This window comes from Callorhinchus milii, unplaced genomic scaffold (genome assembly GCF_018977255.1).
Source record: "Callorhinchus milii isolate IMCB2004 unplaced genomic scaffold, IMCB_Cmil_1.0 Scaffold13, whole genome shotgun sequence".
NCBI lineage: Eukaryota > Metazoa > Chordata > Chondrichthyes > Chimaeriformes > Callorhinchidae > Callorhinchus > Callorhinchus milii.
In genome coordinates, this window is record NW_024704754.1 from 15073130 (window position 1) to 15211684 (window position 138555).

Here is a 138555-nt window from a genome sequence, read left to right on the forward strand (position 1 = left end):
TCCAAGTTCCACTGTTGAGCCAGGCTGGCTGGTCCATCATCAAGAATGCTGTGGACCTGCCTAGGTCAGGAACTGATCTACCAAGACTGCCACAGTGTACTGACTCAATTCTGATCTTCCATTGCCAGTATGCTACCATGGAACTAACTAAACCCCAAAGAGACCTTGTTTATCCTCTTCCCCAAAGAAGATTGTTACTACTTGGTCATCAGACATCTGACAAGCTCAGGTTTGAGCCTCACTAGGTTGTAGCAGGAACTCCTCACCAGCTGTGTGGTAAGCAGCACAACTCAGCATTAAATGTGTGAGTGTTGCACTCAGGATTCCTGGAAGAATCTACACTAGCAATATCATCTGAAAACAGAAGCACAATTCTATCAGAAATGCCTGAAACAGTTACTCCAAATTCATCCCTTTTATTGCCATCCAGCACATCATTGGTGAATAGGATGGGAGACAGTGGACAACCTTGCTTTACTCTTATTTAAAGACAGATACTGTTTTTCTTTCTGTTTATGTGTCTCTCTCTTGCTCGAGTTCATTCTCTCTCTCCCTCTCCTTCTCCCTCTCTTTCTCTCTCTCTCTGTCTATATCTCTTTCTATGTGTATATCGTAGCAGGTATGGGGTTGTCATGGAAGAAGCAATCAACGCCAGTAATAGTTGATGAACAAACAAGTAGAATATATTAGGCGAATGCCAACAAATCAGGTAAACCATGAGTAGAGTGTACTAATATTTTTATATCAATACCTTAATCTCTTCTGAATCAACCCAAAGTACATCTATATGTTTTCCTTTTCCAAGTGAGTCTGAATTACCCCAATGGTAGGGTGTTGTTTCAGGTTACTGGAGGACACCACAATCCTTGGGGTCTGATTGATCTCCAACCTTTAAGACGATAAGATGTAGGAGCAGGAGTAGGCCATTCGGCTCCTTGAACCTGCCCCGCCATTTAATAAGATCTTGGCTGATCTTGTAGCCTAATTCCATTTACCCGTCCTATCCCCATATCCCTTAATCCCTCTATCCTTTAGAAATCTATCAATCTCAGTCTTGAATGTGTTCAAGGGCTGAGCATCCACAGCATTCTGGGGTAGAGAATTCCACAAAGTCACTACCCTTTGAGTGAAGAAATGTTTCCTCAACTCAGTTCGAAAAGGCTGACCCTTAATCTTGAGACGATAACCCCTAGTTTTAGATTCTCCAACCAGGGGAAACAGTGTCACGGCATCTACCCTGTCAAGGCCCTTAAGAATCTTATAGGTTTCTATAAAATCACCGCTAATTCTTCTATATTCTAGAGAATATAGGCCAAGTTTACTCAACCTATCCCCATAGGTCAACCCCCTCATCCCAGGAACCAACCTAGTGACTCTACGCTGCACCCCCTCTAAGGCGAGTATGTCCTTTCTTAAATAAGGAGACCAAAACTGCACACAGTATTCTAGGTACGGTCTCACCAAGGCCTTATACAACTGCAGCAAGACTTCCCTACTCTTGCACTCTAACCCTTTTGCAATGAACGCCAACATGGCATTAGCCTTCCTAGTTCCTTGTTGTACCTGCATAGTAACTTTTTGTGACTGATGTACAAGGGCACCCAAATCCCTCTGAACACTACCTTGTCTCTCCCCCTCTAGAAAATAATCTGCTTTTCTATTTTTACTACCAAGGTGAATAATTTCACACTTCCCCACGTTATGCTCCATCTGCCACCTTCTTGCCCACTCACCTCGCCTGGCTATTTTTCTTTGCATTCTTCTTGTGTCATCCTCACAGCTTACTTTCCCACCTAGCTTCATATCGTCTGCAAATTTCAATATGTTAAGTTCTATTTTCTCATCTAAATCATTGATATAGACTGTAAATAATTGACGCCCAAGCACTGATCCTTGTGGCACTCCACTAGTCACATCCTGCCAATCTGAGAAGGACCCGTTTATCCCTACTCTCTGTTGTCTTCCTGTTAGCTACTCTCCAATTTATGCTCATATATTACCTTTAATTCCATGGGCTCTAATCTTATGCAACAGCCTTTTTTATGTGACACTTTGTCGAATGCCTTCTAGAAATCCAAATACACCACATCTACTGGTTCCCCCTATCCAACCTGCATGTTATATCCTCAAAATGCTCTAAAAGATTTGTTAAACATGATTTCCGCTTTGAAAAAGCCATGTTGACTCTGCCTAATCATGTTATGCTATGATTTTCTAAGTAGTCATGTTATGATTTTCTAAGATTTTCTTTTTCCTTCTGGCAATGCCAACCCTTCCTCGGGTTGCTGTATTTCTCCCTACGTGTGTGTTCATGCAGTGCAGAGAGCTGTGATGGCATTAGTTTTGGCTCTGGAACTCCATTCCCCAGTGCCTTCGCCGCTTCCTCCCTTTCCTCCTTCAAGGCCGGTCTCAAGACCTTTCTCTTTGACCGTGCCTTCAGCTCCCCTCTCGACTCTCTACCCCCTCCTCGCTCCCTCCCTTCCCTCCCCTCACCCTGACCATTTCCCCCCTGCTCGGGTCCTGACCCAACTGTCCAGCGCCTTGGGACGTCCTCCCAACGTGAAAGGCGCTCTATAAATGAAATCTTGTTGTTGTTGTTGTTTTCCAAGGGTTCTACACTGTTCCTAGTTCCCTGACTCACTTGCTATCTCTCTGTGAATATGTCTCTGTAGCTTTCTCTAAATATCCATCTGTGTCTTTCCTGATTCTTTCAATATGCTAATCTTTATTTATTCCTTATACGCAGTGAGGGAGCTGATTTATTCAGTAGTATAAATGACACAGATGGAGTTGGCACTGTCATCAAGTTTTATTCTTCATTGCTTTAGGAGTGCACTCAGGAATGGTAGTGGCTGGCGTGGTGGGACACCGGATGCCACGATATGGGCTGTATGGAGACACTGTTCACACAGCTTCAGCCATGGAGAGTAATGGCAAGGTAGGGATGGAAAGGTGGGGACAGCAAAGCAGAGACGTGGCAACAGATTTGTGCAGCACTGATAGACTTTATCAAGGTGCCAATCAACACTGGTCAGGTTTCAGTGGACTGGAAGCTATATAAAAAAAATCCTTATTTCATATGATGGCTTTGGATTCAGGAGGATGTCCCAAAGCACTTCACAGGATATACTGGAAAGTGGAGCAGCTGTGTATTTTGTGGGTGGCAGCCAATTTGCACACAGCAATGTCTCACAAGCAGCCATGAAGTAAATAATCCATTTTATTTGGGTGATGGTTGGCCAGGATACCCGGAGAAACTCCTTTCACTTTTCATGGCCCCTCACTTTCACGGCCTCCTGCATGTCCCTTGTGTCCTCCATTCCACCATCGGTGGCCACACTTTTAGCCGCTACTCCCAGAAATTGTGGGGAACACTCTTCCACCTTGAGTCTTCAGATCACATCTGAAGACCTTTCTCTTTCAACCATGCCTACGATCAACACCGCCCTCCCCACAGCTTTGCATCGTGCTCCGCCACTATCAGGCGCTCTGGGCCGCTACCCTACGTGAGTGGCGCTATATAAATGCACATTATTGTTATTGTCCTTGGAGCTGAGAAGGTTAAGGGGAGATTTACAGCACCAATTTGCATTTATATAGCGCCCTTCGCGCGTGGTAGAATTTGTCAGTGGCGGAGTCTGACACCCAACCAGTGGGAGAGGGAGCGGGGAGGTGACCATTAAGCATAATCAAAAAGGAAGGTCTTCAGGTGGGATTTGAAAGTGGGAAGGGAGGCAGAGGGGTTGAGGGAGAGAGTTGCAGAGTTTTGGGGCCTAGTGGCTGAAGGGACAGCTGCTGATGGTGGAGCGGAGGGGACGAGGGACAAACAGAAGCCACTCAGAGAAAGCTGAGTGGATGCTGCGGGTGGTGGAGTGGGGGTTAAGCAGATTGAACAGGTTGAAGAGTTCAGAACACAGGAGAGAAGACGTTGACAGGTGCCAAAGAGTATGGCTTCCGTCTTGCCAACATTCAGCTGCAGGAAATTTGCACTCTCCAGGCCTTGATGTCCATCAAATAAGCTGACTGGACATCAGTAGACTGTGAGTCGCAGCTGGAGGAGGAGAAGTAGATTTGGATGTCATCCGCATACATGTGGAAGTTGACCTCATGTTTGTGGATGACATTGCCGAGAGGGAGCATGTAGATAAGGAAAAGAAGAGGGTCAAGAATGGAGCCTTGGGTTACCCCACATGTGACTGGGCAGGGGCAGGAGGAAAAACCATTTGCCGAGATGTATTGTTGGCGGTTTGTTAAGTAGGACTCGAACCGTGGGTATGCGGTCCACCTAATAAGAGAAGTTCAAGCTTATGAGGGTTTTGATGGAGTAAATGAGGAGAAACTATTTCCTCTGGCAGGTTTGTTGGTAACCAGAGGACACAGATTTAAGATAATTGGCAAAGGAACCAGAGGGGAGACGAGGAGACAATTTTTTACCCAGCAAATAAAGTTTAATGAAACAAAATGTGAGGCAATTTGTTTCGGTAGAAAAAATGAGGGAAGGAAGTATATAGTGAATGGCAGTATCTTGCAAGGAACTTAGCAGCAAAGGGATTTGGGAGTTCGGGTATATAAGTTATTAAAAGTGACATTCAAGTGTCAGATACTGTAGGAAAGCTAATAGCATGTTGAGTTTTATCAACATGAGTGTAGAGTAAAAAAGCAAAACAATAATGCTGTTTGTATAAATCGTTGGATTCGACCGCACCTCGGGTTGCCAAAAGGCTGTTTTTTTAACTGAATGAACACTTTCATTTAATAAACAGAAGGCCAGTTTAAATGTAGAATGATACAGGTGCCAAAGGTGATTGAAGCTGAGTGGTGTCGTTTGTGATCATTTTGCGTTCACCGACTGTACTGCTGTCTGCCACACTTCCAGATAATAATAATCTTTGCATTTGATATAGCGCCTTATCATGTCTTCGAGCATCTCAAAGTGCTTCACAGAATATACTGTAAAGTGAACTACCTGAACAGCAGTGTGACATTTGACACTTTCCAGTTATGTGGACAATCCTCGTATTTACAATTGCCATCCATTGCGATGGTTACCATGTAATTGTGCAGTTACATGTAGTTACTGTAGTTGCTCTATAGAATGCAGCCTTAATTGCAAGCCAACTATCTATATGTCCACTTATGATGTAATGTGGAGCTTCAGTGTCGGGAAATATGAGCCTGAGGTGACAATGGGGTGAATGATGATGTGGAAGAAAGAGGACTTGGTCAAGAGGCAGATATATGGATGGGAAGAGCTGGGGGAGTCAAACCAAAATACAAGTGAGCAGCTGGGGAGGTTGTTGCAATCAACAGAAGAAATTGAGGCTCATCTGGAACTTGATGTCTGACAGGAGAGGAACTTGGTAAATCTTAGTGCATATTTTCTCTCATGGTAACAGGTTTCTGCAGACACCCAGCTGAGCAAACTTTGATATTATAGATGCAGTAAACACTGGAAACAATTTAGTTCCTTCACAGCTTGCTTTGATTTCAGAGACTACCTTCCAAACAACAGTGTATTTTGAATGTCTGATGGTCTTTTCCTTTTATTTTAAAAGTCAGTAGGAGATTGGACAATTTTTAAATTGTCATATATGTAATACTACTCAGTGTTATGTTACTGTTGTGCGTGTTTGTTGTGTTACTGTGATGTCGTGTTATGGGCTGTATTGTGTAGTTCAGCAGCTTGATTGATCCTGTTACTTCCTCTCAGGAGATGCACATTCAGCTGAGTGGTGCCACATATGAGCATCTTCAAGGCAGTCAGTTCATCTTCGAGCGAAGAGGCTCAATCACTATCAAGGTACAAGAGACATGGTACTAAACAGACTGTGTGTGTATGTGTGTGTATGTGACACTGTGGTGTACACTCTGTATGTGTGTATAGGTGTGCACCAACATAATCAACTTCTCCACTATAATAATAATAATAATCCTTGCATTTGATATAGCGCTTTTCACGTCGGGAGGACGTCCCAAAGCGCTTCACAGAACACACTGTAAAGTGAATTGACTGTATATTTGTGGGCGAACACGGCAGCCAATTGCGCACAGCAATGTCCCACAAACAGTAACTGGCAGAGTACTAGCCATTCAAATCCGCCATCATGATCACCCTTCTCAAGAAATCCTCATTTGACTTCTCAATGCTCTCCAGCTACCACTCCATCTCCAACCTGCCCTTTCTCTCCAAATCATTGCCTCCCCTTCACTCCAACTTCTTCCATCACTCCCTCCCTCCTTGAGCTGCTTCAATCCGGTTTCAGCCCCCACCTATGGCAAGTGTCAAAATTGCCAATGACATTCACTCTAACTGCGACCAGATCTCTCTTTGCTTCCTTGTTTCTCCTTGACCTCTTCCCTTCAGTGTGGTGGTGGGGTGTGAGGTGTGGTGTTGTCTGTGTGTGTGTGTGGTATGTGTGTGTGGCGGGGGGGGCTGAATTTGCCTTTTGCAGCTCCAAATCTGTGACCTCTTGCAAGTAATATGTGGGTTTACTTTTTCATTCCCATTTAAAGTGTGGTACGGCTCGATAGTGAGGTCCCCTCTGTTTCTTTCTCAATTTCTCTCCTACGCATTTTGTACATTTCCTCTCTCTTGTGTCTCTCTAAACCTGTCCATATATCTCTCTTTATATGCAGGGAAATGTTGATATTGAGACGTACTGGCTGAAGGGGAAAAGGGACAAGGATGGGAATGCTCAGGCAACATGTCTACAGTTTGACACTCAAACAAACAGCAAAACAGGACCGGCTCCAACATCACCCAACCAGGACACGCCATTGGTAAATTTTGCACAGCATTTCTACTCACAACATCTATGTACAGTGGAATCCATTTCTGTCAGACCCACAAGGGCAGGGAGTTTTGTAACCAAAGTTCTTGTAATAATAATCCTTGTATTTGATATAGCGCCTTTTTGATATAGCAGGTTTTTTTTCTTTCCCCTCTTTTCCTGCCTGTCTCCTCTGCTGAACGCCATTGCCGTTTCCATTGGAAGGGAACGGGACCAGGTAGAGACTTCTCCGTCAGGTGTTAAATCACCTCGGAGCCACCATTAATTAGTCTCCTCCGTTTTCGCCGGATGCAGTTACTGTCCCCCTACCCGAGAGCACTTGCGAACGGATTCAATAGTCAACCATGATGTGACTCCTCCCATCTCCCTCCTGGAGTCTCTTGTGGCTGAATGAAGCCGCTTGAGACACAGAAGGCTGAGTGAGCACATTCAGCGGTGACCAATTGTTGAACGAATTCACCGGCATATTTACAACAGGTAAGAATATAAATGAATCGGGGCCGTTTGTTTCATCCGATTTAACCGCCATCCAGTTAAAGCAGATTCCACTGCATTAGCTTAGTCATAGTGTCATTTTTTAGTCTCTCCAGGGATGTATATGTTTACAGTGTGTGCCGACATATACTGCATCCAAAGTATGCTGCCATATACTTCACACACAGTGTCCGGGCACAGTACAGTATGTGCCAATGTACACTGCTTACAGAGTATGCAGGCATATGTTGTGTACAAGATATGTTATCATACACCAAGTGTGCCAGCTCAGACTACAAACAGACTGTGCTGGCGTATGCTAAGCGCAGAGTGTGATCGGATATTTTGTGTGCCAGCATGCACCGTGTGTAAAACATGGCCATGAAAACTACATACAGACTGTGTGCTGATGCATACAGAGTGGGCATAGCATCCTAAGTACATCAACATATCTTGTATGCAAAGCAAGTCGACATTCCAGCATATTCTGCACGTAGATTAGAGATTCTGAATACTGCATACTGGAGTATATTGCTAGAGTGTGTGCCCTGCCAGCATATACCGTTAGCAAAGCATACCTGACTCTATTGGTAGGAGTCTCTCCTCTGAGTCAGAAGATTGTCAAGCCCATGTCCTAACTTTGAATTCATAGTCAGACTAAACGTCAACAAGACAGAAGCCAAACTCTTTGGCTCTTGTCAATCTCTTCTGACCTGCTGCTCTGACCTCCTCATTTTTTCCGGCTTATCCCTCATTGAACCAATGCGCAACCTAGGCATTGGGTGCAACCCACAGCTGTCCTTCATACCCCAGATGTGGTCCCTGACTAGAACTGCCTTCCTCCACCTCCACCACATTGCCCGTTTCCGACTATTACCTATCCCAGATGCAACTGAAACACTCGTCCATGAATTCGTCATCTCTCGACTGGACTATACAAATGCCCTCCTCGACAGTCTCCCCAGCTTCACTTTCCATAAAATCCAGCTAATCCAAAAGTCTGCTGTTCGCACACTCACATGCACTGAACTCCACACCCCCATCACACCAGTTCTAGCCGGACTCCACTGGCTTCTATCACTGAACAGATTTGTTTCAAGAACCTCACACTTTAAATCCCTTCATGCCCTGGCACCTTCTTAAATCTCCATTCTGCTTCCACCCCAACCTGCTGCCACCGCTTGACTGGCTCCGGCCTCCTGCTTGTCCCTTGTGTCCAGATATCAAGTCCTGGATGAGAGCCAACTTTCTACAGTCGAACATCAGCAAGACCGAGGCCCTCCTGATTGGCTCGTGCCAGTGCCTCCGAACCTCAGGCACTCACAGCATCAGCATCCACAGATGCACACTCCACCTCACTGAGCCAGTCAGCAACCTTGTTCGATCCTCAACTGTGCCATGACCTGCTCTGCCTTCCCCCAGCTCCGCAACATTGCCCAACTCTGCCACTGCTTCAACCCTCAGGCCACCAAAACCATCATACATGCCTTCATTACAACCATAAGAACACAGGAACAGGAGTAGGCCATTCAGCCCTTCAAGCCTGTTCTGCCATTTAATTAGATCATAGCTGCTCTGTACCTCAACTAATCCTTTCAATTCCAATTTCCCACTTTCTCCCCATTTTCCTTAATACTTGACCTACCAAAAATGTATCAACTTCACTCTTGAAGGTTTGGATGGGTCCAGCATCCATGGCCTTTTGGGGGAGAGAGTTGCAGATTTCCACTACCCTTTGGGTGAAAAACTGCCTTCTAATTCCACTCCTAAGTGGCCCAGCTCTAATTTTAAGATTATGCCCTCTTGTTTGGATTCCCCTACCAGCCGTCCCAGCTCTTCCCTCCACAAGCTGTAGATCATCCAGAACTCTGCAGCTCATGTCCTCTCCCGTATCAGGCTCTGTCACCCCATCACACCCACCATTGCCCGGCTCCACTGGCTCCCCATCCTTCAGAGGATCGAGGTTAAAATCCATGTCCTCACCTTCAAGGTCCTCCATGACCTTGCCCCCTCCTACCTCTCCAACCTGCTAATCCACTTATCAACCTGTCCACTCCCTCCTCTCCGGCCTGCTCCGTGTTGCCCGGCCTGTCTCACTATCATCAGTCGGGCCTGGGCCCCACCCTCTGGAATTCCATCCCACATTCTCTTTGCCTCACTCCCTCTCTTGCCTCCTTCAAGGTCAACCCCTTCCCCACCCCTCCGTTTGGGTCCTAATCCCTGAAGATTTAGCGGCTTGGGACGTCCTCCTGACGTGAAAGGCGCTTTATAAATGTAATTTTGTATTCTATTATATTGTACGTCCACGTTCAGTGGTTGCGCTTTCAGCTATTATGCCCCGAAACTCTGGAACATTCTTCTTCTGTCCCTCTGCCTTGCCCCCTCCTTCCCCATTTTCAGATCCAGTCTGAAGACCTTCCTCTTCAACCTATGCTGCCCCCACTACCCCCCAGGAGAATAGCTGCAGTTGTGTTTAATAATCACTGTGCAGTTTATGCTTGGGATGTAACTCCATGGCTCTGCTGTAACCTCAGATAAAACCATCTGATCTACAAGTGAAGGAAGAACAAGTGAAACCTCCATCTTCCAATCAAAGTAAAATGAACACATCAGTGAATTCACTGGTGGAATCGATTGAGGACGGCAGCGTTGAGGATGAGTCATTATCAAAGGTGAGGACGTATCCTTTATTATTACCACAAATGTTTAAAGCTGAAAAAGATCTTTTTTTTTGATCAGCCGGGTATGTCTGACATATGCGGGAATCCATCATCATGATAAATGGTATCTAAATCAAACTGAGATTTCCATTCATCCCTGTTTGTGGGACACTGCCGTGCACATTTGTCTGCCACGTTTTGCCCCAAAAATATACAGTTAATTCACTTTAACCCTCGAGGGACACATTCTGCTTACCTAATTCAGGAAAATATAAGGCGTAGATTGGCAAGAGCCAAAGCTTGGGGACCCAGAGTGTATGTTGGGGTGCTGTTGGAGTCTAACTAGCTAAAACAGCGTAGCTTGTCATTGATACCAATGTCTGGCAAGCTTTCCCGATACTTGTCCAGCTAGGACCAGCTACCCGTTAGGGTTTTGGCTTGCGGGGTGAACAGGAACTGACCGAGATGATTCCCTTTCCCCAGTGACTGATCTGCCCCTCCAAGTCCTGCTGATGAGCCAGGCTGGCTGTGCTGTCATCAGCAGTTCCCTGGGTTACTGTGGATCTGCCTGGCTCAGGAACTGGACTACCGAGACCACCCCCAGATGGCTGGCTCGATTCCGTCGCTAACACATCACCTTGGAGCCAGTTCAGCACCAAGGAAACCCTGCTCAATAATAGAATGTAACAAAATTAATTTCCCTTAAAATCAGAAGATTTTAACAAATATACTAACCTACGTATACTTCCTCTTCGACCATGCCTATGGTCAGCTATGGCGGGATGGGTGTTCTGGAGGGATGAGATTGGGTCGTTCATCCAGACCGATCTTATCCTAACATGTTGTACCGTTTCTTTCATCTCTCACTCTCCTTTCATTTCACCCACAAAATATACAGTCAATTGACTTTACAATGTATTCTGTGAAGTGCTTTGAGATGTCTCGAAGACGTGATAAGATTCTCTACCAAATGCAAGGATTATTATTAGAATTATTGATCATCTCTTTAAAAAAAACTTTAAAAAGTTTACATTTTCCAATATTTCCTCACTTTCGATTTGTCCACTTTCTTCTTTATTCACATTTTGAATTATTTGAAGCATTTTCATTTTAATTATGCCTATGGAAGTCCAATCAAGGTTTATTTCTGCCCGCATCATTTTATTTTATACAATTTGTTTTGGTTCTTTCAGCTCTATCTCTACTCTGCTTAATATTCCCTTTGTTATATACAGTTAGTTTTCCTTTCCCGGTTTCATATTATCTTTCCCCAGTTCTCCCAGACTCAGATATTCTTTCTAAGACACAACACTTGCTTATGCTCCTCAGTCTAGTTTGCATGCCTTGAATCCCCCACCCCTTCCCATTTTCATGCACATTACCTATTCTTTTTCCTCTTGTATTCAGTCACTATGATGAACTCTTCTTCCCTCTCACATGAGACCCGATTCTGTATCCAAGCTCTCCACCTATGCATTGGGCCTTAATCCCGCATGTACCATGCTGCTTCTTGGATAACTGTTTGACCTTGTGTATTCCTTTATTTCTATACCTGTGACATCTCTTTTCTCTCTATCCCATTTGCTTCTCTGCCCCTTTATATTCATAGAAACATAGAAACAGGTCTAGCCTATTCAGCCCCTCAAGCCTGTTCTGTCATTTTATAAGATAATGGCAGATCTGTACCTCAAGTCCAGTTACCCGGCCTTGGCCCATATTCCTTAACAAATATCTATCTCTATCTTGAAAATGTGAATGGATCCAGCATCCACAGCCTTTTGGGGGAGAGAGTTGCTGATTTCCACTACCCTTTGGATGAAAAACTGCCTCCTAATTCCACTCCTAAATGGCCTAGTTCTAATTTTAAGATTATGCCCTCATGTTTGGATTCCCCTACCAGATGAATATATCTAGATCTGTATTTTCTTGCATAATGACCATATCTATTGCAAATATAGCATTCCTTTCCTTCCACTGGGCATCACCTGAAAGCATTCTTCTGTTTGTTTTTGCCTTTGTTCGACTCCATACTCATCATCTGAATTATTCCAACTCCAACGTTGAGCCAGTTTATCTACTTCCATATCTTTTTCACCATCTTTCTTTATCTCCTGCTTGTGAATTCTTGACATTCCTAAAGTAATTATTTATATTTCCTTCTCCAAATTCAATGTTTCATGTTTCAACAAATTACTGCACACCTTGTTTCAAATTCCTGTGCCGGGGGTGAGGTGCTGTCCGAGGCAGGAAATGTGACTGAGGTAGAGGAAAATGGTCCTGGTTAGTGCTCGGATGTAAGGTAGGAAGAGGATTATAGGATTATTTAGGAAGGACAGCTTGGAATCAAACTTAACGCCTACATTATGTACAGGTTTACTAAGTTTTAGATACAGGCAGGGAAGGTTGAGGAGGTCAGAGCCATAGGAGAGAAGACATTGACATGAGCCAATGAATTTGGCTTTTACCTTGTCAACATGGAAGTTGCAGGAAGTTCACCTTCATCCAGACCTCAATATCTGACAAACAAGCCGACAGAACACCAGTGGACCTGGAGTCACAGCTGGAGTAGGAGAAGGAGATTTTGGCATCATACATGTGGAAGCTGACCTTGTGTCTGTGGTTGACATCGCTGAGAGGAAGCATGTAAATAAGGGGCCAGGGATGGAGCCAGTAGATGGATGAGGGAGAAGAGACCATGGAGCAGGATGGCGCGATCGACTATGTTGAATGCAGTGGAGAGATCTAGGAGGACGTGGAAGCAGAGGGAGCCCAGGTCACAGAGAGAGGATGTCATTTGTAACTTTAACGAGCATTGTCTCTTTGCTGTGGACACCAGTGGAAAAGTAGACAAATGGTGGAAGCTTGCTGAACACTGGCAAGCTTTACAGTTTTAACTGCTTGAACTATAGTACTGCCTCATTGTACACTCTGGCGTCTCAAGCCTTGGCTCTCTGTGGAATTAGGTAATGGTGCATTTAATTCCACACATAGGGAAATTTCCAAACATATTGATATGTGGATGTTCCTAAATATGATAAGTTTCCACGTGTGGCCACCCAACTGACCAAAAAGAATACCTCTAACACTATCCCTCATTGTTGTTGCTCTCATTTGCACTGCTGCCGATGCCTGGGGCCTGCTCATGTTTTCTTATATACAACCAGAATTGTACACAATGATCCCCAGTGTTAGAGCAAGGAGCTGGAAGCAACATTTGGTTAACACCCCTGGGTTTCTTTCAGCAACTATTAGCCATTCTTATTTCCTATATGCAGTAAGTGGCATTTATCTGTATTGGACCTTGTTTGCCAGTGGTAAGCATAGGTGTGTACCCAAACAAGCTCTTTTTATAAGACCGTAGCTGCTGAAGATCTAAAGATGCCTCCCTACCTGAGGAACAAGAGTGGACTGAGAATAAATCATAAGGGTGAAAGAGGGTGTAATAATAATCAGGTGGAGGGAGGGTGGAGGTGTGTGTGTTGTAGTAGGAAGAGGAGATGGGGAGGAAGTGAATGTGATAGGGGTAAGAAAGAGGTAGGGAAGGGGAGTAAGCTAATGACCCTGACATTCTCTCTTCCTCTAGTATGTAACAATTGTGTTTTTGTTCCACAGATCCAGTGTAAGGAGTCATTCTTGGAGAGTGTGCTGAAGGATATCACCTATCCATTGGACTCCTCGCACCTACCAGGCACCTGCACACAACTTGCAACCGCCTCGCAATCAGGTCCTGTCATGAGCCAGCTCTGCCTCCTGTTCTAGCTCTTCCTCCACAGCCAAAGAATCATAGAAATATAAACATAGGTCATTTGCCCTCTTTTTTCATGTCAGTGTTTCTTTCTCAGAAGACAACATCTACCCTCCTCTCAAATCCCTGCTCTATACCCTCTAGCCTCCGTGAGCCTTGCTCTCTATCTGCTTGCCTCTGTTTACCTAGCAGTAAGTAGGAACTCAGTTGTTAGTTGATCGGCAATCGCTTTTCCAGGGGTAATAATTCCTTATAATAATAATAAGTCGGTCACTTCAACCCACGACGGTATGTGGCACATTGCTGTGCGCAATTGGCTGCCGAATTTCGCCCATAGTATATTTTGTGAAGCGCTTTGATATGTCTTGAAGACGTTATAAGGCGCTAGATCAAAAGCAAGGATTATTATTATCATTTTTGCATGCTCTAAATCAGCTCCTCTCTAAAATCCTGCCGACCCTCTAGAAGTTCTTTCAAATCTCTGCATTTACATCCTTAGTAAATCTTGAATTCACTTCCTCTTGACCTTGCCCCCTCCCTTGCCTCCTTCAAGACCCATCTCAAGACCCTCCTCTTCAACTGTGCTTTTGATCTCCCTGCGTTCCACCCCCTCCTGCCAATCCCAAACCCCAGCTCGGGTCCAAAACACTGACTGTCCAGTGCCTTGGGATGTCCTCCCGACATGAAAGTTGCTATAGAAATTTAATTTTGTTGTTGTTGTTGAATCCCACACCAATGGAAAACATATTTCATGATTAATTCTCTGAAATCCTTTCATTGTCTTAAGCACATTTATCATATCATACCCACCAGAGGAAAGCTTTTTTNAAGCTTCAAATCATTGAACCAAGTATTCTGTGTGTTTAGCACAGTGCTGGTCAAGATAGTCACTTTAGTCTATTTTATCTCCTTCCAGAATGACCATCTTCCCATTATAACATTCTTAAATTAGTCCAATCTCCTGGCCTCAATCACCTCCAGCCCTCTTACCAGTAGCCCCACATTGCCTTTTTATTGCTTACCTTGCAACTTAATATCTATGTTTAGATGAATATTCTGACTGATATGAATTTTCTGTGTTATATATATATTACTATAAGAAAGTAATAAATGCTAGACGAACAAATGATCAAGGTCCATCTAGTTTGCCTTTCACCTTCCTGGCAAGCACCTGTGTCCTGAATTACCTATTTACTATACCCTAAAATGTTATTTTCTAAAAGAAAACTATGTAATCTGTGTTTAAAGCAATCAATACTTCCTGCTTCAGCTGTCTCCCTGGAGAGCCTGTTCCCCAGGTTTACTATTCGCTCACTGACATAGTGTTTCCGTAGATTTGTTCTGAATTTACCTCCTTTCAATCGCAACGCTGGTTTTACTATTCAGCGTTTAGCACACTGCTGGATTCCAGACATGTTAAATATTTACTTCACCCACTGTGCGTGGAGGTTGAAGGGGTGCAGAAAGTGGCCACTTGTTATTCCGTAATATGATCAGAGATTCCTGGTTTCTTCAGGAAGCGGGAGCCTTGACCACTGCCCAGATTGTGCCTTTTGCAGTGTGTGCATTATGGATTCTGCATTTTCAATCTTGTGTACCACGTTTAAACATTAAAAAAAACTTTAAAATGTTAATGGATGAGCCTGTTACTTTACAAGTTATCAATGATAGAAACCACACTTACAATTAGCACTTAGGACCTGGCTTCTGCACTGAACTGTATGCTTGTTCCAGTCTGTCTCGTGTTATAATATTCAAATAGACTCATGTTGGAATGCCAACCCTCAAGAACCTGTGATGGAGATCTGTTCTGACCAGTCCTCGGTGGCTTGTGGGTCTGGCTCTCAAAGTGGCCACGTCTGATAATCCCGTGACCGACCCGAGTAAGTACTGTTAGTGGGGACAGATTGTAGCATTTCCCTTGATAAGGATGATTAAGGCAATTGTCAACAAGCTAATGGCCAAGGTTACAACTGTGCATAGAGGCCTTGACTAATTCTTTATGGACCACCAGTAATGGTGCTTTGTTGTTGCTTTGTTGCAAACATGTCTCTGATCTGATGGATAGGTGTTATTTTGAATGTGCTAACGAGGGCAAAAAGCTTTGACCAGTATAATTTTATGAAAGTCGGTACCTAGAAAGTCTGGTTAAAGAAGATATTGGAAGGTTTTGCGACTTTAGGTGTTAAAGCAATTCTGGAAGGTTTGATTGGACTGCAAGGAATCATGTTTGGGTCTCATTGTTGATAAGTGGTAGATTGCTTACACACTCGCGGGACATCATGACAAGTGCCCCTAAATCCAGTATTATAATAATCCTTGCCTCTGAGTAGCCCCTTTTCACCCTGTCCAAATGCCTCAAAGCACTTTACAGGATTTTACTGTTCAGTGTAATTTTGGCTGTATTTTGTAGGTGAACATGGAAGCCATTTACATATAGCAATTTCCCACAATTAACCATGACCTGAAAATAACCAATTTATCTGGAGGGTTTGTGCCAGGACTGCAGGGGAACACTTTCTATTTTTAAAAAGTGCCGTGGGATCTTTAACCTGACTTGAATAGGCAGATGGGACCTCAGTTTAACAGCTTATCTACAGTACTCCTCCAGGAGTTTATTGGAGTGTCAGCAAAACTAAGTTCAGAGTTCCGATATGTGGGAGTTGAACCCACAACCTCCTGGCTCAAAACCAAGTGTGACCACTTGAGCCAGGCTGACATCTCTGTTATGCATGTACTACTTGAGGGTCACTTGAGGGTATTGATCGGAAGACACAGGGGTATCTGTCCCGATTGTTGATTCATATCATATGGTACTTGGTCCCAATGCAGGTGAATTCCTGCATCCAAACAGTATTGAGCTGTAAGCAGCTGGTACATGACCTTGAATCTCTCCAACATCAAAGTGGTTGGCATGATGCATTATCACTATAGATCTATGGGTTTTGAGGTCCACCAAATGCTTGATGAGAAAACAGACTCAAGATGATAATTGCTAGAAGGTCAAGAAACCAGATTCTTGAAGAAAACATCCAGGATTTGGTATTCACTTTGATTGATATGTGGAGAATAAGCAGCTGATGATGAAACTCCAGACTTCCAATTGAAGGAACCATTGCTCATTCGGTAGGGATGTGTGTCCAAGCCATGTGCGTGTGTGCTCACGTATGTGTGTGTGTGTGTGTGTGACCTTCCAAAAGAGGGGTGCATTCCATTCTAGATAAAAGTTACGAGAGTAGGTGGCAAACATAAAAATCCACTCACTCTCCCCTCTCAGTTACTTTCTTATGTCTTTCATACACACTCTCATCTCTCTCACTTTCATATTTGCTCTCCTTACATTCACTTGCATCATTGATACTCACTCTCCCTTCTTTCACACACACATCCGAACATCATTCATACTCATCATGAATGGGTTCTGCGGCTGGATCAATAGAATTGATTAAGATCGCTTTTCTGGGGGTAATAATAGCTTCAAAAAAAAATTGGTTACTCAATCCACAACTGTATGTGGGACACTGCTGTGCACAATTGGCGGCTGCATTTCACCCACAAAATATACAGTCAATTCACTTAACAGTATATTCTGCGAAGTGCTTTGAGACATCTCGAAGACTTGATAAGGTGCTATATCAGATGCAAAGAATATTATTATTATCATTAACTGAGCACTAAAAAAGGATTTAAGGGTTATGGGAAGAGAACTGGGAAATGAGATTTAAAAACACACTGACAGATTTGCAGCTTCTCTGAAGTATTAACTATGATTTTCAAGAGTCCAAGTGAATAATTAAAGGATGAAGAGGTGAATGCCAACTCGAGCAAGCACCTGCTCTCTCTCCCCCTCGCCTCTGATGTTTTCCAGAAATTGTTGAGCACAATCTGATTGCTCAGGCTCACGAAATAGGCTCAAAACAACACTTTTCCCAATCTTGCAATTTACCAAGAGCATAACTGGAAAGCGAACAGACTAAAAAGTAACTGATCCATTGCAACTATCTGTACATCATTGTTTTATTATCAAATCCCTTACAAACAATATGCAACATAATTCAAAGAGAGCAATTCTAGACTAGAGAAAAAGCAATAACAAAGAGCAGCTTCCATCTTATAGAATTTGTGGTATTGAACATGATGATGGTTGTGAGGAGGAGGATGAGCCCAGTCAGAGGAATGATCTTGGTTTTGTACAGCAAGAGCCTTTTTCAGACTTTCTCCTTCACAGAGTCACTTAAAAAAATTATATTATCTGTAAGAGGAAAAAAAATAACAGTCACATTCAAAGTACTAAATTGAATTGGCATACTTCTCATTTCAAACAAACTTTTTCCTGTACGCCCAAATCTTTTGATGTCTCCTCCCAAATTCCCGTCACTCATCTCGATTGCCCAGCAGGATAAATCGCTTAACTGCTGTCCCGCAAGGGTATAGCACTTAACCTGCCCAATGTTTCCCAATCCCTGACTGTCCAGCAGCTTGGGATGTCCTCCTGATGTGAAAGGTGCTATACGAATGTAATTTTGTATTTGTTTTTTTGTGATTAATTCACGACTGTGCTGACAGTTGATCGTAGAAGCGCAAACAGCAGAGGCTTCATCAATCGTGGAATAAGAAGGGAACACTTTTTCCAGCAGGCGTGCTACCCTGCACCCAGTCACCCCATCTTCATTGGAAATGTGTATGGATGTCAGGCGAGGATGGGATTAGGTGAGACCACCACATGTCACACTTGTATGGAGTTGTAAGTGACGTCAACGTTTCATCCATCAGCGCTGAGAACTCACCCGCCACCACAGTGGTTGCCTGACGCCGCACATTGTTCTTGTCTGTGTACTCGCCATAATCTATCTTTCCTTCCAAGTAAATCCGGGCCCTGAGAACGAGAGAGACGTGAAAAAGAACTCAGAGCCTCTCTCGAAAAGGACAACTTGAGAATTCCAGACCTCATCCGTAATTATCTAAAGCTAATTCAAGCTAATGAGGACGGACCAGGCCGGGGCGAGAGAAGATGGGGACTAGGCTGGTTGAGGGCAAGGCCGGAGCAGAAGAGAGGGAGGGGAAGGGAGAGAAAGAGGGGTCGGGAAGTGGAGGAAAGAGCGGGGTCAGCGGGGGGAGTGAGGCGAAAGGCGAGACTCAGCTGCGAAGCTGTGGGGAAATGAATAGCGAGACTCTGCTACAAATGGGGGCAAAAAAGGTTGAGACCTCACTAAGGGGGGAGGGGTAATGGCGTGATATTCACAGCACAGGAAGCTTTAACTTGGCTCATCTTATCTGTGCTGGTAATCCTTTCAGTCCTATTTTCCTTTATTCTCCCTTGCTGCAAGGGGAAGAGCAAGACTGCCCACTCTGAGGGGATGAAAAGTGGGGTTGAGAAAGAGGGGCAGAACTTCACAGTGCAGAAAAAGGTCATATGGCCCATCGTATCTGTGCTCACAATCCTTTCAGTCTCATGTACTCGGATTTTCCCCTGCTGTGAGGGGAAGGGGGAAGATCCCACAGAAAGGGAAGCGGATTAAGGGCAAGAAGAGGTGCATGACCCCACCAACGGGAAGGCAATCCTGCTGCACTGAGAGGGATCCCCATGCGGGGGGTGTGGGGAAATAGGAAAAGGGGTGAGAAGGTGGTCAAGAACACGGTGCAATGAGGCAAGGGGCAAGGCCCTTCCGCACGGAAGGTAGGAAGAGGTTCGATGTTATAGCATGCTGACTCAAGAGTCAAAAGTGCTTGCTACCACCTGAGCCAGGCTGACAATTGAGAGTGTGCGCCTGGACCGAATTACCTGTTGTGTTTATCACTGCACGTACCCTTTTTTCACATACTGATACGCTAAATCTCTCAAACCGGGTCTGAAAATGGAAATTCGATGCCAAGTGGTCTTCTGGTTGATATCACCTGCAAGAAACACAAGGCGATGATACCACACTCCACCAGCAGTCGTCAGTAGTCACTCTCACTGCATTGTTTTCAGCAACTTATCTTTCCCAGAACAAAAAAGCAATTGTGGCCCCCAGACTTACCTCCATTCTCCAAATCCTACCGTTTCAAAGTTAATGAAAGTTTTGGTCTTTCAAGAACCCAATTCAAGAACAAGTGATGTTAAACCTGTACAAGACATCTTTAGATTGCAGGTAGAGGATTGCATCATTTTGGGCAGCTCTTTATATAAAAACAGTCACAGCCTTGGAGAGATGCAGACAGTGGAGATTCTCTGGTAACTACAGTGGACCCATAAACTACACTACCATACTATAATAATCCTTGCATATGCATTTGATACAACACCTTACCACAACATCGAGATGAGTATACTGTCAGCAAACACATCAGCCTAATTTGCCCCCAGTTAAGTGCCACAAAGCCATAAAGTGAATGACATTTTATCTGGGGGATTGCTGGCCAGGATACGGTGAGGAACAAACTCCAGCATCAATTTAAACTACACGATTCCAAGTCCTGATGTGGATCTTGAACCCACAATTTCTGACCAGTGTCAGCCTAGCTCAGTGTTACCACCGAACCAGACTATCACACCTTCCTTACCATCAGCGCTGTGCAGACATTGACAATAATAACATCGCTGCGCCACAACCTTAAACTTTCAATCAAACTTGCAGCACTTATAATAATCCTTACATTTGATACAGCACCTTGTCACGTCTTCAAGACGTCTCAAAGTGCTTCACTGAGTATACTGTAAAGTAAATTGACTGTATATTTTGTGGGCGAAATGCGGCAGCCAATTGCGCACAGCAGTGTCCCACAAACAGTCGTGGAATGAGTGACTAAATTCTTTTTTTTTGGAAGGGATTATTATCCCCAGAAAAGCGATCCACCAATTGACTAACAACCGAGTTCCTACTTACTGCTAGGTAAACGCTTGAGACGATTATTGTAGTCCATGTGAATAAGAGACCAGAAATGTCGGTACCTTTGTAATCGGCTTAGGGATTTAAGAGTCATTACACAATCAGACTCGTTGCAAGACCAGTAGCTGTATTCACGCCAAAGCTGCCCAATAGCTGCTACATATCTTGCTGCAGTGTGTGGGGAGCCAGCAGTGTTTTCAATTTAGCGATTTTGTCGCTGGACGTAGCACTTATTAGGTCTGCGTGGGATTTTTTAAATTGTGGTAATCTTACCAGACAGATTAGGTTCCCATATATCAGACACCAGCTGACAAAAAATAACACAGGACTTTGGCAATATACGGTCATGATGAGAGAGGTGGTGAGCAAGTGAAGGCAGCGAGACTGATACCAGGCGTATTACAAATCCTGTACAGATGGGTTAAAACACTGACTTAACAGAGCTCAGAGGCAATAATGACCATTTTCATAGACGCTCTTACCCGAGACAAACGTATCACTGTCACCTGACCGCCACATTTCATTGGTTGCTAACGAGAAGATAGTCACGGGATTCTTTCCATCGACCTGCCTCATCACTGGGTCTTGCCCCACTCGACCCAGCAGCTGCACTCGGTTCAACGCTGGTGAAGGTGAAAGAAGCGATCACATTCAGATATTGTGTCAGAACCAGCAGTAAATTACACTAGCGTTGATTCACTGTACAGTTTGCTGTAGTTCAGCGCCTTGGGACGTCCTCCCGACGTGAAAGGCGCTCAATAAATGAATGTTGTCGTTGTTGTAATACTGCTCACTAGAAACATCTCGCAGTGTAAAAGTGTAAAGTTAAGGGACAATGCAGCTCTACGGTGGGGGGGGGGATGGAAGAGAATAAACAATACAGCTGGGGATTTGGAGGGTGAAAGACAACAGTGTAGGATGGGAGCAAAGTCAACAGAGGCAAAGGGGAAAACACCAGTGCAGTTAGCGTAATGACACGGCACATAGAGTCAGACACTCTCCTGGGGAAATCTGAAATGCTGGTTAGAAAATGTCATGAAAATGTCATTTCCCCGAGCAGTCTAGTCACACATTATCCTGAGGAACCCCGAACAATAAAGCCAGACCTTATCCTGATGAAACTGAGCAGTAGTCAGACACTAAAGATTCAGTTAAATCAAACTTTGTCCGGAGAAAACCGCGAGCACTAAAATCACACCCTGTTGTGAGGAAACTCCGAAGGGCACGCAGACTGACCCTGTCCTTCAATACCCCCAAGCAATACGGTCAGATACTGCACTGATGAAACCTTTACTAACAGCACAGTCAGAATCTGTCCTGAACTGTACAAGCAAAAGCCCTGTCCGGAGAGGTTTACGGTCAGCCCGTTCCTGAGGAAACTCCAAGCAGTACATACAACAACAACAACAACAACAAGATTCCATTTATAAAGCGCCTTTCACATCAGGAGGACGTCCCAAGGCGCTGTAGACTGTACAGCACATAGACATAGACTGTACAGCACAGAACAACCATTTGGCCCAAATAGTCACACCAGTGTTTAATGCAGTGTGAGTCTCCACCCACTCCTTACTCCCATCCATACCCTTCTATTCCCTTCTCCCTCATTTATATATCTAGCTTCCTGTTAAATGCATCTATACTATTGTCTCAACCACCAGTTCACACATCGAATCCCACATTCGCGCTACTCTGAGTGAAGTATTTCCTCCTAATTGTAGTATTGCAGTCTCTTGTGACTCCTGTTATCAAGCTCCAAACATGAATCTCTTTATTCCAACATTTGTACGCAGTTGCTTCCAACTTGTGCATTGTGAGGAGGTTGGTATTTCCTGCCAATTGTATATTTAAATTTTCTATCATATCCTACTGCCTCACCTCCCACTATATTTACGAAAACTGTTTTCTGCTGAGTTTCCATTTTTAAGGTTATGGCTGTAAGATATATTTGAAATGCTCTTTTCAATATGTGCTGATTCTTTTTCATCGACTAACTTTGAGCAGCATTGAGCTGCATTAAGTAATATTCATGGCTCATATTCATAAACTTCCATTCCTTATCGTATACACCATACGCCTCAGTTCTATGTGAAGCTTCCCCCTTAACCATTTTAAATTACTTGCATTATTTCTTTTACTCCTAAATGTCTTTCTTTACTCACTATTGTCTTGAAATCGTTGGCGTATTCAAGGTTGTCACTCCCTGAGATTATAATTCCTCAAGGAAATAAAGTACGTCACACCGTGGATAGATTCCAAGATGTTCAAATTCATTCGCACTCCATGGAATCAGAGCTCCTCACCATTAGCACGGTAAACTTCACTAGGATGTGCAGTAACTGACTGCTGCCTGTGACGTACTGTAATGCAGATATGGTACAATCAGACCCTGTCCTAAGGAACTCCCTAGCAGCAATAAGCTCTTGTCTGATTAAATTCCAAGCAATAGTCAGACCCTGTTCTGACAAAACTCTTTAGCAATATTCAGGCCTTGACCGATGGAGTCCCCAATAAATAGGCAAACCCTGTCCTGAGGAACTCTGAGCAGTAGTCACACCTCTTGTGGATATAGGTTGACAAAGAGTATTTACAGTATTTTGACAGTAACAGATTACTTACATCTCTCAAGTATGAGGGAGGAGGCATCAGTGGTTTCATGCCTGGCAAGCTTCTGTATTACCTGAAGATATATAGGCACACATTATGACTGGTATAGAACAACAGCTAAAAATGACAGAACCAACTGCAAACGCGAAAAACAAAAATACAAAAAAAGTGACTTACATTAACAATGGATCTTCGGAACATTTTCCTTGGATTTGATGGCTACTGAGAAACATTTAAGAGGAAGCATATTTGAAGTCAAGCACTAGAAAGGCATCATCATTTTCCACACACAGCCCTACACCACAGCTTCATCAATTTATTGCTTGGGAGTGTAAATGCCTACACTCCATCCCCCATCCTCACTTTTAGACCAGTAAGTGAGGGAATAAACCATAACAGGTCCAAATCTTTCAAGACAGTCAGTAGGGCAGGGTGTGGTACACAATATATCTATATATAGCAATACAGTTACAGTATATTGTATCCAGTTTATGTTAAAGTGATTGAAACATTGGTTAGGCTATGGTTGAAATAAGTGTCTTCAGTTTTGGGCCTTCGCTTTTGCCAACAGAAGAGCAAGGCCGGCAACAAGAACCATTCAGTGGGAAGTGGAGACTGAATGTTTCCCCATTCTTGGCACAGATGTGCCGAAGTGCTGGAAAACCTGCTGTAGGTTTTGTTTAGGTGGCGAAAGGAAGCAAAGCTGGTGATGTGGATTTGTCCAAAAGATTCATACTCAATAATGTAATTACTGTGTGAACAAAGAGATGGGGCACGAGGTTAACCACGAAGAGGAAAAGAAGTCAGAATAGGAAAGTGGTGATTGGAGTGGTCTATTCAAGGATTTAAAGGCATTTGCTTTACAGCCACGATAATCAACCATTGCCTTCCGAATGCCAGGGGACCTGCTGTGATGGGTGAAAACGTTTCTTGGAAACAAAAGCGACCGTCCAGGATTTGTGGATCTACAACAACAACAACAAGATTGCATTTATAGAGCGCCTTTCACGTCGGGAGGACGTCCCAAGGCGCTGGACAGTTGGGTCGGGGCCCGAGCAGGGGAGAAGTGGTCAGGGTGAGGGGAGGGAAGGGAGGGAGCGAGGAGGGGGTAGAGTCAAGAAGTCAGCTGAAGGCACGGTCGAAGAGACATCTAGAAAAAGTGTCGGGTGGAGCCAGGAGTTTAAGGAGCTGGACTTTTGTTTGGTCCGCCGGGTGTCTGACACATGCATCAGTATTTAAACCAAACCGGGAATTCCAAGCGCTTCACCTACGCATGGAAATCCCAGAGATGTTGACTGGAACAGAATATGCTCTCTCTCCCTGGAGGGAGGCATCCTGTTTACCTAATTCCAGAAAGTATTAGGCACAGGTTGGCAAGAGCCAAGGACACAGATTACAATTTGTGGCCTCTACAGCGGTAACCTTTGGATTACCAGCAGCGCCACAAAACGGCTGAGCCGGTTTAGCTGGTTCAGACTCCAGGAGTTACCCCAACGCGCACTCTGAGGTCCACACGCCTGTTGCCAACCTGCGGCTAATACACTCCGTAATCGGGGAGACAGGAGAGAATCTGTCCAGGGAGAGAGAGCGAGAGAGAGAGAGAGAGAGAGCGCAGCCGTGTGTCGGTCGGATGCCTGGAAATCCCAGTTTGGTTCGGAGACTTGAAGCCTCGGTGATGAGATTGTGTCAAATCTCCCCCCAAAAATAAAGCTTCCGGACCCCCGTGACCCGGAGGATTAGATTACACTGAGCAGCACATGGGACAGGATCACAGCAGGAAAAATAGAAGCTGAGAGGAGGGGGAGCAGGAGGGGGGGCAGGAGGGGGGGGGGGGAGGGGGGGAGGCAGGATGGGGAGGGGGGGCAGGAGGGGGAGGGGGGGCAGGAGGGGGGGGCAGGAGGGGGAGGGGGGGCAGGAGGGGGGGGCAGGAGGGGGAGGGGGGGCAGGAGGGGGGGGGGGGGGGGCAGGAGGGGGGGCAGGAGGGGGGGGAGACCGTGAAGCACGTGGTACATTGTACAGAAGTCCACAAAAGAGGGAAGTTTCCTAAATGGATGGTCGGCGATTGTTTAATATTTCACAACAGTTTATAATCCAATCCCTCCCCTCCCCCCGCGCTCCCCCGCGCTCCCCTCTCTCTCTCTCTCTCTTCACTCTCTCTCTCTCTCTTCACTCTCTCTCTCTCTCCCCTCACTCCGCCCTCTCTCTTCACTCTGTCCCCCCCTCACGGCCCCTCACGGCCCCTCCGCTCTCTCTCTCTCTCTCGGTCTCGAGTTTTTATTTATTTGTATTTCGCTGATTCTCACCTTTTTTTCACCCAACTTCCGGTCCTCTATTTCAGGTCCGTCCCCGTGTCCGCGCCCCCGGAACACCAACCCCGGCAGCGAGGTTCCCCCCCGGGAGTGACGTCACTGCTGCTGCCTCAAGAGCAGGGGGTGGGGGGGTATGAGGGGGGGTGGGGGGGGGGGGGGGGTATGAGGGGGGGGGGGGTATGAGGGGGGTGTAGGGGGCGGTGTGGGGGGTGGGGGTGGGTATGAGGGGGGGATGGGGGGTATGAGGGGGCGGTGGGGGGGTATGAGGGGGTGTGGGGGGTATGAGGGGGGGTGGGGGGTGGGGGGGTATGAAGGGGGGGTGGGGGGGTATGAGGGGGGGGGGGTATGAAGGGGGGTGGGGGGGGTGGGGGGTATGAGGGGGGTGGGGGGTATGAGGGGGGGGTGGGGGGTATGAGGGGGGGGGGTGGGGGGGTATGAGGGGGGTGGGGGGGGGTATGAAGGGGGGTGGGGGGTATGAGGGGGGTGTGGGGGGTATGAGGGGGGTATGAAGGGGGGTGGGGGGGGGGGGGGTATGAGGGGGGGTGGGGGGTATGAGGGGGGGTGGGGGGGTATGAGGGGGGTGTGGGGGGGTATGAGGGGGGTGTGGGGGGGTATGAGGGGGGTGTGGGGGGGTATGAGGGGGGTGTGGGGGGGTATGAGGGGGGTGTGGGGGGGTATGAGGGGGGTGTGAGGGGGTATGAGGGGGGGTATGAGGGGGGGTGGGGGGTATGAGGGGGGGTGGGGGGGTATGAGGGGGGGGTGGGGGGTATGAGGGGGGGGTGGGGGAATGGGGGATCGGAGAGGGCGACCGAAGGATCGGTCGAAGAGGAGGGAGTTGATTCACGCTTTGAAGGAGGCAACGGAGGGGAAGGCGGGAGGTGAAGGGATTGTGGGATGGAGACCCCGGGGGGGGGGGGGGGGCAGAGGCTGAAGGCTCGTTGGGGGGGGGGGGAGCGGACCAGAACCCGCTGGGCGGAGGGAGCTGATATGGGGGTCAGCGGGTCGCGGGGGGAGGGGAGGGGCGGGGAATCCTGGCGTTTGACCCGGCGCCTCATCACGTCTTCGAGACGTCTCAAAGCGCTTCACGGAATATACTGGAAAGTGTAGTGACTGTGTGTTTTGTGGGTGTAAATGGGCTGAATGCAATGCAGCTCTTTCCCGGAGACGCGAGAGTTTCCTTCTTTGGCAGATTCCAAGCGTCAGGTGTGTTTTGTTGGCAGTGACCCAACTCCCCCTCAATCCCCCCCCACTCACCCCCCACCCCGCCCCACCCCTCAAGCTCCCCCCCCCCTCCCCTCCTGGTGGTCTCTACGCTGCTCTCCGCACCTTTCTGAAACCTCACCGATCTGTCATGGTTGACGTCGGCGAGAAACTACCGGCCCCACTTGGTCTGGTGACGTTTCCCATTGCACCTGACCGTCCAGAAGTCAACAATGTCATCAATTGAAAAAGGTTTCCGACGAAAGTTCAAGGACCAGAAACGTTGACTCACTTTCCTCTCTCCATAGATGCTGCCTGACCTGCTGCGTGTCCCCAGCGACTTCTGTTTTTATTTAAACGTGATCTATTCATTCGTTTCGCCCACAAAATACAGTCAATTCACTTTACAGTATATTCTGTGAAGCGCTCGGGAACGTCTCGAAGACATCATATGGGTCAAATGCAGGGATTATTATTATTATTATTATAATTCAGCCAGACAGTGAATGCGCTGTGATCGCTGCTTGTTTTATGGAAATACGTAGCACTCTCCTCCACAAAGAGTGTTTCTGAAGACATTGAGACTTCCCACCTTGGACTGACTACTGTTCCTATGATTCCCAAATGCAGCCGTTCGTTTGATTTGGTTGAAAAAGCGAGGATTTATGGAGTGAATGTTTTGGGACACGTAATGCCGGGTTCGGCCACTGAGTGGTGGTGATGTACTGGGAATTCCTAATCTGCGTGGACTTGGCAACTTTTTAAATTCCTCCCCATTCAGTGGGTGATTATTATTGTCAGCCCTGGGGGTGGGTGTGTGTGTGTGTGTGTGTGTGTGTGGGGGGGGGGGGGGGTAGTGCAGGAGACTGGTAATAAGTAGTTCCCGGCAGAGTTTAAACTGTATATTTTCATCCCTGGCCACAGCCACCAGCAATCTATGTCATTCTTATCAAAGGATTCCCAGTCACTGTAATACAACTACAACAACAACAACAAGATTGCATTTATAGAGCGCCTTTCACGTCGGGAGGACTTCCCAAGGCGCTGGACAGTTGGGTCAGGACCCGAGCATTGCGGGGAAATGGTCAGGGTGAGGGGAGGGAAGGGAGGGAGCGAGGAGGGGGTAGAGAGTCGAGAGGGGAGCTGAAGGCACTTCAGATGAAGAAGGCCCTTTGACCTATTTGATCTCATCCTTCCAGAACACACAACACAACTGTCCTCCCACCCCAACATCAAGCTCTTTTTCACACTTTTTTTCCAACGTTACTGAAAAAGACAGCAAAAAAAAATGATCATGGAGACAAATAAATAAAATATTTATTTTATTTTATATAAATATAAATAAATAAATAATAGACATAAAGCAGACACATAAATAAAAGTCAATGGGTTGTGGGCTTTTCAGATGTAAAATTGCAAAAAAAAAACACGTTACAATTTAGATCTATTGTGTTGGTTGGTAAGGAATTATTTTTCAAGGCGAACCTACCTTAAAAAATTAAAAGGTTTTCCAACACCGGGTACAATACATGATCGCGACAATGCACCGAAAAAACTGCAAATGCCTTTTGTTATTGTACTGGTTCAGGCCGCCTCCAGCATAAAGCCTTCAGCGCAGGAAAACGAACAACAACATACTGAATGACATTGCTGAGGAACAATGAGCTTTACGAGGAATTATTGAAATCCCTTTCAACAAGCGCACGGCTTAAAAAAAACACCGTTCGGTTGACTCGAGGAGTCATTGATGCAGTTAACGTACAACGGGAGTCAGTCAGTAAACATCGCATAAACGCACGAGGCTGGTAGAATAAGAAAGAGGTCAACTCCGTGGAGTGTCGCCCCAAAGTATAGTGACTGTGTTTTGCGGGCAAAACGCTGCAGCCAATCTTTAAGCCTAGTTTCTGTGTGTATCAGATGCCCGGCTGACCTACCTACCCTCGTGATACAGCTCCCCACAAGGGAAATGCTCAACCGTTGTCACTGTTGATCATGCCAACCAGACACAGGTGTTTCCTGTCAGGCAAACAGTGAAATTGACAACAATCTAAGAGATGACAGCGGATGATTTTGTATAAACGTCTCAAAGTGCTCGATAGGAACCGTGGAGAGCACTGAGCAAAGTGGGACGAAAGAGTGGGGCAAAGGAGGGTTTGTAATAGGTTTTTACCAATGGAAGCCTTGATTTCTGCATCAGCATCGTAATGTGAATCCAATCTGAGGAAGCAGAGATACTGGAACGCAGAGCGCACTTCAGGACTTGGTCACTTGGCTCAGGCCGGGCCAGAGATGCCATCCCTGCATGGAGTCCTGTAGCTCAGTGTTAGAGCACTCGCTTTGCAAGTGAGAGACCTGAGTTCAATTCCAGGCAGAGGGCGAAACCTTGGGCAAGTTTCCTTACTCCACACAGAGCCTAATAATAATCCCTCCAAAACAAAAAACAATAATAAATTGGTCATTTTCAATCTACGACTGTTTGTGAGACACTGCTGTGCGCAATTGGCTGCCGCGTTCGCCCACAAATATACATTCAATTCACTTTACAGTGTGTCTGTGAAGCGCTTTGGGACGTCCTCCCACGTGAAAAGCGCTATATCAAATGCAAGGATTATTATTATTATTATTATTATTATTATTATACCATCACCTGACCTGCTTGGTTCAGGTCCGCATCGTCCCTTGACAATTTGGGGCCTAGAAGAGTATAGGGATTGGGGTTTGTCTGTGGGGCAACACTCTTTCCCAAAGTGAACGTATTTGGTCTCATTCTGTTAGTGGGGCTGAGCAGATCTAACCTCGCTCACCAATAATAAGAGATAATCAGGACTGTAAGGTGAATGAGACAGTGTTGCTGCCTGTTGAGAAGTGGTTTTCTCCAGCCCTCTGCAGACACGAGGCTTGTCGACAACGATGGAATAATTTCCTTTGATGGTGCCAGCCCAGAGATGTCCTCAGCCAGCACCTCTGACCAGGCAGCTTGGGCTACAGGCCCAGTGAGGCAGTTTCTGCATCAATGATCTCTGTGGATATTCTCCAAAGGAAAATAAAGTCACAATAGCAGCTTTCAAACAGCTGCGGTGGGACAGTTTACCCACGTTTATTGCTTGTTGGGCGATGCTGTTAATATGGAATTCAGCTAACAGTGTAAATAGGACAAATTCCTTAGCTCCGAGCGATGCATTGCTGTGCAGAGATGCTCCTATTCCAGGCAGATCTTTAATGTAAACTGGCTTGTTGCATTTCAGAAATAATTTCAGTTGATTGCTCAATTGTGTCAGCACCGTAAAAACAGACTGGAGATTTTTTTAAGTAGGAGCTGTGTCTGTCTGCCCTTCCCCTTAAAACGTCAATCCATTCACTGTTTGACTCAGTGCCGTGTTGTAATGTACTCGTGTTGCGAAGGAATCACTGTGGGATTGATTCAGTGGAAAAAGCAAACAGAAGACTTCAGTCTTAGTCATAAACCTGTTCAGGCAAAAGTGGTTTGCTTTTGAAAGACCACTTGATTGCAAAATAGCTACCTTAGCAATTACGGCAGCAAGGCGTCTTGTAGATAAATTACGTACCCTGGTCTCACTCATCTTTCCAGGATGTTTGTTTGGTTCAGTTATTAGCAATCGCACCACTGTGCCACAAGGTTGAGGGTTAGAGTTCCGTTCTGGTCACTTCAAGTGAATTGAATGTATATTTGTGGGCGAACGCGGCAGCCAATTGCGCACAGCAATGTCCCACAAACAGTCGTAGATTGAAAATGACCAATTTATTATTGTTTTTTGTTTTGGAGGGATTATTATTAGGCTCTGTGTGGAGTAAGGAAACTTGCCCAAGGTTTGGCCCTCTGCCTGGAATTGAACTCAGGTCTCTCACTTGCAAAGCGAGTGCTCTAACCACTGAGCTACAGGACTCCACTGTGTAAACTGTGTTTCCTAAACAATACAAATTTGCTCACAAAATACACGATCAATTCACTTCACAGTATATTCTGTGAAGCACTTTGAGACATCCCACTGATGTGCTAAGGCACTATATCAAATACAAGGATTATTATTATTATTATATCAAATACAAGGATCATTGTTTCATTACAGCCTGTTTCAATATATTGAGCACTGTATTCTCACTGGATATGGTTGGTCAGTGTGTGGCAATTAGCACTCTATAAACCTCAATCTTTAAAACAAGTTATTGTAAAATTTATGAGTTTGCATTTCTAATTTCAACTGGTCTCAATAACCATAAAGAAATTGTGCAATCAGGTTCCAATTTATAGTCAGTAGATTGCAGATCATGCAAATGAAATGAGAGGCAACCGAATAATAATGGTTCGTTGACAAGTCATATAGCGCTGACATCAATGCTGATTTTATGGTTAAGCCACAGCATGATTGTCATCATTATTTCCGATCGCCTGCACTTGTATCTCACAGCTATTTGGCCCATCAAGATTCTGAACTGGTGTGTTTTGCTCCAAGACCTTCACAGGCAAGAGCAGGTGGAACAAACACAGAGCTGCTGGTGGACTAACAATAAAACACAATTGGTCATTCACTTCATGGCTGTTTGTGGGACATCGCTGTATGCAAATTGACTGCCACATTTGCCTACACAAAGCACTTTGCGATGCCTCAATGATGTGATAAGGCGCTATATCAAATGCAAGAATTTTTATTATTCTTTATATTATAAAATGGATCCCTGAGAATGGGAACGTTGGGATTGGTTTGTTGGACGCCAAGTGTCAGACACAGACAGAAATCGTTTCCCATCTTTTCCCATCAATCGCTGCACTGTTGCAGCCATGTTGTTTCTCCGACTGGATCATGGGACTGTTTACACTGTAATCAAACTGGCTTCATGAATCAGCATTGTCTGACGTGACCCAAATTCCAGTTCCAAGTCTGAGCATAAACTGTGTGAATCATTTCCAGAATCTTCTCTGTCCACACTCTTCTGATTTCTGCTGAGTTGATATAATATCAGCAGTCGTTATTTTACCCAAACAAATCAACGAGACAGAATGTAACCCTTTGATAGAGCTGCGGGACTATAAACCCATTTCGATATTATCCAAAACTGTATTCTGTGTTTATTCTACTGGAACAGACTGTCAATTTATAATAATAATAACAATAATAATCCTTGCATTCTACATAGCGCCTTATCTTGTCATTGAGACGTCTCAAAGCGCTTCACAGAATATATTGTAAAGTGAATTGACTGTATATTTTGTGGACGAAACACGGCAGTCAATTGCTCACATCAAACACCCGTGAGTTGAGCGACCAAAGCATTTATTTATAAATATTTTGAAAGGGATTATTATCCCCACAAAGCGATCCGCCAATTGAATAACAACTGGGATCCTACTCACTGCTATGTAAACAGAGGCGTGTGGAGTAAGAAAACTTGCCTAAGCTTTCGCCCTGCCCAGAATTTGAACACCGGTCCTCTCCCTCGCGAGGTGAGAGCGCTAACCGGACTCTAGATTGCCAAACACACTGAAATGTACAGAAGTTGGGTTAATTACAACAAAACAGTAAATTTATTGAACAGGTTCCCTGGGGGAGACGGTGGAAGCAGAAATTGTCTTTTTTTGTTTCAAGAACAAATTAGATAGTTGACTGCTGGAAAATATCTCGGGATACGGTATACAGTTTGCGACACAACAGGTCGAGCGACAGCCAGGTTGGTGGAAGGCGAACTAGGTGGACCTTGGTCTTCTATCGCCTGGCAAATTCTTACGTTCTTACGACTGTGTGTTGGACACTGCTGTGCGCAATTGGCTGCCGCATGTTGCCCACAACACACACAGTCAATCCATTTTACAATTTCTTCTGTAAAGTGCTTCGAGGGGTCTCTATGATGCGATAAGGAACTACATCAAATGCAAGGATTATTGCTATTATTGTTTAGACATAAAATATGTTTTTTTTAATGTCGCACACATCTTAGCTGCGATGTGTCTTAACCTCGAAAAGTAAGAAGTCACATTGAGATGGAGTGAGAATGTGGTTTTAGTAGAGAGTGTCTGAATTCTTAGAACTACCGGATATTACAAGGAAACCCTTAACACAGAAGGGGGTGGGAGGAGGCGTTCACATAACCCCTTCCAATAACAAATACAAGTTAAAACTAACTTTGCAGTTTTGTGTCCCAAAAAAAAAACACCTCAAATGTAAAAATCCAGATTTGCTTTTGGACATATTCGTCTTTTCTCGAGTCAACTCTTTGGCAATCTTTGTAAGTGGCTCTAATAAATCAGCTTCGAGCAGGGCAGCTGTGTTAGTGCAAGAAAAAAAACAACTCTCAAGTTTCAGAAACTAAAATGCTCAACCCATCAGAGCCACTGAGAGAGGGAGGAGGGAGAGGCTATGTGTGTTGTGTTGCTGTACATGTTGTGGGCTGCTGCTGCTCATGATCCAACAAGAATTTAACTGTAAAAAAAAAATTTTTTTTGCAGGAAACAACTGAAAAACTCTGCTTCCTTGACATTGCAAAATGGATCATGGCATGACATGGAGCACGTAACTGCTGGCGTGAGAACCAAGGAGGAGTCAAAGTCCTGCAAACTGTGACACAGTCACACAGATCCACATACATCTGCAGAGAGACTGAGTGCACACACACTCTCACTCACTCACTCACTCACTCTCACACACAGTGCTCAGCTGCAGTGCAGTGCAGAACAGAACTGTGTTCCCTCCTGTTGTCCCAATAGTTTTAAGTATTGCTGTGTTTTTTTTTGTGTGTGTGTGTGTGTGTATGTTCTTTGCCTATTTCCAGGAAGACAATGATCTCCCTGTGTTGGGGGTTGGCAAGTTGTTCTGTTTTCCTGCTGCCCCACAGCCCCAGTTCAGGTTTTCAACCATCAAAACAGATTTGAGAGGGTTTTTTCTCTCTCTCTCTCTCTCTTTTGTCTCCTTGGAAAAAGGGGTCAACAACAAGAAGATGCCAAGTTGTTTCTGGACTTGAGAGCAGGGAGGAAGGCTCAGAGGTCACTTGTGTCTTGGGCAGAGGTAAGGAAGTAATTATTTGTACAGTAATATGCATCTTTTTAAAAAAAAATGTATTTGTTCATTTCTTTGAGAGGGATAAGGTTCTCTTGTCACAACTATACAACCAAAGAACAAGACATTAGTGTCCCAAAAGGATATGAATGCTTTTCTGGGCTGATATCTGTGGTCAGGCTCTGAGTTTGCTACATGTTGTGTCATGTTAAGAAGATGTTAAAATAAGGTTATTATTTTATTTCTGAAACTTGAGGACGTTTTTTTTTCTTGCACTAACAAAGCTGCATTGCTAAAGGTTGATTTATTACAGCGAGTTGCAAAGATTGCATAGAGTTGGCAAGGAAGGTTTAGGGTTAAAACTAAACAACTGGATTTTCACATGTTTAGCTGCTTTTGGAACACAAAGCTGAAAAGTTAAGCAGTTTTAACTTTTTTTGCACTTGTTTGCAATGTTGTTGGAAGGGGACAGTGAGATTTCTTGCAAGACAGACCCAGGTCTCTTCTCTGTCTCACTGTAAATGGGTAAATCTGATCACCTCTCACACACAGTATTTTTCTGTCGACAGTGTTACCTTCTGTATTGACTACATTTAAGTGCATTTCATACGAGATGATTTATTTTCTGGATTATTGTGATCTCGTTTCGCCCACAAAATATACAGTCAATTCACTTTACCGTATATTCTGTGAAACGCTTTGAAATGTCTCGAAGACGTGATAAGACCCTATATCAAATGCAATGTTTACTATTGTTACCTCACTCTTCCGTCTCCTTCTTTGTCCACTCAAATGTTTTTCAAATTTAATGTTCAAATCTTCGGAGTTTTCGTCACTGTTTACCTATTTTTATTTGAGGGGTAATGAAATTAGCGCCCTTTTTCTTTAATGATGGTAAAAATAATAAATCATAATACTTGCATTTGATATTGCTTATCACGTCATCGAGATCTCTCAAAGCTTTTTGGACTGTAAAAAGAATTAACTGCGTATTTTGCGGGCAAAACGCGGCAGCCAATTGTACACAGCAGTGTCCCACAAACTGTCATGGAGTGACCAAATTTATTTGGGGAATTGTTGGCCAAGACACTGGGAGAAACTCCCTCCTCTTTTTGAAAAGTGCCATGGGATCTTTATTAACTTCCACCTGGACAAGCAGGTGGGATGTCAGTTTAACATCTCGTCTGAAGGACGGCACCAGTGACAATAATAATAATAATAATGTTTGCATTTGATATCGCAACTTATCACATCTTTGAGACGTCTCAAAGCGCTTCACAGAATATACTGTAATGTGAATTGACTGTATATTTTGTTGGCGAAATGTGGCAGCCGATTGCGCACAGCAGTGTCCCACAAACAGCCGTGGATTGAGTGACCAAATTATTATTATTATTATTTTAAGGGATTATTATTATCTCCAGAAAACACACCCGCAGCATTACAATGGAGTGTCACCTTGGACTATGATTCAAAGTCCCAGCGTGGGGATCGAACCTTCAACCTGACTCCGAGGCGATAGTGCTGTCACTTTGTGTGGCTGTCACAGATACGGAGGTATTAGATAAGAATATCTATCCCTTCCTTCCACTGTGGCAACTTCAATTTACAGCTAGTTGTTTCTCAATTCCTTTAAATGTGTCACATCTTTCGTGAGTCAAACTGAAACTATGTGTGGGATGGAACTTACCTTTAGGTGCACGCAATATCTGAACATGAATCCATTGTCACAGCTTTGTGCGAGTCTTTCAGATCATCCAACGAGACAGACCCAACCCTACTTCCCTCCTCTCTTTATTATTCTGGACAGAAACTGCCATAAATGGGGCTGGTGATGGTAACAAATGTAGGTGTGTGTATATTATTGTATTCCCAAGAAAGGGATTAGCGTTAAATATATGATCGTCAGCAGAGTTAGGACGGTTTCTGTTTCTCAAACAGAACAACGAGCTGCCAAAGTCTCCAGAGGGGGAGGGATAGCAACAAGTTCTTGTGAAAAGTTTTGGGAAAACCCAAGAGACGCCTGTGTTTACTGAGTGATGCAATTCTAATTTTTAAGAACTACAAAATTATGTTTGTTCAGCACCCTTCACGTCGGGAGGACGTCCCAAGGTGCTGGACAATCAGTGTTTCTGACCCGAGCTGGGGGTCGAGATCAGGGAGGGTGGAGAGCAGGAGGCCAAAGAGAGTGATCGAAGGCACGGTCAAAGAGGAGGATCTTGAGATGGGTCTTGAAGGAGGCGAGGGAGGGGGTGAGGTGCGAGATGGAGTTCCAGCGGGTGGGGTCAGAGTGGCAGAAGGCCCGTCTGTCAATGGGAGGGCGAGCGAGGCAGGGGATGTGAAGCAGGCCAGAGCCCGCTGAGCGGAGGGAGTGGACAGGTTGGTAGGGGGGTTAGGAGGTTGCAGAGGTAGGGGGAGAGCAAAGCCCAAATCGCCCATATAGGTGTCAATCGTTTCCCTAGCAGTTTCCTGCGAGTGTGGCTTGAGAAGCTCCGTACAGAACAAGTAGATCTGGAGTGTTTAATGGGAGAGTTTCAGAGGGCAATTTAACATGGATCCAAGCCTAGAGAGATGAACAAACCTAAGTACAGGGAGACCAGACTGATAGCTGGGATCAGAGAGTGAGGAAGGGTCACTGGACAAACAATGAATGATAATGCCCTTCTCCCATTTATAATAATAACAATCCTTGCAGCTGATATAGCACCTCATCACGTCATTGAGACGTCATACAGCACTTCATAGAAAACCTTGTAAAGTGAATTGTGTATTTTGGGGGCAAAACACCGCAGCTAATTGTGCACAGCAGAGTCCCACAAACAGTCATGGATTGAGTAACCAATTTTGCTTGGGGGGGGCGGCGGGGTGGGGGTGTTTATTACCCCTGGAAAACGATCCACCAATTAACTCAACAACCGGGTTCCTACATACTGTTTGCTAAACAGAGGTGTGTGGAGGAAGGAAGGTTTCACCCCGCCTGGGGTTTGAACCCGGGTCCTCACGCTTGCGAGGCGATTGTGCTAACCACTACGCTACGCGACTTCAACTACATCTGGTTTATTCTAATATTTCCTTATCATCTTCCCATTATAGCAAAAAGCTATCTCTTCGATGAATTCAGTTTTCTGGCCTCAACATATCCTTTGTGTCCAACTTTTCATTACTCCTTCACGCCCCAGCCTGTAAACAAAACGCTCTATTACTTAACTATTACTCTACAAATAGCCCTCGGCAATCTTTATCCTCCCACGAAGGGATTTTCAGAAACTTTCACTTTCACTGTTTTAATCGCTTTCGCTATCAGGTTGAAGATTACTGAAATACGAGAAGTGCAGCAAAGGTTAACACAGGATTATTATTTCATTAATATTGCTAACACTGCCAGTGTGACTTCCTGACAGCAGAGTTCATAACAATATCGCACTGTTGATGACAGCCAAAGCCAGTCTGGCTCGCTGGCAAGACTTGGAGGGGCAGATACAACAACAACAACTTGCACTTATATAACGCCGGGTGCTCAGGGGAGGAATTCTTCCTAATCAGCTCCCGTAAACCCTGTGTTGTGTGAGCCTGACAAGCATTGTGAAGCTGGCCACACAGTGCTCTCAACGGCAAGCCTTTCGGTTTAGGTGGTTAAACCCCGGGAAGTTCCCCCAATACACGCTGTGGGATCCTCAAGCCTTGGCTCTTGCCACCCTGCGCCTAATACTCTCTGGAATTAGGTAAGTAAGTGGAGAGAATGTGTATTTCATTCCAGACATTTCCTTTAAGCGCGGTGATGATCTTCTGCATGTGTCAGACACTCAGGTGTCAAAAATTTACACGGTAGATGAATAAATAAATAAATAAATAAATAAATAGGTGATTTGTTTGATGAAGTATTCATAGATTAAGTGTTATCTCAATACCTTCCTAAAATAAATTTTATTTTGTGAGCCCTCTCTCAGCGCTTTGGGTCGTTCTCCCGACGTGAAAGGCGCTCTATAAATATAATTTTGTTGTTGTTGATGAAAGAACCTCAGCACCATTAACATTAAATGGCGTTGTTTTGTAAGGCTCCTTTGTTCCCTGGTCTTTGTTTTATGACAGACGGAATTTAACGACTCTTTGTGGTTTTCTGTCTCTCTGCAAACTGTAAGTTCATCCACAACAAATACTGAGGGTCTCAGCACTTTCGTATTTTTGTTGCTGTTTCTTTTAACGTTGGTAACTTGGATCTTTGCCCTTCGCCACATTCTGAATTGACACCTTTTCTCTCGCTGTGTCATTGCCACGAAGCCTGCGGAGCTTGCGAATGAATTGCCGCTTGTGTTTCGGGCGTGTGAAAGTACGCTCCAGCCCATGTCACGACTGACCCGACAGTCACACATCTTTGATGTTATTCCCAAACCACATTCTCAATACATATTTTTTGTCTCTAGGTACCTCTGCCTCGCTGGGAACCTGGCCAAAGCTGGAGGTGCCATGACATGTCCTGGATCCTTGGAGTGTCCAAGACTTGCCTTGCTCTTGGACAATGCACTTCGCAGGGAAGCCAAGTTATGGAAAGTGCCTGTTTTCAAGACTTCAGGCAGTCAGGTATGTAGTCGTTGATGCATGCGTTAAACTCGTTACATTTCCCCAAGACTCCATAATGTGCCAACATCCTGTCATTTTAGAATCAGACGTCCGTTGCGATTTGCACATTATTCCTTGCTTGTGGGAAAAACTTTCCGGTCAGTTGATATTGTTGACCATATTATTATTATATCTGACACTTCTTTCAACATTTAAGGTCAAAACATCTGGTTAATTAAAGAGGCAGCCCCTGTCGGAAAATGAAAAGGATTAAGGACTCACGCGTTGCAAAAAAAAGCACATTTTCATTATTTGCCATTAGTTGTTCTTTCGTGTCAATTTTGAGAGTGGGGATATAGAGCACTCCAGAGATTCTTCTGCGTTCCCCCAATATCGAATGCAGTTACCAACAAGTGGTCTAAAGATAATAATAATAATTTCTTGTATTTAATATAGTGCCTTTCACATCGGGAGGATATCTCTTAAATACATCACGGAATATACCGTAATGTGTAGTGACTGTATTTTGTAGGTGGTAGATACCAGTCCATGATATTCCTATGGCCTGTCACGATCAGAGATCTTTCTAAGAGAGAGTCGTTTGCTAATGATTCATCACATTTTAAGAAGAAACGTAGCTGGTCGCTGATATCCTGAAGTCTTACTTTCGAAGTACTTTGTGGCCTTGCTCCTCTCTACCTCTGTGAACTGCTAACTCCATACTGACCTGTCCATTCCCTCCACTCAGTGGGCTCCAGCCTGCTTCATGCCTCCCACACTGCCCGCCCCACCATCGACTGTTGGGCCTTCAGCCTTTCTGCCACTACCCTTTGGAACTCCATCCCGCAGTCCCTTCACCTCACTCTTTCCCTTAGGTCCTTCAAGGCCCATCTGAAGATCCTCCTCTTCGACCGCACCTTTGGTCACCCTCCTACTTCCAACCTCCACCCCTCCTGATCCCAACCGCCAGCTCGAGTATAATTCTTGATTGTCCAGGGCTTTGGAACAACTTGTTGTTGTTGTTGTTGAGTTGGGGTGGCCCTAAGCTATTCAGATTTGATTTCCTGTCTGTGCTGAGTTAGCTGATCTCAGTTACCGCCAGGGACTTCACACCATTGGTCTGTGCCTGAGCCAACGATAGCTCTGTGAGATATCAACTATGTTCAACTGTGCATTTTATTTTAATTCAACAGGATGCACATTGCAAGCTAGCTCTCTCTCCGTACAAGCGTGAAAAAGAAGTCATTTGGCTTGAGAAACTGTGTGCTCGGCTCTACTATGAACCGGAGATCTTCTTTCTTGCTGTCAGTATTATGGACCGCCTGTTAGCATCAGTTAAGGTACAATTAAACTAACTCTTTGATGGTTCTATCGCTATTCGATTTATTTTCTGCCTGTGACTGGGGGGGTGGCGGGACTTAACGTGCATTTGTTTCTCCCTCCGCTGTTTCCTTTCGCATTTAACAAAGGTCAAAGCTATAAAAGCAGTGGCCAGGATTAGCCACAGAGAGAATAATTAATTAAAGGAGACATTGAGTGTAGGGATAAGCAACGTAATGGGCAGTGCTTTTGCCTAGATACGTACAAAGCCTTTTTTTTTAATGCAATTATAGTTTATTTAAAGGGAAACAATTGGAATATAGAATGCAGCCCCTCACAGTTGGTGAGTGGCGAAGAAAATAGGAAGGAACATTGAAATCACTTCATTTTTATTTGTCTGGTCATCAGTTAAAACAGCTGTACAGTTATAAATATATAGCCAGATGTCCAGCACTGGTATTTGATCTCTTTTCATCCTATTTAACAAGGCACAACTTTGACTGTGAGGCACAAGAGAAGTTGTGGAATCATATTGTAGTTTCTTTCACTCTTGTTCTGCTCGGGATCTGTCTCTTGCCGGTTCTGCCTGTGACTTTATTTTGTCGGAGAACAGATCACAACATCCTTCCCAATCTTGAAGCAGATCCCCAACACTCCCAAATTTATTGTTTGTGGGGACGCTGTTGTGTGCAATTGACTGCTGCGTTTCGCCCATAAAATACAGTCAATCCACTTTACAGTATTTTCTGTGAAGCGTTTGAGACGTCTCAACGACGTGATAAGGCATGATATCAAATACAAGGATTATTATTTTGTAGTCTGTACTGAACAGGACAACCAAGTTCTGCTCTGGCGAAGAGAGGTGCGCATTTAATGCAATGAACAGACTGATCCTGTCACGTACAGCGGAACGGACATGTCTGGTATCTCTCAAGAGGACCTTGAACATCTCCGAGGGCTTCACAAAGACAAAGGGGATTGCTGGGTAGGAAGGAAAAGAGGATTTAATGCTGAACGAAGACACAGAGATGCATTCATAAGAAAGGTTTCAAGGCAGGAGAGAGAATGGTGCAAAGCAAAGGGAAATTAAGAGTATCGACTCTATTTACTCTCAACTTACAGTGAGACTTAGAGGTTAGTTACAAAGTGATATTAGCAGATGGATAATTCAGTGAACTTTTGCTAACTCGTTACTCCAGGGGAAAAGGGCTCGGTGAAGAGTTATCCAGAGTGGCAAGTTAGGCATATGTATAAACACATAAATAAATGCAGACGGCATATTGACAGTATGATGACTTAAGTGGCAGTGACAAGTTAAGCCAATGTCGAGTTATCAGGAGTTTGTTGTTGTCGGTCTGCTGTCATCTCATTGGGGAAATGCAATGCTGAGTGACGAAGAAACAGGGAAGGAGCACTGAAAATCACTTCCTTTTTATTCGCGTCTTGTTTGTCAGGAAATGGCTGTTTAGTTATAAATATATCCAGTTGGAAAGTACTGGTATATTATCCCCTTTCTTGGTTAGCTGGTGTCTGATTCACAGGGAAACCCATCACCACACTTAAAGAGTATCCAAACCAGACCGAGAATTTCATGTATGCCACCCTACACATGGAAATTCCTGTGTATGGAATGGAATGCACACTCTCTCCTCAGTGGGACGCTCACTGCTTACCTAATTCCAGAGAGTATTAGGCACAGGTTGGCACGAACCAAGGCTTGGGGACCCCAGAGTGTGCGTTGAGGTAACTGCTGGAGTTTGACCAGCTAAAACCGCATGGTTTGCCATTATAATAATAATAATAATCCTTGCATTTGATATAGCGCTTTTCACGTCGGGAGGACGTCCAAAAAGGGCTTCACAGAACACACTGTAAAGTGAATTGACTGTATATTTGTGGGCGAACGCGGCAGCCAATTGCGCACAGCAATGTCCCACAAACAGTCGTAGATTGAAAATGACCAATTTTTATTATTGTTTTTGGTTCTGGAGGGATTATTATCAGGCGTGTGGAGTAAGGAAACTTGCCCAAGGTTTCGCCCTGTCTGGAATTGAACTTGAAGGTATTAAAAGTACCTTCTGGCAAGCTTTCTTCTGCTTGAATAGGGAGAACCTCCCCACCTGTTAGAGCTTCGGTTTGTAGGGTTATGTTTCATCTCATTTCATCCTTTTAACAATATCCCATTTTTTTCATATCAAGGCACAGGACAAGTATTATCGCTGCATCGCTATCTCCAGCTTGTTTCTGGCATTGAAAATGAACGAGGAAGACGAGGTTGGTGCTTCTTGTGTTTTTAATTCCCTGTATTATATGGATTTAAATTAAAACTCAGCTAAAACACTCTGTATAATAATATAATACACTCTAAAGGATTCCATGCATTCAAGAGAAATGCTAGATCTTCTTGAGGGAGAGAAGGGGATAGAAGGGAGTAAGGAATGGATGAAGACTCGTGTGGAGTATAAACACGTAGCAATTCATGTAAAAATAACAAACTTAGAGTCACGTAGTGTAGCGGTTAGAGCGCTTGCCTCACAAGCGAGAGGACCTGGGTTTGATTCCAGGACGGGACGAAACCTTAGGCAAGTTTCCTTACTCCACACGCCTCTGTTTACCTTGCAGTAAAGAGAAACCCGGTTGTTTATCGATTGGTCGATCGCTTTCCGGATAATAATCCCTCGATATGTATACTTCTCAAAATTTGTCACGCAATCCACTGCTGTCTGTAATTGGCTGCCGTGTTTCGTACAACAGTGACTCCATTTTACAGTATATCGTGTGAAGCGCTTCGAGGCGTCTCAACGATGTGATAAGGCGTTACATCAAATGCAAGCATCATCATCATAATCTAGCCATGTTATGTAAAGGTGCAAAGCCTGCAAAACACCGTCAGTGACCCAACACCCCACAAATGCCTCTGTTTCCTTTATTCATAAGAACGTGAGATTCGCTCGACGAAACATGAGCAAGGTCTGTCCAATTCGCCTTCCGCCATCCTAACAGTCGCACGTACACGTCGTGTCCCAAACTGTACAGCGTATCCCACGGTAATAAGTTTCAGAACCCGAGGCCGACCGCGAATTAAAATCGTGAGCTGACGAGGAGGAAGGCTGAGAGTCAAAAGCAATGAGGGACCAACGCGATCTCTGCGGTTTTTAGGACGAGTTTTACTGAGCTTAAGAAAATGCTACAAAAATGACATTCTGTAGAGAAACCGGCACGACGACTTTGTTACCGTTTGACAGAATACAATCCTGGCCAAGGACCTGGTGGGCAACAGCGGCTGCAGCTGTTCTCCCGCTGAGGTTCTGCGGATGGAGCGAATCATTCTGGACAAACTGGAGTGGAACCTTTGCACTGCCACGGCTGTGGACTTCATGAACATAGTAAGCATTCAGCGGTCGGAGGTTAGGGATTAGGGGAGGCTCGTGTTCACAGCTGCCGAGTTGCTCAGCTTCGCTCTCCTGGCCTCTTTTTTTTTCAAGAGAATAGAGAGAGGGAATATGGTTGTTTGTCCTGCGACTATCGAGCGCCAGCAAAGCAGAAGCATGAACCGCACGGACACCGTCCTCTAACAGGACACTAGCCACGGTGGCGCGGGAGGGGAGAGGGGAGATTACAATTCACTGTCAGCGAGAGTAGGAGATAGTCTGAGACTAAAGAAGTCCATGCTGCTGTTATAAAGTCTCGAGAGGCACTGGGGGGGGGGGGGGGGCGGGCGGGGGGTGGGAGGGTTGGGGGGTAAGAGAGCGTAATCTGCTGCTGTGCATGCACTGGGTGTTTATCTATGATAACGGTGGACCCCACAGGCTGTCGTTTGTGAATCGAACACATTAAACATTTTGCAATTTACTTTCAAGGTTTAAGGCAATCGCTTCCTTTCTCAGACCCATGTTTTGGGATTGTCTGGATCAGATCCGGCTTAGTTCTCAAACTGAGCCGGAGGTTCTAGATCAGACCGATCTGGTAAAGGACAGGCGCTTCTAATAATATCGATTGAAACTGTGTGTGTGGTTGGGCAAGATAGGTGGGGGGGTGGGGGTGGGGGTGGGGGTGGGGGTGGGGGCAGAGCGAGAGATTTAGCAGCTCTAATCGACATTCTAATTCCCAATAGAGTCCGACAGTGAGAGAGATCACCGCTCGTCTTTGACACATTCACAGCCGTTGAGTTTGAGAGGCGCGGGCAGGGTGACGGGGGGTTCTGGGAGCGAGTGGTAGAATTGTGTGGCGAGGCTATAAGCCGCAGGGCGAGGGTTGGGGGGGCGGGGCAGGGGGTCGTGGTGGGGGGAGGGAGGGAGGTGTTGCAAAGGCTGTTTGGCAATCCAGTGGCTGACCTACAAGCATTTCCATTGTCCAGCTCCACGCCACTGTGCTGTCCAGCCGGCCCCATCTCCTCAGCCAGTGGCCTCAGATGAACCCCTCTCGCCACGCGGCGTTTTTGACCATACAGCTACAGCACTGTATCGCCTGCCACCAGCTGTTGCAGTTCAGGGGCTCCACGTTGGCCTTGGCGATTATCAGCTTGGAGGTCGAGCGGTTGCTCCCCGACTGGTTCGCTGTTATAACTGATCTGCTGAAGAAAACACAGGTGAGGAGAAGCGAGTCTAGTCTGTATGTTCTCTTTGGGCGTAGAGATAAACCTCCGACAACTCATCCGCTTCCCCCGTCTTCTTCCTGGTCATGAAAGGCCGCAGTTCTTGTTTAATTATATTCATTATTAACTACAGGGCCATCAAGTTACATCATAATTCCCCCCCCAACCCCGTGCCTCCCACCCCCCCCCCTCCCACTTTTCTGCCCAACTTCCAGGTCATCCGGTCGCCGTTAACATCACTCCCTGCCCGCTGTGCATGCGGGATACCCAGTGGAAGTGTCGCTGATTTCACTCTGCGGTGGCAAATTTGGCTATTGTAGATCCGGGGAAGTGATGTCAACTTGATGACCCGGAAGTTAGCCCTTGTTTTGCTCTTTGTCATAACCCCAGGCCTGAGACACAGTTGTCCTGTTCTGTAGATTAGATACCCACACGTACACGCCACACACATGCACGTCTGCTGTCTTGGTCCTGAGCAATAAGTGTCCTGCGAGCAGGTGTAATGGCCTCCGTTAACCTCATTTCAACACCTTCGTCTGTCTCTTACAGGCCGACAGCTCGGAGTTTATCCGCTGCAAAGAGACTATGGTGCGCCACATGTACTCCCATGCCACCTGCTGGTGCCCCAACACCGTCTACATTTTTGATCCTATGAATTTGGGTTCCAGTCATTGCGAGGATCGCAAATGGGACTCGCGAGTTGGCTCACAGGGCAAAGCGACTCTGTGGTCAGGCCAGACATTCACAGCCAGCTCCAACCCCGCTCCAGCCAAATGTCCTGCGAGGAGCGAGATTGGCAACCATCTCGGGGCCCCACCGAATCTGGAGGGCAATGCTTCCCCTTGCCCCCCGTTACAGTCTGTATAGGACCCGCAGGGGGGCAGTTCACAGCAAGAGTGAAGGAAATAAGTGATTAATATTACAACAATAACCGAGCAAGAGCATTGACATAAGAATCAGCTTGGACAAAGGGTTCCAACGCACATAGAGGGAATCGCTCCAGACTGTGAAAGACCTTTGTAGGTCGGTTGGTTGGTCGGTTGGTCGGACAGACATCAGGATTTACCACAGTGCTAGATTCCTGTGATGTCAATCAATTAGAATTCTCTTGGACTTTAAACCTCTCAAATATTTCTCACTCAGACTGTCCTCACGCAAACTGGAAAAGACCCGGCTAAAAAAAANCAACAGCAACAGCGTAGCAAGATTCTCTCCACCGTGAGCCCACAATGTGACAGACAATCATTGATTTGCACAAGATACGTGTTCCCCATCTGCACAACTTGGGAGTCAGTGCGACTGAAGCCCATTCCTTCCGTACGTTTCTTGTATTGCATGTTATTTCACCCACCAGAATACAGGTGGTGCGTCCGCAATGCGTCTACCGAGCAATATTAAGCTGATTTACTCTCAAATGTACTGTATATCCCTCACTTTTACAGCACAAAAATAATAGTTTCTGTTTGTATTGTTTTTCAAGGTGCACTGGCGCTATCTCGTGGCAATTATATGCATAGCAGCTTCACTTTATTTTTAAGTTAAAATTATAAGCAGTTCCACTTGAAGTATTAATACCCCAATGGTGCATATGTCTTTCATCTGGGCAGGGGGGTGTTGTAAAGTAATCCCATCATATTTGTTACCTGTATTATTACATCAGGAATTTTAAATTGAGCGTTTTAACCAGACAGTAAGGCCATATTAATCAAAGTGGAATTTTTCAATGTGTACAACATATACATATATATCTATATATAAGTATATATTGTATGTGCACAAAATCAAATTCACACAGCAGTGTAACGATGAACCATGTCAAAAAGCAAAACATTAGCTGGAGTAAGGAGGGAAAGTTTAAAAATAATTGGCAGCGGCTTCCACGTTGGGAGGATGTCCCAAGGCTTGTTTGAATAACAAATTTACGAACTACAATTTATGATCCTACAGTCCTCAGAACTCCATGCCTTCAATTCACTTGTGGCCATCTGTGTTTTTCTTATAAAAATGTAAACACAATTACAAATGAAACTTGAAAATGACAATTTAAAGCCGTTACAGAAATGTCACCTTTGTGTAATTTTTTTTAAAAAAAGTTTTTTTTTGTCATTTCAGAGGAGGTGCTGCTTTCTTTTTAAAACATCATTTTGCAATGAAGTGTAACATTGCTTACAGACTGGTAACAGAGAGACATATGCTATATTTAAAACTACTTGGGACTTATTTGCACTTGTTAAGGCTACTTTGCTCTGTTTGTAAATTCGGGTGTGAACTGTTTTGCAAATAGTTGGGCAATCCCATTAAGTAATCTACATTTTCATCAATAAGTCACAGGCTCTTAGAGCGAGGTGTACATTCTTTCCCACAGCCCTGCCCTATCCCCACATCCCTTCAAGTCTGTATCCTTCATATATCAGTCTACTTCCGTCTTGAAATTCACAATGGACTCTGCCTCTGTTTCTTTACTTTGTGGGGCATTCCAGTGTAAAAAATATTCAGCTTAAGACCACTTTTTGCTCTTGAGGCTATCTTATAAATACTGTCCTAAATCACAGACTCCCCAACTAATGGAAATTGCTTCTCTCTATTCGCCCTGTCAAAACCCATCCTAACTTTGTACACAATGAATAGGGGAACTGCAAGATATGAAGGGTTAACCCTTAGTTCGAGCCATTAACTCCTTTTGCAATATTTACTGTAAAACCTGTAGAAAAACTGAAACTCACATGTCCCCTAACAATGAGAGAGGATAATGTATAACAAAGCACTGCTTTAATTGTATGAAGGTGTAACAGGACGCTTCTCTTACTGAGTTGGCTATTTGTAAGACTGTATACAATGTGTGTTTATATCTGTGCGTGAAGACTCAGCTAACGATCACATTTTATAAAGGCAGCTCAAGATATTTTTCCGTTGTTCAAATATTTAAATGTATAATATTTACTATCCTTCCTATCCCTGACTTTAATCCTCAACAACAACATATGACATTTGTATAGCATCTTTTACGTCAGGAGGACGTCCCAAGGCATTGAGATGCATTGTCCAACTTTTACTGTCGTTACTAAAAAAAAAGGTGCTTTTTCAGATTTAGAGCACGTCAGTGTTGTGCATTGAACTCTTCCATTTCTCCTTTGAAAGTATCAGACTTGTAAGTGATTCGAGGGACCTGGAATCCCCTGTTAGATTAAGGTCAGGCAGAATTGTGCAAATATGCCTACGTTTATTCAGAAGCGGTTTTCTTTTACAGATTAAAATCCCAAGAAACTGACTTCCAGATTGAGACTGAATTCAATAATTTTCCACAATTCTGCATGATCTAAAATTGCAAAGGGCAAATTCAGGACAGATACCAGGAATTTTTACTTTACCAGAAAGTAAATTAACGACTGGAACAGATTGCCAGGAAGGGTGGTTGAGGCCAGGACACTGGGACACTTTAAAAAGCAGCTCGATGCTGTGATGGGGGAATGGTAGGGTGGGTGTCATGGAGGGTTGAGATCAGATGGGGCCAAATGGCCTTCATCTGAACCAATCTTGTGATCCTAACTTTTAAGACAAAATGGTCTTCCACTTAGTGGAATTTCAGGCTTATTTTGTTAATAACCCCCCACCCCCCACGAAACGTTAAAAGAATCAGGGTTGATTTTGTCTTTCCTCTTATATTTATCTCTCAATTCACTTTATAAAAGTCAGTGCCAAAGACAGTATCGGAGGTTTGAGCTCAGACGAGTTACTGAGCCTAACGTGTTTGAAATGACAATATCGTTGAACATACCTGAGATTTCATGAACGTGTGCACTGCGATAACTCAGTACCTCGCACAGTCAGGTTTTGCAACCAGAATTTGTTCCCGAGCCTTGGCTCTTGCTGACCTGTGCCTAATACTTTCCGGAATTAGGTAAGCAGGATGCCTCCCTCCAGGGAGAGAGTATCCATTCCATTCCAACAATCTATCTCTGGTGTTTCCACGTGTAAGGTGGGATGCAGTTTGATTTGGATACTCCTAAGCACGGTGATGAGTTTCTGCGTGTGTTTGGCTGATACCCGGCTGACCAAAAAAAACAAAAATCAGTAGTGGTGGGTGGGTGGAGGGGGGGGGGGGTGAGGGGGAAATTGCAGATCTTTGTAATATTTTAGAATAATAACCCACATTTAAAGGAGGGGAAACCCAAATAAACAAAACAAGTTTAAATAGAAAATTTTCAGCCGTTGAATGCAACAACAACAAAAAATCAGCTTGCCCAAGCCGGAACAAATTCTTTATAAGAAAATAAACTGTGATGTTACTGGTGCCATTTAAGCACGGCAAGTGATTTATACTTGGCACTAAATATGTACTGACTCAGTTGTAATGAACCATTACGAGCACTCCCTGTGTAAGGAGTCAGTGTGAATGCTGTTTTAAGTTTTAATGTGTAAAGAAAGTGGAAGTGAACGATTGGTTTGACAGAGACACAGAGAACTAACACCCAAAATAGCTGCCTGATACTTAACCAAAGTCTGAGCTGGGAGTTCCGAGTCTAATTCTGAGAACATGTGTGCGAGAGAGAAACAATGTGGATGACTAAAGGAATTGAATAAACTGATGATTCTACATATGCCACTTTGTTTTCTCTTTGATTTTTGTGTTCCTGTGTCTATCGTGTGCACCAACAAGCATATCGATCATAAAACCAAATACACAGTAAATTTCACTTTACAGTATATTCTGTGAAACGCTTTGAGACATCGTCTCAAAGATGTGATAAGGTGCTGTATGCAAGGAGTATTATAATTAAAACCACTCCAACTTAAAATCCCATTTTGCCACCGAAAACCATTTATTTGATTCTATGGACGTCAGTGTCTCAAAATTCTACCTAACTTAGCCGGTTAGACCAGAACTGCGGATACATTTTAAATTGAGTCCTAATTTCGAAGCTGGGTCTTAAGAAACTGAAGTAAAGCTTCCACCTTCGCTAAAATACACAAATTGATACAGATGCGAATCACCCTAAATTTAATTGGGGTTAATTTATTTCAGCAACTGTGACCTTATGAGGTACAAACAACATGTCATTGTGTGAAAATGTTGGGCAAACTTAAGTCAGAAAAACGGTAGACTCACCGGGGCAGCAATCTCCACAACTTCAGCTGTGTTAAAGATTAAGGACCCACCTGCATGGTTTCACCCAATTCTGTATGAGGGCAGCCAACTGGAATTGAGTTAGGAATCCATCTTGGGTATTGGCGTAAGTAGAAACAATGCAGGTTCCAGGAGTGAAGACGAATTTCTCCCTCCAAGAGAATCATCCACTTTTACAACCTGCCAGCCAGGGCTTCTTTATCAATGTCTTCTTAATTCAGGGAACATTCAATGAGATGGTGCTTCTAATCTTTTGGGTTATACTTCAGTTGGCAAACGTAGCTTCCAGCTGATTAGAAAATTTCCAATTTACATTCCCCAAATGGTCTCAATCTTCCTGGACCTCAGCACTTAAGGAAGCCGGTCGTTGATGCCGGTGTTCATTCTCAAAAGAAAATTTATCTCTGGGCCAGAGGTAGATAGGCATCACCAAGACTTCCACTTCCTCATTGTATCTTCTTTCATCCGATCCATTTAGGGATTGCCATTTGTGTTGCCGAGTCTTAATATTAATATCCATGAGATTTCACCAGAGGTTTGGATGAAGGCTCTACAGTCAACTTGATTTATCTTAATACGAATAGAAAAATCTACTGATAAATCACTTCACTGCCTTTCCTACTGCGTCTAGCCACCCAGTGTCCTGCCTTCACCACTGTCGTTACCCTTCAGATAAGAATTACAGTATTTCCTGGTGTCAGTCCTAAACTTGTCCTTTTAACACACAACCTCTTGGCCTGCTGTCTTGGTGTATACTGTACTTGTACAGATAGCTACTAGCTGAGTTTTGCCTGAAATTACATGGAATTACAATGACCACTTCAGAATGAGACAGGCCATTCGGTCCAACTAGTCCACATATATACTCCACATGAGTACCTCTCTATTCCCTTCTTCCTTGTATATGCATCAAGTTTCCTCTTAAATACATCGATGCTTTCTGCTTCAATCACACCAGTGACACAAAGAGGCAAATCTCAAACATGACACAATCACATTAGACTAACCCACAAGTTAATAGCCTCAAATTTGGTGAAAAATCTGAGGCTGTTAACTTGTGGGTTTGTATAATCTGTATAATTTAGTGCAACCGTTTGGTAATTGAATACTAAGCCATGTGTTGATGCTCTTTCTACATATTAACCTTCTATGTTGCAGACGATCTAAAACTGCAAAGCACTTTGATGTGTAGCAAAGGACAATAATGCCTAATTGATGAGTGGCCTCTGGATAAGCAAGAACTTGTCAAATAGCATTTCCATTGGGGAAAAGAGTTTACATTGGAAAGGATTTAGTCTAAATAGCTCTGGGAAAGAAACATAGAACCTGAAAGGTTGGCATTGACATTCATGAATCGATATGACAAAACCGTTGAGTGCTTATTGCTAATGAACAGCAATTCCTGGAATAACAGTGAAGTTACAGAATTAAATAATATTCCCCTCCTCTCCTCCTCCTCCCTCTCCTGAACAAAAAAAATATTGATTCATATTTATTCAGGTCACAGAAGTTTACCACAACGAAGCATTAAAAACAGAGGATTGATCTCAAATTCTGTGAGTCGGAAGTAGCACCTGGGATTGTTAATTTATTTAGATCAAGATCAATTGTATTGATTTCAATTTCCACTTGGACTATGCATTGTGGAGAGCAATATTTGCACTTTGAACTGGTATCTCTCAAACTGTCATTATCTTTTATGCTTTAAAACTACTGATCGGAGGAGACAGATGTTTATTGGGCAATTGCCCAGAGTCATCCTTAATGCTGGATACTGACCACATTCCCTTGCCCCGAATCCTTATCAGCGTGGGAGGACTTGATGGCACTTGCACACACTAATCCTCTGGACTACCAAGTACAGTTAAACACTTGCACTGAATACAATTAAGTACTTCTGAATATAATTATCATCATTCTTCCACGTGTTTTCAGTTGTTGGTCAGTGCACTGTAGAGAAAAAACATCGGGGGGAACAGGACTTTGTGAACACCCTGTACATATAATTTCCGACATAAGCAGGAAAATACCAATATTACTGCAACCTGAGGTCTACAAAGAAGCTGCTTCTCAGCACTTGGTCATCACAAGACCGTGACAGCTATTCAGTTACAGCCAATTCAGACTCACATTAAGGTGAATTGAACCCAAAAGACCTACCATTTTGCAGCGCACCTTTCCTCTGAGGCAAAACACACGTAGCGCAATATCGAGGGCGAAGGAGATGACAGCAACGTACCATTAGATCCATAGCCGTAGGTCAAGATGCCCAGTAGTTGGACATCGTCCTGATTGGACTCAATACAATAAATTACATTTCTTTATCGCCTTTCATGTTGGGAGGACGTCCCAAGACGCAGGGATCCACATCCGAGCTGAGGGTTGGGATCAGGAGGGGTGGAGGGCAGAGATGGTAGGGGTGGAATGGTTACCAAAGGCACAGTCAAACAGGAGGGTCCTAAGACCAGTCTTGCAGGAGGCAAGGGAGGGGGCGAGGTGGAGGGACTGTGGGATGGAGTTCCAGAGGATGTGGGGGCAGAGCGGCTGAAGGCCCACCCGCCAATAGTGGGGCAGGCGAGGCGGGGGACGTGAAGCAGAGGGTTGGTAGGGGTTAGGAGGCCACAGAGGTATGGAGGAGCATGGCCGTGGAGGGTTTTGAAGGTGAGATGAAGTTCAAGAAGCACACTGCAAAAAGGCAAAGATTCATACTGTACAAACTCTCATGCTCGGTGATTAGATTAGAGCGCAGGTATTCAGTAAATAGTCCATTTTAGAGGACCTGAAGAAATGTAAGGGGAAGAACCTCACTGCTGGATCAAGTTTTCTCAGGGTGGTGTCTTAGAGCGGTGACAGTGACAGAGCATGATGCCGAGCCTGGCGATGGGGAGATGACCTTAGGCACTGTCGAAAAGGAAAGTCTTCAGATGCGACATGAAGATGGGGAAGGAAGGGGCAAGGCGGAGGGATAGAGGTAGAGTGTTCCAGAGTTTCGGGGCATAGTAGGTGAAAGCGCATCTGCCGATGATGGAATGGAGGGCACGAGGGACAAGCAGGAGGCCGGAGCCAGTCGATCGGGTGTGATGGGTAGTGGATTGGAGTATGTATCATACACACACACACATAGGGAGGAGATGGGGCCCATTTTTATTTAGCACAAACTGCACTTATTCTGATCAAGATCCACCCCTTTCCTTTTCACACATAAAAGTGCCAACGATGAGATGAAGGCAAACAAAAAGAATCTCCAAAAACAAACCATGAATTTATTAGCATTTAATGACAAACGGTAAGTCAGTGTGAAGCAGATCAACAAAATGATGAAAAATAAAAGCCAAACATTTAAAATACAAACTCAAATCGCCAAACTGGCCACAGAAATTGTAACTGCTTCGATTTTGATGGGGTGCACACGAATTTTGTAACCTCAAAAGTCATAATATTAAAAATGAATCCAATACGCTGGATCGATATCGAATACTAAATTCAAATGGTAGAATAATTAAACACAGTCAACTGTAGATGTCAGTGCAGTATGTTAACAAAAATAACACAAAGAATTGCTTTGAGTACATACAGTGTACAAATGTTGAACAGAAACACATCAGCTGAGCAGACAAGCTATCGGATACGACAGTTACAATGGCTGAAAGTAACAGGACAAAAAGAAAATGAAATCCAAAAGCATATCAAAAATCCCAAAGAGGAAAAAAGAAACATGATACAATGAACTGACAGAAAAATAGGGAGCGATAAGAGTTTTCAAGTAATAACATTAAATGTAAAATTTAAGACAAATTTAATGCCCACCTTTAGTATTCATTTAACAAAAAAAACATTATATATTTTATAAATATTTGGTGGATTTCGAGTGTGGTCCCTCGATTACAAGTAGCTCGGGGCAAATGCAATTCTCGTTTTCTCGAGAACTATTTTGGTACAAGGATGCAAGGAAAAATTGCATCAAGAAAAACAAGCACCTGATCCTTGGGTTGCTTTCCGGTCCTTTACTCTCTGCCTTCTAGCAGAGATGTTAAAATATGTGCAGTTTATAGACATACAACCCGTTGTAAAGCTGCAATATCCATTTTCCCGGGTCTTTTGTGGACTGGAACTCACCTAGACCCTTAATCTCCTTCACTTGACAGAAGGCTTGGGAATATTCGACTGCAAATCCAAGCCTAGACTACCTGATCAGAAACAAAAATTCAACTATCAAACATTTGCTTCGGTTTGATTTATGACAGCATCACATGAATCTCATCACAGTATTTGACGGCAGGTTAAGACAGGTTATAGAGCAGGAGTCTTATCCAACCAGTCGCCCTTATTCTGCACTTCGTTCCAAATGTTCTCCCTTCTCCTGAAGTATATTAAGGGAGCACTCAGTTCAATGGAAACCAATAGCTCTCCAGCGATAGAAACTATTGGTCAGGTGAGACAGTGAGTGTCAGCAGACACATTTGATTGTGCGAGGGCAGAAAGGCAGAATCCCAACCCAACCGGTTTTCCACATCAGCAAAGGATAAATTCCCTACACGGGTCCCAATGCCATGCAAGACCAAGAAGATGTGGCATATATTTATAGCATTAGAAATCTCTGCATCACTTTGCTGAACAGATTGAAATTCAAGATGAAAGCTTGAGATTAGTTAGTGCTCAAGTACTGATATTATGTGGCAACACAGGACAGACCTTATAATAATCCTTGCATTTGATATAGGGCCTTATTGAGACGTCTCAAAGCGTTTCACAGAATATATTGTATAACGTATTGACTATATTTTGTGGGTGAAAAGTGGCAGCCAATTGCGCACGGCAGCGTTCCACAAACAGTCGTGGATTAAGCGACCAAATTATTAATTTTTTTTTTTGGAAGGGATTTTTACCCCCTGGAATTGATCCGCCAATTGACTAACAACCGGGTTCCTACTTACTGCTCTACTCCTTTCTACCAATGCTGGCTATTAGGAGAAGTAGATATAGTCTAGGGTGACAAGCTCCCTCCCTACCAATTATAACCAATTAATTTCATTTCACCCACAAAATATACAGTCAATTCACTTTACAGTATACTCTGCGAAGTGCTTTGAGACATCTCAATGACATGATAAGACTGAATATCAAATGTAATGATTATTATAATTAATTTTCAATGAAGGCAAAAGAGAGGAGAGGGCAGAACCTCCTCTCCTCCCCAAGTAAAATTCACAAACTCCTTCTGTGAAAGACGATGAGTGCATTAACACTGATTGTAATGCCGAGAAAAACATGACCCTTCCAAAAAAAGGGATACTGCAGCTTTATACATACAAAAAAAAGCTTATTTCACATTTAGTAAGGTAAGCCATTATCTTGATTTGTGAACCACACTCATACATCAGAGAGAAAAGTGACTGCACAAGTGTAACCATCAGAAACAAAGAGCAGCACAGAATGGTTTCAATGCCTCAAGACTATTCTCAATTCCAGGTCTATTCCAACCTCCCGTTTCAGAAGCTGACTCACAGGAAAGCTTGGGTTAAGTGGAAGCTTCGACACCTTTGGAGCCTAATCAATTGCCAACAGCGATGAATGATGTGATCGATTCCCTTTACCGAGTACTTTACCAAGGGAATACAAACGTTACAAGACAGGCTACAGATAGACAGCAATGATTAATTATCAATCTCCAAGGAGACTTTTATCGCCACTGACCCCCATTCCCCTGCATTGTTTAACGATGATTAGACAAGAGTCCGCTGTGCTGCCGATACAGGGAAATCTTTGTAAAATGTAATCTTTTACCTGAATTACCTGGGATTCACTCGGCTCTCTAAATTAATTCTGTTCAGTTAATCTGGTGTAGTGCAAATACAAGAATCTCTTTTCAGAACTGAAACAAAGGTGAGGGTAGTAACTTTTATACACTGCAGATGCATAACCTTGAGGTACCAAGGGCATTAAGAAGTGCTCAGACTGGGGAGCACATTTTAGCAAATCGTCACAAAGCAACGCAGTAAATAAAACCTAACAGACAAACTTCGCCCAGGCACACGCAACTTTTATAAACCCATAAAACATCCTAGTCTGGAAGATAAAGTGGACAGGCAGACTGGAAGGTCTATCAATAATTCAGAATCATGTGCTCCTCGTAGAGAGAAGGCACAAGCTTCAAAAATACCCCACCCAACAAAATTATTTTACTGTCTTCATTCTGTTGCGACTGCTTAAAGGAGTCACAACTCGTGCTTGGATTGGAGCACAGAGATTACCTGGAGAACATTTAGGATTTCACTCTCTTGGATCCCACTTTTAAAAACATTACCACACAAACCCAAACTATTTAGCCCCAAATGTATATTTTTTCCACCCTGAAGACCTTCTCCTAAGCTTTTTTTAAAATGAGATTATTCTACAATATATTCTGTGAAACGCTTCGAGACAGGTTTTGTGAAAGATTTTGGGTTGCATGGAACCACTAGGATACAGGACTCCATTATCCCAGTACTTGTTGTAAACATGGCTTTTTTGAACTGTAATACGAGCTAATTCTGTGCTCTCTCTCTCAGTCACTCTGCCAGGCCAGATTCCCTGCTGCGGTCACGGTTTATCATTTCAAATATTTGCAAGAATAGCAAAATCGAGGAAGGACCTTTAAAGCGAAACCCGGATTGTCTGCAACGTTTTGTGGATTTTTTTTAAAAAAAAAAGAAATTTACAGGATGCGTGACCTCAGAATAGAAGCATTTCCATTAAACATTCCTTTGTGGAACATGCAAACAAATTGGCCAAACGCACTCGCACACACAAAAAAAAAATCAAAGCGGGTTAACTATTTCAGAACACACGAGAGAAATCGTGCTCTGCTAACTAAGTAAAGGTAACAGTGTGGAAGTCGTGGGCTGGAAGTTAAGATCTCAGGTGCTGTTAAAATAATATTTGTGTCTCGAGAGAAATAAAATCCTGAAAATTGTTGCAAATGTCATGAATGAGACCGATTGATTCGGCTGACGATGCACCTCAAAGCAGTCATGTAAAACTGCTCTCGGAGGATGGGATTTGTTTCACCCGCTGTATGAGCTTCTGCAATATTGTTCAGTGCAACCAAAAGCAGTGGGAGTTTAATTAGTCATGGAAGGTTGGCCTGGAATGAAAAGAATGTTCACAGTATAAACAAAGTTTTCGAAAGGAATTGGAAATAGGGAATAACACTTGGTACAGCGAGAACGAGAGAGAGAGAGAGAAGTGGGGAGGTGTGGGGGGGGGGTGTGGGTTGGTGGTGGAGGGGGAAAAAATAAATCAGTGGTTCAAAACCCCAATGGCTCACTCTTCATATCCTAAGGCTGCCAGTTGAACGAAGAGCAAAAGTTATGTGATGAGACAGCGTCTCTGTTTACAAAGAGGCAGCTAAAGGCACAATGAAAAGTCATTCAGAAACTGCCGCTATCTCAGCCTCATCGACTCAGTGTAAACAGACACTGAGCACTTGTAAGCAAATGTCAAAACTTTTAAAGCAAGTCAGAAGTTCAATATATAATAAGAATAATACCTGGATTTGATTTAGAGCCTCATCACGTCTTCAAGACGTCTTAAAGCACTTCACAGAATATACTGTATTGACTGTGTACTTTGTGGGTGAAACACAGCAACCAAGCGCGCACAGCCGTGTCCCACGAACAGTTGTGGATTGAGTGACCAAATTATTAGTTATGTTTTTAAGGGATTATTATTACTCATGGAAAAGCGATCCACCAATCGACTAACAACCAGGTTCCTACTTATTGCGAGGTAAAGAGAGTAGGAAGTGTGAAGTCAGGAAACTTGCATATGCAGAAATTATTTGACTTTGAATAGTTTTCAGAGGCCCATTTACCGCTTTAATAAGCCAGAGGCGTTTCCAAACCCACTTAATGCAAAGTGGCTGCTTACACATTATTTAACACGGTTCAGTTGGTTCTAAATATCAGTACCTCATGACACCACAGATTAACCTTGTTTTATTACTAAACATGCAAAATGTTTCGCACCAGGTTTTACTCTCTCTTACTTTCTTCCACTCCTCGTACCATGTGCTATTTCTGAAAATTGTCCAGGTATCAGTTAACGCCATGCTGGACTGTTGCTACAGGAGAATGGAAGAGATGTCACTTCCCGTTCTCCATGAGACAAGTCAGGATCCAACCTCAGAAATGCCAATGGGACTCAAAGATCAGCCACTGGAATGTACTGGGTCAGAGTTTAACTCCAACTCAGACCAATATAAGGAGCTTTCTGACCTCTGTCTCCTTGAGATGGAACAACTGAGATCCTAAATGCAAGAACAACAAATTACATTTATGTAGAGCCTTTTCCGTCAGGAGGACGCCCCAATGCGCTGAATGAACTGTGGTTGCTAAACATTGTACAATATTTTGGAGTTGCAAGGCACCATCCCACTGTCCTACTTCTTCAAACACAAGGGCAACATTCCTGAACCTGTCCCATTATAACTCACATGAAGTTACGCCTTCACTCCCCTAGCAACTCAGGATCACGTTGTAGTGAATTTGTTCAAAGCTTCACAAAGAAAACACTTATATGTAGATATCATTCCATTCATAACCGCCACAAGAATTTGATGAAATAGCCAGATAAGCAGAACAGATGAAGAATGTTCCTTAATTCCTCATCATTCCCAGGCAATGCACACCCTAAATTTGATCTGCTCTTAATTACCACCGTTCCCAGTATGACTTGGGAGCTTTCTCCATGGATTTTATTAAACTGTTTAGAGGTTCTTACAAGTGTTGTAGATCTACAGGCAAACACCTTTCTAACTTTCAACAGATTAAGAACCATTGAATGCAACATGCAAGACATCTCCCTATCATGGGGAAAATTCTTCCCGAGTCCAGATTTACTTTATTAATACAGCATTTTGACCAGAATTTGACAAATTGTTAAACTAAGTTTCAACCTTGAAACCAGTTTTCTGCAGTTCTCCAAAATTATGGCTGTGTTTACCAATTTGCCAGATTCCACACATTCTAAAACGCAACTTAAATTAGAGTGAATTTTAAATCCAGGCAATATTTCTCCCCACACATCCTGTGTCTCTGAGTCTGTATCAGTGAAGATAGATTCAGGTCAAGATTTGTTCTGCTGCTACCCGTTATCTTAAGGTGCGCACGTGCAGAGCCTTAAACTACATAACTTCGATGTGGCTGCAGGTCTGAACACATTATCTTGTACTATAAATATGTTAGTTCGGAAGCCAATTCAACTCGTGTCAACCTATATATGCAAAGGCTATAGGTACCAGAAACTAAGTTAATTTTAAATGTAAAAGGTAGCTGGAGCTATCAAGTCTATGAAAAATAAATTGAGCGACACCAAGTAGATACATAATAATACTACAACTACTAATAATAATACTCCTTGCCTAATAAACACTGCAGGCAATTTGGAGCAAAAGTTATTAGGCTCTGTGCTAAGCAATGACCCCAGAAATGCCTGCTCTTCATAAATTATGCAAAGAGCTGTAAGCACTTGTGGGCTCTTTATTCTTTGTGCACCGTGACCCAGTTAAATGTCTTCTTGTAGGAGCTCTATGAGCGCTACAAATTAATTATCCACTGAAATGTGATGCTTTGTCCCGAAATGTTACAGAGTAGAAAAGTTATGAATACCTTGTAGGATAAAGGTGGGGGGCGGGATGGGGGTGGGGGGGAGGGAAATGGGAAAATGAACTGGAATACAAGCAGAGGTCATCAACTTTTCCAGGAATCACTGCAGCTATTGGAGTGTGCGCTAAATACTTTATAGAAGATAATCTCAATTGAAACATGGCAAGATACCGTGCCACTGGAAACCAATTGGTCCAAGATAAGTAATGTCGGTTGAGGTTAGATGCACACTCTATTTGCTTTGGTCTCTCAGGAGGGGAGACGGGGATAAACACAGCAGAACCTTTCCTTGAAATGATTAAATAAGTTGCATAGAATTCATGACTATAAGTGATCGCAAGTCTTTCTGGAAGGAGCAGGCTAGATGGTGCAAATGTTCCAGGATATTTTGCCTCGTTCAAGGTTGAAAGAGCAGTTGATAAGTGCGTTTAACTGGGGCAATTGACTTTGCGAAACTGACCGAGTGTTGAGGAATCAGTCCTTTCCACTGTGTGCAATCCTATGACTAGTCACATCCCATTCCGCCCAGTCAAAGCCAGCATCTCTCTACAGTTTCACATTTGTGTACTATAAGCCTAGCTGTTGGGTATCCTGACTCCTGACCTGGTACAGAAGAAACAACAGCTCAACCACTGGATCTCCAGCTTCAATTTTGGTCATAAAAATGATTGTGCTCCAGTTAGACAATAGTAACCAAATCTGTGCAATATTCTGTGCATCTACAAGTTCAGGAAGCATAGCGAGTTACAATTACGAAAGAATGCATATGGCACAGAAAGCCTAGGTCACTTAGTCCCCAAAGAACAGATCTTGTTAAAAAAAATTACATGGAGACAAGTGTGACAGGCAAAGAGCTTGTAAAACCAGCTTACTTTTTCCTATCTTTGTCCTTCTTGACCGGCTGCTGTCCGGTAGTTTGGTAAGACTGCGCCTGCAGTGTCTGAGCGGCTACTCTCCGCCTGTTAAAGGCGTTCATTTCCTCTTCCAGGTCCCTTCGCTTCTCCTCCAGCTTCTTTTTCTCTTCTTGGTGCATTCTCTTCAGCTGATCAAACTTATCGTGGAGCTGCGAAAGCACAAAGTCACAGGGCTCAAGCACGTTAATTCAGTGAGTGAGTAGTAAATGTATGGAAGACAGCGGAAGTAGAAAGTATTGATTCTTTCAAAAGCAAGTTAGATAGATTTCTGTTAGAGAATAATATCTTAGGATACAGTATATAGTTTGGGATATGACATGTGCAAGCGACTGCCAGGATGGTGGAAGGTGAACTGGATGGAGATTGGTCTTCTTTCGTCTCGCAATTCTTATGTTCATTCAATTAATCACCTTCTTCTAAGCAAATGCGTGAAAATCGTCTTGCCCCTTTTATACTGTGGTCTGCAGCCAGGTAAAAGATATGTAGCCAGGAAAGAGTGAGAAAGAACAAGAGGTCCATTAAGTTCACTCCTCGGAGAATTGCTACTCTATCTGTCACATATCGTATAACATTCCACATCTCCTAATGCTGGCAACTTGGTCCAATCTCAGGGAAGGTGAAAAATCAGAGAAAAACAAAAGAAAAATATGCCCAACTATTTTGCCTTTGATATTCAGATAATGCTTCCTTTCAAACCATCCTCACTCCATGATGCCCCACCCTATTTCTGTGATCTGTTGTGATCCTACTTTTCCTACTCACCTCCTCCACTCTGCCAACTCTGACCTCCTTCATGTCCCCTGTCCACTTTGCCATTGATGAATGATCCTACAGCCATTTTGCCCCATTCTCTCTCTCCTGAAATCTCTCCACCATGCCTCCTCTCTCTCTCTCTCTCTCTCTCTCTGCACCCTTCAGCCACCCTTTCTCCCTCCTAGTCTGGGGTCACAATCAATGCGCTTTGAAGCAGACATTCTCCTATATGTGAAGCCTGGGATAAGTGCAGGTTGTTGCTGTTGTTTGGAATATCAACAAGAAGCTTCGCAAAGCCATCATTAACAGGATGCCGAGTCTCCAGGTAAAAAAAAAACCTCACCTCTTTTTCCTTGTCTTTCAGGTCGGTCTCAGTCTCTTTAACTCTCATGACAAACATTTGCCTCATCCCCTCCTCCTTCTTCTGCAGTTCACCCAGAAACTCGTTCCTCTTTGCCTCGTAGGTCTCCTGCAGACTAAAGCCAGACAACACGATCAGAATGACCGAGTCCAGCCACCAACCCTTACACTACTGAAAAAACATTCTGTGACACATTCAGTGACTCCCTCCGCTTTGCAGGCTGTTCCACATCCCCCACCAGGCCCACCCTACCTTCGCCAGTTGGCCTTCAGCCTCTCTGCCTCCACCCTTTGGAACTCCATCCCACATTCCCTTCACCTCATTCCCTCCCTTGCCTCCTTCAAGGCAGGTCTCAACCCTCCTCTTCGATCGTACCTTTGGCCACCCTCCTTTTCCTACACTCCACCTCCCTGATCCAAACACTCCTGCTCAGGTTCAAATCCCTGACTGTCCAGCACTTGGGATGTCCTCCCGACATGAAAGGTGCTATACAAATGCAACTTTGTCTTGTATTGTAAGAGGATTCATTGCTTTCAACAGCACAAACAGATTTAAATAGGAACAGATTGCCAATCTGCTTTTAGATTGGAACAGATTGCCAATCAAATCCACAATGTTTTCATGCTTTTGATCAGGATCAAAGAAGTGATGTGCTTGTCTCTACAGGCAACCAACACACTGGGAAGAGATGCTGATTGTTGACATGATCCATTGACAGAGAGAAGCCACAACAAACTACTCCCGGGAGGGTATGAAGAGCTCATTCATTTCCAGGACAAAGAGGCTTTTGAAGTGGCTTTGAATCATGTTTCTCCACAAGAACTTCAGCCAAGATGTCCCTCTACCAAAGGGAACAGAGTCATGCCTCGAAGGTGTAAGGAAGGTAATTGTTATAGTTGATCTGATTTAATGCAACTTCATACAGCAGACCTCAAATGAAACTTTGTATATTGGAGAGGCAATAATCAGTAATAATAATCATAATAATCCTTGCATTTGATACAACGCTTTATCATGTCATCAGGAAATCTCAAGCGCTTCATAGAATACCCTGTAAAGTGTAGTGACTGTCTGTTTTGAAATATTACTATATGGATATTACAATATGGATAACACAAATTCCCATTAACATTCCTGTTAATTCAGCAGAGAAAGGATTACTTGCTATGTGACTGACTAGAACTGCCATTGACCTTTAGACTGGTGGATAAATATTTAGACATAAATACAAACTAAGTAGATTTTTTAAAAAATTCTCAACAAAAGACGTTTTCCTACATTGTGAATAACAACAACAACAAATTGCATTCATATAGCTCCTTTCATCTTTCACGTCGGGAGGACATCCCAAAGCTCTGGGCAACGAGGGGGTTTGTATCTGAGCTGCAGGTTGGGATCAGAGAGCAGTGGAGGGCAAGGGGGAAGGAAGATGATCAAAATAGGTATTAACTGAATGCCTTTCACTGCGGAAATGAAGCTGGCTTTCCAACCTGAATGGCTCGCTGTCAGGATCAGTGTCTTTGAACCCCATCTCCTCCAGCTTGCAGCGCCTGTACAGCTCATAGTGCCGTGCGTGGGTCTGCTCTCGCAGGTCCTCCATGTTGACGCGTATCAGCATTTCCCGAAGCTTCACAAAGTCGCAATGACTTTCATTTTCAACTGTCAAACAAAACACAGCCCTTTGTAACAACACAGCTTGCGACTTAATTTCCTCTGTGTTTGTGGACTAGTCAAAATGACGTGCATCAGTGTTGGGAGAATGAAACATTTTTTCACTTTTTTTTTTGCACAGAATGTCCTCATCCAGGGATAAATAATGGATCTTAAACAACAATCCTCCACTCAGAATCCACTACTGTACCAACATGCTATTTGGTTTTCCCACACCAGCTACACTTATATCTCGCCTGACATAAGTGATGTTTCTCCCAATTTATTTTATGGTATGAATTGGCACTTTTCTTTTCGAATAGTGCCCATGACGTCCATCTGAACAGGGGAGGAGGATCTTGCTTTAACATCTCATCTCAAGGACAGCATCAACCAACAATGCAGTGTTTCCCATTAATGTTGGCCTGGAATATGTGAGTCAGCATGTCTGAATGTTAATTTAAAGAGGTGAGAGCAAAAGGAGATTCATTTTGAATGAAACTTACTTTCTCTTCCGTTCTCTGTAGTTTTAAAAGGAAAAATAAAGACTTCAACCCTTTAGGAGGAATTCAGAATTAGACAGTCTCTGTTAAAATGTCAGGCTGCAAAGAGATATCCCGGTCACCATATCAAGATGCAGTCAGCTTTTGTTGGGTAGAGCCACGATCAACATACACACACACTGTCAGAATAGGAATTAATGTTGCTTTTGTCCCCACATGCTGATCCCAAGGTCTCATTTATTCCCTGAAACAATACCAGCTGAAAACTGCCAATCACTCTTTCACACAAGAGTAATTGGGGCTTGTGTTCATTGTATTACACGAATAATGATATAAATTGCTCGTCTCAGCAATGAAAAAAATTCATTCATCCACCTCTGACAATGTAAATGCATAGAAAAATAAATGCAATGCACTGTGCGTTGAGATCAGCCACTAACTGCATATTGCTCTTACGCTATAAGCATGGATAATAATGATAAAAATCCTTGCATTTGATATAGCGCCTTATCACATCATTGAGGCTTCTCAGGGAGCTTCACAGAATATATTATAAAGTTGATTGACTGTATTTGATGGGCAAAACGCAGCAGCCAATTGGCACACAAAATGGATGGTACCAGGATTTCCAATGGTCTTGTATTAGTTGCACCCTGCAACTAAAATCCTGGTTTTATAATGCTTCCACTTACTCTGGACTACACCCCATGGATACTGTCGAGCTTTGACCAGTTTGTTCCCCACTTTCACCTCTTCCATGCTCCCAACAACTGCAAATGGAAGATGGGCCTAGGGAAACAAACACAACGGGTAAGCTTTAACACACACAATATTACTAATAATACCAGTTACATTCAACAAAACAGTGCCTCTCACACAAGGAGGACATCTCAAAGCTCTCACAGGATATTCTGTACAGTGTAGTGACTGTGTACTTTGTGGGCAAACAAAGCAGTTCATTTTGTGCACAGCAATATCCCGCAAACAGCCGTTAAGTCAATGGCCAATTTTATTTAGAGGAATAATAACCAGAAACTCCCTTCTCTTTTCCAATGGTATTGTGGTATTTTTATTGTTCAGCTGAACAGGCAGATGAGACCTCAGTTTAATAATAATAATAATCCTTGCATTTGATATAGCGCTTTTCACGTCGGGAGGACGTCCCAAAGCGCTTCACAGAACACACTGTAAAGTGAATTGACTGGATATTTGTGGGCGAACGCGGCAGCCAATTGCGCACAGCAATGTCCCACAAACAGTCGTAGATTGAAAATGACCAATTTATTATTGTTTTTGGTTTTGGAGGGATTATTATTAGGCTCTGTGTGGAGTAAGGAAACTTGCCCAAGGTTTCGCCCTCTGCCTGGAATTGAACTCAGGTCTCTCGCTTGCAAAGCGAGTGCTCTAACCACTGAGCTACAAACTCCAGTTTAATGTTTCATTTGAAAGACAGCACTCCCTGCACACTCCCATCACTGCACTGGAGTGTCAGCCTAGACATTGAGTGGAGCTTGAACCCACAATTATCTACCTCAGGGGAGAGTGTTCCCAGCTAAGCTAAGCTGTCACATGTAAACAAACACACATAAGCAATATTATTATGCTCGAATGGCTTTTTATTTTGGCATTATTTCTCACGGGATCTTGAATTACCGATCAAATCATTTGCATGAATAGCAAGGTGCTAATGATCAACCATAGTGACCACAACAAGGCATGGCAGTGGGGGGGGGAGGGAGGGGGTAAGAAGAATAACAAATTACATTTGTATAGCTTCTTTCACGTCAGAAGGACATCCCAAGGCGCTGGACAGTCAAGGATTTGGACCTGAGGTGGGGGTTGGGATCAGGAGGGGATGGAGGGCAGGGAAGGTGGGGGCAGGAAGGTGACCGAAGGCATGGTCGAAAAGGAGGTTCTTGAGACATTCTTGAAGGCGGGAACGGAGGTAGCGAGGCCAAGGACTGTGGGATGGAGTTCCAAAGGGTGGGGGCAGAGAGGCAGAAGAACCTATAATGTGCAACTAGTCACTGAGATCTTCATTCTTTCACTTACGTTCATTGTTCCATTGATCTCGGCCACTGCCTCGTCATCAGTCGGGAACTGGTAGATCTGTACACCATTGCTGACCAGCTCGCTCATTACCTTGATCTTAAATTTATGCAACTCGCTTTTAGAAATTGTGTCAGCTTTGGCAACAATGGGGATAATGTTTACCTAGAAAAGAAACATTTGGTTTAGACAAATTGCCTCGTTCGCTACAATGATGGAACGACAATTTAACAATCTCAATACGTTGTTTCTTTCATGTGGGGACCAGTGACCCATCATTTGTGAACGGCTTGAATTTTCACTCCCACTTAAGTCATAATGCCGTCAATTTTCCAATGTGCTTTTCGTGCCTCTACTGCCCGTTAATGTCAGCTAAGGATCCAATTTCTGATTAAATCTAAGTTTCTGGTTTACATTTCATTTCCAATACATGAAAGGCAGCAGCTTTGGAGCAAGATTAGGTAACATCTGTCCTCAAGAGTTCTGAGTAAATCCCATTCGTGGTAAAGCCTTCCCGGTTATGGACAATCCTTGGGACGATAATAATAATAATAATTCTTGCATTTGATATAGCGCCGCATCATGTCATCGAGACGTCTGAAAGCGCTTCGCAGAATACACTGTAAAGTGGACTGATTGTATATTTTGTCTGTGAAACACACCAGCCAATCATGCAAAGCAGTATCCCACAAGCAGTCGTGGATTGAGTGACCAAAATATATTTTTTTTTGAGGGATTATTACCCCCGGAAATTGAGCTGCCAATCGACTAACCGGGTTCCTACTTACTGCTAGGTAAACAGATAGAATACAAATAGCAATGTAATGATAAGATGTATTATTCAAATAATTTTCATACTTTATAAAGCCTAGTCCACAAGTTTGGATGACAAAATGCGAAGAAAGTCAACCACCAATGGGCATATCCGCTGCACAGACCCAACCGTTCAAAAAGACCTTCACATTATGGAATCACGGTTTCTTTAGAGATTTGAATATTCAAGTATGTTGGCGTACAGTGAGATCAGTCACAGATTGCCAGGAACACTGCGTCAGGAATGTGACAAAGCTATTTTGTGCACTGAGGCGTATATACACAAGCTGGTGAGGCAGCCTTCCCTCAACTTGCACTGTGAAGGGGGCTGAACAATCGCAGGTTAATATATGTCAAAAGTGCAACAAGTGGAACCTTTTCCAGATGAGGACCAGGAACAGGTCATTTGACTCCCCACCCGGCCCCACAATGGACTGCGGAGACCCAGGTGAGACTTAATGTAAAATAAGATTCATTGTAACATGGACCGGTAAAAGGGATGGTTAAGTGCTGTATAGTACCAGGTGTCACATTTGACTTAATAATAATATTTAAGAAGAATTAGGAGAGATCTTATTGAAACATATAAGATTCTTAAAGGGCTGATGAAGTAGACACTGAGGGTCTGTTTCCTCTGGTAGGAGAATCTATAACCAGGGGTCACAATCTTACAATTAAGGGTCAGCCTTTTAGAACAGAGTTGAGGAAACATTTCTTCACTCAGAGGGTAGTGAATTTATGGAATTCACTACCCCAGAACATCTTCAAGGCTGAGTCTGATAGATTTTTAAAAAAATAGAGGGATTGGGGAATATGGGGATAGAGCAGGTAATCAGAGTTAGGTCTGAAGATCAGCCATGACCTTATCAAATGGCGGGGCACAGGCTCGAGGGGCCGAATGGCCTACTGCTGCTCCTAATTCTTATGGTCTTAATATTAATCTTTGCATTTGATATTGTGCTTTATCACCTTGTTGAGATGTCTCAAAGCCCTTCAAGGAATATACTGTTATTTGTCCTAGTCTGCCCCCAGTTAAATCCAATCTTATGTAAACAGATAAAGGCCCAGCCAGGGACTAAAAAGGATTTACTTTATCCAAAGTTAGTAGCTACAGTCAACCTAAAGTACTTGATTAATAAAATAAATTATTGCCATAAAGGTAGATGAAGCATTGTAATGTAGTAAACTCCTAATAACTCATCACTCCAAAGGGAAAGGGTTCAGTGATGAATCTTCAGGAATGTTGAGTTAGGCATATACATGAATAAATGTGGCTGGGTTATTGACAACATGATGACTTAAGTGGTAGTGACAAGTTAAGCCGGTGTTGAGCCATCATGAGTTCACTGTATTTTAACAAACAACTTCCAGCACAGTCAAATCAACTGATTGTTTCTGCAATGCTCCTGACTCTTACAATATATATTATAATTCTATTTTTAAAGAAACTTTGCACCATATTGTTGCATGCTCTTTTGAAGCACGTCTCCACTAGTTAACATTTTGTTATGTTCCCTTTCCTACATATCTGCATTGAGTAACGATTTTGCTATCCTCTTTCTCCTTTGCTATATATTGAATCGATCCTATACTTCATTAAATCATCTCTATAACCACTATAAGGACTCCACCATGTCAACTCAAGGTTTCACTTAAAATAAGTACAATGATCTGCACTGCTGCATTTATGGAAATAGGATAATTATGTAACTTGCTTTGTGCTGCACACACCTCACTGTTTGGAAAGGAAAAATAGACCCATTGCTCAAGCAGAACTGTACCTTGCTGTCCAGTTTTTTCATGGTGACCAGATCCAATGATTTGAGGGAGTGACCGGTGGGAGCAATGAAGTAAAGGCAGACGTGCATTCGAGAGTCGTGATAGTCATGCAGTGAGCGCTTGATCTTCAGCTCTTCCTGAAGGTAATTCTCAAACTGTGCATCAATGTAGTCAACAATGGGCTTATAGCTGAAGAAAATAAAATGGGAATCAACTCCGTCACTTATTTTATAACAACTCCTTAGAATAGCCCTCAGGCTTAGGCAGTCTCAAACAATTGTATATGCAGCAAAACTCCCGATATCCATACCAAGTGGGACTGAATCATTCTGCATGTCCCTCTTCCCCTCTGATCCACCACCAGCGGCCAATATAGATTCATAAACTTAGTGATTATAGTCACCATAAACTAACCTCCAAAAGTCAGGCTTCATTGGAATAACATAAGGAACAACAACAAATTACATTTGTCAGTCAGAGGTTTGGATTCAAGGCTTTCAATGCTAGAGTTGAAGGAGAGTTCAGTACATCAGTGTTTACAGGATATTCTACTGTATGAAAGGTTTGAGATTTTAAACAAGTGGATATAAATGATTGAATTAGACTTCTATAACTCCTTTTCTGCAGAATTCACATATTATTATTTTACATGAAGTCACTATTGTAATTAAAAAGTCAAACTCTAAAGATAAAGTGTGTTAAGAATTTATATTCTAGTAAAATATTCTTCTCATTTGCTATGTAAAACACTGTAATAATGGTTGGATTTCCTCATGTGTTAATAACTCCTGTTAGTATTTTCATCCCATCCTGCTGCTATTTCCCAGATCTCAGAGATAAATATTCTCAATCACAGAAAAGTAGCCCCCATGTTTCCAAGTAGAAAGTGGTAATACATGCTACCTATTCTGTTTATAGATAGAACATTCTGGGACTCGATGTGCAAATGGTAAAAGATCTCATACTGTGAATGTTAATTGCTTTGAGATGTCTTTTATCATGAACAGTACCATATATTTTGTGTCATGCCAGGATAAGAGAATTCAGTGCAGGGAAAGCTAAGAAAAAAGTGTCACTGTGTATTTTGTGGGCAAAAGCAGCACTCAGTTTGCATACAGCGATGCCCCACAAACAGCCATGAAGTGAATGACTGATTGTATCTGGGGAATTGTTGACCAGGACACCGGGAGAAACTCTTTTCTCTTTTTAAATAGTGCCACTCGATCTTTAATATCCACCAGATCAGGCAGAGGGGACCTCAGTGGTCTTATCTGAAAGATGACACCTCCAACAAAGCAGCATTCACCCAGGACTGTATTGGGGTGTCAGCCCAGATGATATGACTTCTAAGTCCTGACTCGGAGGTGAGAGCGCTACCAACACAGCCAGGCTGTCACACACCCTACCTACCTTTCCTCTTTGTTAACTTGATCACCAAATCCCACCGTGTCAACAACGGTCAGTTTTAGATCCACATTCGTCTCCTTCAAGCAGTAAGTCCGTGGCTTTAGACGAACACCTGGCTCGTAGTGGGTAGCCTCTTCCTTTTCAAACATTGTGTTAAACAGCGTGTTCATTAAAGTGGATTTCCCAATTCCAGTCTCTCCTAAAGGACAGAGAGACAGAGGAGACTGTAGGTGTTTTATAACATCACAACATTGAGAATTCGAAAGCTGCTGCATTGGGAAGAAATCATTGACAAAATGCAAAAAAGAAGTTCTTCCTCAAATTTTGCCGCGGTTTTTTTTCCCCTGCTTTCTTGCCTCCGCCGAGAGGGGACCCGCACCAGGAGAGATGTGTAGGTGAATATGGTAAAGGGAGAAGAGAGAAGTTCTGCCTGGGAGGAAATTATCTTACTTTCCTCTTCGATCGTGCTTACGGTCACCTCCCTCTACTCCCTGGCTCGGCATTAGGTTCTGTTAAGTGCTCTGAGATGCAGCCCTGCATGATGGGTGCTATATAAATTCAAGTTGTTATTGTTGCTAGGCATCTGGACCTTTCTTCATGACAGTCAATCTCAACATTTTCCATACCAGACATTCACAGCCACACTCTAACAGCAGATCACTGCACAGGGATTAGGTGCTGTCAACCCAAGCTAATTTTCTCCGCACATTTGCCTCAGTCTGCCTGGGCTATATTGTATGGTCACCGACACTGTTCTGTCCACAGAACGGTGGGATTTGGTAATGAAGCTAACTGATCCCAGCCCAAGCATCAAACCTAGGACATTTCTGCTTGAATTGGGGATATGGGGCAAAGGCTGGTAAGTGGAGTTGAGGTACAGATCAGCCATGATCTAATAGAACGGGGAACAGGCCACAGGGGCTGAATGGCCTACTCCTGTTCCTATATTCCTAATTCCCAACTGAAGGCAGTTGGGAACCTATCAATGTTAAAGCATTGCACAAGTAAATGCGACACTAAGTTAATCTCATCGCAAATGATTGAGGTGTGGCAAGCATGCTTGAGGTCTGATCTGACATATACGAGCTGAAAACCAGCGCGTTTTGAGGCAAGCAGCAACTTACCTACACAGAGGATGTTGAAGCAGAAGCCTTGCGACACCGATTTGCTGACCAGTTGATCGGGGAGGCTATCGAAACCCACATGACCGCCGAGGCTGAGGCTACGCTTTTCTTTGGCCTGTTTATAAAAGAAAGATTGGGCAAAATAGATCAGGAAATGGAAGCAAACTGCAGAGCGAGGCAGTTTGCAGCAAACTGCATTATGCACTGATGGAGTCTTGTAGCTCAGTGGTTAGAGCACTCGCTTTGCAAGCGAGAGACCTGAGTTGAATCCCAGGCAGAGGGCGAAACCTTGGGCAAGTTTCCTTACTCCACACACCTAATAATAATCCCTCCAAAACCCAAAACAGTAATAAATTGGTCATTTTCAATCTACGACTGTTTGTGGGACATTGCTGTGCGCAATTGGCTGCCGCGTTCGCCCACAAATATACAGTCAATTCACTTTACAGTGTGTTCTGTGAAGCGCTTTGGGACGTCCTCCCAACATGAAAAGCACTGTATCAAATGCAAGGATTATTATTATTATTATACTGCAAGATATCTCAACAGTTTCAAGTAGAATGGTTATTGGTTTGCTCAGGCATCAGTTCAGTTCTCCATGTCCGAGGGTCAGATGGTCAGACCAACTTTAAGCCACTGTTGGCCAATGTCCCTTTTCTCCCTAGCATTGGCAAAGCCCAAAGTTTTGGCACTTGCCAACCTGCACCCAATACTCTCCGGAAATAGGTAAGCAGGGTGCGTCCTTCGAGGGAGAGTGTGTGCATTCCATTCCAATAAATATCTCTGGAATTCCATGTATAGGTGGGATGCTGTTCAGTTAGGAACAGAGGGGAACATTTTTGGCTGACAACTCCAATGTTGCATTGGGGAACACTGCAGTAAATGATCATTTTATCTGGAGAATTGTTGCCCGAACACCAGGAGAAACTACCCTCTCATTTCGAACAGGATCATAGGATATTTTAAAATCTACCTCAGCTGGCAGAGGGGATCTTGGTTCCTCTTATCTGAAGGACAGCACCTCTGACACTGCAGTGTTGCCCAATACAGTACTGGAGTGCCAGGCAAGCCAGTTTCCTCTCCGTCGATGCTCATAGAGGTAACTGAACAGGAAGACATACATAAGAAGAAATTCCTCTCTAAATGGTACAACTCACTGTCTGATATTTTCCTTTCTTCTTCATGAGGAGTGACCAGGCCATTCCCAGAGCACCTCTGGTTCCATTTCTCCCTCTCACAGGCAGAAATGATAATAATAATCCTTGCATTTGATGTAACACCTTGTCACGTCGTTGAGACATCTCAAAGTGCTTCACAGAATAATCTATACAGTGGATTGGCTGTGTATGTTGTTGGCGAAATGCGGCAGCCAGTTGCACACAGCAGTGTTCCACAAATAGCCATGGAGTGAGTGACCAATTTTATTTTAGTTTGGAGGACTGTTGGCCAAGACACTATGAAAAAGTCCCTTGTCTTTTTGAATAGTTCCGTGGAATGGTAACACAGTACATTAATGTCTCAGCTTTCACATTGGGAAGACGTTTCAAAGTGCTTCACAGAGCACCCAAGCCTGGGGTGGGGGGTTGGGGGGAGAGAGAGACATGAAGCAGTGTTAGCTGAGCAGAGGGTGGGACCGGGATCCATTACCGTGAAGTGTATTGAGACACTGACATTAAAGGCCGGCATCAAGTGTAAGCAAAAATGTTATTGTTTGGACTTCAATGGGCTTTTAACGGGAATATCAATGTTGCTGGTGTAAAGGTTGTGCAAGTGCTGCAGGTTACAACCGGCAAACAAACTTGTCTTCAGAATTACCTGTCGTTGCTTTGGGCGAGGGTCAGTGGTTAACCTCAGATATTACATCTTACCAGAGAAAGCTTCATTTCTAGTAATGAACTGTCTTCTCCTGACACGAAAAAATTGCTTCAGTTTTAAGCAAAGTAGAAAAATTAAAAAGACAAGCTCTAACGGAACTGCATTCAGCCTACGCTCCAGCTCTGTTCACAAAGTTCTAAGGCAATTCAGTCGAGCTTTGTGAATAAGGTTATGATAAGGCCGAGAGACCTGTGCAGTGCACAGCAAGTGAGACTGGTCTGCACACTTCAACAGCTCTGCCTGAAACAAACAAAGCTTCCACTGTGCAGCCTGCAACACTACCCTGGATAATCAATCCCCCAGATAAATTGGTTATTCACTTCAAGGTTGGTGGGACGTTGCTGTGCGCGAATTGGCGGCCACATTCACCTACAAAATACTACTCTAAAATAAATCTTGTGAGTGCTTCGAGATGGAACATGGTAATTCTGGATAGCGGTACCAAATGCAAAGATTATTATTGTTGTAATGACTTAAGCTAGCAACGTAGAGCATTGCTTTTAGATTCAGAAGCCTCAAAATAAAGCAATTTTCATTTTGGACTCTGATCTGATTTAAATGTACATGGAAGAATATTGCCAAGTTTGCTGCCAGATTAAGATATAGATGTAATGACTATAATATAACTCCATTTCACAACCAGAATCTGAGCTCTGCTTACTCACAGGAAGCAAAATGCCCTGTTGAGTTGCATAGGAGTTTATGTAGAACCTCTGAACGTGACCATATGGTTTCAGTGAAGCCAAGTAAAATTGTCGCCGATTTTGAAAACAAGCTGTGTAGAATTCCACTCGGACACAAGTGGAAATGGAATTTTCCTTTGCAATTTTGCGGGCGGTTTGTATTTTAATTCTGCTTCGGGGCGGTGCAAATTGAAGTGAAATTGTAATGCGATAGAACGTAATGATGGGCCGTGCAGTGTAAAAGTGAACGATGGGTTGAAAACCAGCTTAAAAAAGCTTGCCATTGATATCGTTGCTGGTTGTCCAGCTAGGACCACCCTACCTACCCATTAGGGCTTTGGTTTGCCAGGGTTAACAGGAGCTGAGTGGGAGCATTCCCTGCCCCCAGTGACAATGGGTTTGAAATGAATGAACACTGCTCGGCTAGATCATGGTGAGCATTTTTTTAGCAATATCCCAGTGCCAGAGACTGCAACTGATTTAATGGATTGCTCCAGGTAACCCAACACAACCTTGTCTTCACTGTGTCACTACACAAAAAGCCTTGTGTGCGCGTCAGTATCCTCCCCTCACCACACGCCTTTGTGAATTAACTAGTTAAATGTTATACTTTGTATTACAATTACATGGGAGGGCCAGGTCACGTTAACTTCTAGCTGGTTAGCCCTGTGTATTCACTTGTGTCACAACCTTCATATAAAACCTTGTTACGTTCTCAAGATCCCATTTCAAATGATGAGGAATGACATTTTTAAAAGGGTCTCATTTCCTTTCCCCATTAAAGCACAGCATAAAAGTTGCTTCATCACAGGAAGGGAATCGGTCATTAATATTTTGCAGTTTCTCCTTATATGTGACAGACAGTCCTTCCTCAGGAATTGTGTTATAAACAAGACGACTTCACTTGGACAAAGGATAATAATCCTTGTATTTGATATAGTGCCTTTGCCGTTGGAGCATGACTCAAAGTGCTTCACTGCATACGCTGTATGTAGTGTGGTGACTTTGTATTTTGTAGGCAAACGCAGCAGCAATAGCCATGAAGTGAATGACTGATTTTAACTGGAGGGTTGGTGGGTGGGGGGGGGTTGGGGGGATTGTCAGCCAGGAGACCGGGAGAAACTCCCTTCTCTTTTGGAGTAGTGCCAATTTGTGTAACCTTGCATCGCCTCTGAAAAGCAAGCACCGTAAGCAAACACTTTAGCACTGATTACTGTAGGAACGACTTACATCAGGAAGGACTGCATGCAGATGACCATGTGTGAATGGGTCGCGAGCCTTGGCTAGCTGTACTTGTGTCCCCAAGCCGTGCAGCCAGAAGGCTTTTGACAAGAGGAAGATCAACCTCCACATCACCACATGAAATGGTGTGGGTGGGATCGGCGTGCTGGCTGCCACGGACAGATTGCTATCAGTCTGTTAATGCCTGAGCGAATAAACAAAATGCACTGCGAAAGTCATGGTTGTGTTTCCAATCTGTCATCATTGTAAAAAATGCAGCGTTAAGACTGATCGCAGGGTTCAGGTTCAATCCAGAAGGTGCGATGTGACAGCACAAAGACGGCATCTCAATTGCTTCTCTCCTAAGCACACAATTTGCCCTGTTCTTTTCCTCCCTTCACGTCTTTTTTTTCAGCACTCGACATCAATGGCAAGCTATGTGGTTTTAACTGGTTGGACTCCAGCAGTACTCCAATGAACAGTCTGGGGTCCCCAAGCAAGTGAATAACCAGACGATGTCCAATTAGATCATAGCCTACAACACTGGACAAACAAGCTCACAAAATGAATCACTTTCCTCTTCTGTAAAAAGAGCCCAAATCATAGTGACTCAGTTTCCCTTTCCACTTCTCTCCCTCCGCTAATCGTGAATTAGGGAATTGTGTGCGTTGACTGACATTATGCTGCACCCCAACAACAAAATACTGGGGTTGTCAATATATTGAGGTGAAGGGAATCAGCTTGCCACAGCTCTGCTCTAAGCAGCAAGCCTGCACACTGCTTTTGTAACAGGGGCATCATCTGGAGAGAATGATAAAAAAAAAGGAAACAGTCAGTTGATCTGGTTTGATTTACTCATCTCTGAGTCACTTGATCCAGATCAAGCTGTTAGATTAAGATTAGTCGTCTGTATGTCTGTCTGTCTTCTCAGTTGGGATGTGGTATTTCTTACACCTCTGTCACCTCTATCAGGTGACCATCTTACTTCTGCTTTTCCAAGCAAACTCTTCACTCTCTCCATCCTCCTCCCTATTGAGAATACACAGCTAGCTTTGCTCATCATTACATCTACAATCATGAGTTTGTCCAGGCATCCTGGCCAAAGACCCCCAGATAACATTGGTCCATCACTTCACGACTGTTTGTGGGACACTGCTGTGTGTGAATTGGCTGTCACATTACCCAAAAAAACACACAGCCACTGCACTTTATAATACGTCCTGTGAAGCACTTTCAAATGTCATCCTGCTGTGAAAGGTTCCATATCAAATGTAAGGATTTAGAACTCTCTGCCCCAATCCCACCACCTTGCCCCCTCCTTCCCCTCTTTTAGATCACGACTGAAGACCTTCCACTTTGACCGAGCATACGGTCACCTCCCCCCCACCCGCCCTGTTCAGGGTCAGGCTCCACCACCGTTAACTGTTCCGTGCATGAAGGGCGCTATATAAATGTAAGTTACTGTTGATTATTATTATTATTACAATCAGTCTATACTTTATCGACTCTTACGTTTGGTGATGGGTTTCTGCATGTCAGACATCTGGCAGCCCAAAAGAAAGAGGAAGGGAGGCTGAACTGAGAGACTGAAGAAGCAGAGAAAGGAAAGCAAACAGTTCTAATAATAAAAAAAATTCCCATTATTCTCTATGTTTAGGGAACACAGTTCACTCACTAGTACTGATTGATCCCCTACAGAAATGTGCAGGAACAGCTGCTGTACACTAATGGAGCCAAGGGAGACAAAGCACAAAATGTTCTAGACGTTTATTCTCCCACGCAGAATGACAGGCTCACCACAAGGTTTAAAAATAGCCGTTTCTCAAACCAAACCCAGCGAGTATGCAGGTGTGGAAACTGAGTTCAACATCCTCCAGCTCAGATCAATTATCAGCACGAAGCTCCCATCAGTTTAGCCTTTATCGTGCTATCGTTAGTTATAGCATTTAACTCCAGCCTATGCAATCTGCTTTGAAGCCAGATTGCTTCCCAAGCCCTCCGAGCTAAAAATGCACATTACAGTGGTATTGCTTTTGGGATGTGATTTCATTGAGAGCAGACGTTTCATAGCTTGCAGTTCCCCATTCATGACAGCTAGTGGTTTTGCAGCTTGTTAGCCTTTCCCACTGAGACAGCAAGTCTTCAATCAACATTCTTCCTCTCCACCCCACTCCGCTCCCCCCCAGAATTGCCAAAGGAAACAAGCCAGAAAATAAACAGCCGAATGTCAACCACAAATCTCAGTGATGTAACCAAGACTTTTGTCTTATGCAATGAGAGGGGGAGGGGTCAGATGGGTGTTTGACACACCATTCGGAAACCTATCACCATACTTAAGCGTATCCAAAGCAAGCTGATATTTCCATGCATCCCACCTACACATTGAAACTCCAGAGATAAATTGTTGGAATAGAATAAGCACTCTCCCTGGAGCGAAGCATCCTGCTTGCATCCCCTACATCTTGTCATTGATATCGTTGTCTGGCAAGCTTTCCTGCTGCTTGTCCAGCGAGGACTACCCTATCTCTCAATGCTTTGGCTTGCAGGGTTAATAGGAACTGAGCGGGAGGAATCCCTGCCCCTAGTGACTGGTCTGCCCTTGCAAGTCCTGCCAATGTGGCAGGCTGACTGTGCTGTTGTCAGCAGTGCCGTGAAGTACCGGACAACGGAGACTACCACAGAGGGTTGGCTCGATTTTCAACATCGCGTTGCCAAACACATTACCTTGGAGCCAGTTGCTAATAAACCAAACTTTCCCCATGGCTAATGGAAGCACAATTTCCAGACAAGAGAGGCACTTAACTCTCAATAGACAGACGCTGCCAACCTGTAAAACAATACTACAGTGAAACTCTTGATAACTCATCACCCCAAGGGAAATATCTTGAATGAGTACTTATCAGAGTTGACTACTTATCCAAAGTACAGTATCTTGAAAGTACAAAGTACTCGAATAGCCGGGATATTGAGTGAGTGACTAGTGATGTGGAGTTGACGACTTATACCAGGGTGAGTTATCAGAGTTTCACTGTGGCTATTTCACCAGTTGCTGCAAATTTGTAATAGCAAAGTATCAAGCCTGCATCAAAGCGGGCACACAGTCCAGAAAATATACAAATGTAAGTTTGTTGCTGTTGTGTTTGTTGTTTCGCAATAGGTTTCAAGCTATACGAGTCCCAAGGAGTTGGGAGGGTTAACAGCTCTACATTGTCCTACTTTGGTCGCTGTAGCCACTAACCAGATGTACAGTCACTGACATTCCATTGAGTATTCACACGGACCCTGGATTCAGTGGAATTTGCAAACTATTGCAGCATCTGTGTTTCCTTTGGCTCTATACTAGAGACTCTTTTCAAAGCCAGATGGGGGAGAGATATGGCAGCAGCCCTCCCCTCCCCCCCAAACTGACTGATCTCATATTATTTGTCTGTTAGCTGGTTCAGATTCCCATGTAGTAGATTTCCCTCTAGTTATCTTCACCACTGTTCAGGAATTGAGGAAATATGGCTCATGTGGGGTTTACAGAAATGTGCTTGAATAACGTTTGCAAAAAATCTAATTATAATAATAATCCTTGTATTTGATACAGCGCCCTATCCTGTCGTCAAGACGTCACAAAGAGCTTCACAGGATATACTTTAAAGTGTAGTGACTGTGTATTTGTGGGCGAAACGCAGCAGCAATTTGCAAAGAGCAATGTCCTACAAACAGCCATTGAGTGAGTGACTAATTTTATTTGGCGATTGTCAACCAGGACAATGAGAGAAATGCTCTGTTCTTTTCAAATGGTGCCATGAGATCTTTAATATCTGCCTGAACAGGTAGACCTGACCTAGGTTTAAAGCCTTATCTGAATAGAATATTGCTGAACGTGAATAAACTAAGCATAGCATTGTTCCACTCTTGTGAAGGTGGTAATTCTATTTACCTAGAGCATACGCAGTGAGCACTATCTTGGGTCGAGTGCAACATCAAGAGGTAAAATCCAATTTGGTTAGCAATGAGGTGACAAGTCTTTGTTGGCTTTGGTTACTAAGCACGTCTTCCATATCACACAATGGAAACCTTTTCTTGCTGTGCGAGTCCATTTTAAACAGTTCACCCAGTATTCTAGCCGTGGGTGAGTAACGCAACAAGAGATACATTTCAAAATATGAATATTTCATGAATGAAGCTGTCTAAGTATTCACTTTCTGTAGCTACAATAGGCCGTTCAGTCAGTTGTACCATTTTATTGGATCCCGGCAGACATTTGCATTCCATTTCCTTGCCATTTTTCTATATCTCTTCCTAACCAAGGATCAACCCGTCCAACATCCCAATTTATCATCTTATGAACCAGTCCAATCCATATTTTAACCGAAATGTTTTCTGATCTTCATTTTTATTTGATCAGCTCCATTATGTCATAACAACAACAAAAAAAATTACATTTGTATCGCGCCTTTCACGTTGGCAGGATGTCCCAAGGTGCTTATACAGCATCCTTCACTTGGGATAGCTTCTCAGAGTGCTTTACAGTGGTGGGTTTGGATCCCAAGCCAGGGAGAAAAGGAAGGGGAAGGTGACCGTTTGCGCAATTAAAAGGAAAGTCTTTAAGTGGGATTTCAATGCTAAAGTGGGATTTTAATTTAGATAAAGAGGGCGTGAGGGTGAGTGATTGAGGCAGAGAGTTCCAGGGATTAGGGTGTAGTGGTTGAAGGCATGGCCACCGATGGTGGTGTGGAGGGAGGGGTTGGGGGATGTGAAACAGACTGAGAGAAGGGGGCGGGCAGACAAGTGGGGATTGAGGAGATCAGAGATGTCTCTGTTCTTGGATTCCTCCATCACAGGGAGGAGGTTTGTCTCTCTATCTTGTCAGTTTTCCCTTTATTACTCTAACATTATTCAATCCAATCACCCCTCAACCTGCTCAGCTCCAGGAAATAACAAAGTTTAGCCCAGCTTCTCATTATTAGCTACACCTTTTGATCCCAGATACTTATCTAATGTATTATCACTGGATGTCCTGCAAGGCTAGCCCTGCATATCCTCTCTAAGGTTGGGCACTCAAAGCTGAACAATAGTCCGAAACAGTCCTGCCTTATCAGCAAATCTTTTCTTTTATCTTTCCAGACCTTTGATAAAACTCTCTTGATATTCAACATATTATTGAGCCATCTATTTTAGCCATTTTAGTGGATTGCCTTCTCCAGGGGTAATAATCCCTCCCCCACAAAAAAATACAACATACAAAAATACGCAGTCATTACAATTCACAGTCAAATACTGCAAAGCGCTTTGAGACATCGTGAAGATGTGATAAGACAGTATACCAAATGCAGGGGTTATAATTGTTGTTATAGATATGGTAACGATATCTAGGAGTGAAAGGGTCACCTTATAATGTCAGAGGCAAGATTTCCTCATCGATCAGGAAAGGTTTGGCATTTCAATGTGTGCACTGCCTCCAACTGCTTCATTTCCATTCAAGTATGCTCTGTCCTTACATCTCTCACTCTCTCTCTCTGGACATTTATATCAATACATGACTTGCATATCAAAGAGATCGCCTACAAATTCACAGTCACTGCACCTCACAGTAGAATCCTGTGAAGTGCTTTGAGACATCTCGACGACGTGATAAGGGGCTAGATCAAATGCAAGGATTATTATGTGTAGAAAACTTTGACAAATGTGCATTGCAGTCCTCTTTGAGTCTTTCATCCAACGTTATTTAACAGAGAAAGAAAGAGGAACCGTTGTTATGTTACATCCGAGCAACAATGAGGTGCACAATACACATTTTGTTTTCAAACACTGCGGTCAGGACCACCTACGAGGAACTCACTGGATACATTATCAGCTAACTGACAGTTCTAAGAAGTACTGGATGATAATAGTTGCATTTGTTAGAGCTCCTTATCATGTCGTTGAGATGTCTCAAAGCGCTTCACAGAATATATTATCAAGTGGATTGACTATATTTTGTGGGCAAAACACGGCAGCCAATTGTGAACATCTGTGTCCTACAGACAGTTGTGGATTGAGTGACCACACTTGTTTTTGGAAGAGATGATCCGCCACTTGACGGACATCCGGATTCCTACTTACTGCTCAGTAAACAGAGACACGTGGAGTAAGGAAACTTATCTACAATTTCCACCCGGCCCGGAATTGAACCCAGGTCCTCTTACTCGTGTGGCAAGCGCACTAACCATTACGCTACGGGATTCCAGTGAAATTACCAAGCATCTGCAGATCCTTGGCCACAGTAGCATTTCAATGGCCTGTGCTCGGCACCATCTCACCGGCAGAGAATTGCTGATATGAGCACCACAGGAAGCAGCTTTTCATATGATGTCAAGTCACTTTACAGCACAAAGCTCAGTAATGAGTCGCAGAATTAAAGTCAAGTCCTGACATTTTATCCATTCACACAGATGAATCAGATCAGACAAGAAATAAAACTCAATAGAATTGCCACTATTAACGTGTATCTCTGGCTTCCACATTGCTTGCTATAAATTTAAATACAAACACGGAGCCTTGTAATTACCACAGGATTGGATACTTGCTCTTTATTAATGGCTGTTAGCATGTCCCTGCACACATTAATAAAGCTATGACTCAATATTACAATATTTTTGATGTCTTTTCCCGTAGTCAATTTTTTTTAAGAGAAGCCAGGTTCAATTCATGCTCATTGGGATGATCTGTAGGCAGATAGTATTATAAGCCATTCTGTCCCCATATCCTCCAATACAATCAGATTAAAGATCATAATATGATCAGCGGCAGAAGACGTCCCAAAGATGTGAAACAGTGAAGCCCGAGGTAGAACCTGCACATCCCCTGGAGAGCAGCACCTGCAGTAGTAATAATAATAATCCTTGCATTTGATTATAAGGCCTTATCATATCTTCAAGATGTCTCAAAAGTGCTTCACAGAATATACTGTAAAAGTGAATTGACTGTGTATTTTGTGGGCGAAACACAGCAGCCAATCGGACACAGCAGTGTCCCACAAATAGTCGTGGATTAAAGTGATCAATTTATTATTTTTTTAAGATATTATTATCCCAGGCAAGGCGATCCACTAACAACTGAGTTCCTATTTAATGTTAGGTAAACAGAGGCGTGTGGACTATCGAAACTTGCCCAACATTTCACCCTGCTGGGAATCGAACCCAGGTCTCTCGCTTGCAAGGCAAGTGCTCTATCCACTGAGCTACAGGTCTCCACTATAATGCTGGGTTACCTCTTTTTTTAAAAAAAAGTAATAAAGTATTAAAGTAATGTTCATGTAATTTTGAAGTATACTCGTCCAGTAGATTGGTAAACCAGAGGATCGGGGTTTGATTCCCAGGCAGGGCGAAACCTTAGACAAGTTTCCTTAATCCACACGTCTCTGTTTACCTAACAGTAAGTTAGTTGATTGGCTATCGTTTTCCGGGAGTATAATCCTTCAAAAAAAAGTATCATTTGGCACTCAATCTACGACTGTTTGCGGGACACTGCTGTGCGCAATTGGCTGCCGCTTTTCACCCACAAAATGTACAGTCAATTCACTATATTCTGTGAAGCGCCTTGAGACGTCTCATTGATATGATAAGGCGCTATATCAAATACAAGGATGATTATGGTATTGATAATTATATTAGCCTGTTATTACTATATAGGCCAAATTAGTCTGTTGTGTGTTGCACATATACACATACACACTCGGAGTTATTGTTCAGGGAAGAGGTCGGTAAAATTCTTGCACAAGAAACTTCCAGTGTGTGTCCACAGCACGAATTGCACACACTGAAACATACCGGGCTTTCAGCGACCATTAGGCCTTCAATGATCTGCTTTTCAATGTACTGATCTCAATCAAGCGTTATCAGTGTTAATATCGACCCCCTGCCCTCATAAATATCTTTCTACGAGACAAGAGTTCAAAGCGGGAACCTAATCTCACTTAGTTTTAGTGTTTTAATTAAGATCTTGGACGTAAGTGCTTTGTTAATTTTAGTGTTTTGTTTTTTTTAAAAAAAACTGCTACATAAACACTCGCAGAGACACAGCTGTGTGGGTTAGAGCATCAGTGTGATGCATCACAGAAATTATGTAACACTGTATTTTAAAGGAGGGAAGGGGCTTTACATCGAGAATTGGCCATCCTCACTGCAGGTCTAATCTAAGACAGGGCAGCAGAGGAAGTTAGTAATCAGAGATAACTCTCCACAGGGGAGGGGGAAGAGAATGAGAGCAGTTATTTGAATGATGACACATCACGCAAATTGCCTGGGAACAGATCTCCTCCCCATCCTTCCATTTGGATGATAAATATGCGATTGAGACTGGGACCAGGAAGCCATTCCACACCAAAGCAACTATCATTAAAGTACAACTGTTTCAGGGGAACTAGCAATATAGTCAGACAATTTTTCTGATCATTTCTGCAGCAAATTCAGAGCAGCCTAAAGAAATGAAACAGTCTCGATCACCATTTTGATTTTAAGTTCAACGGACAGTGCATAATTTTTTGAAGAGTTAAATATGCTCTGAAAACTCTTGCAATAGAATATTTGGGGGGCATTACTGTGCGCAAATTAGCTGCTGTGTTCACCAGCATAACACACAGTCACTACCGTTCACAGTAAATCTTGTGAACCTCTTTGGGACGTGCTCCTGATATGAAAAGTGTGATATCAAATGCAAGGATTATTATTCTTTCTGAAGATGATGATTATAATGTAATAAGGTGGTATATCAAATGCAAGAATTATTGCTTATTTTACTTGTGAGATAGCAAGTTATGAGCCCAGGGTTATTAGCAAAAGCGCGAACTCTCTTCCCCCAAAAGGCTATGGACGCTGGATCCATTCATACCTTCAAGACTGAGGTGAATAGCGATTTGTTAGGTCAGGGTGTTAAGGGATATGGGGCAAGGGCAGATGATTGGAATTGAGGTACAGGCCAGCCATGATCTTATAGAATGGCGGAACAGGCTCACGGGCGTGAATGGCCTACTCCTGTTTCTATGTAACAGCTATTCTGAAGTAGCTTGTACTTTGATAAGAACTGGCAGACCAGACCACTGGTTGAACTGCTAAAGTCTTAGCCTTTTGCATTTTGTTTACCTGCAGCAGCTAAAATGTGAAATGGATTCCACATCATCTCCACTGACACCAGATCGGATCACATCCAGATAAAAGGTTTCCCTTAATCACTGGAATGTTACTCAAGGTTTGCGCGCTGACAGACAAGGAATGGTGCAATCAAGGTAGAGATCAGAGCTGACGAGAAAGCATTCGTTATACGAAAGGGAAAAAGAATGAGAAAGGTGTTTGGATTAGGAAACCCCTTGTAATCACATTAATCATAACAATAATAATTATGTGGTTTGAGGTAATAATATGCACAGGGCAATAAAGAGAGTAGACAGTATTAAGAGACAGTAATGTCTTGAGTGGTTAGGGAAATAACATATGTGAACATAAGAATTTGCTTATTATCATGCTTATGTGTATGTATAGTGTATATATAGTATTATAATATGAGAGCGAGACAGCGGAAATGAACTAAAAAGACACTGCTTCGAAATATTTTGTAATCACCGTGGTATTTCCCAGCAATAAACCTGCAGTTTATTATCAATGTGAGTGTGATGGTGGTCGGGGGGTGGCGGGGAGAAGAGATAGGACGATGATGTGCAAAATAGAACCCATGAAACTACTGTACAATGTGAAAAAAAAATTCCAGAGTTATTGAAATCCGTGGTAACATTTAATTGTAAACCCCTTGGTTAGATTGTAGCCTGGCACTGAAGTACCTTAAATGCAAATGTTTCTTTTAAATTGTAGTAACTCAGTCAAGAGAGATCTACTCTAATGTGCAGAGTGTCAGATTCGTCGCTTCTTAATATCTTGGACACTTTAAGCCCAAGTACAGAAAATCAATAAGGCAACACTTCGCATCTACGTTCACATCACTGGAAAGATTTTAATTATTTCGCTTGTTAAACCAGGCTTAGTTTTATGTGCTCTTCATACTGACGTGGAGTCATTTACTGGGAACTGTAAAGGGAAATGCAATGTGATGTAGCTTGATACCGCAAGGAAGTCGATTAAAATAACATGCCACATTTTCCCCTGCAGTCAAATTTATCTGCGAAAGCAAGTTAATTGTGACTCCAAAATGTGTTCCCTAATGCAAATGCATTGCCATTAGCACAGTAGTGTCATGTTTGAAAATAGTCTTCTATGGGAGATGATTTTTTCTCTAGAGCTGTTGCCAATTGCTCCACATCAGACAGGAAGCAGAGAGTGGTGGTGAACGGCTGTTTTTCTGACTGGAGGAAAGTGTGCAGTGGTATCTCCCAGGGTTCAGTATCGGGACCACTGCTGTTTTTGATCTACATAAATGACATGGACTTGGTTATAGGGAGTACAATTTCCAAGTTTGCAGATGATACTAAGCTAGGAAAAGTAGTAAACAGTGCAGAGGATAATAGCAGACTGAAAATGGACATAGACAGACTGGTAACATGGGCAGACACGTGGCAGATGAAGTTTAATGTGGAGAAATGTGAAGTGATGCATTTTGAGGGGAAGAATGAGGAGAGACAATATAAGCTAAATTGAAGAATCTTAAAGGGGGTGAAGGAACAGAGAGACTTGGGGATTCATATAAGTAAATCTTTGAGGTGGCAGGACAGGTAAATAAAGCTGTTAAAAAAAAGCATACGGGATACTAGGCTTTATAAACAGGGGCATAGAATACAAAAGTCAGGAAGTTACGATGAACCTTCATAAAACATTGGTTAGGCCTCAGCGAGAGACTGTGTTCAGTTCTGACTTTAAGAAGGATGTCAAGGCATTGGAGAGTGTGCAAATGAGATTTATCGGGATGGTACCAGGAACGAGAGACTTCAGTTATCAGGAGAGGCGAGAGAAGCGAGGAGTATTCTCCTTGGAGCAGAGGAGGTTAAGAGGAGACTTAATAGTAATTTTCAAAATTATGAGGGGACTAGGTAGGGTGAACAATGAGAAACTATTTCCACCGGCGAGTGGGTTGGTAACCTGAGGATACCGTTTTAAAACAGTTGTTTAAAGAAACAGAGGTGAGGAGAAATTTTTTCACACAGCGAGTTGTTCGGATCTGGTTGTTGTGCATAGCCTGGAAGGGTGTGGAAGCCGACTCTGTAACAACTTTTAAGAGTGAAGTAGATAATTATTTGGGGAGGACAAGTTACGGGGCTATGGGGAGAGCGCGGGGTAGTGGGATTTATTTGGTTAGCTCTTTCAAAGAGCCGGTACAGACATGATGGGCCGAATGGCCGCCTTCTGTGCTGTACAATTCAACGAGACCATTCTGGGGAGCAACATAGCAACAAAGTGTGCCACATGGGAGTGTCAACCTGAATCATCTGATCAAATCTCAAGACTGATACTGAATGCCTTCAAAATAAGTACTTGGATAGTGCCTTTCAATAATAATTCCTTGCATTTGATATAGCGCCTTATCACGTCATTGAGGCATCTCAAAGTGCTTCACAGAATGTACTGTGAAGTGAATTTTTCACTTTTTATTTTGTGGTCAAAACATGACTGCCAATTGCACACAGCAGTGTCCCACAAACAGTCATGGATTGAGTGCCCAAATTATTAATTAACTTTTTTTTGAAGGGGTTATCACCCCAAGAAAAGCGATCCACCAATCGACTACCAACTGGCTTCCATTTACTGTTGGTAAACAGAGGCGTGTATGTGGCGTAAGGAAACTTGCCGAAGGTTTCATTCCAGCCAGGAATCAAACCCGGGTTCTCTCACCTGCGATGCAAGTGCTCTAACCCATGCACTACATACTCCACTGAGTGTATGAACAGTGCTTCTCAGAAGTAAGAATTAAAAGGATGATAGACTCAGCAGTTTGGTGCTCGCAGGAGATTGGCCTTTTTCTCCATGCAGGGCGCATAGTGCAGCTGGAGGAAATTTGCATGCTTATCAATTCAAATGAGCACACAACTTTAACTGTATAATTGAGTACAATAGTCCCTTATCCTTCTGAAAGCTAATGACGCTGTGGGTGGGGTTGTGGGAAGGTTACAAAACAGGTAACTACCAGTATGAACTAAGAAATTCATATGTTCAAGCTATGATTACAGCCACAAACTACACAGTCAATTCATTTGACAGTATTTTCTGTGAAGCGCTTTGAGATGTGTCAAGAACGTGATAAGGCGCTATACCAAATGCAAGGATTATTATTTAATATTATAATAAAGGCCTATCCATTCAGGATTAGATTGCAGTGGGGAGGACAAACTGATGCCTCAAGATGTCATTGACAAATTGCCAGCAATCAACATTACTTGGATAATAATCCTTACATTTGATATATAGCTCCTTATCGTGTCATTGAGGAGTCTCAAAGCAGTTTACAGGATATGCTGTAAAGTATTTGTGTCTGTATTTATAGGAGAACGCAGCAGTCAATTTGCGCACAACGATGTCCTACCAGCAACCATGAAGTGAATGACAAATTTTATTTGTGGGATTGTTGGCCAGGACAACAGGAGATAGAACCTCCCTTATCTTTATCGAACACTGTCATGCAATCTTTAACATCCTCCTGAACAGACAGGCGAGACCTTGGTTTGACATCTTAGCTAAATGGATGGCACTTCTAACAATGCAGTGCTCCCCCAACACTGACACAATCTGGAGACGGTGGGGGGGGGGGGGGGGGGGAAAGAGGTCTAAAGTATGAGGTAACGGTCCCAATGCGGGGCTTGAACCCACAAGCTTCTGACCCCCAGGTGAATGAGCCAGGCTGACAACCTACAGTGCAACAGGCGAAGTAAAAAATACCATTATTCACTCCCAGAGCCTTGCTATTCCAAACAGTGCTGACTGAATTTTGTTTAAAATAAGGGGAGCAGAGTGATAACCTGTCCTTCTGGTCAATCACCTAACCGGTCCTGAGATTATCCTGCCTTCAAGGCCTTCCACAGCCTTGCTCCTCAGTATCTCTGTGATCTATTAACTCCATATAGACCAGTCCGCTCCCTCCAGTCAGCGGGCTCCGTCCTGCTCCATGTCCACTGCCCGGTCCACCCCACCATTGGCAGTCTGGTCTTCAGCCTCTCTGCCCCCACACTTTGGAACTCCATCCCACAGGTCCTTGGTCTCGCCCCCTCCCTTGCCTCCTTGGCCTGTCTCAGACCCTCCTCTTCGATCACACCTTCGGTCACCCTCCTACCCCTACCCTCCCTGCCTTCCAGGTCCCAACACCCCCAGCTCGGGTCCAAATCCCTGACTGTCCAGTGCCTTGGGACGTCCTCCCGACGTGAGAAGCGCTAATTACAAAAGTAATGCGTTGTTGTTCTGGAATCGTATGCACTTGACATTCAGTCAGAGGGCGTGGGCTATCCCACCCAGCTACAAAAAAACAACTCCCCAGACACAACTACACCCTAAAGATCAAATATTATCTCACCAATCTTTTTAACATGATTTGGCAAAGGGAGGGAGGGAGAGAGAGAGCGAGAGAGAGAGAGAGCTTGCTGGGATTTTTAGAAAAAAAAATCTGACATGTTAGAAAAATTCTGCAATGGTAACTAACTCTGCTATAAATATATTCTGTATGATGCTGCATTTCGTAAATCTCCCTACATTTTTTTGTGTGGTACAATTCTGGGTACTGCTTCCGTGCTACGTGCTATTTCATTGACACGAGACGCAGCTGGTGTCAGCAATTGACCCCTACAGCAATGAAAGGCAACAAAAGGCAATTTCCCTTCCATTAAATCAACCCCCGACCAACACAGCCGTTAAAAAGGCATTAGTACCAGAGAGAAAAGTTTTTAGCATCAACCCAGCAATAAAACAACAGGACCGGTCATCAAATACTGATGCGGAAACCCTTTTCTAACCTAAGGGTTCGAACATTTTCCTCTTCCTGGTATGAAAAAAAACCAAGCGGTAGTGTTTTGACTGCTCAGTGCAGGAGGTTAGAAATATTTCCAATTGTTTGGTGGCAGGCAATTGCGTCGCAAAGGGTTCGCCCAAGAAGCAATCTTGTTTCTGCAACAGAATAAACGTTTGGGTGTTTTTTTATTTTAAAAGATATAATTAAATGGAGGGGGAAGGGGGGATAGATTTACTCCTCAAAGGACAGACCTAGGAATTGGGTTAGAAATAGGGGGCAAGGGAATTTGATAGCTTTAATGAGAGCAATTTTCTACGCCCCCCCCCCTCACCGCTTCTCAACCCTCTTCCCCTGACCAGGAACTAGGGCAACAACAATTATTTGCTACGAAAACACCTGCCGGGCTCTAAACACCCATCCTTCTGATATTTTTCACTCTGGACATTTATTAATGTTATTTAATATGCTGTTATTTAAAATGCACAGAAAGTCTGTGCGTCTGTTCCAGCGTTGAAAACTTACACTTAAGCTTTATCATTATTACCAATCGATAATATTTACATTATTGCAAATAAATGACATTTATATTTGCATTCTCGCCAATCAATAATATTTGTATTTTTATTAGAAACAAATCATATTTATAGAATTGATACTCAGAGAGGAGAGGGGGTGGGGGGTGGGGGGTAAATTCATTTTCCCCTCTTCTTAGCCCACACCCCACACCTCCCCACAGCCCCCCCCCCCACACAAAAAAAAAGGAAATCTGCTCTTAAAATATGCCAAGATTTCAAAATGCAGACAATTCCCTTTAAGGTGAGACAAAAGGATACAAAGAAAAATGAAGCAGGTAATAAAAAACAACAGCAACCTTGTTGCTGAAAATAGACAAGTTTCTTTAATTTCCTTTTTTTTCCCCTCATTTCAGTAACAATGTAGTGTTGCCAAAGTCTCCCAAAATAACACAACCAAAGGTTGATAAATAATTGGAAACGTTTGTATCCTAATGTGTGTGACAGTTTCACAACAAACAACTCAAATCCTCACTCACTCCATATCCCCCCCCCCAAACCCTGCCCTTGCAGTAGCAGAAATTGCAGTTAAAATGCCTTCACCCCCCCCCACCCAAAAAAAAACCCCAACAATAATAATAATTTAAATGCCCTGAAAGCTACTCACGAGTTGTGGTTCTGTTTCCATCACCTCCATGGCCAGTTATTTTTTTTTGCACCACCAACCAACCAAACCCCCCCCCTCCAGCCCACCCCCTCCTCCAACAGCAGCAAAAGTCAGAAGGAAATTGTGTTGAGCTTTTTTTTTAATCTTTTTTTTTATCTCTTCCCCCCCTCTCTCTCTCTCTCTCTCTCTGCAAAGCTTCTCAGTGTCTGTGTCTTTTTTTTAAATCTTTTTTTTTATCTCTTCCCCCTCTCTCTCTCTCTCTCTCTCTCTGCAAAGCTTCTCAGTGTCACCAGTGTCTGTGTCTGTGTCTTCACCAGTCTGGGCTCTCACACACACACAGTCTGCAAATCAACCCCCAACACAGCTCTACAGGGGAAGCAAACTGCAAACACCAGCCTTTCAAACAAAGATCAGGCTCTTTTTTTTCCCCTTTCCTTTCCTTTCCTTCCCCCCTCTCTCTCTCTCTACACACAAAGCCCCTCTACCCTTTTTCACAGCAACCTTTTTTTTTGGGGGTGTAGGGAACCCTACATCCATCAATCAATCAATCAATCAATCAATCAATGGGATCTTGCCCCCACTTCAGTGACCTGAATTGCGCTTTTCTTTCGAATCCGCAAGAAAGAACTTTTCCGTCCTCCCTCCCCGCACCCGCCCCCCCCACTCCCTTCACCACCACCACCACCACTTGAACGACAAAAATGGCCTCTTCTTCTGAAGAGTCCTCAAAACCTTCTGGGGTTTGTAGTTCTGAAGCCGTGAATTGAAATTTCCGTGCCCTGCTGCGCTTTTTTTTCTGGACGGGTTTATTTGGCGCAAAGTTTGACAATCCCCTCGAGGGGATTGAATTCAAGTTCGTTGTCATTTTGTGATCGCAGTCAATCGATCCACTTTGCGGTATATTCTTCAAAGCGCTTCGAGGCGTCTCGACGATGCGATCGACTAAGAATAATATTCCAGGACAAAAATTGAAAGAGCATCAGATTATCTGCATATTACCTTTCACCTCTTCGATCTGAGATTAAACAGACGAGTGCCTCTCTTTAATAGAGGTTTAAGTCCTATATATTAATAATCCTTGCATTTGATTTGCGCCTCATCACGGCGTTGAGACGATTCAAAGCGCTTCACAGAATATAAAGTGAATTGACTGTATATTTGTGGGGGAAACGCGGCAGCCAATTGCGCACAGCAGTGTCCCACAAACAGTCGTGGATTGAAGCGACCAATTTATTGTTGTTTTTTTTCTTGAGGGATTATTATCAGGCGCGGAAAGTAAGGAAAGTTGCCCAAGGTTTCACTGCGAAACATACAGTCAATGTGAAAGCAATATGTGCTATACAAATGTAATTTGTTGTTGTTGTCGATTTGGAGACATTTTAGCACGGTTTTCCGTGGCTTTAGGTACATTGAACAACATTGCCGAAAGTACTGTATTGCCATTAAATTGCTATTGTGGTGGAGAGAGCCCAAACGAACAGTTGCTTATGTGGGAGTCCAGTAGGCGGCGCTCTTAACATTCTTTAATTTTCAGATTTTGGTGAACTTTAGCTTGTATTTCGAATCAATTCCATAATAAATAAATAATAATAATCTTCATCCTTGTGTTTGATATAGCCGCCTTATCAGGTAGAGTATAGTATCCGCCATACCTCTCCCCAAAAGCCGCTGAAACCCTGATCCATGCCTTTGTCACCTCCCGGCCGGACTATTCAAACGCCCTCCTCGCCGATCTCTCATCCACTACCATCCATGACATCCAACTCATTCAGAACTCTGCCGCCCACATTCTCACCCGCACCAAACTCGCTCCCCGATCCCCCCAGTCCTGGCCAGACTGCACTGGCTCCCTATCCCAGAGAGGATCGATTTCAAGATTCTCACCCTCGTATTCAAGTCCCTGCACTCCTCTGCACCCCCCGACCTCTCTGACCTCCTCTCTCCTCAAAACAGTACCCGTTGCCTTCGTTCCTCTGGGTCTTGCCTCCTCCTCGTCCCTTGAGTCCTCCGCTCCACCCTCGGCGGCCTTGCCTTCAGCCACTATGCCCCGAGGCTCTGGAACTGCCGTCCTCACTCCCTTCGTCTCGCTCCCTCCCTTCCCATTTTCAGGTCTCTGCTGAAGAATTTTCTTTTCGACCGCACCTTTGTTCACCTTCTTCACCCTCACCCTCCCCCTGGCTTGGTCCCGGGATTCGGCACTCTGAGACGCCGTCCGGCGTGGAGGGCGTTATATAAATCCAAGTTGTTGTTGTTGACTGTGTATTCTGTAGGCAAACTTAACCAGTTGTGCTTGATGCTGACCCTCTGGGTGCAGAGTCTTGTTCTTTCCTTTAACGTATAGGCATATTGGTGAACCCCGATTTATTTCAAAACATACAGCATATTGCACAGTGTTAATATAACAAAACTTTTGCTTTCAATTGCATATAGGAATGAAAACTATTTCAACCTCTCTTTTTCAATAAAATAATAATCCTTGCATTTGATATAATGCTTCATCACATCATTGAGACGTCTCAAAGAGCTTCACAGAATATATTGTGAAGTGGAGTGACTGTATTTTGTGGGCAAAATGCGGTAGCCAATTGCGCACAGCAGCCCACAAACAGTCGTGGATTGGGTGACCGCATTACTTTTGGAGGTACGAGTAACCTCGGAAAGTGATCCACCAAGCGACTAGCAACCAGGTTGCTACTTACTACTAGATAAACAACAACAACAACAACTTTCACTTCTATAAACAGAGGTGTGTGGAATAACAACAGCAACAAGTCCACTGGCTTTCCATCACACAGAGGATAAAGTTCAAGATCCTGGTCCTCACCTTCAAAGCCCTCCATGGCCTTGCTCCTTCCTACATCTGCGATCTCATAACCCCTTACCATCCTGCCCACTCCCGCCGCTCAGCGGACTCCGGCCTGCTTCATGTCCCCCACCTCGCCCAACCTACCATTGGCAGGCAGGCCTTCTGCCACTCTACCCCCACCTTCTGGACCTCCATCCCGCAGTCCCTCCACCTTGCTTCCTTCAAGACCCATCTCAAGTCCCTCCTCTCCGACCGTGCCTACGATCACGCTGCTTCCCCCCCTGACCTCCACCCTCCCCAATCCTGACCCCAGCTCGGGTCCGAAATACTGACTGTCCAGCGCCTTGGGACTCCCGATGCTATACACGTAATTTTATTGTTGTTGTTATTGTGGAATAAGGAAACTTGCCTAAAGTTTCGCTCTGCATGGGGATCGAACATGTGTCCTCTCGCTTGTAAGGCGAGTGCTCTAACCACTAAGCCCCAGGACTCTATGATAAATTTAGATGAGGGAGGAATAAAAATGTGACTATTTCCCCAAAAGGGAAATTAATAAATTAATACTGCAATCATTTTGATTGAATTCTCTCACACATATGCATAAAGAGCAAAGAATCAATCGCAGTTTGATGCCATTTTTCTTTTCATGTCAGGTTAACATTTTTGTTTTCCCTTTAATTTTCACAATAGCTTATGTACCAGTTTCTGCACTCAATTCCATTCCTCGGACTGTACCATTCCCTGTCTCATGCTGAGGTATTTTATATGAAATGGTAAAATAAAACATTCATGATGTACAGTTAACAAACAAAAACAAACAGAATTACATTTGTATAGTGGCGTTCACATCGGGAGGATGTCCCCCAAAAAAACACATTATTGAATTTAAACTACAATTAAAGAACTAGAGTATGTTAAAACAAATCTCAAGCCTCCAAATTAGAGACTAGAAAATCTTTCCTGTACACTATGCGGAATAATTGATACGTGGAATAGATGTTTAGTAAAAACTGGTAGTTACTTGTCTATTATAATAAAAATGATAAACTTTGCGTCAATGTTGTTGAAATGTCTCAAAGCACTTCACAATACTTTTACTGTAAAGTTTAGCAATTGTGTATTTTGTAGGCAAAACAAACACAACAGCCAATTTGCACACAGCATTGTACCACAAAGAGCCATGAAGTGAATGGTCAGTTTTAACAGGGAGTTTGTTGACCAGAAGACCAGGAATACCTCCCTTCTAAAATGCAGTTAATGCAGTTTTCTCTTTGACCGTGCCTTCAGCTCACCTCTCGACTCTCTACCCCCTCCTCGCTCCCTCCCTTCCCTCCCCTCACCCTGACCATTTCCCCCCTTGCTGGGGTCCTGACCCAATTGTACAGCGCCTTGGGATGTCCTCCTGACGTGAAAGGCGCTCTATGAATGGAATCTTGTTGTTGTTGTCGTTGTTAATGAATATGTGATTAAGATTGTCAGTGAAATGACATAAGAATAAGCAAAGGCATATATTATCAGACACTGTGCAGCGCTATCAAGATCATGGAAATGTTACCTGTGGTCAGCGATGAATAATGCAGGTTGTGGTGATGGATTGATTTCCTGAGGTCTTTCATTCAATTAGCTTCAAAGATTCGGGGGAGATTTTAATGGAGCATTTTTTTCTTAAATGTCCGATTTGTGGATGGTGCCTTCTTCGGGAGATGCGGTAATTTGGGCACATGCATTTGGACATATGTGAATGTGTTTTTTGTAAGTTCTCAGCTTCACAGGCAGCACGTTTCACTGAAGCTCTGAGACTGAACAAAACTGCATATATCCCAGGGATATTACATTATAGCACTGCTGTTCAGATCCTTGTTTAAAGATGATTGATTATTGTCTTATTGTTTTAGAGGGCAATCCTTTATGTTTCTCCCATAGGTAAAAACAGACCGTGGCATCTTCGTATCCGATTAAAGTCCTAGACAAAAGCTGATTTTGAAAAAAAAATCTTTTTTTTATAATAATAATCCTTGCATTTGATATGGCAGCTTATCATGTCTTCGAGACGTTTTAAAGCGCTTCACAGAATATACTGTAAAGTGAATTGACTGTATATTTTGTGGGACGAAATGCAGCAGCCAATTGCGCACAGCAGCGTCCCGCAAACAGTCATGGATTGAATGACCACTTTTTTTTGAAGGAATCATTATCCCTGGAAAAGCGATCCGCGGATCGACTAACAACCGGGTTCCTACTTACTGCTGGGTGAAAAGGTGTGTGGAGTAAGGAAACTTACCCAACGTTTCGCCCAGCCGGGAATCGAACCCAGGTTCTCTCGCTTGTGAGGCGAGTGCTCTAACCACTAAACTCCAGGACTCCACAATATGATTATCAATGGGTAGGAATGTAGTGCTCATTTGCTTTCAGATTGTCATCCACTGGCTCTGAATTTCTTGCGTGTTCTGCTTTTATTTCTGAATTCTGATGTCTGCAGTTTTTTCTCTTCTAATCGCTCCTAATCTTTTATATTTCGCCAAAAGTTACCGGGAATAAATCCCGTTGATAAATGTATTTCTGCTAACTCGAGGAACAGCAGCAAAGTCGCAGAAATCTGACACTGCAAAAATCTTGTGACTTATTTTATATAACATGTACTGTCCACTGCGCGTATCAGGAATCAAGTTACGAACACCGTAAACTGATAATGTTCTGGGTATTATTCGTCTGATGTTTGATAGCTCAGCGAAAAAAAAACAGTGTCACCTTTTAATAGAAATAATCACATTAAATATTAGTTGGCAAGAAAAGGCCAACTAATATTTAGGCAGCAGTAACCCCGAGCAATCGACACTTTTTGCCTGTGTGATGTTTCCCTCTTGTTGCCTGGAACATTCACTGTCTTGTATTCTAACACTGAGGCGAAACCTTAGACAAGTTTCCTTACTCCACACGTCTCTGTTTACCTAACAGTTAGTAGGAACTTGCTTGTTAGTGAATTGGTGAAAAGCTGGGGGTTTGTGGGGGTAAAAATCCCTACCCCCAAAAAATGTGGTCACTCAATCCACAATTGTTTGTCAATTTACTTTACCATATATTCTGCAAAGCAGTTTGAGGCGTCTCAATGACATGATAAGCCGCGATATCAAATGCAAGGATTATTATTATTATTATTATTATTATTATTATGGTGTTCACCCAGTATAGCACGTGTGCAGATATTGACCCTGGTGTTTTCTCAGAATACAAAAATGCCCAAAGATATTGTGGTGGAGTGTTTTCTGAGAATACAAACATATCAGGAGATATTGCGGAGTTCAGCAGAATCCAGAGTTTGCAGTGGCCAAAATACAAGCTCCAATAGTTCCCGTTTCAGCGAATGATGGGCAACTCCGGGGTTGAACTTTTGCACACAACGCAGTGTTCCAGGCAACAAGAGAGGAAATCCCACAGGCAGAAAGTGTCGGTTGCTAAGGGTTACCGCTGCGTTTCAGTATAGACTGCAAATAGAAACAGAATTGCCTGCAATTCTCAGCAGATTTATTAGCGTCTGAGAGACAGAGGTTGGAGACGAGACGAGACCAATTGCAGAAATCAGCAGTGAGGTGTGCCAACTCTCCAGCCCCACTCTCCAATATTGCCTATAGTTTGGCACCTCCGATGCGTATACAAAAATACCAATAATTGTTTGCATTTGATGCAAACGTCTTATCACGTCGTCGTTCCGTCTCAAGGTGCTTCTCACGGGATCTACTGCAAAGTGAATTGACTATACGTATTTTGTGGGCGAAACGTGTCGGTTTCACATCGCGTCTCGAGCGCGGCTGAAGGAAAAAAATGACTTCATTTACACTGACGCGGATATTTACACTGACGCGGATCCGACGTCCCTCGCGGGGGGGTGGGGGGGGGGGGGGCAATAACAACGATAATAACCCTGGCAGGTGACAGAGCGCCTGATCACGCCGCCGAGACGCCCGGCCGCGCGTCACGGGACACACACCGCGGGCCGCGGGTGTCGGACTGCGGGCAGAGCGCGGCAGCCAATGTGACCGCTCGGTGACCGCTAGCGATTGATTGTTCCACCGCAAACGGCCTGAGACGAAATAAGATCGAAACGAACCGAAAGAAGGCAAAAAAGAAATCGTGGGAAATTACAAATCCCAGAAAAAAAAACACCATCTGAAACCTGGTCCCTCCCTCTTTTTTTTTGGCACAAACACACACTCTCTCTCTCTCTCTCTGTGTGTGTGGTTTACATAATTTATGGTAATATGGGGGGTGTGTGTGTGTGCAGTGGGTGTGTGTATGTACCACAACATGATGCGTGTCCCGGAAATCACAGGTAGATGCAGGAGCTGTGGATTGCATTGAGGACCTCTGGTTTGGCTCTGGTTTGGCTCTGCGTTGAAAGCGGACGCGTGGAATAACGCGGCAGCGCTGTAACCGAGGAGTCGGAATACCTCCCTCGCCTTTGCATTGAGTGGGGAGAGGAGGTGTTGGTGGAGGGGGGAGAGGAGGTGTTGGTGGAGGGGGAGAGGAGGTGTTGGTGGAGGGGAGAGGAGGTGTTGGTGGAGGGGAGAGGAGGTGTTGGTGGAGGGGGGAGAGGAGGTGTTGGGGAGGGGGGAGAGGTGTTGGTGGAGGGGGAGAGGAGGTGTTGGGGAGGGGGAGAGAGGTGTTGGGGAGGGGGTTTGGGGAGGAGGTGTTGGTGGAGGGGGGAGAGGAGGTTTTGGGGGGTTGGGAAGGGATTTGGGGAGGAGGTGTTGGTGGAGGGGGAGAGGAGGTGTTGGGGGGTTTTGGGGAGGAGGTGTTGGTGGGAGGGGGTTTGGGGAGGAGGTGTTGGTGGAGAGGGTGAGGAGGTGTTGGGGGTTTGGGGAGGAGGTGTTGGGGAGGGGGTTTGGGGAGGAGGTGTTGGTGGGGGTTTGGGGAGGAGGTGTTGGTGGAGAGGGTGAGGAGGTGTTGGTGGAGGGGAGAGGAGGTGTTGGGGTTTTGGGGAGGAGGTGCTGGGGAGGGGGTTTGGGGAGGAGGTGTTGGGAAGGGGGTTTGAGGAGGAGGTGTTGGGGAGGGGGTTTGGGGAGGAGGGGTTTGGGGAGGTGTTGTGCATTGTGTGCATCGGTGCTGAGGGGCTAACTTGATGATGGACCCGATGAGCCAGGAGGCGGTGGTCAGCTTTGTGGTGGAGGCCGGGGGCAAGGTCCGGAACTCGGAGTTGCTGTACCGCTTCAGGTCCGCTCTCCATCACAGCGACCCGGAGCGCAGGCGGCAGCTCCGCGACCTCTTCAAGCGCCACATCAACGCCGTGGCCGTGGTCCGCGAGGAGGAAGGGGTCAAGTTTGTGGTCCTGCGGAGGAAGCTGCAGCACCTGTTGCCCACCGGTTCGGCGGTCCCGGTAAAGCCGTCGGTAAAGCCAGCGCCGAAACCCGGTGAGGAGGACGGCGGCGGGTGGCGAGAATGCGCCGGGGAGGGTTTGCGAACGGGAAGCGCCTCCGCTGCGCCCGGAGAGGAGGTGCCCCAACCCTCCTCCAGCCCTCCATCTTCACCAGAGACCAACTTCAGTGCACTGAGCTTCAGCCAGAAAGTTGGGAATTACGAGACCAAATCTGGGGACACCAACACCAACAGCACCAGCAACTCGCCAGGAGCTCCCAAGGTGTTGCCCCCCCCCAAAGCCAAACCCCACATGTACCCCCTCAGACTCCCGCCCGATTGCAACAGGTACAGCTCCGGTCAGAGCCGGCAACAGCAACCGCCACGGCAAGGCACTAGGAAGACCGTCCAGAATGACACTCAGTCCACAGAGGTCTCCCCGGACCCTTCGGGGGATGGGGACGATGACCTCCAGGTGCCCCAAATGAAGAGGAGCCAACCCGCGGAAGCTGCCGGCAACTCGCCCCAGTTGAAGAGGTCTTCGCGGCTCCCGAAGGCGAGCGAGGATTTGCGTCTGTCCGACCAGGTGCCCCTGGACCCCGTGGAGCACGAGTGGTTAGTAAAGACCGCCCTGGGCCAGTGGACCCATGTGTGCGGCCTCCTGCTGAAGGACGTTAACCTGGCCGAGAAGAGGGACTTCATGTCCGGTTTCACGGCCATCCACTGGGCGGCCAAATCGGGCAACAGCGAGATGGTTTGCTGGATCATCGAGACGGCGGAGAAGAAAGGCGCCAAGGTCGACATCAACGCCAAAGCCTATGGCGGCTACACGCCCCTGCACATCGCCGCTATCCACGGCAAAGAGGACGTCATCCTTAAACTCGTGCAGGACTACAGGGCGAACACGAACCTCCGAGATTACAGCGGGAAGAGACCCTATCACTATCTGAATAAGGGCAACTCGCTAGCGGTGAAGCAGTTGTTGGGAGATCCGGACGCCTTCATCCCCGAAGCCGTTCCTCTTCACAAGAGAAGCTCCAAAGTGGCTCACTCTATCCTGAGCTCCACCAACACCTTTCTCGGCGCCTTGACCGACGACATAAACTTCCAGGACATTTCCAAATCCTTGAAGAAACCGGCCAATTTGAGCAAGTTTTTCGCTGCCCCGTCAATGTACAAGAAAAGACCCAAACTCCGCGGGAACTTCACCTCCTTGAACGAGGAGCCCGAAGAGGACGGAGTAGACGAGGTGGCGATGAGGCGACGACCGGTGACTGAGATTTTCCTCTGAAAGTTTTTCTAGGTTTTTATTTTCAAGAGAGTTTTTTTGAAAAAAACTAACGTGAATTATAATCGTAGAGGATAATTCCCTCTCCCTCGTGACGTTTACTTTCTTACTGTCATCTTTTCTTGCAGACTGTTTTTTTTTGAGTTACACTTTTATGTTTTGCAGGCGTTTGGACTCACAGAACACTATTTTTTGGGGGGCTATACAGTAAAATTGGCATAAGTCTGATCTGTATAACACGTATAATCGCCTAAGTCTTATTTCTCTTTTGCTCAAGTACCGGTCAAGAGTTTATATTCTATGCAAGTTTGACATGACTTTTGCATAAGTCATATTTAATGTATGAGCCCGATTGATAAGACTTAGGAGAGGTTTACTGGTATATAACAGTAGCATTCAGCTATAGAAATCTAAAATAATAATCTAAAAAATGTTATTATTAATTGATCTCCTGTGACTGCATACCGTAGCTTATGTTGCCCAACCATGTCTTTTGCACTGTTTATTTCCCCAATGCCTTGTTTTTGGTCAGTCTGCTGTCTTACATGCATGGAACTCTGTTCGGTTAGGATACATACTCTTAAGCATGGTGGCGGGTGACAGATGCAAGTGTCAGACACCCAGCTGACCCCCCAAAAAACATTTTCTGAAAACCTTTATCAGAAGTTTTGAATGTCCAATTTTAAAGGGAAGGTGAAACTGTTGTGTTCTCTTAAATGTTACTTCTACCTATATCTCTACATTTTAGTGTTTGGTGATTTAAAACGACCGACCACGGACCAAAGGTTTCTTATCCTGTGAATTGAAACTGTTTCTGTTTCAATGTCACGAAAGAGAATATTTAATACAAAGTCTCTGTTTCCAGGGACAACTACTTTGATTAAAGAATAACTGGATAACTGAGAGGTGGGGGGGGAATTACTTTCAGTATCAATGGCACACTACATATTGCAAAGATCCTGTGCATTCTGCCCTTAACAAATATTACTAGTTACTCAATATGTAACTGAAGCAAACAGATTGTTGGTTAGAACTTTCATGGAAAAATTCCTGTCAGCTGAATGCTGGTCATGGCACTGTAATGTCCAATATCCCAACTCATTGATATGAACATATTAGTAGATGGTTACATTCATGGGGTGGGTAAAGATTGCTAGAATTGCCGCGCAATCCCATCGAAGTACAGTAGAACCACAAATATAACATGGCTTTGCTTATAGTGTAATTTGGTTGTGAACCCCGACAGTGACTTAAGCAAATTGTATGCTCTGGCTCCATTGTTGCATAAAGACAAAATGGTCAACTTCCCGGTAATCAGGTCACCAGCGACCTCACTTCCCCTGCACATCAGTCAATATTGCCCCCTTAAAGCACTGGTTGGGATTTTACAGAGCCTCCCTCCTCCAAATACCGCATTGTAACTGGAATCCACTGTATTAATTTACTTGAAGAAAACAAATCCAACTACCGTAGCTGTGCCCTGTACTGTTTGTTTGAGTAAGGTTGCAGGGTAAATATTAGTTCTAAGTTAAGGTCAATCATAAACTTCTCTCTATATAAGACCATTGTTAGTCAAAGATTGATAAGACAGGCAAAACAATGAGAAACACACATTGCAGCTGTGATAAAGGCACACAGTTCATCCTTTTGAAACTGATTTAAGATGGAGCTACACTATTTTAACACTATTGTCAAGATTTGACACATAACTGACCACTTGAGAAACTTGCTGACTCTGCAAAGTTTGCATCTACTGTATTTGAAAGTTACCTGGTATATTTGAATGTTACCTGATTCCATTCTGTGCTAATGCTTTTTAAGTGTCTCCTTCATGTCATCAAACACTTTATAGACACGGAGTCAATAAAGCCAGACTGTGGAGTCCTGCAGCTCAGTGGTTAGAGCACTTGCCTCGCAAGCAAGAGACTTGGGTTTGATTCCCGGCGGGGCGAAACCTGGGGGAAGTTTCGTTACTCCACACGCCTGATAATAATCCCTCAAGAAAAAAAACAATAATAAATTGGTCACTTCAATCCACGACTGTTTGTGGGACACTGCTGTGTGCAATTGGCTGCCAGGTTTCGTCCATAAATATACACTCAATTCACTTCACGGTCTATTCTGTGAAGCACTTTGAGACGTCTAGAAGATGCGAAAAGCGCTATATTACATGCAAGGATTATTATTATTAATGCATATTGAACTCGGCATACTAATCCCTTTTTCATTCGCTCCCAAGAGAAAATTGAATGTGACTGCAATATGGCGGTTAACAAACTTTGTCCCCTTGGCGGGGAGAGATTTTATATTCTTTTGAAAGCAATCGAAGATTTGTTAAGTGCTTATTTTAAAACTGCAAATAAAATCAATTGTCTTTTTTAAAAATAAATTGGATTTTTGTTAAAAGGAGGCTTTTCAGACTGAAACAAAATGTACTCTCTTTTGCAGATTCCCAACTCACTCGTTTTAAATGCACTTCTGGGATTTTTATTATGTCAGTGAATCTCTAGTGAACCGTTTGTCCTTGTCACAGTCTCGGCCCTCGTCCGGTTATTGGCATTTAAAGGTCCATATGATTCAAAAGACGGGAGGTCTTGTATAGCAATTACTCAGTTGTCTTTACTGAACTTTGTTTTAACTGCTCAGCTGCTCATCATGTAATCGGCATCTGTTAAAACATTATTACAGAGTTAATCGGGAGTTTGAACTAATTTGGTCTAAGATGAAACTCAAATGCAGTGTTGGGAGTGGGGAAGTTGGGACATTCTGCTGCATTGTTGGAGGTATTCTCCTTCGGATGAGATGTTAAACTGAGGCCCCGACTGCCCCAGTTCAGGTGGATGTTAAAGATCCTATGGCACTATTCAAAAGGAGAAGGGAGTTTGGTGTCCCAGTCAACGGTCCTCAAAACATTCCCCCACTTAAAACTGAACATTCGCTTCATCACTGTTTGTGGGACATTGCTGTGTGCAAATCGGCTGCTGCGTTCATCCACAAAATACACAGTCACTACAGTTTACAGTTCATCCTATGAAGTGTTTTGAGACATCCTCCAGACATGAAAGGTACTATACCAAATGTAAGGTCTCTTATTATTACAATGTTAATAGCATTTATGCCTATAAAATGCACAGTCACTACACTTTACAGTAAGGCACTAAGAGAAGTGCTCCCAACCTAAAAGATGCTACTTCAGATGCAAAGGTTATTTATTATTTGTAATATTCCTGAGCATTTCGCTGGATTTCATCATTGTTTGAGTAACAGCTTTACAAAACGGCCAGACTTTGCTGTTTATTATGAAACAGATGGATAAATGCTGCAGTTAATCTGCTTTTGTCACTGGTTCATTAGTTGGAAACGCGGTTAATCCGTGACGAGTAAACAGTCTGAATTTGAGAGATTAACCCGAGTCAGTCAGTTGAAGAAATCGTGGAAAAACAATAACAAACCCATTTCGACCTCCAGCTTTTTTGTTGGAAAACAGATAACCCGTTGACCTCATGTTCAGTGGCGAGAGAGGGAGAAAGGTATTCATTGTTTGGTTCCGTAACACATTAACCCAGAGTTCTCATCTGTGTGAATAATTTTCTATTTTAAATGCAGCGTTTGTCAGTTGTTGGATATTTCCTTAATTAAAACTCAGGTTGGTTCAGTCGGTTGCACTAATCACTGGGTCTGAGTTGAATTCCAGGAATTGAGATCATGCACCAGTCTGGCTTAATGGGTAGATTTTTATGCGGGTGAATGCAGCAGATAATTTGCGCACATCAGTGTCCTACGAACAACAGAAGTAAATGAGCAATTTTATCTGGGCAATTGTTGAGCAGGACTCTTAGAGAAACTACAATTTTCATCCAACCGAACAAACGGACGGGACCCGGGTTGAACATTTCATCTCAAAGAGGCTTCCCCGGCATCGCATTGGAATGACAGCCTACACTGTGAACTTGCCCAACATGGGACATGAATCCACACCTTTCTGACTCAGAAGACAAACTGAATATGACGGTTCAAAGATTAAGTGAACACACTCTATATACAGCGCAAGAAAATTGGTGGAGCACTCTTTGTGATATTAATTCACTTAATTATTGTCTAATGGTATGTCCTCCCCACCCATATCAAGCTGCTAAGTGATTCCCACAGCAACACCACAAACACCCACCCCTTTACATTTCAGTGCTGTCACTAACTGCAGGAGGCCTTAGTGTAAGAACATAGTATAAGACCTGAAGGAAGCAAAGTCAAACTAATTCTCTCCTGTCACTGCAACCTGTGGAGTCTCATAGCGTAGTGGTTAACGCGCTCGACTTGCAAGTGAACTGTCCCGAATTCGATTCCTGATAGGAACCCGCTTGTCGGTTAGTTGATTAGCAGATCGCTTTATGAGATTAATCTCTCCCCCTCAAAAGAAATACATTTGGCCACTCAATCCATGACTGTTTGTGGGACACTGCTGAGTGCAATTGACTGCAGCATTTTGCCCACAAAATACACCGTCATTCTACTTAACAATATATTCGGTAAAGACGTCTCAATGACGTGATAAGGCACGGTATCAAATGCAAGGATTATTATTATTATTTTCACCTGTGTTCAATATTTGTTCTTAAATGGAATCCGCTTTGGAACCTGGAATGGTTTAGCGAGTGAAATCAAATAATACAAACCAATGGGGATGATGTTTAGCACAAAAGGAATGTTGTCCACCCTGTTTATTGGTTTCATGTTTTATGGTGTGTCCACATTGCTCTGCCCAACAAAAAAAACTCCAAGGCACGTGCTTGCGTTTATGTCCTTGAGTCACTGGATATCTTGCAAATACCTAAGGGGTCCGTCTTCCACCTCGGTATAATCTTTAACTCCTACAGTGCATTTGGTCTACCTCTCTGACCTCCTCTCTCCTCAAAAGAGCACCCGTTGCCTTCGTTCCTCCGGGTCTGGCCTCCTCCTCGTCCCCCGAGTCCTTCGCTCCACCCTCGGCGGCCGTGCCTTCAGCCACTATGCCCCGAGGCTCTGGAACTGCCTTCCTCACTCCCTTCGTCTCGCTCCCACCCTCCCCATTTTCAGGTCTCTGCTGAAGACCTTTCTTTTCAACCGCACCTTTGGTCACCTTCCCCCCCTTCCCCCCGGCTCGGTCCTGGAATCCGTTACTGGAAAGCTCTCTGAGACGCCGTCCGGCGTGGAGGGGGCTATATAAATCCAAGTTGTTGTTGATCTCCAGCGATTAATGTAAAACTGTAACACTGATGGCTGTAAACCAACTTCGGTGGAGTTTAATTCATTTAAATGCAAGTTCAGTAATTCCCAAATCAGGACCTGATAGATTTAACCAGTTAGAAATCAGCTTAAGCTTTAATGTATTATCAGTTAGTGTGATTCTTGAGACATCGTGTATAAAAAAAGGAGGGTTTTAAGCCTGTTTTCTTACACTGCTCCAGTTGCTGGGAGGGGAGGCAAGGAGTTAATGTAAATCAACGTAAATATGTATGGAATGGATTTGCGTGGATGGAGTACATCATTCTACTTCAAGAGATAATATAATCCTTCCATTTGATACAGCGCGTTACCATGTCATTGAGACGTCTTGGAGCGCATTACTGGGTTTACTGTAAAGTGTATTTTGTAGGTGACCCTTCACAATTGGGCAACTGCTACAATAATTGTGTAAGATTAACAGCATATCAGAACAAAACTGCAAGGTCAGGTTTAACATTCCAGAGGTAGTTATGTTTCTAGCCAGAAGGGCAGGGCTTAGGTGAATTGGATTTCAAGGAATGCCTTAAAACCAGAAAAGAAGACATTGAGGTTTTAGTTGAGATCCATAAATCTTTCACTTCTGCAACTGGAAAAGTGTATCACCTGCAAATAAAATAATGTGCTTCTGTGACAAGGTAATGAAGGAAAGTACTGTTAATGTCATAATGACTGATCTTTTAAGATCAGTAATGTCGTGCATTACATGATTGATTTGGGTTGTGGGCCACAGAGCTCACAAGAAGGTAATGTATATTGTAGCCTTTCCCCAGTTTAAAAAGAAAACTAATGGATGTGTTGTCAGTGATTTCAGAAGATTTAATGTTATCTTCATGGTCGGGCCACGCTTTAAACGTATTTGAGTTTGATAGTAGTTGACCTGTTTTTGTGCTCTATAGCAACTCCCAAATAACCATTATTCTCTTATGTGACTGGTATTTTGCCGAGGGGCCAGGCTGATCGTCAGTGTAAAACCATAGCCACTGTGAGAATTCACACACAGTACAGAGTGCTGTGGCCCAGTTAGAAAACAATGCAGCCTATAGTATCACAGCTCGAAGTAGATGAGTGGAATGATGAAGGAGTTGACAGCTTAAGCTTTCCAATTGGAATGGCTGTGTTTGCTGGAGCATCACTGGCGAAGGGTAACACAAGCACATTAACTCCCTCCCCAGCTCTCCAAACCACATCAGCCTCTGTTCTAAACATTGAGCTAAAGCAATCATTCCACCAGGTCCTAGAGAAACATCCTTTTTTTTAAAAACTGAACCACAGCTTTGCGCGATCGATTACGGTTTCCTTTAATAGCACTTTATTTTATTATTTTAATCAAATAAAACAAAGCATTAAATAGATATTTATATATGCACTTTGAGACGTCTGAAAGACATGATAAAGCACTATAACAAATGCAAGGATTACTTTAAAATTTGCAGGTTAATTCACTTTTGAAAGGCTGAGCCTTCAATCACTACACCATAACCTTTGGATCTCCCTGCTTCTACCTCTCAGCCTCGCCCTTTCTATCAGTCTTTAAATCCCACATAAAATCTATCTTTTCGACCACACCTATGCTCACCTCTCCCTTCCACTTGCAACTTGGCTCCCATCCAAGCTGCCAATCAGCCTCTCTGCCCCCACACTCTGGAACTCCGTCCCACAGTCCCTTCGCCTCGCTTCCTCCCTCGCCTCCTTCAAAGCCGGTCTCAAGACCCTTCTCTTTGATCGTGGCTTTGGTCGCGCTCTCTGCCTTCCTTCACCCCTACACCATCCTCCACCATGCTCGGGCCCCGAGACCTGACTGTTTAGCGCTTTGGGACGTCCTCCCAATGTGAAAGATGCTCTATAAATGTCGTTTTGTTGTTGTTGAAGTGCTCTGAGACATCATCCAATGTGAACAGTGCTGTTTAAATGCAAGTTGCCGATGAATACACAGAGGCAAGACACAAGCAATTTTCAATCTTTTACACATATTTTACAATGTAAAACATCTCATTTCTGACAAAGTCAGACTGCTCTGTATTAGAAGGTGCTGCAAGAAACAATAATTAATATATACATTAAGTTATTACAATTTTTTTTACAGCGATACAAGGATAATAGCATCCTCAAAGTAATTACAAGAAATCTGATGAATGCAAAGCTAAAATTCATTATAACCATTATGATCTGATCTCAGACTCAATGTTTAGCCTTCAAATCACTCTCGATTTTTATATAGATTTAAAATCCAAACTCTCAACTTCAGGGGTGGTAATTTATCTCCTTTCAACCAACGCAATGCAATCTTTCCAATAACATGTTTAGGCAGGAAGGGAGTTGTAATCAAATCCATTGCAAGTCTGGAGGGAGGGAGCATTGAAGAAATTGCACCCATCCTCCCTTGAGACCCTGGATGAAAATGTGTTGATATATCTGCTATAACCATATTGGCTCAAAGAGCCAAGTCGCTGGAGGGTAGAATGTGAGTGAGCAAGAAAGGAATAAATCTTCTAAATCTGAGTTAAAAAAACTCTGGTAATGAAGCTCCAGTTGGTGGTGGGAGAGGATGGGTTGAAAGAATGTAAGCGTGTGTGTACATGTGTTGCTCTCTCTCCTCTGCAGTTATCAATTATAACATCACCAATGTGTGAAACATTCATTTCAAATCGACTAATTAGAAAAGGGAGTTTCTCTGTCTCAGTGTCCTGGCCAACATTCCCCCGGATAAAGTTGGTCACTCACTTCATGGCTGTTCATGGGACACTGCTGTGTACAATTGACTGCTGTGTTTCACCCACAAAATATACAGTCAACTCACTTTACAGTTTATTGCGTGATGAAGTGCTTTGAGACATCTCAATGATGTAATGTTATATCAAATGAAAGAATTATTATTATTTTTGTGTACAACTTGGCTGCTGTGCTCCTACAAAGATGCACAGTCACTACACTTTACAGCACCTCCCGTGAAGCGCTTTGAGACATCCACCCAGCAAGAAAGGTGCTATATAATATGTGAGGATGATTATTATTATGTCAGGGGAGCCCTCTGATCGGTATCAGTGACTGGGTTAGTTAATTTTTTCCCCTGACTGTACTGTGTTCTCAGCAGCAGGTCTGCCAGTTAGGAATTCAACTTGGTCTATAGGAAAATAGAAATAGATCTAATCATTCAAGATCTCTGTAGTTTAAAATATGCTGTTGTTCAGCACTGGGTTTCTAGGGCTCATTCGCATCGATTGATATTTTACCATTAAATGGGATAGTCTGTCGTTAACATGCAATAATATAGGTAATGGTCAATGAAGGAAAAGATCTTAAATTATGAAGTAAGATTGTTCGATTGCGGTTGCTAAGTTGAATGCAGGATCTTTGAATCATAGAAATTTACAGCGTAGAAGGATGCCATTCGGCCCATGTAATACATACTCTCAAGCTCACTGCCCTGTCCCCATATCCTACCCTTTAAGCTTCTCACTTGCATGTACCTGTCTACTTCCCTCTTGAAACCCACAATGGACTGACGCTACCACATTCCCTGGCAGGGCATTCCACGTCCCAACAACTCTCTGCGTCAGTGCTAATAAAGGAAAATATTATCCAACAAGTGGTCTTAGAAGCAGAATTGAAAGAGCTTTGCCTGGATAATGGTGTGTGTTGAGAGCGGAGGACCAGCAAGAAAATTAGAAACCCGAACAATCATAAATAAATATCTTTGAGCAAAAAGTGCAAGAGTTAACAAGAAGGAATTTTTGAAAAGATAAAATCCTAATGCAGTAATTGTCACGATGAACATAAAGTGAGAGAGAATCGGTCATTGTATTTGTGTGGGTGGGGGGAGAATCATAGAATTATGCAGCACAGAAGGAGGCCATTCGGGTCATTGAAGGGTACCGGCTCTTTGAAAAGAGCTAACCAAATCAATCCCACTCCCCCCGCGCTCTCCCCATAGCCCTGCAAACTTGTCCCCCCCCAAATAATTATCTACTTCTCTCTTAAAAGTTGTTATCGAATCGGCAAGAGGAAAAACAAGCAGAGACACACGTACAGATCGCATCACGTGGGGGAATCTCAATGAGGTTTTGTGGCGCCATAAAAGCAGACTTGCTTGTCATTGCGATTCACATCTATCCACAGGAGTGATTTTCATTTAAAAATGTTTTAAGCGAAAACAACTCTGGACTCCAAAGCATCAAGTTCCATTAGAAACCCCAATTCATTGCACCTCCTTCAGGTGCAATCGATACCTGAATATATTTGTTAATATCTGCTGGTAAAACAGGTTTGGCATTACTATTTTATTTTAAGCTCGGAAAATCTCATGACCTGCAATCTCAATATCAGGATGGTCCAACCTTTTGCTACTGAGGGCCGGATGCCTTATTTAAGATATGTCCGCGGGCCACATAAACAATATTTTTGTGTTTCCCTTCCAGAAACATGTAGCTTGTGGACATGGAGTCCTGTAAGCTCAGTGGTTAGAGCACTCGCCTCACAAGCAAGAGATCTGGGTTCGATTCCCGGCAGGTCGAAACCTTGGGCAAGTTCACACGCCTGATAATAATTCTTCACGAAAAAAAANTGATAATTTGGTCTCTTCAATCCACGACTGTTTGTGGGACGCTGCTGTGTTTCACCCACAAATATACAGTCAATTCACATTACAGTCTATTCTATATCATAACATTTAAGGTTTATGGAGGGAGCGGGTGGGCCAGATGAGATAGAGGGGGGGAGGGAAATAAACCGGCCCGCGGGCCACATCCAGTTGGACCACCTTGTTCTACATTATAACAGATTCTAGTGGTTTATTTTTCTTTGAAACAAAATGAAAGGGAATCAGGACTCAAGGCTGTTCTGGAGACATTCTAGTTGATCCTCAGTGAGTTTGAGGTGCTCATCCAGATCTCTTTGCTCGATTAGTAAGATTTTTGTCGTCTGAATAAATTGCTGAGAGTCTTGGAGCTGGGTCTCAGTGAGGTAGTTGGACAGGATATTGAAGGTCATTCGCTCCCTGTGATCTTGATGCTCCTTCAGTCCCCTGGCATCTTCATGTTGACCAGACAGCGTGTGGTGCCTTTCATTCAGCGATTTCTATACAAAAAATGAACACACAACTTACACTCAATTGCATTGCAATAAAATATACACATCAAGTTCAACCCAGTATTTCACCCACAAAAATTACAGTCAATTCACTTTACAGTATATTCCGTGAAGCACTTTGAGATGTCTCAATAACCTGATAAGGCGCTATATCAATTCAAGGATTACTATTTTTCTGTAGAGGCTGAAATGCTTTTCCTTCTCTTTAAAAAGAAAACTCTGGCTAACTGCAGGTAGTCAACCGATGAAATCACTGTGTGATGTCAACACAGCTCCACGTCAACACTTTGAATCAGTGTGAAGTGACACTCCAGTGCAGTGCTGAGGGTGTGCTACATTGTTCGAAGCACCGTCCTTCGAATGAACATTACACCGAGGTCCCAGCTTCTTGTTCAGGTGGACTTAAAGATACCATGTTGTGAGTTGAAAAGAGAAGAGGGTTTCTCCTGGTGTCCTGACCCTCAGTCCCCCAGATAAAAATTGGTTATTCACATCATGGCTGCTGGTCGGACATTGTTTTGTGTAAACTGGTTGCTGCGATGCCTACAAATACACTTTATTAATACACTTGACAGTAAAATCCTGCAAAGCACTTCAAGACGTTTGGACGATTTGATAAGGCACTATAGTAAATGCAAGCAATATTGTTCTAATATAGTTACAAACCTTCTCCTCTGAATCAGTGGCCTCGTTGACTTTATTCAGAGCATTCTCCACTCGTGCCAACCGGCTCGACAGGCTCAAGAGCAGGTTCAGTACTTTGTCCAGATCTTTAATGAAGGTCTTGTATTTCTGCACCTCATGAGGTTTGCAGGTACCTTCGACCCAGGCCTCAATATTTTCACCGAGCAGATCGTTGGCTCTGATGTCCGCAGTTAACGCTACCTTCCTTTCCTGAAGCTTCTGAAGTTTACAATTAATTGCGTCAATTAACTCTCGCTGTGAAAGAAAGGAAAATATGTATCAGCTCCTCAACATTGAATTGCAAATCAGTATCTGGACATCCTTTCAAAATGACATTATATTAATTATAACATTATTATACAGTCAGACTTGTGTAAGCAGGATGTACACTTTCTCCCTCCAGGGAGAGTGCGCATTCATAACATAACATGTAGGAGCAGGAGTAGGCCATTCGGCCCTTCGAGCCTGCCCCGCCATTCAATCATGGCTGATCTTCTAATCCAACTCCAGCTAATAACCTGACCCTGCCTTATCCCCATATCCCTTAATACCTTTTGCAATAAGAAATCTATCTCAGTCTTGAATATGTTCAAGGACTGAGCGTCAACAGCCTTTTGGGGTAGTAAGTTCCATACATTCACCGCCCTTTGAGTGAAAAAGTTCTTCCTCAACTCAGTGCGAAAGGGCTGCCTCTGATTTTAAGGTTGTGACCCCTGGGTTTAGTTTCTCCAACCGGGGAAACAATCTCCCACTATCTACTCTATCATGGCCTTTGATGATCTTATAGGTTTCTAATTCTTCTATATTCTAGAGAATATAGGCCCAAATTGATCAGCCTATCCTCATAACTCATCCCCTTCATCCCTGGTACTAACCGAGTAAATCTACACTGCACCCCCTCCAAGGCAAGTACGTCCTTCCTTAAATAAGGAGACCAAAACTGCACACAGTATTCCAGGTGTGGTCTCACCAGGGCCCTATACAGTTAGAGCAAGACTTGCCTACTCTTATACTCTAATCCTTTCATAACGAATGCTAACATACCGTTCACCTTCCTAATTGCTGCTGCACCTGCAGACTAACTTTCTGTGATTGGTGTACAAGGACACCCAAGTCCCTCTGGACGCTAACACATTCCAATCTCTCCCCTTCTAAAAAAATAACCCGCTCTACTGTTTTTGCTCCCTCGGTGGATGACTTCGCACTTCCCTACATTATACTTCATCTGCCACCTACCTGCCCAATCACCTCACCTATCTATGTCGCACAGCAATTTTTTAATGTCATCCTCTGTGTTGACACTTCCTCCTGGTTTTCTGTCATCCGCGAATTTAGATATATTAACTTTGATGTCCATTCCAACAAACTATCTCTGGGATTTCCATGTGTAGGTGGGATGTCTGGAATTCTCAGTTTGGTTTGGAGACTCTTAAGTACGGTGATGGGTTTCCGCAGGTGCCACCTGGCCGACCAAAACAAAAACCTTTAAGGACTTACCTTCTTCTCTGCTATATCGCTTGGACGACCCATTTTATCCTCAACACTTTTCCGCATCTGATTATTTGTCCCTGCTGTTGGCGATGATAATTGAGTGTCTCGTTTGTCTCTGACGGGAAGAAACGAACAGGAAGGAGCAGCTTTAATTAATGCTCCAGTAGGCAGCATTAACACTAGTGAACCAAACTGGGTGAATTCAGATAATGCGATCTTATAGCAAGCAATCAAACATTTCAAATACATCTGCAGATGGTGCTATGGTCAACATGCTCGCCTTTCACCTCTTCCAGTGCCTTGGAAAGTCCTCCTGACGCGAAAGGCGCTATACAAATGTAATTTTGTTGCTGTTATTGTTTTAACCTGGGTTGACCTTGAGCTTAGACTGATGGAAAGTCTCCTATCTGGTGAAGGGCTTGGAGTCATTTCATTTCAATTCCTAGAGGCACGAGTCCACAGTATGAAATAATGTGACACAAACTGCCACCAAGCTTCGCATTGCACTAAGAGGCATTGTAAACCTGGAATGGGCACATTTCAGAGCACTTTTCTAGCCAATGATCCATAGGGTAACTTTGACATGTCTGCTTGCACTTCATTCAGCCTTGTTCACTGGAACAGGAGAGCACAAACTGGAGCTGCTGGTATGAAAAAATAAAAAATAATTTGGTCCCTCAATCTACGGCTGTTTGTAGGACACTGCTGTGTGCAATTGGTTGCTGTGTTTCGCCCACAAAATATACAGTCAATTTATTTTACAGTATGTTCTGTGAAGCGCTTTGAGACGTCTCGAAGATGTGATAAGACACTGTATCAAGTGCAAGGATTATTATTGTTGTCAACTCAGCATCACTCGCTGAGCTTGGACAATCTCAATGCTCCTGATTGTTATGCCAACGCATGCTTTCAAGGGATAGTTCATTATCATTTAGGAGCGAGCTCAGTCAGACTGCCTACCTGTTCTCCTGGGTCGCCATTTCCTTTCTCTCCACGTTCATTTTCTTTCTCATCTGACAAGCATCAAGCACCCAGGTGTCTGTTCGAAACAACCCTTCCACAAGATCCATTGTAGTTCTCTTGGTAGAGCTGGGATCCAGCACGTCAGCCAGAGACTGGTCCTGATCCAGAACTTCCTTCATAAGGCTCTCTATTAGCAGGTCCTCAGGTGTCTTCACCCTCAGTGACAGAGACACCTCATCTTGGCCCTCTGCATGTGGCTCAGAGTTTGCTTTGGTCTCACCTTCCTGGTGTCCTACTGCTGTGACGCTCTGACTCTCACCAGATCTCGTTTGCTCCACAGAGATTAGTGCAATTTCTTCAAGATTTGTGACTGGACACTTCAGTTTAGCCACTGTCTCTGTCGTTGTTTGCTCCTCTTCACGATTGTCTTTGAGACACGTCAGATTATAGTCATTTCTCGTTGGTGAAATATTTCCACTGAAAGAGAAAAATGGATGTATCTATCAGCTACTGTTGATGTAAATACTCAGAAAGGTGCCATATAAATGCTCATTTTCTCCCTCCTCCTCTTATTGTTAAAATCCTACATCTGATTACTTACAGTAGAGCAGACTGAACCTCAATATACTGCACTGCCCTCCCTCTCCAGTACCTCGACTAGTTGGGGTGAAGTTTGTGAGTTTTTTTATTATTATATTTAAGTAGTCCTTGTGTAAAATCATGGGCAGGTTGAGACCACTAGGTGGCAATACAACCCTCACATTCAGGCAGATTTTCATCACGAAATTCACTTTTTTTTACTCAAAACATAATAAGAAATTGGTTCACTTGATCCATGACTGTTTGTGGGACACTGCTGTGCGCAATTGGCTGCTGCGTTTCGCCCACAAAATATACTTTAAATTCAATTTACAGTCTATTCCGTGAAGCGCTTTGAGACGTCTCAAAGATGTGATAAACTATAGTAAATGCAAGTATTATATTGTAACATTAGGATCAAAAATTAAATGCTGTGGTGTGTCAGAGGAAAATGATTCATAAGGAAAGGGCAGAATTTATTAAACTAAAAAGGTCCTCTTGCTTTTACCTGGTTATTTTCTCTGTGATCTTGAGTTTGTTCTCCATCGGTATTTCAGTGGGTAAGGAATCAAATGTTCTGGACACATGCAATTTGGTGAGGTTAGATCTAGGAGAAGCATTTTCAGAAGCTGGGGAAAGATTAATGTCAACTGTTTCTGATTTTGTGTAGGAATCCTCATAAAACACATGGTCTTCCTGGGATGGGGTTCTCCAGGGTGGGAATGGCATAGAGAGAAGTGGAGAGGGGGTTTTAGGAGAAGATTCTGGACTGGAATACGGGTTGTGTATCTTGGACACATTATAACATCTCTCAACCGTGTAGCCTGGCTCTGCAGATGAAACAGGGTCAAGTCCTGATCCGGGCTCATTGATGTTTTCTGCCTTTGTTTTATTCCAGTTTAGCTGAGAAGAGGGAGGTCTTGCCGGAGCTCGGGGTAAGTTTTTCCTTTGCAGCTCTGTGCTGTCCCATTTCATATGTTCTCTGTTGGGTCTCCTTTGGAATCCATAAACGCCAGTTTCTGATGCTAGCCCATTGGTTTGCCTGTTACCTTTCACCGAACGGTGGAGTTGATCAGAACTTCTGCTAAACACAATGGGACGTTCCTCTACAGGAGTCTCCAATTCATCCAAAGACTTTACTCTCTGCCTTTCATACGCCCTTTTCCTGAGCTCCCTGTCATGGTGGATGCTTTCATAGTCTATTGGATAACAAACAAATTCTGGCGTAGGATTTATTTCGGGAATATGGGACCTGAAACAAGAAATATTCCAAAGTTAATTTAAGTGAATTGAAACCACAAGCTCACAAATTAATGCAAAATTATACAAGCCTTAAATAAGAGTTTAAGCTTTCGTAGAATATGTACGTTGGCTTTACCTTTCATATCTGAAAGCCTTTTGTCTGCCTTGCCCCCAATTCCTTTAGTGAGAGCTCAGATTCCCGATCAGGATAACAACTTTAAAAAGTCCCATCGTCATAAAAAAAAGTGTACTTTTTCTTTATTGCCTGAGCCCAATTAAAAGCCATGACATGTGCTTGCTTTTGAATGAGAGAAATTCACTTTGTTGTACGTTTTTCTACTGATGCTACATTCAGTGAGAAATGTTAGACAAAAAAAAAAGACCAAGGTCTATCTAGTTTGCCTTCCACCTTCCTGGCGGTCGCATGCATATATGTCCCGAACTACCCATGTACTATATCCCACAATGTTACTTCCTAAAAGAAAACTAATTTGTGTTTGAAGGAATCAACACTTCCGGCTTTAACCGTCTCCCACAGGTTCACTATTTGCTCACTAAAATAGTGTTTCCGTAGATTCGTTCTGAATTTACTCCCCTTCAATCGCAACTTACCCTCTTTCAATCACGTTTGGGTCTATGGATCCAAACACCTGCTTAATGTGGAGAGTTGATGGGGAGGGAAGGAGGAGGACATGGCCTATATTGTGGCATAGAATCTGATTGACACAAACCTTGGCCAAGTTAGCGGAGAGGTTTGTGTTGAGATAGTGATGGAGATGCAGTGCCCCTCAGTGGCGGATGTGTGAGATTCTCTGGCACCAAATATTAAACCCGGTGAATGCAAGCAGAGTCAGGTCAGGGAGTGTGTGAAACTGTTCTTTCCAGAAGCTCCAGAGATTCCCCTTTCTGCTAGAAAATAGAGATGGACCTCCTCACTCTTTCCTCCATTCGGAGTGAAAAGTATAAATCCAGTACATTCCTGATAACTCCTCACTCCAGGAGAAAATAAAAGGGCTCAGTGAGGAGTTATCTGGAATTGGTGAGTCAGGCGTATGCATAAATGCATAAATAAACGTGGCCTGGATACTGGCAGCACGATGGCTTACGTGGTAGTGATAAAAGTAAGTCAGGGTCGAGTTATCCAAAGTTTAGTGTATTAGAAACATTCCGAGAATGAGTAAAAGCATTCAGGGTCAGGGGGTAATCCAGAAAAAAAGCTGCTGTGATACTTTGTGTCAGGATATCATGCACAAGCGATGCAGTGTCATTTCAGCGACGTTCTCCGACACTTTTCAGCGCAGTAACAAACGCCAGGCCGAGCTTGTAACTTTCCAAGGATGACATTGCCCTTTCGAAATAATTGGCCAACGCCCTTCTGCTGAGAATTGGGTGGGGTAGAATTGAGTCTGAACTCTGACTCATTGTCGTGAGGTTTATATCCTCTGGGTGGGGGGGTAAGCAAGGTCTCCTTGGAGCTGAATTGGCTCAAAGGTGACATGCCTTGGCCTGGCAATGGAATGTCGGAATCAAGCCAACCCTCCGTGGCGGTCTCAGAAGTCCGGGTCCTGAGCCAGGCAGGTCTGCAGTATTCCAGGGCACTGCTGATGACAGCGCAGCCCAGCCTGGCTCATCAGCAGGACCTGGAAGGCCAGACCAGTCACTGGGAGTCATCCCACTCAGCTCCTGTTAACCCTGCAAGCCAAAGCCCTAAAGGTGGTCTTAGCTGGACAAGCAGCAGGAATGCTTGCCAGACAGCGCTATCAATGGCTAGCTAAGGGGTTTTAGCTGGTTAGACTCCAGCAGTTACCCCAACACACACTCTCGGGTCCCCAAGCCTTGGCTCTTGCTCACCTGCGCTTAATACTTTCCAGAATTAGGTAAGCAGGATGCATCCCTCCAGGGAGCGAGTGTGCATTCCATTCCAACAATTTATCACTGGAATTTCTATGTGTAGATGGGATGCATGGAAATCTTAGCTTGGTTTGGATACTCCTAAGCACGGTGATGAGTGTCAGACAGCCGGCTGACCAAAAAATATATATATTTTTTAAAAATTGGATTTGACTATACCTTTTCTACAGTGACTAACAGGTTCTTGTCCATCCACCGTAAACAGTGCTGCTTTATTTAATAATTATTAATCAGAGGCATTGATTAGACATAAAATGATTAAACTCTTTTTCCCTTTCTAGACAAAACAAAATATATTTGCAGCTAAACACGCATTTCACAAATATATTGAGGTCCAGCGATGTTCCATAATAAACATTACAGATGGATTTTTTAAGCATTGCTATTGCTAACTATGGGCATTTTGAAAAACAGAACTCCTTCATAAGAACTTAGTGCTTTTCCACAAAACTAATTGCGAGACGAAGGAAGACCGAGGTCCATTCAGTTCACGTTCCACTGTCCTGGCAGTCACAAGCATGTGTCATGTCCCAAATTATATACTGTATTCTGAGATATTATTTCCTAACAGAAATCTAATTTGTTCTTGAAAGAATCAACACTTTGCACTTCCATCTTCCTAGGAAGCTTGTTCCATAACAAGGTGGGACTTGTCAAATCATGTAGTTTTCTGTCACTGACCTGGAAGAGACACTGTCCCAGTTACCCGTCCGACTTGACAATGAGGCTTGTGAACTTGGCCCAGTTAATAGATCCCTTTGAATGTTCTGTAACAGATAAAACAAAGAATTTCCACACACAGTTACAACAAGCAACATAGACTGAATAGCTTCTTTCTATACGGTCATTTCTATTGAGCCTATGTTGGTGCTCGTTCATAAAACTAATTGTCTTTCTTTCCCTCCAGTTTGACTTTGAGTGTCAGCCTGGCTCAGTGATAGAACTCTCTCCTCCGAGTCAGAAGGTTGTGGGTTCAAGCCCACATCAGGACTTGAACTCACATAGTCTCAGTTGACACGCCAATGCAGTTTTGGGGGTGTGATATATTGTCGAAGATGCCATCCTTCAGATGAGACATTAAACCAAGGTCTCAACTGCCTGCTTAGGTGGATGTTAAAGATTCCATGGTACCATTCGAAAAGAGAAGTGAGTTTCTTCTGGTGTCCTGGCCAATAATCCCTCAAATAAAGTTGGTCCATAGTTGTTTGTAGAACATTGCTAAATATCCTGTGAAGTACTTTGGGATGTCCTCTCGATGTGAAGAACAGTATACGAAATGCAAGGATTATTACTATACATTTGAATGTTTTTCATTACCTTAGCCTCTCTAACCACACACCAACCCTGCTCTGTTGCCTTCAACTGCAGCTTTTATGCACCACCGACCTGGAAATCTACTAGAGTCTGCCTGGAGGACTCCCATCTCTGAGTTTCTCTCTCACAATACTGGGGATAGGGGGAGGTCAATGCAATGTCCAGCCTATTGGCTAGCCTCCCCCTTGCCCTCCACATGAAATACTGTGGTTGAGATTACAGATGGAGTGGACAATTGTGATACTAGATCAAACCATTTACTTACTTGCCCCATCCTTCCCCATCTTCAGGTCAAGCCTGAAGAACTTCCTCTTTGATCGTGCCTACGGTCACCTCCCCCCACCCCAGCCCCTAAGTTCGGCGCCATGCTTTGCCACTGTCAAGCGCTCTGGGACGCTACCCTGCACGAGGGGGTGCTATATAAATGCAAGTTGTTGATATTTACAGAAAGGCCCACAGGTTGTTTCACCCAAACCACATGTACCTGTGGAAGCAGAGGAGAAGACTTGGATCTCGCACGGTCACTGAACTGAGCGAATGCTAGTTGGTCCAGAAGATCTTCAGCAGATGCACACTTGCTGGAGGTCCTGCTATCTGCCTGCGTGTGCAACTGTCGAGCAACTGGTTCCTGTTTTAAGGAATACACAGCGGACACATTACTGTAGCCTTGATGGTTCATAGAGTAATTCGGTCGTAATTCCCATAGAATCTCTGCAGACTTGTGTCTGGATATCTTCGGCTCTTCGTCAGAGCCAGGAAACGGGTTGCAATTCCAATCGGAAATGTTTCTCGGTGGAACAGGTTTCGCTCTTTGCTTCTCGGGAAATACAAGGTCTCTGCCGGCAGGTTTCTGGCCTTTCTTGCGTTCCATGTACTCGGCTAACACGTCCTGCCGAATCTGGGTCTTTCCCTCCTTGGAGAGGTTCAACGTCGAGGAAGCCTTGTCACTTTCAAACGTGTGTTTCCTCGCCCCCACAAAACTGAGGTCTCGGTGCGGATCTGGACAGTTGATGGTTTTCCCCTGTTCCCACATGAGAGAGAACTTCCTCTGACTGTTCGACACACCCAACTGGTTTATTTTCTCGGGCTCTGAATAGCACATTTTCTTCTGCATTGCGGTCAATCTTTTCCTCCCCCCGATGCGTGCGATCTGGTGCTGGGACAGCAAGGACCTGGCGTCCTGTAACTCGTACAGTGCCTGTGGTGACATGACTGTTGGATCACCGAGGCCTTGGTTTGAGCTGGACAGAGAGTACGTTCGGAGATGTGCGATGGTTGGTCTCTCCACGGACTTCTGCTTCATTCGGTTCGGCCAGCTGAATTGGAGGTCCTTGCGTTTGAAAGAGGTCTGCAGGAGGACCTTAGTCTGTGCGTCCTTGATTTTGTTTCTATAATCCTTCTTGGAACAATTGATTAACGAGCCCACGGGGTCTGGAGATTCTTCATTTGGCGCAAAGACGTGATCTTCATCGAAGAGTTGAGTGGAACTCCTTGCTCTTCGTAACTGCGACATATCGTGCTCGATCCCGCTGTGCAGGTTGGCAGCCAAGATATAGTTTCTTTCCACCTCCTTAGGTAGTCCCTTTGCTGGGTCAGAGGCCTGCCATTTATTCTTAGAATTGACCGCTATGTTCTTCGCCATTTGCTTGCTTTCGGAGGTAAGGCAGTGTAGCAATGGAGTGTTTTCCGCACTGATTGCATACTCTTTCGCTATATCTTGCCACCCAGGCCTCGGAGAGGGGTCCTCTGGGACAATGTAGGAGCTCTTTGCACTCGCATACGGATTCGATTGAGAAGCTCTGCTCTCTGTGTTATAGCCGGACGTACTATTGCTTGCTCGTCTTTCATTCAAATACTTGTTTCGCTTCGTTGCTTGGGCAGCGTCCAGCACCGAAGAAGCTGGTCTGGGGGTGTGGACATTTTCATCCGGGCCAGAGTAGAACACATGGCTGCCTGTGCAGCCTCTGCTATTAAATCCTGGTTCTCTTGTTTGGGTCTCAATGATCAAAGGCGGTGAATCCACACTCGGCAAATGAACTGACGAAAGTCTAGCAGCACCTTTGGTGCCCAAAGACCCCAGTCTATCGTTACAATTTCTATCCAGCTGGGGCTTATAATCCGTCTTGTGCTGGTGTGACATTTTCTCTGTAACATTTTCTGAGCTCTTTGCTCGAGTAAAGGTGGGTTCTTTCGGCCTGTACTCCCCGCCAGATGTCTGCACATCTGTACTAGTGACACAAAAATACGGCACTGCTTTCTGAACCCCATCATTAACACTATCAAGCGTTCGTATGGGGGGCAGCTCAAAGTCCTGTGGGCTGGGTTTCTGAAGCAATTTGTTTCCATGAGCCTGCGAAGCAATGTAGGCCTGTTTCTGTGATTCCGAACAGTTGGCGGGAACATTAGAACCACGAGGGTGAAAGGAAGTGTACGGCTTAGCTGAATCGTTCTGGAGTGCTTTGTCACTCCTCGCGGAAGTATACGCTTCTGTGCTTTCCGTCAAGTTGTGTCTTCTCGATGCCCTTCAAAACAAACAAATAAATAAGTAAATAATAGTAATTTGGTCACTCAATCCACGACGGTTTGTGGGACACTTTTGTGTCACCCCCAAAATACGCGGTCAATCCACTTTACATATAGTCCTTGAAGACGTTTCAACAACGTGATAAGGCGCTGTATTAAATGCAAGGATTATTATCATTATTATAAGATCAGGGGTTGAAGAGTACCTCATCCACAGAGGCTGCCAATAGCTTTGCCATCTCTCAGACGGTCTGTTGGATTTCTTTACAGGTTGCTGATCACATTTAAACGTCTTTGTCCCTGTTGGCTGCCTCTCGACCACATTGGGTCCGTACTGCTCCTCAATGTTGGTGCAGTTGATGAGGCATTCATGTTGCCTTGTAGCTAGGAAGCTATCACGACGGGTTGGAAGTGGAGGTGGTTCTGATCGACGATAAGGGCTATCATGTTGAACACTACTGTAGTTCTTCATTGACTGGCACACAGCTCTCTCTTCAGTGCCCATGGCATCAGCATCACAGCCTATCCGTGTAGCCTTTACCCCAGGCTGTTTCAGTGCTTCCGACCCCTGGTAGAACACTTTCTCTGAAGGGCCAGCACTCTCATGCACGTGAGCTGAAGACAGGTATTCTGGAGCATTGGAAGAGTTGGAGAATGAGCTGTAACCAGAGTCCCCTTTACCACGACAGTGACTGAACGGATCCTTCAAACCGGTGAACCTGATCGGAGAGAGACGACTTGCGGAGGAAGCAGTTGGCGTTTGATGCGAGCTGTCCATGCTTCATTTTGGGCTCCGTCAGCTGATCATCTTTCAAGGTTTCAAGTGCTAACAGCTTGTCCAGGGCAAGGCAGTTCCTGAAAGTGAATGGTAATAATAATATTACGATTTACAGTTCAAAGCATTTTATGATAAAATATAATAATCATTGCATTTCATATAGCACCTTATCACAGCCTTGAGACATCTCAAAGATCTTCACAGTATACACTGACAGAGTTAACCCACTTTCCTCTCTCCATAGATGCTGCCTGACCAACTGATTGTTCTCAGCGACTTCTCTGCTTTTAATGCTGCAAATTGAATTGACTGTATATTATGAGCGAAACACGACAGCCAATTGCCCACAGCAGTGTTCCACAAACAGTCGTGTATTGAGTGACCAAAGTATTGATTTATTGAAGGGATTATCACTGATGAAAGCAATCCACCAAATGATTAACAGCCGGGTTCCTACTTGCAGCTAGCTAAACAGAGACCGGTGGAGTAAGGAAACTTGCCTGAGGTTTCACCCTAACTGGAAATCAAACCCAGGTTCTTTCACTTGCAAGCCACAATGCTCTAACCACAATGCCACGGGACATTACTCATGTTGCCACTGGTGACTTTCTCTGGCAAGCAATTCTACAAAGACCCCAAAGAGCTTTAATACCTTTTACAATGCAATATCACACTGAGTGCCAACACGCTGTGTTAATGTGCTGTAGATCCCCAAGTCCACACCCAGGATTCCCACAGCAAGTTGCAGTGCTCAGCCACACTCCTGGGGGAGTAGACTGGATGCTGTTGGCATTGGAGAGAGAGATTGAGAGATGTGTACAAAGAAACCCTGACTTGGACCCTAAACCTGCTCACGGGTGTTGAAGGAGGCAAGGGAAGGCGCAAGGTGGAGGTGCTCCAGGATGGAGGGAGAAGTTAAAACGGGGAGGAAGAAATAATAACTCTAAATTACATGAAATTTATTTAAAGAATAGCTAATGGTGTTTTGAAACGTCCAAGTCTGCCTTACTCTTGACTTGCATTATAATAATAATAATCCTTGCATTTGATACAGCACCTTATCAGGTCTTCGAGACGTCTCAAAGAGCTTCACAGGATATGCTGTAAAGTGTTGCGACTGTGTTTTGTGGGCGAAATGCGGCAGCCAACTACTCCATCAATACAATTCAATCGCTGAGCTTTCTCTTCAGACAAGTCACTCAATGGAAGGAAAGAATTCAGGGGATTTGGTGTGGTCATGCACCTTCTTTCTTTTGTGCTCAATTGAAATCTATTGGTGAAGGGTGGTGACTGGGACCAGTACTTATGGTTAGCTGGCACCTAAATATTTGTAAATGGATTACATCCTTACCTGGTACACTGACTTGGTTTAAGGAGTGTCATGTGAGACTGGCATCATTCCTAGACTTTTATACCATGTTGCAAATGATCAGAGGAGTGGTTCGACCTGGGAACAATAAAGCACGTAAATGATTTACAGCTTCTGTGCGGATATTAGAATTATTTTTACTTGAAGTTTTCTTTGCATTAAACAGTGAGTTGGTCTGCAAATACTTTCGGATAAATTAATGATAAAACACTCGGGGCAATTGAATTCAACTGTATGAAGCGTGACTGCGTAAAGTAGCAAAGGCAGTGCAGGGTGGAGCAATAAGGATTATTCCCGTATGTTAGAGAATTGGGCTGTGAGGAATGATTAGACAAGCTGTGGCTCTTCAGTCTTAGAAGACATCTCAGAGGGGATGTTACTGAGGTATGTAAAATTTTAAAATGGGATTGAAAACATAAACCCAGAACAATACTGCAGTACGCACCAAAAGTATAAAGCAAGAGGATCTAGGGTTAGAGTTCTAAGCACCAAGCAGGCTGAATTCTAAACATCAGATTTATAACATTATAATAATAATCCTTCCATTTGTAATCACGCCTTATCACATCTTCGAGACGTCTCAAAGCGCTTCACAGAGTACTGTAAAATAAATGTTGTGGGCGAAACGCGGCAGCCAATTGCGCAGAGCAGTGTCCCACAAACAGTCGTGGATTGAAGTGACCAATTAAATTTATTTTGAAGGAATTCTTACTCCCGGAAAAGCAATCCACCATTCGACTAACAACCAGATTCCTACTTACTGTTAGGTAATCAGAAGTGTGTGCAGCAAGGAAACTTGCCCAACATTTCGCCCTGCTGGGAATCGAACCCCGATCTCTCGCTTGCGAGCTGAGTGTTCTAACCACTGAGCTACAGGACTCCACGTCTCCAATATATTATCTTTTTATCAAGTTGTTCTATTTGTTGTTGATTAACTGAACACTGCTAACAATAAAAAAATCTTTGCATAGTCAAATAAAATAGTATATTAAGGAATATAATGTAAAGTGATTTGAATGTGTATTTTGTGGACAAAACTGAAATATTAATCTGAATAATGTCCTACTGTTATGTCTATCTCACTCAGTCAATGTCAGTCTATCTCTCTCCCTCTCTCTCTCTCTCTCTATGCAATAAAAGGTACAGAATGCCAAGAGTCCATTCAGCCTACACCTTCTTATAGATGTACAATTTGCATTATTGTGGACTTGGACCCATTTATTTAAACTTCCGCGGCAGGTGAACAACCACAGGGAAAACTTCTAAGAACACACATTTCCTGCTGAGATATTTTCAATAATCAGACATGCATTTGTATAACATGCATTTGTATAACACCCCTCACACAGGATAACATCCCAGAGTGTTCGACTGTGGTAGAGCATAGTGTCAAGCCAAGGGGAAGGGGGGGTGACCATAGCCGACATCAGGATGTTAATACTGCATCACGCTATTTGAAGCTTGTGGCTCAATTGTATGAACTCAGATCAGTTACATTCAACTAGTGGCAATCACACAGATCCCAAAAGCATCCAAATAGGCATATTCCACACTTTTCACATGAAACCTGCAGCTCAGTGGTTAGAGCACTCGCTTTGCAAGCGAGAGACCTGGGTTTGATTCGCGGCAGGGTGAAACCTTGGGCAACTTTCCTTACTCCACACACCTGATAATAATCCCTCAAGAAAAAAAAATTAATTGGTCACTTCAATCCACGATGTTTGTGTGACATTGCTGTGCGCAATTGGCTGCCGCATTTCGCCCACAAATATACAGTCAATTCACTTTACAGTCTATTCTGTGAAGCATTTTGAGACGTCTAGAAGACGTGAAAAGCGATATATCAAAATGCAAGGATTATTATGATTAAACCGACCACCTCGACCCCATCCCTACACCTCTCCTTAGCTCCCAACTCTACCTCCTTGCTTCTCTACTCACAGACATCAGACCATGTCCACTATTACTGTTCCCTCCGCATCAAAAACAGCTGTCATCACTCCTACCTGTAGAAAAAACTCTCCCTGGACCCATCTCTGCTCTCAAACTACAGCCCCATCTCCAATTTCCCATTCCTCTCCAAGGTCCTGGAACGTGTTGTTGCTTCCCAGCTCCGTTCCTTCCTCTCCCGCCATTCCCTTCAAGAACCCCTCCAATCGGGTTTCCGTTCCGCCCACAGCACAGAAACTGCCCTGGTCAAAGTGACAAAAAGTGCCTTCCCCCACCTCCGCAACATCACCCAGCTCCACCACTGGCTCACACCGCAGGTCGCCGAAACCCTCATACATATATTCATTACATCAAGGCTTCACTATGCAAACTCCTTGCTTGTCGGCCTCCCCAACTCCTCCCTCCATAGGCTTCAGATCATCCAGAACTGTGCAGTCCGTCTTCTCTCCTGCACCAGACTCTGTGACCCTGTCAACCCCATCCTTGCCCGACTCTACTGGCTTCCCATCACACAGAGGATACAGTTCAAGATTCCTGGTCCTCACCTTCAAAGTACTCCATGGTTGTTGCTCCCCTCTACGACCTCCTTACCATCCTGCCCGATCCCTCTGCTCAGCGGGCTCTGGCCTGCTTCAATTCCCCCGCCTCGCCCGCCCAACCATAGACGGGCAAGCCTTCTGCCACTCTGCCCCCACCCTCTGGAACTCCATCCCGCAGTCCCTCTGATTCACCCCCTCCCTTTCCCTCCTTCAAGACCCATCTCAAGACCCTCCATTTCGACCGTGATTTCAATCAGTCTGCTTCCCCCCCTTGCTCTCCACCCTCCCCAATCCCGGCCCCCAGCTCCGGTCCAAAACTCTGATTGCCCAGCGCCTTGGGACATCTTCCTGACATGAAAGGCGCAATACACATGTGATTTTGTTGTTGTTATAACTTATTCAATCTGCTATAATTCAGATGTTTCACCAGTGCTATATGTGCACCAAGTGCTCTGGGACCCTACACTGCGTAAGGGGAATATATAAACGCACATTGTTGTTATGAGCGGCGCCTGTACACAGAGATACTATGAGAGGTGTCCATACACAGAAGCATTAGTGCAATGCGTTTGGATAGACATAATAATTAAGTAAGGAGGACTGATAAAAACGGATAGTGCTGGAAGGAGTACCAGGGAATGATATGCGTTCAGCTTTTGCAATGTTCTGTTTCGCTATCTAATCTTTAATAATACACGCACACCGAGCACGGAAAACAGATTAACGACTTGTCAAATAAAGATGGTGGAGGAAATTGGTGTGAAAAAGCGAGATTCTGCTACATAAGACTACTGTATTGTGGTTTGTGGGCTGAATTCTCTCAGTGAATTCACAGATTTCAAAAAAATAGGCAATGCAACAAAAAGCACCTTCTTAGCTCGCAACTTGTCGCTTTCTCCAGCATGTTTCAGTGAAGAGCTTCGTAAGCATTTAATATGGCTCCTTATCAAGTCATTGAGTCACCTCAAAACATTTCAGATGATATATTGTAAAGTGGATTGAACTGTGTATTTTGTGGGATAAAAGTGGCAGCCAGTTGCGCACAGCAATATCACACAAACAGTCACAAATTGAGTGACCAATTTTTATTTGTTGGACAGGACACCGGGAGAAACTGCCTTCTCTTTTTGAATAATGACAATATTTCAATTAATAATGAAATGACAGCAGAAAGCGTCCATTTCTGTTCACATCTAGCTCTTCATGTCGTCAACGTAATGAGAATTCTAGTCAGATATCCCCCCAAAATAGTCATCGGTACCATTTCCTTCCATCCGAACAAATGAAGAGAGATATGCTACACAGAATGCAGAGAAATATTCGCTGCTGTTTCCTAAACTAGCCTCAAAGTTCCTGCTTCTATATGATTCTGTTCAAAACTGAAACATGAGCCGGTCAGCAATGTATTTTCAGATCAATGACAATACCTTTAGTGTAAAGTGAAGGTTGGTGGAGGGGGTGGGGGAGTGGGTCGATAAAACCCAACCTGGGAATTACGAACTTTTCTCTGGCTTACACCTGCGTTAAAAGCAACAGCAAATCGGATCTACAAAGTGCTTTCATTAGGACGCTAAAACATTCTGAGCGCAGTTACTGTGGAAATGAAACAATCAGAACCGAAAGAGGGGGAAACAAAAAGGAGACACAAACTCACCAGAGTCCAGGGCTGAAGAGATTAATATTGGTCGAGACGAGGTGCGATGCCGACTTAGAGAACCTTAGATGACGTACCCTTTCGAATATCCACAGAAAGCTGGAATGACATATTTTGTTGCTGACGAGGGTTTATTTAACACTTTGGAGGGTTTTGTTTTAAAGAAAAAAAAAGCAGCCCGCATTCTTGGCCGACTTCAAAGCAAGACAGTCCTGTTACTGTTCAGCTGCAACTGGAGTAAGGATGGAGCACAGCCAAACAGCAGCAGTGTGTCAGATTATAAACAGAATTCCACCGGTAGTGATCCACTATACACACACTCTGCCACAAAGAACCCGAAAATAATCTTGGATCTTAAGCTCCCAGCTGGAGGTTAGTTAGCTCGCTGCACAGTGTGAAAAGCAATCCCCTCTCTGTCTCAGCCAAGAGTGTCGCTGCTAATTACTTAAACATACCACTTGTTGCACAGGCTGACTTAAAGCATGCTTTGACTTTGAATCCATTTAATGACGCAAAGGTACATTTGAATTTTTTTTTTTTTAATTTCAACACATTGTGTTTGCAGTAAATGAGGGTTTGGTCCGGATCACACTGGTAAGGTTCTCGGCAGTCAAACCTTTTTAAAACCAAATCTTTCTACCCTGTTACTCTCTGATACTACTGTGCATTCCTGAGTCCATCTCATTGAGATGCTAACTGAGTTACTCACTTTAGTTCATCCACCATCTCATTCTCCCATTTCTTCCTCTCCTGCATGTGCTTATCCTTTCTGAGTTCTGTCCCCTTTCCGCCCCATGTTTATTTGTCCCGATCCTCACCTGTGCTCTCCACTCGAGGACCATTCTTCACAGCTCCCTGATTTGAGCAGAAGATTATGGCTCTTTGACACTGAGCCTCCTATTAACCCCAATGGACCCAGCTAACCAGCCAACCTCCTCCACACCACAGATATAGGCTGGGTGCCATACACCTGTGTGGCATTCCATTCAGCCACCTACAAAATGCATATGAGTGTTGGCCAAACTGTGGCTCACGAGGCAGTCAAGCCCACCCTCCCCCGCCTAGCTCACCGTGAACATTCACACAAGGCCAGGTAAGTCTGTGTTCAATCGATCGTGTGTGATTTATGGCACAAATCAAGAAATATTCAATCAAGAAAACTGATTTTGTTGGACGACAGTCAAAAATCGGCCACCACTGCACTACACTGTACAGCATATCCTGTGAAGCACTTTGAGATGTCCCACCATTCTGATAAGGTGCTGCATCAAATGCAAGGATTATTATACTTCATAGGCAAAAAACAAAGAGGTAACAAATATCTGCTGTGGACATGCCGGACGCCCAGGTTATTCCACTTGAAGTTGAACGTGTGGGGGTGGGGTGGGTGGAGAAAGACTGCATCCCTCTCCCGTCACAAGGGTGAGGAATGGGGGGGGTGGGGGGGGTGGGGGGGTGGAAACCCCACCAAAATAAGCCGTCCATTAACATCGCAATGAACTCCAAACCAACTTTGGAGCCTCTTCCAACTTATGGAAAGCAAAGGGTTAAGAGAGAGCCTGCCCTCCCTCCCGGTATCTCAATTTGTTTGGTATTTTAATACTCTTGAAATGTTTTTAGCACTGTAGGAACCCGGGTAGAATTTGTGCCAAAAGTAAGGGACTGCACTTTCATTCCGCGAGCACCCAATCTCAGTAAAATGATGCCATTGTTCCACTAAAAGCCGCAGTGGGCTAAGCAGTCGGGTGGAATGTTGTCTCTGGGTATATAATAAATGACTTGGCAGCCTTTTAACGCACGGATTCTGGGACACTTTGAACATTCCAGCAGCGCAGGCCACGTTGTCATTGTAATCCTCTTTGTTGCAACCAGCAAATAAATTACAGTATACATCGGGGATTTGGGAAAGGGCGGGTCCTAAAAAGCAGGGGCAAGTGTGAACCGAAAAGGGCTCATTATCTTTTCATGAGTCTAAGTGCATTTGATCTGATGGAGCTGAATTTTTAAACACAAAGTGTCAGCTTCATTCGCCTTCGTCCATTCCACCAACTACAATTTCAGGTACGAGTCTAAGGCTTACCCCATCGCTGACTTTATCAGCTTTCTCTCTTTCCCACGCCCACCATTAAGCCAACCATTGCCTTCTCTCACAGATCTTCTCGTGCAGTCCTTTAGCTCAGTGGTTAGAGCGCTCGCCTCGCAAGCAAGAGGCCCTGGGTTTGATTCCCGGGCGTGTGTAAAACCTTAGGCAAGTTTCCTTACTGTACGCGTCTCTCTTTACCGAGCAGTAAGTAGGAACCCAGTTGTTAGTCGATTGGCGGATAGCATTTCAGGGGGTAATAATCCCTTTAGAAATGAAAAAAATCTTTTGATCACTCAATCCACGACCGCTTGTGGGACACTGCTGTGTGCAATTGGCCGCCATGTTTCGCCCACAAAATACACAATCACTACATTTTACAATATATTCTATGAAGTGCTTTAAGACATCACAATAACTTGATAAGGCACTATACCAAATGCAATGATTATTATTATTATTCATTTTTATTATTTTTGTTATTATAACTTGACTCCAAGGTTGAAATCAGGCTAAGTTTATTCTCTCTCTGCGTTGATAACCAAAATGTGCCTAAAATAGCAAATAAGTAGCAGAACCAGTTCATCCCACTGCTATTAGCTCCTTTGCGTCAATAATAATAATCCTTGCCCTTTATATAGCGTGTTATCATGTTGTCAAAATGTCGCAGAGAACTTCACAGGATATACTGTATAGTGACGGAATTGTGTGTATTTTGTGGGCGAAACACCACATAAATAAAGGTAAATAGAGGAATCCTAGACCAATGTGGAATGTTTCCTCCTGAAATAGGGGATTGAAGTAATAATAATAATCCTTGCATTTGATATATATTTGATATGGTGCCTTATCACATCTTTGGGAGAGGGAGGAAGAAGCAGTTTTTGTGCACTGAGGCCGGGGTTTAAATGCAGCCTCAATTGATGGGATGAAAGTCCCTGCTGGCCACAAATTGCCCTAATTGAATCCATATTACGGCAATTTCAGCCCAATGCCTTGGGAGTGTTGACCCACAACCAGAACTGGACACTGTCTGTGTCACTAGATCCCGATATTAGGAAACATTTTGCTTACCGCTCTGTATCAGTAGCTTGGGCTCTTTCTGTTTTGTGAATGTGCATGTTTATCAGGAGCATGATTTCCTGTGCCGGATGTTCTCTGTGTATTTACTAATAGTTTGGACAAATACCTTGCAGACCATAGCATGCAACTGTCACCTAGCAGGAAGCTACATAGTTCTGCCATGAATCATCTACCTTGTGTGCAGTTACCATATGTGCATGTGTGTGTTTATATCTCCTATATGTAGTGCACTTTAGACCGAACACACCAGCAAATACAGGATTGGGCAGCAGAGATGGCAGTTTTTGTGCACTGAGACCGGGGTTTAAATCCAGCCTCAATTGATGGGATGAAAGTCCCTGCTGGCCACAAATAGCCCTAATTGAATCCATATCAGTGCAATTTCAGCCCAATGCCTTGGGAGTGTTGACCCACAACCAGAACTGGACACTGCTTGTCTGGAGGTGAGTCTGAGGCTTCATATGTGTCACACTTTCCAAGGCGGGACTTAGGGTTTGTTGAACTAAGAGCAAAGGAAGCTTTGTTACAACTAACTCACTTTATACCTTGACACTGCCTGAAAATAACTGATAATGGGCGTAAATATGTAAACCAAACTTCTACTCAAAATTTCATTGAGGGTTCTGTTAACGGGATCTAAAATGAGGGCATTTTATTAATATAAGCCTTGCATTTCACACAAGACTTTTCACATCAGGAGGACATCTCAAACCACTTCAAAAAGATTTACTGTAAAATGTAGTAACTATGTGTTTTGTAGGCGAACACAGCAGCCAATTTGCACACAGCAATGTACCACAAACAGCCATGGAGTTAAAGACCAATTTTATCTGGGGGATTGGTGGTGGGGGTAGCAGGAGAAACTCACTACTCTTTTCAAGTAGTGCCAAAGGATCTTTAACGTTCACTGGAACAGGAAGCCGGGACCTCAATTTAATTTCTCATCAGTAGGATGGCACCCTCAACAATTCAGCACTCCCCCAACATTGGAGTATCAGCCTCGTTTACCTGAGGCTTGAACCCAGAAACTTAGAACTACAATCACGCCAAGAAAGCTTCATCAGGTGACATGTGACCTGTCTGGATTACATTATATTCTTCTAATTCCACATGAAATGTCACTAGTGCTATAAAGTAACTATGGACCTGTGTGCATCACATGCAGAGGAAAGAACACCCAAGTATGATTCAGATTGCAGTTTCTACTGTATCTTAAGAAAAGGGACATGCAATTTAAAACCAAACCTAAACTAATTTATTATACATGTCATCCCATTAACAAGATACACATAGTGCAGTCTGGATCAACTAGAGCCAGCTATTCTTCTCTAGTTAGATATAGAATCATAGAATTGTACATCACAGAAGGAGGCCATTTGGCCCATCGTGCTGGCTCTTTGAAAGAGCTATGCAAATTAATCCACTGCCCCGCTCTCTTCCCATAACCTTGCAAATTTGTCCTCCCCAAATGTCCTTCCCAAACGATATAATAAACCGATGCTCTTATTGCAATGTGAAAGGCATGACAATAGGATATAGAAAAGCTGAAATATATGCAATAACACTATATTATCTATTAAACAGTATATGTATATCTTCTATCTATATATAATAAAACAACAATGTCTGTCAAGAAGGAGCTCAATAACCAATTGACACAGAGACATGATTTATCCCTCTTTGTAAATATTTTGCTCTGGGAGTGACATGGGTATATTTGTTTGTGGGTATCTCCTTATCGTTCGTGGGTTATGACCTAAAACGCATTTCAGTTTTGCATGTTTCACTGCAGTTACACCTGGTGGAAGCTGCGTCACAGAGCACGTATGTAGACAAGCATCAGTGGGAACAAAATAAGAACACGGATTAAGCTAAGCCGTGGCAACAACAAAACTACATTTTTAAACCACTTTTCACGTTGGGAGGACATCCCAGTGATTATAAACTGTACACTTATATTATCATTATAAAAATGCCAAAGCAAAAATCAAACCTTTCAAGGATAAGTAAGTGTCTATCTGTCTGTGTATAATAATATTAACAATCATTTAATTTGATACAGTGCCTTATCACGTCATTGCGATGTCTCAAAGTGCTTCACAGAATATACTGTAAAGTGGATTGACTGTATTTCGTAGGTGAAGTGCAGGAGCCAATTGCAGACAGCTGTGTCCTACAAAGAGTCATGGATTGAGTGACCAATTTGTTTTTAAAAAAAGTATTATTACCCTCAGAAAAAATCCCTTAAACTAATAATAATAATGGATTCGCCAAATTACTAAGAACCAGGTTCCTACTTACTGCTAGGTAAAGAAAGGTGTGCGGAGTAATGAAACTTAATGAAACAATCAGGTATAAAAATGGAGAGCCCAGTGAGGAACAGCGAGATGTAGATGCCATGACTCCCAGCTATTCTATGTATATATATCCCTATTGATTTCTTTTACCTCAATTAATATCTGGTTGGGAATTTGATTGACATTTGTAAAGATAGAACACAATTTACATTTCTATAGCATGTTTCACGTCAGGAGGCTTCTCAAAGCGCTTAAAGATCATTTTTTAAAAAATGGCTGTTAGTGATTCCCGAAGTGCTGGAACTGTGGATACGTTAGGCTAAGCAATAGAATGCCCTTTTCCAAATCTATAATTTTGCCTGTTCCTATGTACTTAGCCCTGCACTTAAATCATAAACAGTTTTATGAAGCAAATGGAGCAAACAGAAACAGTATGTACAGGGAACGGTACAGAATATAAAACAAATGACAAGTTACAAGTCGTGGCATTCATGGCATAAAAGTGCTAGTCACTGGCAGTTTTAGCTGGTTAGACTTTAGCATTACCCCATCACACACTCTGGACTCCCCAAGCCTTGGTTTTTGCCAACCTGTACCTGACAAGTTTCAGGGAGAGAGTGTGCAGTCCAACCCAACAAATATATACTCTCAGTTTGGTTTGCATACTCTTAGGCATGGTGATGGATTTCCGCATGTGTCAGATACCCAACTGACACCCCCAAAATGTTTCAAATGGGGCTCTAGTCAGTTTATTATAATATGTGTAGTATTACATACATCAGATGTCACCACGAAGAGTGAAGCACACCAGTCAGCAACAGCTACACACACCCAGAGATAGACACAGAAAAGAGCTACACAAAACATTATAAAGTTACATAGCCAGAACTCTACAGAGGCTAGCACTAGCCAGAGGCTCAGTTATATAGCCAGAGCCTCACACAGGTGAAAAGCCTGGACCACTTATCATCAAACTGTTGAAGAAATTTACTAAATCACATTTATAAAAGGACTCAGAGCAAGGAGTCCTGGAGCTCAGTGGTGAGAGCACTCGCCTCCCAAGCGAGAGACATGGATTTCATTCCCAGCGGGGCAAAACCTTGGGCAAGTTTACTTACTCCACATGCCTGATAATAATCCCTCAAGAAGCAAAAACAATAAAATTGGTCACTTTAATACACGACTGTTTGTGAGACACTGCTGTGCGCAATTGGCTGCCGTGTTTCGCCCACAAATATACAGTCAATTCACTTTACAGTATATTTATGAAGCGCTTTGAGACATCTAGAAAATGTGAAAAGCGTTATATTGCAAGGATTATTATTATTATTAGTATAGGAGGGTAAAACAATCCAGTAAGTACAGTGTCATTCATGCCTTTGCCTTCTAACTGAGACAGATATCCAAGGACCCAATAGCATTTAATCCTGGCTCAAGAGTTGAACTGGAAACTCTGATAAAGGACTAATAGACACTGGTACTACTTGAAGCTGTTATTTTGTTAACAGAAAAATAGTCCAGACAAACAAGGCACATCACCCAAAAGGGCGCAAAATAGGCAGAATTAAAGTGGGCTTTTCCCTAGGAGTCTCAAGTCATTTAATAAAACATTTGCTGTACTTACAACTGCGATCCGTTCTGTGGCTCAAAGTGAAGAGGGGTTTAAAAAAAAAGTATATCGCAGGTAATCCAATGGTGGCAGTGGGACGAAATCCCAGTTTCATTCAGCAGTAAGCCGGGTTAATGATTCACCGAGCAAGATGGTGCAAGAACTTCATATTCCAGAGATTGCCTGTTGAGCTCGGTCTTAGCAATACAGTACACAATGCATCATCTTAAATGTAACCAAAGGTGGGTGGGAATCAACAATCCCAGAGCAGGTTGGCCAGTCCTGCAGAAATACATAACGTAACTTTCCAGGTTAGTACAGGCTTCATTGCGAGAAACGTTCTTCTAAATGACTGACTGACACAGCTATGCTGATATTTTTCTTGTATGCGACTGCCGTTTATGTGTCTCTACATGTGATCAGTGCAAAGGTAAGATGATAAATCTTTCTTTGATGTGCATTTGATGGCCATTCTGATTGAGGCCATAAAGAATTTTATGAACAAACATTTTTATCCTGAGCACGCACTGAATGCATCTAGCTAATATCTATTGGGGAAAATTGGGATTAAAAAGTAAGCAATGGTTTATTTACTCCATACATGACGAGACTGCTTTCTGTATCCACCAGTATGCAAAGGCAGCCTATAATTCTTTGTAGGAGCTATAACCAAGATAGACAGATGATGACTAAAATGGCTAAAGATTAAAATCCAAACTCCATAATGAAAGGCAATGCTATTGGTACTATTGTGGATGGGAGAGCAATGTGAACAGCAATGTAAAAATTCAGTTCCATATTACAGACAGAATACTCCAGCGTGTGGCTGATGGAAAGTAAAGCAATGGTAACACAAGGTAGTAGAAAGTAAGCACTGAAGAAAGGGAATAGGAGGGAATTGGGATGCATTTGAGGATGCCGAGTCTTGCTGTAAAATTCCTACCTCACACAATGTACAAGGATCAATGTCAGCATGTAAAAACACCACAGTAAATGATTAGGAGGTGTCAGGGCAATGCAAATTGACTGCTTGACATTGCAGAGTCTGTGTATTTGTAGGGAATCAATTTATACACAGCAATGGCCCACAACAAACCATAATTTGAATCATATTGACCAGGACACGAGAAGAAAATCTCTACTGTTTTGGAGTAGTGCCATGAGATCTTCAACGTCCACCTGAACAGACAAACAGTACCTCAGTTTAACATCTCATCCAAAGGACAGCATCTCCCAACAATGCAGTGCTTCCCAACTTTGCACTGGAGCATCAGTGTGGAATTTGACTCAAAGAACCAACATGATGCTTGACCCCACAACCTTCTGACTCAGAGGTGAAATATTGAACCATGCGAAAAAGAAGCACAGAAATAGCAGAAACTTTGGTACAACAAGATAATAATCCTTACATTGATATAACTCCTTATCACATCTTTGAGACATCTCAAAGCGCTTACAGAATATACTGTAAAGTGAAATGACTATAAATTTTGTGGGCGAAACAACCACAGATAGACTAGAGGAGCAATTTGGCAACCAAAGATTCCATGGATTGTGCCCGCTCATTTTAACCCCCAAAATGGATATATCCCTGTGTAAATTATAGAAGGTGAAATGATCTGATGGTGGGTCCTTAATGCTTTCCAACTCTCAACCTCTCCAAAGACTATTGAGTACCAAGATGGTCCCAGGTTTGTTGCACACACCATTTTGGGATGGAGAAATACATGAAACCATATTGAACAATCCCTGCATTTAATATCGCACCTCATCGCGTCGGAAAGGCACCTCAAAGCACTTCATAAGATTTACTGTGAAGTGTGGCGACTGTGTATTTTGTAGGCAAACGCGGCATCCGATTTGCATACAGCAATTTCCCCACAAACCATCATGAAGCGAATGGCTCAGTCGCTGGTGGATCTGCCCTGAATGGGGTCAGGAGGATACATAGTGCTATGCAGACATTGTTATAGTCAGTCAGATATGGAGCAAATGATTTGGATAGCTCTTTTCAAAGAGCCGGCACAGACACAATGGGCCGAATGGCTTCCTTCTGCGCTGTATAATTCTATGGTTGGTTCTATGGTTCAAGGAAAGACAAGGCATGGGTTATTCAGTTTCCCTGGTATGGTAACAAAAGGCAGGATTAGTGCTGAAGTCTCAATGTATTGTACCTGCAACACAGTGTTGTTAGAGAGAGGAGGAGGGGAAAACAGAAACCTGAAAATACAAAGGTGGATGACAACTCACAATGACCTCATCACTCCACAAAGAAACACTTCAAGATTCCCTCAAAGCAAACTAGCACCAGCCTCTCAAACAACATAACAGCCACCCATTAACTGAGCTCACCAGAACAGTTTCAGAATAGCGTGGGTAAAGGCGGCACCTTGGCGTAGACTCGGTCGACAATTTTCAACAGCTGTGTGCAGGTCATATCTTTGTTAGTCCCGATTGTGCTAGAGAGTTCATCGAACGAACAAACACCATTGACTAGGATATCAGAGGAGGGCTGAGTCAGATGACTGATCACAGGGAGTGGCACCCAGTCAGTTATCTGAGCCGTAAACTGATGTCCAAGGAATTACGTAGCTAGTTACAGGAAAAAAAAATCAGCATTGTGTGGGTTTTACAAAGGTTCCAGTCTGTCTACGTGGAAGCCATTTTATTGCCTATTCTAATCATAATCCATTCTTATGACAAAAAACACACACGCTCCAAATCATATGATATGATAATCGCCTGCAAAGTAGTGCATCTACACTCCCCCAGCAAAATCCTAGGGAGCACTTAGAAGTTTTGACGATGTGATACGGCGCTAAATCAACTGCAAGGATTCATATTCCAAGTTTATTACTGATATTGGTCACAGGTTGGTGTCCGATAGAAGTCATAATCACAGCTTCCTGTTTTCTTGGCTTGATCCGGGTAAGATATCGCTTGTCTGGGTGCTGTTCCTGTGAAGTTCGGGCAAGGAACACATCCTGCTCGCAAACTCTTCAGAAAATGGTCACTCTCTCATTACACATTGTCCTACCTGAGAGCACAAGTTTTATACTGGGAGGTGGGGGGGGGGGGGGGGGAGACTCTGTAACCTGTTCGTCCCAGAGGCAAACTCCAAATAGAACTACTCTAAAATAAAAGTAAAACTATTTTAGTGTAAAACTTATGAAGAGGAAAAAAACCTCGGACACATTTGAAAAAGGACTTTCAACCTAAAGCGCATAATAAATGGGTAAATGACATACAATACAAAATTACATTCGTGTAGCGTCTTTCATGTTGGGAGGACGTCCCAAGGCTCTGACATGTGCCAATGCAACACTTCGAAGTGCTCTCGGATGTCCTCCCAACGTGTACTATATCAATGTCAATTGTATTGTATTTTAAATTCCATTTTTACTGTAACTGCATCACGGTTTTAATGTTGCATTGTAAATAAAGCTAGTCGGTAAACATCTTGTCGGGTGGTTAGATTCGTTTTCCATGGAAGCTTTGGCACCTCCCAGGTCAGGGATGATCTGAACAGCAGCAGAGTAAAGCACTCCCTGCTCGTTTCCACCGATGTAAAGATTCACAACCCAATTTGTAAAACGTAAACCCTCTGAACTTCTGTTTTTATTGTAAATTCTGCAACTATTTAATCTTGCATTTGATGTAGCTCCTTATCACATTGTTGAGATGTCTCAAAGCGTTTCACAGAATATACAATTGTGCACAATTGACATGGCAGCCAATTGTGCGGAGCAGTGTCCTATAAACAGTCGTAGATTGAGTAACCAATTATCAAAAAAAATTCAAGGGATTATTACCCCTGGAAAGCGCTCCACCAATTGACTAACGATCTGATTCCTACTTACTGTTAGGCAAACAGAGACGTGTGGAGTAAGGAAAGTTGCCTAAGGTTTCGCTCTGCCAAGGAATTGAATCTGGTTCCTCTCACTTGCGAGGCAAGTCCTCTACCAATATACTACAGGACTCCACTATTTGTAACAACTGGCACTTATATAGCACCTTTCACATGGGGCAGTGTCTTGGAGCACTTAGGACATAGGGTAGGCAATTTGCATACCGCAAAGTCCCACAGACAGCAATGATGAAAAAGACAATTTTTACCTGGGGAATTGTTGGCCAGGACACTGGGAGAAACTCCCTTTTCTTTTCAAATAATGCCTTGAGACATTTGTCATCCACCTGGACAGGCAGACGGGACCTTAGTTTAACATCTCATCTGAAAGAGAAGGCACCTCCGACAATGCAGCATTCCCCCAGCACTGCACTGGATTGCCAGCCTAGACTGAGCTCAAATTCCTAACGCGGGGCATGAACCTGCAATATAATATACATAGGGCAAAGAAAAATTAGAAAGATCTTTTCATCTTGTATGCATTAAAAAAAAGCCTGGGAATTTTTTTAATGGAATCTGAGCAATGATTCTTTGAAATATCGCACTTGATACAGTTTGAATTTGACAGATATCATTCCTTGATAAGTGTGGCCCAATCAAACTACGGTACAGAACATCTAGCTTATCGACCTCACAGGGAAGATCTGTAATCTTACCCTCCTTACTGCGAACGAGCCAGTACTTCTTCTGTTTCTCTTTTATTCATTGGGATAATTTTCCAATTCAGCAACAATAGTCCTTTGTGTTGGGAAAGCTTACTCTAGCATCTGGGCACTGCACGCAGAGAAGCCTGGCGTTCTCACTTAGTTTAGGTTGCTCCAGTATTGCTGCTTTGAATGTAACTGTCAAACGGAGCATTCAAATTGAACGTGTGTGAAATATATAGGGCAGTTCACGGATGCAATGGGTTAAGAGTCCTGATGTACACAATGGGCTGAATGGGCCACTCCTTTGCTGAGAATTTCTGTGCAAAGCAGGCACATTCCTCTTCCCTGTAATGCCCCCTAGGGTGAGTCCCTGAGCTAGGCTGGACTGTCCGTGGAGGCTTTGAATAGAGGCCACAGTCCTGAATGTTCCAGAGTGACCAGGTGCACCAAGGATGCATTCCTCCATCTGGTCAATAACAACAACTTGGATTTATATAGCGCCCTCCACACCGGACGGCGTCTCAGAGCGCTTTACAGTAACGGATCCCGGGACCGAGCCAGGGGGAGGGGGGGGGGAAGGTGACCAATGGCGCGGTCGAAAAGAAAGGTCTTCAGCAGAGATCTGGAAATGGGAAGGAAGGGAGAGAGATGAAGGGAGTGAGGAAGGCAGTTCCAGAGCTTCGGGGCATAGTGGCTGAAGGCACGGCCGCCGAGGGTGGAGTGGAGAATTCAGGGGACGAGGAGGAGGCCAGACCCGGAGGAAAGAAGGCAACGGGTACTGTTTTGAGGAGAGAGGAAGTCAGAGAGGTCGGGGGGTGCAGAGGAGTGCAGGACTTGAATACAAGGGTGAAGATCTTGAAATCGATCCTCTCTGGGATAGGGAGCCAGTGCAGTCTGGTCAGGACTGGGGGGATCGGGGAGCGGAGTTTGGTGTGGGTGAGAATGCAGGCGGCAGAGTTTTGAATGATTTGGATTTTATGGATGGTAGTGGATAGGAGACCGGCGAAGAGGGCATTAGAGTAGTCCAGCC

At 43.7% G+C, this 138555-nt stretch overlaps 6 protein-coding genes across 7 annotated transcripts in view; 3 read left to right on the top strand and 3 right to left on the bottom strand.

The window, feature by feature from the left end:
• The window catches only part of LOC121850054 (soluble guanylate cyclase 88E-like), a 15113-nt gene extending 1231 nt beyond the window's left edge, over positions 1-13882 (top strand). The window contains exons 2-6 of the mRNA XM_042340084.1: positions 2829-2938; positions 5711-5800; positions 6637-6780; positions 9800-9937; positions 13538-13882. Coding sequence (XP_042196018.1) covers positions 2829-2938; positions 5711-5800; positions 6637-6780; positions 9800-9937; positions 13538-13684 — 629 coding nt within the window. The 3' untranslated portion in view covers positions 13685-13882. The remainder of the gene's footprint in view (positions 1-2828; positions 2939-5710; positions 5801-6636; positions 6781-9799; positions 9938-13537) is intronic.
• A 3789-nt stretch (positions 13883-17671) lies between these two features.
• Positions 17672-25523, bottom strand: ssbp1 (single-stranded DNA binding protein 1). Of its 2 annotated transcripts, none has more exons than XM_042339828.1 (7): positions 25450-25523; positions 23324-23365; positions 23159-23219; positions 21022-21162; positions 19478-19565; positions 18458-18546; positions 17672-17922 (listed from the first exon to the last, which is right to left on the bottom strand). In XM_042339828.1, exons 2-7 carry the CDS (start codon positions 23345-23347, stop codon positions 17879-17881), a joined length of 447 nt encoding a protein of 148 aa, XP_042195762.1. In that variant the 5' UTR covers positions 23348-23365; positions 25450-25523; the 3' UTR covers positions 17672-17878.
• A 7602-nt stretch (positions 25524-33125) lies between these two features.
• On the top strand, positions 33126-45906 carry LOC103177332 (cyclin-I-like). The gene is made up of 7 exons (XM_042340140.1): positions 33126-33671; positions 38084-38240; positions 39413-39559; positions 41739-41813; positions 42785-42925; positions 43897-44127; positions 44683-45906. The coding sequence occupies exons 2-7, from the start codon at positions 38127-38129 to the stop codon at positions 44998-45000; spliced, it is 1026 nt and encodes a 341-aa protein (XP_042196074.1). The 5' UTR covers positions 33126-33671; positions 38084-38126; the 3' UTR covers positions 45001-45906.
• Positions 45907-52501: 6595 nt separating this feature from the next.
• septin8 (septin-8-A) lies at positions 52502-89151 on the bottom strand. The gene is made up of 10 exons (XM_042340139.1): positions 89116-89151; positions 70256-70370; positions 69135-69330; positions 67727-67913; positions 65136-65297; positions 63776-63872; positions 62421-62589; positions 60913-61045; positions 59775-59965; positions 52502-53445 (listed from the first exon to the last, which is right to left on the bottom strand). The coding sequence occupies exons 1-10, from the start codon at positions 89143-89145 to the stop codon at positions 53442-53444; spliced, it is 1284 nt and encodes a 427-aa protein (XP_042196073.1). The 5' UTR covers positions 89146-89151; the 3' UTR covers positions 52502-53441.
• Positions 89152-96981: 7830 nt separating this feature from the next.
• sowahab (sosondowah ankyrin repeat domain family member Ab) lies at positions 96982-98978 on the top strand. The gene has a single exon (XM_007891522.2). It carries the CDS (start codon positions 97038-97040, stop codon positions 98559-98561), a length of 1524 nt encoding a protein of 507 aa, XP_007889713.2. The 5' UTR covers positions 96982-97037; the 3' UTR covers positions 98562-98978.
• A 9592-nt stretch (positions 98979-108570) lies between these two features.
• On the bottom strand, positions 108571-120403 carry LOC103177393 (protein Shroom3). The gene is made up of 8 exons (XM_007891523.2): positions 119819-120403; positions 117574-119611; positions 116457-116542; positions 113131-113874; positions 112041-112520; positions 111087-111195; positions 109572-109844; positions 108571-108893 (listed from the first exon to the last, which is right to left on the bottom strand). The coding sequence occupies exons 1-8, from the start codon at positions 120388-120390 to the stop codon at positions 108639-108641; spliced, it is 4557 nt and encodes a 1518-aa protein (XP_007889714.2). The 5' UTR covers positions 120391-120403; the 3' UTR covers positions 108571-108638.
• Between the last annotated feature and the right edge of the window lie 18152 nt (positions 120404-138555).

Excerpts from the sequence above, each read along its gene's own strand:
- ssbp1 (XM_042339828.1), bottom strand. The coding sequence starts at position 23,347 with ATGTTCCGAAGATCCATTGTTAAT. Across the intron at positions 23,220-23,323 it reads TCCGAAGATCCATTGTTAAT|GTAATACAGAAGCTTGCCAG; the intron begins GTAAGTCACTTT and ends ATATATCTTCAG. Across the intron at positions 17,923-18,457 it reads GGCAACCACTGTGGTGGCGG|ATAATATAATTTTTTTAAGT; the intron begins GTGAGTTCTCAG and ends TTCCTCTTACAG.
- LOC103177332 (XM_042340140.1), top strand. The coding sequence starts at position 38,127 with ATGACATGTCCTGGATCCTTGGAGTGTCCAAGACTTGCCTTGCTCTTG. Across the intron at positions 41,814-42,784 it reads AAATGAACGAGGAAGACGAG|AATACAATCCTGGCCAAGGA; the intron begins GTTGGTGCTTCT and ends ACCGTTTGACAG. Across the intron at positions 44,128-44,682 it reads ATCTGCTGAAGAAAACACAG|GCCGACAGCTCGGAGTTTAT; the intron begins GTGAGGAGAAGC and ends TGTCTCTTACAG.
- septin8 (XM_042340139.1), bottom strand. The coding sequence starts at position 89,145 with ATGGAGGTGATGGAAACAGAACCACAACTC. Across the intron at positions 67,914-69,134 it reads CAAGTTAACAAAGAGGAAAG|CTATAAGCCCATTGTTGACT; the intron begins GTAGGTAGGGTG and ends TATTTTCTTCAG. Across the intron at positions 63,873-65,135 it reads AGATCAATGGAACAATGAAC|GCCCATCTTCCATTTGCAGT; the intron begins GTAAGTGAAAGA and ends TTGTTTCCCTAG.
- sowahab (XM_007891522.2), top strand. The coding sequence starts at position 97,038 with ATGATGGACCCGATGAGCCAGGAGGCGGTGGTCAGCTTTGTGGTGGAG.
- LOC103177393 (XM_007891523.2), bottom strand. The coding sequence starts at position 120,390 with ATGGACAGCTCGCATCAAACGCCAACTGCTTCCTCCGCAAGTCGTCTC. Across the intron at positions 116,543-117,573 it reads CTTCTCCTCTGCTTCCACAG|AACATTCAAAGGGATCTATT; the intron begins GTACATGTGGTT and ends TATCTGTTACAG. Across the intron at positions 113,875-116,456 it reads TGGGACAGTGTCTCTTCCAG|GTCCCATATTCCCGAAATAA; the intron begins GTCAGTGACAGA and ends TTCTTGTTTCAG.